The sequence below is a fragment of the Miniopterus schreibersii genome (genome assembly GCF_964146895.1).
Source record: "Miniopterus schreibersii genome assembly, chromosome: 17".
Lineage (NCBI taxonomy): Eukaryota > Metazoa > Chordata > Mammalia > Chiroptera > Miniopteridae > Miniopterus > Miniopterus schreibersii.
The window spans coordinates 43,834,398-43,939,382 of record NC_138117.1 but is presented as its reverse complement, the minus strand read 5'-3'; the positions used below and the strand labels follow the sequence as shown (position 1 = coordinate 43,939,382).

The 104,985-nt window shown below is 55.8% G+C and overlaps 3 protein-coding genes and 1 long non-coding RNA gene across 13 annotated transcripts; 3 read left to right on the top strand and 1 right to left on the bottom strand.

The window, feature by feature from the left end:
* The first annotated feature begins 2,542 nt into the window (after window positions 1-2,542).
* On the top strand, window positions 2,543-4,657 carry LOC308547072. Its single transcript, XR_013997439.1, has 2 exons — window positions 2,543-2,667; window positions 4,225-4,657. It is a non-coding gene; the product is annotated as an uncharacterized lncRNA (long non-coding RNA).
* Window positions 4,658-18,528: 13,871 nt separating this feature from the next.
* Window positions 18,529-21,731, bottom strand: GRINA (glutamate ionotropic receptor NMDA type subunit associated protein 1). 3 transcript variants are annotated; one of them, XM_081116476.1, is made up of 8 exons: window positions 21,599-21,731; window positions 20,769-21,024; window positions 20,268-20,655; window positions 20,071-20,183; window positions 19,805-20,005; window positions 19,549-19,677; window positions 19,293-19,436; window positions 18,529-19,219 (listed from the first exon to the last, which is right to left on the bottom strand). In XM_081116476.1, the coding sequence occupies exons 3-8, from the start codon at window positions 20,629-20,631 to the stop codon at window positions 19,070-19,072; spliced, it is 1,101 nt and encodes a 366-aa protein (XP_080972602.1). In that variant the 5' UTR covers window positions 20,632-20,655; window positions 20,769-21,024; window positions 21,599-21,731; the 3' UTR covers window positions 18,529-19,069. The 3 variants fall into 3 exon arrangements, with proteins under 3 accessions (XP_080972602.1, XP_080972601.1, XP_080972600.1); XM_081116475.1 differs by having other exon boundaries at window positions 20,769-20,952; XM_081116474.1 differs by lacking the exon at window positions 20,769-21,024.
* On the top strand, window positions 20,662-34,778 carry PARP10 (poly(ADP-ribose) polymerase family member 10). Of its 3 annotated transcripts, none has more exons than XM_081116471.1 (12): window positions 20,662-20,828; window positions 24,331-24,371; window positions 24,541-24,722; window positions 24,801-25,055; window positions 25,128-25,364; window positions 25,446-26,071; window positions 26,171-26,392; window positions 26,517-26,598; window positions 26,798-27,418; window positions 27,522-27,655; window positions 33,864-34,038; window positions 34,125-34,778. In XM_081116471.1, exons 3-12 carry the CDS (start codon window positions 24,548-24,550, stop codon window positions 34,469-34,471), a joined length of 2,874 nt encoding a protein of 957 aa, XP_080972597.1. In that variant the 5' UTR covers window positions 20,662-20,828; window positions 24,331-24,371; window positions 24,541-24,547; the 3' UTR covers window positions 34,472-34,778. The 3 variants fall into 3 exon arrangements, with proteins under 3 accessions (XP_080972597.1, XP_080972599.1, XP_080972598.1); XM_081116473.1 differs by having other exon boundaries at window positions 20,757-20,828; window positions 24,331-24,404; XM_081116472.1 differs by lacking the exon at window positions 20,662-20,828 and adding an exon at window positions 21,034-21,264.
* Window positions 34,779-38,809: 4,031 nt separating this feature from the next.
* Window positions 38,810-90,116, top strand: PLEC (plectin). Of its 6 annotated transcripts, none has more exons than XM_081116481.1 (32): window positions 38,810-38,896; window positions 67,215-67,276; window positions 67,696-67,785; window positions 68,615-68,692; window positions 68,785-68,877; window positions 69,858-70,024; window positions 70,666-70,781; window positions 70,853-70,959; window positions 71,043-71,162; window positions 71,242-71,337; window positions 71,555-71,682; window positions 71,933-72,026; window positions 72,443-72,597; window positions 72,689-73,007; window positions 73,088-73,165; window positions 73,238-73,399; window positions 73,569-73,673; window positions 73,768-73,863; window positions 74,016-74,141; window positions 75,094-75,246; window positions 75,351-75,505; window positions 75,588-75,714; window positions 75,797-75,980; window positions 76,058-76,215; window positions 76,316-76,494; window positions 77,222-77,360; window positions 77,461-77,817; window positions 77,903-77,986; window positions 78,129-78,233; window positions 78,320-78,418; window positions 79,284-82,664; window positions 82,744-90,116. In XM_081116481.1, the coding sequence occupies exons 1-32, from the start codon at window positions 38,812-38,814 to the stop codon at window positions 88,960-88,962; spliced, it is 13,617 nt and encodes a 4,538-aa protein (XP_080972607.1). In that variant the 5' UTR covers window positions 38,810-38,811; the 3' UTR covers window positions 88,963-90,116. The 6 variants fall into 6 exon arrangements, with proteins under 6 accessions (XP_080972607.1, XP_080972608.1, XP_080972603.1 ...); XM_081116482.1 differs by lacking the exon at window positions 38,810-38,896 and adding an exon at window positions 53,010-53,121; XM_081116477.1 differs by lacking the exon at window positions 38,810-38,896 and adding an exon at window positions 55,868-56,586.
* The last annotated feature ends 14,869 nt before the right edge of the window (window positions 90,117-104,985 follow it).

Genomic DNA, 104,985 nt, shown 5'->3' with positions numbered 1-104,985 from the left:
AGGCCTTAAATGCAGAGGTTTTCCAGGGAAGAAGGAATTCTTTCTCAACACTGTCCTAGAAATACCATCTGAGTTTCCAGCCTGCTGGCCTACTCTACAGATTTCAGACTTGCCAGCTCCTACAATTGTATGAGCCAGTTCCGTAAAACGAGCCTTATAATAGATAAGGACTCTAACTGATGCACATCTCTATTTCCCTGTGTACTGTGCTTCTTTCCTCAAAATATGTATTGAGCACCATGTGTCAGGCATTGTGTTAGGAGTTGGGGGTTCAGAGCTTGTCAAATTCTGGCACTATCCCTTCCTTCCTGACTGTACAGTATAGTGGGAGCAGCTGTGAATCCAGTAATTACATGTAAATGTCAAATGGCCATGGTGATGAATGCCGTTCATGTTGTCTGGAGAGGGCATCATGGGTAGGTCAGACCCAGTCAGCTCAGGGCAGTCTCCCCTGAGGAAATGCCGATCGGATGCTATGGAGGGCTCTTTGGTGTGAGAACAGCCTCTCTGCCAAGGGCACAGCCTGTGCATAGGCTGTGGGGGGTGGCCTCACTGAAGGAACGGAAAGGGGCTGACACTGGGTGGGGCAGAGGAGGGGATCAGACATGTGCTGGGGAAGGACACAGGGCCCAGGCTGTGGTAAGGCCCTGTGGCCACAGGGCTGGTGTAGATCTTCATCCTAAGGGCCTTGGGAAGCCCTTGAAAGGCTTAAGGGAGGGAGTGTGGGAGTATACTGAGGGGAAAGAGCCATGCGGTCACCTGAGCAGGATACGAGGGTGGCTCTGATGCAGATGGTGGAGAGAAGTGAGCAGAGTTGATGAAAGTTTAGTAGGTACTGGCGGACTGGTCTCGGGCATGGTCTTGGGCAAGGATGGCCTAGTATTTTCTGGTATGGGTGCTGGAGCTGCCTGGTCACTGTTCACCCCGCTTCTTCCTCCAGCCTCTCCGCAGGCCTGCGCTGCTCAGAGGAGGCCCCCGGGTTCTCCAGCACTCTCAGCTGCAGGCCCTGAGCCCCTTTTCCTTTCTTTTTTTATTGATATGGTTTTATTAATTTTTGTAAAATTTATCTTTATTGTTAAAAATATCACAGATGTCCCTTTTGCCCCCATTAATTCCCTTCACCCCACATTCACCCCACTTCTAGGCCTTCCCCACACTTTTGTCTGTGTTCATGTGTTATGCACTTATGCATATAAGTTCTTTGATTAATCTCCCCACCCACTCCCCCACCTCCACCTTCCCACTGAGATCCCTCAGTCTGTTCCATGCATCTTTTTTTTTTTTTTTTTAAATATATCTTTATTGATTTCAGAGAGAGGAAGGAAGACGGAGAGAGAGAGATAGAAACATCAATGTTGAGAGAGTCATTGATCGGTGTTGGGAGCCGGTGACGTGTCTGGACATGGTCCACGTAGTCTGAGGCTCTGGAGCCAAGGACTCAATCCTCCCCAAAAGTTCCCGTTAGAAGCCGAGATAAAGATAGTTACCAAGGTCTGAGCTCATGCAGGTGGCAGAGTGTTTACTCTGAAAGAGCATTCATATGGCCTTGAAGGAATGTGGGGAGGGGTGCTATTCAGCAAAATCAACAGTGCCTGTATAAATTGAGCTGAGAAAATAAACTCGGGGCTGGCAGCTGCAGCAGTCACGAGCTGCAGTCCTCCCGATCCCATCTTTTTTGTGTCTGTCTTTTCTCCATCCTCACCCCTTCCTCAGGACCGTTTGACTCTGCCAGCAGGCTCCGGCAAGTGGCACCCGAACAGGGACCTGAGAGTAAGGAACCGGTGAAGGACGTCGCGGAAGGGACGCGTCCGAGAACAAAAGTAAGAGGTTGGTGCGCGACGATTTACAGTCGGGAGTAAATAATCTTGGGACAGGGAAATAGTATAGAATTGTTCATCCAAGTGCTGAAAAATATGCTTAAAGCCAGGGGAACTAAGGTCACTAGTGCACAGATATTTAAGTTTCTTAGCTTTGTAGAGGAGATCCGTCCCTGGCTCCCCCAAAGAGGGCACAGTTAACAGGGAAATGTGGCAGCAGGCTGGAAAACAGCTGCAGACGCATTGTTCGCTCCATGGGCCCTTGGAGGTGCCGGTAGAAACACTTTCCCTCTGGACCCTGATTAGGGACTGTCTAGATCTTGACCCAGAAAGCAAGCGGTGGGAGAGAGCCACAGAGGACGGCGGTCCCCGGGGCTGCGGCTCCGGAGGGTCGAGGGGGGCCTCTGCCTGAGAATCCTTGTCCCCCGGCCTTAGAGGCTTTGGCACAGGTTGGTGGGGTTGTGAGGATGGCGATGAGCTCTGTCCGCGGGACAAGGCAGACTTAGAGGACGCTGCGGCTCGATACTGCGAGGAGGATGAATGAATGGCTCATGGTAATGGAGGAAAAGCCCAAGGAGGAAGGGTCTGGAGGGTGGCTGGGACATCTAGAGCAGCTAATGCAAGGGCTACAAGAATGGATGCAAAAATTGCATAGCTGACTACAAGGAGGCATCCTAAGAAAACACCGCAGGGAACATCAGAGCAAAACTGTCTTTTTAGAGCAGTAAAGTGGTAAAGAGGAGAGGGGACTGGAAATATACGGCATGGCTTGTGACAATCAAGGACGTTGTCGTAGAACAGCGTGTGCAGATCTTAATCACACCAGTTTCCGGGCAGCTGGGTCACCCAGGTAAGCAAGGGCTGAACAGCAAGAGGAGAAGTGGGCTTTTTTATCTCTCCTCCCCAGTAACGACCCCTTGTTTATTGTGATTTATTTCCTACTTCTGAGTTGACTTTCCCTGGAAAGGAGACTGCTTAACGTGCAAAGCTTTGCCAAAGAATAGGGTGCATGTAAGATGCTGAGTTCTGGGCTGCACTCACACCAAGGTCTGCTATTGTAGAGCCAAGACTGATAGCTTTATTTATAGAAAGCAAATTATGGATATATTTTTTAAAAGATTGTCATTTGATATATACACATATATACAACTCACGTGGGGTTAACTAATTATCCCCATTTTGTGGTTTTCAGTGGAAGCACTGAGCAATTTATTGACCCTTATTTCTGCCTGTGCTTGTATGCATGCATTTTTGAACCAGTAATAGAGCAGCCTCATATCATTCTAGATGATACTGGGCTTTAGATATAGACCCAGTGTTACAATCAAATCTATTGATAGCATCCATCCACAGTTCTTTCGGAATTCCAGGGAAATGATATAATGACCTGATATTTTTCTACAAGAATATTTTCAGACACCACATAGCATATTACTGATTAAATGCTTTTATCTTTCAAAACAAATTAATTAAAAATACACCTAATATTTGGTTTAGGAGTCACTTTCCTCAAACCCTGAAAATTAGCTCTAGAATTTCTATAAGCATTTGTAACCCTTCTTTCACATACAGTTTACATAGACAAATAGTCTGGGTTAGATTTGTGTGTGTTTTTTCCCGAACTATATTCTGGTAAATACCTATGCAAAGAGCTTTAAAAAGTAGAAACTGTTAAAGGAATGTGATTTTGCTCACTCAGACATAAGTGTTTATTGAGTTGCAAAATTTTATTTTAGATCAGCGCATCCCCAATGTGTATCATGTAACACTAGTTCCAAGGGCCACTGCGTGGTGTTTTGTGGGGGTGGCAATAGAGGTTGGTGATCAAAAATGTTAAATACCGAGTAAGAAAAGTTTGGCAGATTGCAGGCCTCCTTGGGAGACTTTACTGAACTTTGCAGTTCTTCAAAGGGGGATCGGTGTGGCATCCCCTACATTTGGAGCTCCTTTCTGGCGGAGCATCTTGGGAAGCTGGTGTTAAAAGAAAAAGAAAAAAAAGAATAAGGGAAAAAACTTTGGAAGGCACAGTTTTAGAACATTGATTTTTTTTCTTCTGGTTTCCTATTTCAAAATGCTGAAGAGTGTCAAGTCCCAGGCTAACTATTGTAGGAAAGTTTTGATGCATTTGTAAATTATACTGCACTCTTTCAGTATATATTTTCAAAATCACTGGAATGTTGTTATACAATAGAATCATACTTGTGATTGTATATAGCATATTAAAATACATATATTAATGCCAATAGTTTAATTCAACAATATGTAGTCTAAGGTGACAGCGCTTTTGGCAGGCCAAGTCTCGGTTACCTACGCCCTCGTGTGGTGGGAAGATCCGCTCCCGGGGCAGTGGCAGGGTCCCGATCCAGTACTCATTTAGGGGCGAGGGCATGTTTGTGTTTTCCCACAGGATGCCCAGGCGGCGCGGTGGCTCCCGGAGAGGCTGATGCGGTTCGCGGGGAACCAGGCGACTGACCGACGGGATGCAGCTAGATGCAGACTTAGATTTGTTGGTATTGCACCAACCTGCGTTTGTAATGCTTCTGGTTAAGATGCAAGGACGCTGGTGTACTAATGAAGGACGTGAAGTGTTGCAAGAGTTAAACGAACTGTTGGAGAGACCTAGAAGATTCCTGGGACTGTTGATAGCCGGTATTGCTGCTTTAGTTTCTATTATTGCTACTGCTGTTATTGCTGTTATTGCTCTTACTCAAGAAATACATACAGCGAGTTTTGTTAATGGGTTAGCAAAAAATGTATCTAATGCTTTGGGAGCTCAAGAAAGAATTGATAAGAAGTTAGAGGATAAGTTGAATGCCTTAGAAGAAGCTGTGTTACTTATAGGAGATCAAATTCAAAGTGTGAAGGTTAGACTGTCACTGCAATGTCATGCTCAGTTTCAATGGATTTGTGTTACTAAGAAATAATATAATCACTCTGAATGGGGGTGGGATAAGGTTAAAAACCATCTTATGAGGATATGGAATCAAGATAATGTATCTATTGATGTTGTCTGCTTACATGCTGATATAAATGCTATGGAATCTGCTCCTCCTTTAGATACCTCACCTGCTGACTTAGCTAAAGAACAGTTTGACAAGTTTTCTAATATTATCTCTAGACATAGTTTATCTTCATTATTCTATTCTGGTGTTATGTTGTTGCATTTAGTGTTAATATTCCTATGTTTATTCCCAGTCTATGTCTGAGTAGAAATACAAAACATCTCAGAGCTGCAGATAGGAGTCCACTGGCTCAAATTAAAAAGTAAAGAAGGGGGAGATGTTGGGAGCCGGTGACGTGTCTGGACGTGGTCCACGCCACCTGAGGGTCTGGAGTCAGGGACTCGACCCTCCCCACAATCACCCTTGATATTGAGAGCCTGCTATGTGTCTGGACATGGTCCACGTAGCCTGAGGCTCTGGAGCCAAGGACTCAATCCTCCCCAAAAGTTCCCATTAGAAGCCGAGATAAAGATAGTTACCAAGGTCTGAGCTCCTGCAGGTGGCAGAGTGTTTACTCTGAAAGAGCATTCATATGGCCTTGTAGGAATGTGGGGAGGGGTGCTATTCAGCAAAATCAACAGTGCCTGTATATATTGAGCTGGAAAAATAAACTCGGGGCTGGCAGCTGGCAGCAGTCACGAGCTGCAGCCCTCCCGATCCCATCTTTTTTGTGTCTGTCTTTTCTTTATCCTCACCCCTTCCTCAGGACCATTCGACTCTGCCGGCGGGCTCCGGCAGATCGGCTGCTTCCTGCACGCCCCCGACTGGGGATTGAGATCACAACTCGGGCATGTGCCCTGACCAGGAATCGAACCGCGGTGTCCTGGATCCGAGGTCGACGCTCAACCACTGAGCCACGCTGGCCGGGCTGTTCCATGCTTCTATGTCTCTGGATGTATTTTGTTCATCAGTTTATTTTGTTCATTATATTCCACATATGAGTGAGATCATGTGATATTTGTCTTTCTCTGCCTGGGTTATTTGCTTAGCATAATACTCTCCAGTTCCCTCCATACTGTCCCAAAGGATAAGAGATCCATCTTTTTTTTTTTTTTTTAATATATCTTTATTGATTTCAGAGAGAGGAAAGGAGAGGGAGAGAGAGATAGAAACATCAATGATGAGAGAGTCATTGATCGAGCCCGCAACCTGGGCATGTGCCCTGACCAGGAATCGAACCCCGATCGGCTGGATCCTAGGTCGAACGCTCAACCACTGAGCCACGCCCTGCCGGGCGATCCATCTTTTTTTTTTTTATAGCTGTGTAGTATTCCATGGTGTGAATGTCCCACAGCTTTTTATCCACTCATCTACTGATGGGCACTTGGGCTGTTCCCAGATATTGGCTATTGTAAATTGCGCTGCTATGAACATAGGGGTGCATATATTCTTTCTGATTAGTAATTTGGGTTTCTTAGGATATATTCCTAGAAGTGGGATCACTGGGTCAAATGGCAGTTCCATATTTAATTTTTTGAGGAGCCTCCGTACTGTTTTTTGTAGTGTCTGCACCAGTCTGCATTCCCCCCAGCAGTGCACCAGGTTCCCCTTTCCCCACACCCTTGCCAGCACATGGCGTTCTTTGATTTGTTGATGGTGGACATTCTGACAGGTGTGAGGTAATATCTCATTGTGGTTTTAATTTGCATTTCTCTGATGATTAGTGACATTGAGCATTTTCTCATATGTCTCTTGGCATCTGCATGTCCTCTTTGGAGAAATGTCTATTCAGGTCCTTTGTGCATTTTTTAATTGGATTGTTTGTCTTCCTTTTGTTAAGTTGTATGAGTTCCTTATATATTTTGGATATTAACCCTTTATCAGGTGTGTCATTGGCAAATATGTTCTCCCATACAGTGGGCTCCCTTTTCATTCTGTTGATGGTTCCTTTTGCTGTGCAGGAGCTTTTTATATTGATGCTCCCATTTGTTTATTTTCTGCTTTGTTTCTCTTGCCCTAGGAGATGTATCGTCAAACATATTGCTACAAGGGATGTCTGAGATTTTGCTGCCTTGTTTTCTTCTAGGATTTTTATGGTGTCACGTCTTACATTTAAGCCTTTTATTCATTTTGAGTTTATTTTTGTGTCTGGTGAAAGTTGGTGGTCTAGTTTCATTTTTTTGCATGTATCTATCCAATTTTCCCAGCACCACTTATTTAAGAGACTGTCTTTACTCCATTGTATGCTCTTGTCTCCTTTGTCAAATATTAATTGAGGGTAATGGCCTGGGTCGATTTCTGGGGTCTCTCTTCTATTTCACTGATCTATACGTCTGTCCTTGTGCCAGTACCAGGCTGTTTTGATTATAGTGGCTTTGTAGTATAGCTTGATATCTGATATTGTGATCCCTCCAACTTTGTTCTTCTTTCTCAAGATTGCTGAAGCTATTCTGGGTCTTTTTTTGTTCCATATAAATTTTTGAAGTGTTTGTTCTAGATCTGTGAAATGTGCTGTTGCTACTTTAATAGGGATTGCATTGAATTTATAGATCACTTTGGGTAGTATGGACATTTTAATTATGTTAATTCTTCCAATCCATGAACACAGCATATTCTTCCACTTCTTTATATCTTCCTCTATCTCTTTCTGCAGTGTCCTATAGTTTTCTGAGTACAGGTCTTTTACTGCCTTGGTTAGATTTATTCGTAAGTATCTTAATTTTTTTGTTTCAATGGTAAGTGGGATTGATTTTTTTAGTTTCTCTTTCTGTGAGTTCACTATTGGTGTATAAAAATGCAATCAATTTCTGGGTGTTAATTTTGTATCCTGCTACCTTGCCGAATTCATTTACTAAATCTAGTAGTTTTTTGGTGGAGTCTTTAGGGTTTCCTATGTACAATATCATGTCATCTGCAAATAATGACAGTTTGACTTCCTCCTTTCCAATCTGGATGCCTTTTATGTTTTCTTCCTGTCTGATGGCTGTGGCCAGGACTCCCAGAACTATGTTGAATACGGATGGTAAAAGTGGTCATCCCTGTCTTGTTCCTGTTCTCATTGGAAATGGTTTTAGTTTTTGCCCATTGAGTATGATATTGGCTATAGGTTTGACATATATGGCCTTTATTATGTTGAGGTATGATCCCTCTATTCCCACTTTGCTGAGAGTTTTTATCAGAAATGGGTGTTGGATTTTGTTGAATGCTTTTTCTGTGTCTATTGATATGATCATGGGATTTTTGTCTTTCAATTTGTTTATGTGGTGTATCACATTTATTGATTTGCGAATATTATACCAGCCTTGCATCCCTGGAATAAATCCCACTTGTTCATGATGTATCATCTTTTTAATATATTGCTAGATCCTATTTGGTAATATTTTGTTGAGGATTTTAGCATCAATGTTCATCAGGGATATTGGCCTGTAATTCTCTTTCTTTGTAGTGTCTTTATCTGGTTTTGGAATTAGGATAATGCTGGCTTTGTAAGAAGAATTTGGAAGTTTTCCTTTCTCTTGGATTTTCTGGAATAGTTTGAGGAGGGTAGGTGTTAATTCTTCTTTGAACGTTTGGTAAAACTCCCCTGTGAAGCCGTACAGGCCAGGGCTTTTGTTTGCTGGGGGTTTTTCTATTCCTGCTTCAATTTCATCAGTTTTTATTGGCCTATTCAGGTTTTCTGACTCTTCCTGATTCAACTTTGGAAGGTTGTATGTTTCTAGGAATTTGTCCATTTCATCCAGGTTGTCCAGCTTGGTGGCGTATACTTGCTTATAGTATTTTCTTATGATCCTTTGTATTTCTGTTGGGTCAGTTGTTACTTCCCCTCTTTCATTTCTGATTTTATTTATTTGGACCTCTCTCTTTGTTTCTTGATGAGTCTCGCTAAGGTTCATCAATCTTGTTTATATTTTCAAAGAATGAGCTCTTGGCTTCATTGATCTTTTGTATTGTTTTTTTAGTCTCTAGGTTATTTATTTCTGCTCTGATCTTTATTATTTCCTTCTTTGTACTTTGGGCTTTTCTTGCTGTTCTCTTTCTAAGTCTTTAAGTTATAGGGTTAGAGAGTCTGTTGGAAGTTTTTCTTGCTTTTTGAGGGAGGCCTGCAGTGCTATGAACTTCCCTCTCAGGACTGCTTTCACTATGTCCCATAGATTTTGGGTTGTTGTCTGTTCATTTTCAGTTGTTTCCAGGAAGTTTTTTATTTCTTCCTTGATCTCTTTGGTAACTCGTTCATTGTTCAATAACATACTACTTAGCCTCCGTGTGTTCAAATGTTTTTTAGTATTTTTATTGTAGTTGATTTCTAATTTCATGTCATTGTGGTCTGAGAAGATACTTGATATGATTTCAGTCTTCTTGAACTTGTAGAGACTTGTTTTGTGTCCTAACATGTGGTTTATCTTTGAGAATGTCCTGTGAGCACTTGAGGAGAATGTATATTGTGCAGCTTTGAAGCGGAATGTTCTGTAAATGTCAATTAAATCCATCTGATATAGTACGTCATTTAGGATCACTGTTTCCTTTTTGATTTTTTGTCTGGAAGATCTATCCAGTGAAGTCATTGGGGTGTTAAAGTCTCAACTATGACTGCATTGCTGTAAATCTCTCCCTTAAAGTCCCCCAAAGTTTTTTTTTGTTTTTTTTTAATATGTTTGTGTGCTCCTATATTGGGTGCGTATTTGTTTTTCAGGGTTACATCCTCCTGTTGGATCGATCCCTTTAGTATTATGTAGTGACCTTTCTTGTCTCTTGTTACGGTCTTCATTTTGAAGTTTATTTTGTTAGATATGAGCATTGCTACACCAGCTTTATTTTTCATTTCCATGGAAAAATTTTTCCATCCCTTCACTCTCATCCTGTGTGAGTCTTTTGTTCTGAGGTGGGTCTCTTGTAGACAGCATATATTTGGGCCTTGTTTTCTTATCTATTCAGCTACCCTATGCCTTTTGATTGGAGCATTAAATCCATTTATATTTAAGGTTATTATTGATAGGTGCTTATCTATTGCCATTTTATTTCTTTATGCCTATGTTTCTCTCTAGATATTTCTACATCTTATTACAGCAGTCCCATTAACAATTCCTGGAATGCTGTTTTGGTGGTGATAAACTCCTTTAGCCTTTTTTTGGTCTGGAAAGCTCTTTATTTCACCATCTATGCTGAAAATAGCCTTGCTGGATAGAGTAGTCTTGGTTTCAGATCCTTGTTTTGCATTACCTTGAATACTTCATGCCATTCCCTTCTGGCCTGTAGAGTTTCTGATGAGAAGTCAGCTGACAGCCTTATGGGAGCTCTTTGGAAGTAACAGATTGCTTTTCTCTTGCTGCCTTTAAGATTCTCTCTTTGTCTTGAATTCTGGGCATTTTAATTATGATGTGTCTGGGTGTGAGCCTCTTTGGGTTCTCCTTACTTGGGACTTTCTGTGCCTCCTGAACTTGTGTGACCTTTTCCTTGACCAGGTTAGGGAAGTTTTCTGCCATTATTTCTTCAAACAAATTCTCTATCCCTTATTCTCTTGCCCTTCTGGTACTCCCATAATGCAAATATTGTTATGTTTCATGTTGTTCCACAGCTCCAACTGTCCTCCTGTTTTATCATTGTTTTTTCTTTTTGGATCTCTGATTGAGTGATTTTTTTTCTACCCTGTATTCTAACTCACTGATCCAGTCCTCAGCTTCATCTAATCTGCTCCAATGTATTCTTTATTTCTGCGATGTCATTCTTCATAGTTTCCATATCTTTTCTCATGCTGTTGAACATCCTCACAATCAGTATTCTGAACTCTATGTCTGATATTTGTTTATCTCTATTTCATTTAGCTTTTTCTGGAGACTTCTCTTGTTCTTTCATTTGGGGCTTGTTTTTTTTTGGTCTCCCCATTTTGGCTGCCTATTTGGGCTTGTTTCTATATATTGGGTAGATCTGCTAGGACTCTCAGTCTTTTTGGAGGATCTCTCGTGCAGGCCAATGTCAGGTGCTGTTTGTGACTGGCCTTGAGCACCTTGTTTGGAACTATCAACAACCCATGGCTTGTGATTCCCTCTGCTGGGGCTGGGTGAGTTTGGACAGGACCAAGATGCACACTAGAGTCTGCTTTGCCAAGGCCAGGGTACAGAAGCAGATCAGGCAAAGACTCAGAGCTTCCAGAGGTCTACCTCTGCCTGCAGGGTGATTGATCTTAGTCTCTTAATGAGCCTCAGGCTGTAGGCCACAGCAAGACATAAACTCCACAGGGTGGGGTGTGAGATTTCCAGTGGGTGGGGCAATTGTGTACCCCCCAGGCAAAAGCTGTCTGGCTGGCAAAGGTCTGCCTGAGAAAGATGTCCTCTGTAGTATAGGGGAATAACAGCACTGGGATTCAGATGGCCTTCCTCTGAGCTCCATCTCCAGAGCTCGAAACCCCAGGTTCCTCTCACACAGCTCTAGTCTATTCTGCCCTCCCTCTGCCAGAGCCCAAGGTGAATGGCTGCACACACAACTTTGTGCATTGGCCCTTTAAGAGGGGGCCTGCATTTCCAACCGCCTCTCCCTGGCAGACAGAAACCCTACTGCTTTCACAGTTAGATGTTATGTGGGCACCTTTCTCAGTTCTGGTGCTCTGAGCTGGGGAGCCCAGCTTGAGGTTTAGGTCCTAGAGTTCTTAGTGGGAACCCCCCACAGCTGAGATCTCCCTCCAGACCTTTAGCTGCTACTTGTGGGATTCCAGCCCGCCCTTTCGCACCTCCACACTTTCTACCAGTCTCTATGCTGTCTCCACTTTAGGTCGTTGGTTTTGAGGGTTCTCTCCAGCCAGTCTTCAGTTGATTATTCAGGATGGTTTTTCTATATTTTAGTTGTAATTCCAGTTTGGTCCCGGGAGAGTGTCGGTATAGCTTCCACTCAGTCCACTGCCATCTTGGAATCCCCCGGAGCCTTGTTTATACTTACCTTCTCCAGGCTCACCTGCTCTCTACTCTTATTTCCTCTTCATTGAAATTTACTACTTTTGTTTTGTTTTGTTATATCATGTATACAAGTGTCCTTTGGTATCCAAATCTATCAGGTTTGAGATTGGGATAAGGTAGCAGAAATTTGGAGAGCAAGGGATTCATCCAAAAGTGTATCATTAATTTGGATCATGTGTTTGGAGGACAGAGTCTAGGAGTGAGAGTTATTTGGCCATGCTTTGCTGTCCAGCTCTTCTGAGTTCTGGGACAGTGTTACTTAGAATGGCCTTCTGTTCCTGATGCCAAGAGATCACACCTGCAGGAGTGACAGGAACCTCTTGGCATCCACTCGGGATTTGCGCTCCTCATGGGTTCCTTAGGAATTTGCTGTAAGCAAACCTTTAGTGTTTTCCTACTTGTTTATGCTGAGTCAGATCACCCCTCTGATTGTGGGTCACTGGCTTTTCCACAGTTCATTCCCATTCAGATTTTCCTCATTAGACTCAGCTCAGCACCCAGGCTTGGCAAGGCCTTCGGGGATCTTTGCTGCAATCTTGGCTTGGAATTCTTTGTGGGTTTAACAAGCCTCCTTGTAAAACCATCTTCTCCAGGCATGAAGTTGCTGAAGAGCAAGGACCTTTAACCTGAAGCCCTCTGTCCACACCCCCTTCAACCTCCCATCTAAGCAGAGAGCATAGATATCCCATCCTACAGGTGAGGACAGTGAGGCACAGTCATGTCGAGTTCCTGGGTTCTCCCCCAGGTTCCCATAACCGGTCCATTCTATATTTTCCCAGCTGTCAAGGATGGGGCTTGCTACCAACAGCCTAGTCTCTGGCCTGCTCTTCTTGTCTCCAGCCTTACACCTTCTGCTGCAGCCTTTCTCTGCACACCTGCCAAGGGTGGTCTTTCTGACCGCCCCCCCCCCACTGGATCTAGGCTGTGCTCAGAGAGAAAACCAAGGTGATGTCCCAGGAGGCCAGAGCCTAGTATAGCCTGTGGCACATAGAAGGTGCTCAATAAATGTATGAGTACATTTTTTTTGATTTTTTAAAATTCTCACCCAAGGATATTTTTTCCATTGCTTTTCAGAGAGAGTGGAAGGGAGGGAGAGAGAGAGAAACATTGATGTGAGAGAGATATTGACTAGTTGACTCCCGCACATGCCCCTACTGGGGCAGGGGATTGGGCCTGCAACTGATGTATGTGCCCTTGGCCAGAATCAAACTCAGGACTCTTCAGTCCACGGGCCAACACTCTAACCACTAAACAACAACCGACTAGGGTATATGAATGCATTTTTATTCAACCTTCTTTCTTTTTCCCACCATGAAGCTGGAGAAGATATGTTGGCTAGCAGTAGAAATAGGCCAGGTGCTAATTGGTCTTCTGAGGGTTTGCAATGAGCCCCTGGGTTTCTGAGTGAACCAGTTGTCCCCTCAATGAGACTGGAGGGCTGTGGGAAGACAGATGACCCCAGGGCAAGCAGGGATATCTGCTGGTCTACCTGGGGCCCTGCTGGCCAGAGCTGTGAAGAGAGGCCTCAGAGAAAAGACTCTCCAGGTATTGGCCAGAGGCAGAGTCTTCTAGGAGTATGACCTTGGTTACCAATTCCAGGAGTTATCCAGTCACCCATCGTTTAAGGCTCAGGGACTAGAGGCCAGAACAAAGACCAGGAATGCTCTTTCGGGCTCTGGAGTCTTGGCAACTTCTCTGTGTTGTTAATTCCTCTCTGCTTTCTGCAAAGCATTATTTGGAGTGTGGCAAGGAAGGGGAGAGCTGGGAGACCAACATGCAGGCTAGGCATTGAGAGCCCTGAAGGACAGAGTGGTCAGCCCCAAAGGAGGGGAGTGGGCTACTGGAAGCATGTGGTTGGGGTTCCAGATCCTCTGACTCCAAGGTCCCACCTCAGACCTGTGTTGCTTCCAACCCTCACCCTGAGTTGATTCCTACTCCTTCTCCAGACCTCAGCTCCTGAGCTGTCCCTCAGGGCCTCCTTCAGCAGCATCAGAGTAGTTGCTCACCCAGCTCTGGCTTTGTTGCCTGGCTGGGGGCAGGTCCCTATTCCTTCACCTGTCGCATGGGGTAGCAGTGCTCCTTCCTCCTACTTTAGAGTCTTAGAGAGGTGGTGCTTGCAGAAGGAGGACAGTATCTGGCACAGAGCAAGAGCTCGAGGCATTTTCTGGTCAGCCCATAGATCGTGAAAGCCTGCCAGGCACCACTGCAGGTCCTGGAGGACAGCAGGGACAAGCAGGGAACCTCTGCTCCCACTGGTTCCATTTACATGGCCAGGGTTTCCCAGCACAAATAAGGCTCCCCAGTCCTGATTCCTGCCCAGAGGGTGTTCACAAAGTCTCAGGGGAGAGAAGGGCATAGAGACAGGGAACTTGGGACCTGACAAGCCTGAGTGAAGGTCCCCACTCAGCATTTCCAGCCAGATGATCCCCTGTACCATTTCCTCCTCTTCAGTGTGGGGTACAGCAGTCTCATGATGACTGTAAGGACTGCATTTGGTTGTTTGTTCCATAGCAGGCATCGAACACCATCTCCTACTCCTGCACGGAACACAGCACGGCTGTCTACACCTAACTCCACCATCCACACTCTCCCCTGCATCCTTTCTTTCTTCCACCTGGTCCCCCAGATGTGCCACCATGACTCTCCTGCGTTTTCAGTTTTGCTGCTGCACTCCTGAAACACCTCCCGCTGATGCTGATGCTAAGCCAAAGTCCAGAAGTCTGCAGTGTTCTCTGTCCCTGGTCCTGGACAGTTAGTGTTTGTCCAGCTCATGCCCCTCATTCCACGGTTGACACCTATGGTGTGCCTGGCCCTGGACTAGGTGCTGGCCTGAGTGCTAAAATGCACAGGTCAGCCCTGCTGGTATAGCTCAGTTGGCTGGAGTGTTGTCCCAAACACCGGAATGTCACGGGTTCGATTCCCAGTCAGGTTGTGGTTCGATCCCTGGTTGGGGCACGTGCAGGAGGCAACTGATAGGCCTTTCTCCCCCACATCAATGTTTCTCTTTCTCTCTCCCTCCCCCTTCCTCTCTTTCTAAAATCAATTTTTAAAAAAACGCATATCCTTGGTTGAGAATTAAAAACAATTTTAAATGCACAGTTCACAGTCTCCGTTCTGAAGGCACTTCCACTTCAGAGACACTCAACAGTAGCCCTGGGCAGGTGACACAGAACACCTGTGGTGGGTGTTCACCAAGCTGGGGGCCTGGGCTGCCTCTCACGGTGGTTCTGAGGGTGCTGCTGCACAGGGCAGGGGTGTGATGAGGATGCAGACTTGTGTTGTGTCACCTTGCCAAGCAAGAGTGGGCCGAATGCTTACGTCTGTAGATAAACGTGTGTGTATGTGTGTATATATATTATTGGTTTCAGAGAGAGGAAGGGAGAGGGGGAGAGAAAGAAACATTAATGATGAGAGTCATGGATCATCTGCCTCCTGCATGCCCCCACTGGGGATAGAGCTGCAACCCGGGCATGTGCCCTGACCGGGAATCGAACCTCCATCTCCTGGATCCTAGGTTGATGCTCAATCGCCGAGCCATGCTGGCTGGGCAATAAACATTTTTGACCAAAGAATAAATTAGCCTTCTTTGGCTTTGGGAATAGCTAGCTGTGTCAGTGCCCTCCAGTGTAAGCCCCCCAGACATGCCACCAATGTTGAACAGGTCGGGCTATTGTGTGGCAACAGAGAATGCAAGCCATGGGAACCGCAGGGAGTCACAGGAAGGGGGTGCTAGAAAGGCCTTACTAGGATTTGGCTAGTTTGGGTGAACTGGGAAGGACTTAAGGAAGCAGGTGTTGCTCTGGACTGGATCCTGCCAGGAATGGGAGTCATTCCATGACTGGGCATCTCCACACCTTTGGGAGGATAAACTAGAGGCAGGCTGTCTACTGGAAAGCGGCTGTGGCACTCAGATTAGGTTTGGCAGGGTGCTTTCGGGCTTACTGGCTTGGACAGGGCTCATGTTTTGTCTATTCAGACATGACTTCAGAGTGGTCCTCTTGACAGGTTATAGACGGTCTTTGTCTGACATTGGTGTTGTGTGAAATTGTTTATATTCTAAACAGGAGGACACCAATGCCTATATCTGAGAGTGCCAGGCCAGCTCCTAGTGACATCAGGGCCTAGCTGATAGGACCAGGCCAGCTCTCAGATGTTGGAGGCTGCTTCTTCCCCAACTGAAGAATCAATATGGTTGATCTCACAATTGCTATAGCTCCATACAGCTTCATGAATCAGTGTGAGCACCTCCTGCACACCCACCCAGTCAAATCAGAAGCTGCTCCACTTTCCCCTCCCGGGGTTGGTAAAAGCAGAAAGCAGAACACAGTCCATTGACAGAAATGCCCGCCTGCCTTGCCCTGGACCCAGCCTGATCTCTTTTTGGCACTGCAAGCTGCTTTGGGATGCCCCTGCCTCTGCCCCCAGTGCCGCTCCTAGCTCTTCTCTGGCACACCTCAGCAGCTTCTTACCCCTGCTTTCTTCACCCGCTCGCACCCACTCACCATTGCCTGGACATTCTGCCTAAACACAAACCCAACTGTGACTCCTGCCAGAGACCCCTTCACCTACAGGACAGGTCCAAGCCTTTACCTGTGTGCAGCCCTGGCATACCTTCCTGCAGTAGGGGTCTCTTGGTCCTTGCCCTGCCCCTGCCCCTGCCCCACACATCCAGGCCCTAGCTGTCCCAGGGAGCCTTTCTCATGGGTTAGCTTAGCCCAAAGTCTAACCTCCTTGAACTTGAGAAAATACTGTCCTTGCACAGTTTGCTCTATGCTCGTGCCTGAGCTCCCCCTTCTGCCTTGACTGCTGTTCTCTTTAGCCACCTGTTTCCTCCTCGGTGTGAAATCCACTGGGTCTGTGAGCAGCGGACACTAAGCAGGGTCCAAGGTACTTAGAGCTCCGGCGGGAAGGGTGCCCTCAAGATACTGCTCCAGTTCAACAAGATAGCTGCCAGGAGAGGTGGGGGAAGGGGGCTATGTCACCTGCTGGTGCACAGCATGTGAACAAAGCAGAGTGACTAAGGGTGGCTGGTGAGCTGCTGTAAAGTGCGAGGCAGATGCCAGGAAGGGGCGCAGGTGGGAAGGTAGTGTGCATCCCAGCCCGGGAAAATGGGGCCTGCTGTGGCTCAGGCTGTACAAGGTCAGGCCTGGAGGTTGAGGGCGAGGGGATAGCGGGAGTCCAGATGGAACAGCCAGAGGGCATAGGACATATGGTATAGAGACTGTGTTCTGGGCAAGGAATCTGGACTTCATCCCACCAGCAACCATCAGAGGGTTTTTTGTTTTTGTTTTTGTTAATCCTCACTCGAGGCTATTTTTTCCATTGATTTTTTTTTTTTTTTTTTTTTTTTTAGAGAGAGTGGAGGGGAGGGAGGAGGAGGGGGGAACATCTGTGTAAGAGACACATTCATTAGCTGCCTCCCGCATGTGCCCGACCGGGGCTGGGGACTGAGCCTATAACTGAGGTACCTGCCCTTGGCCAGGAATCGAACCTGTGGCCCTTCCAACGCTCTAACCACTGAGAAAACCGGCCAGGGCAGAGGGTTTTAGTAGGCAGGTGGTGTGATCAGTGTTTTGGAAATACCTGGTGGCCAGGCAGAGGGTTGGTGGAGTTGAGCTGACAGGTGAGCCTTGGGAGTCAGCGGAAGGTGGGCCAGGGAGACAGGAGTTGAGGCAGGATAAACGAGGGGAGAGAGAACAGCCCTGTTCTAGCCTGGGCACCTCGGGTGGATACTGTTGGTGGAGATAAGGCAGGAGCAGCAGGTTGCGGGGAGGATGGCCTCAGCTGAGGTGCCTGTGGACATTGGGGAGGGTGTGTTGGCTCAGTGTGTGGATCTTTTCACAGACGCTGGGGTGCTGGTGCCAGTTAAAGGAGGAGGTCGATGGGTTCCCAGGGAGATGGTAGAGGAGACCCAGGAGGGTTCTCAAGCTAAGCTGAATGGAGGGTCCTGCCGAAGGTCGCAGTTAGGAGTGTTCAATGGGGTTAGGAGCTCAGGGCAAGGAGGTCCTCAGACAGAGGTGGGCCCAGGGCAGCAGAGGGACCTCTCTCTGGGGAGCAAGGGTGAGGATATGGACAGCTATGTGACATCTGAACATACACCTGAGAGCTAGGGTGTGGATGAGTGGGGGCTCCAGAGTTGTGGAAGCAAGAGCCACAGGGAGGACATGCAGAGCAAGCTGGGGCTGAGGGTCCTTGAATGGGTGCGGCCTGGTGAGGCCAACGGAAGGTGCCAGAGGCAGGTCGAAAGGCCGCCTGGCTGAGCCTCAGTCTCTGTCCAGCTCCCTGCTGGGTGCTCTAGTTGGCAGGTTTCTGTGGGGAGGGCGGAGGGGTGTGGAGGCTTTCTTTGGAGCCAGGCCTGGGCGGCACGTTAGGTGCCCAAGGATGGTCTCCCTAGGGGCCTTACAGGGACAGACAGAGTGAGGAGCATGACAGACCTGCCCAGGGTAGGTCAGTGACCTAGGCCACTGCCCCTCGGGCAAGAATGGAAAAGGTCTCACATCTTGCTGTGCAGTTCCCAGGAGTGAGTGGCAGACACAGCCAGGCCACTTACCATCATGTCACCCAGGCACCTCGCTTAACCTCCAGGAGCCTCAGGGTTCCTGTCCATCAGCTGGGAATCCTGGCTTATACCTTAGGACATGGCTGGGAAGATTGCAAGAAGGGAGGCGGAAGCATGGATAGAGGATTAGCTACTGCCATTAATCCCCACTGCAAGCTAACCCCACCATCAATGCCTGGTCCTGCTCCCTTCATCACCCTGGGGAGGCCCAGAGCCCCTCCGCACCTCATGGAAGAAGTGGCACTGAGAAGAGTGACAAGAGCACAGAGAGCAGAGGGTCCTATTTATTGGAATTTTAAAGACAGCAGAATGAGAGGAAGGCATCCTTTTCCCCTGAAATATTCTATCCTCTCTGCCCTCAGGACTCAGCACAGGGATGAGACCCTCACCCCGCAGGTTCCCCAGAGAACAGCACTGCACTCCAGGGTTAGGGTGGGGACAGGAAGGGGATACTTTATGCCAGGCAGGGAGCTGGGACTGGAGGGAAGACGTGCACCCTCACTTCTTGGCTTGATCCCTCTCCCCTAGGACCTGGTGTTGCCCCCTGGGGTGGGCTGGCAGACAGGGCTCATGCAACAGTGAGTGGGAAGGAGGTGGCACAGAAACCCAGCCCTGCTGCCCTTTGGTAGGGCAGGAGGGCTAGAAGGGGCTATGCTGGCCACAGCAGATCCAAAGGGAAATATCTGCAGTGTACACACAGGAGGGTCGGAGAGTGGCTTCCTCTGTCCCAGGCTGTGCCCAGGGAGAGTGGGAAGGTCCAGATGGCACTGCCAAGCCAGCCACGCCACCCACGTGCCGGGGCTTGGGCTACTCCTTGGCGCGGCCAATGATGGTGAGGATGTACAGGAAAATGTTGATGATGTCTGTGTACAGGTTAAGTGCCGCAAACACGTACTCCTCTGGGCTCAGCGACAGCTGCTTGTTCCCCAGCAGCAGCTGGGTATCCACTGCCAGGAACTGGGGTGACAGCATGCAGTGCTGAAGGACCCATCCACCCACCCGTGCCCGCCCCAGGTGGCCCCTCACTCACGCAGGTGAAGAGCAGCGCGCCGAGTGAGGCGTATACAATTTCCAGGATGCGGTTGCGGATGAAGATGCAGAGAACAGCGAAGATGACCAGCACCACCATGCTCACCAGGAGCACACCCATGCATGAAGTGAAGTCGTAGCGGGTCTGTGGGGATCGCACAACAGGCTCTGGGTGCCCGCCCTGCAAGGCCCCAGGCCAGCAACCCCACCTGGGAGCCCTCACACGCATGGAGAAGACCACCACCAGGACCCCTCACCTGCATGGAGAAGATGACCACCGTGAAGCAGACGGTCGTGGTGATGCCCACAGCCATGATGACTGCCTCGGTGTTGTAGAAGCTGGCGATCATGCCCACCATGTAGGACAGGCTGACAGTCAGGATCGACTGTGGAGAGATGAGGCCTTGGGTATGAGGGCTGCTCCAAATACAACCTCCCCCTTCAGTGCAAACAGTGAGAGTGTGGGGTGGGGAGGCTGGGCCCTGGGGGCCAGGGGCTCAGTTTTGGAGTTACCAGCGCAACGAGGTTCCAGGGGTGCTTTCGTCGAAAGTCCCCACAGCAGCTGAGTGCAATGAGGGAGATGAAGAAGACAGCGTAGGAAACGTAGTAGGTCCAGACATTCTCCCGGACGAAGCCCTTCACCTCCCTAACGAACGTGAACACGGCCACAGTGGACAGAGTCACAGACAGCTGCAGGGTCAGCACCAGGAACACCTGAGGAAGGAGCCACTCAGAGCCTGCCCAGTGCCACTGCCCCTCAACCCCAGCCCCAGGCCCACCTTCCGGATGAAAGCCTGGCGGATGCTCTTGTCATCCCAGTTGGTGGCAGGGAAGTCCTGGTTGTCATAGTAGGACGGGGGTCCCTCCTCGTGATAGTTTCCATGCTGAGGTGCTGAGGAGGAGGATGGACTGGGTCAGTGTCACTTGTGGACACCTGGAGCCCCTGCCCTCCCTGAGCCCCTGCCCTGCTACTCACAGCCAGGGTCCTGGGCCAGGAAGGCCTGTGGTTGTCCATAGGGGTTGGGTGGAAAGGGGCTCTGTGGATATGGCCCCTGAGGGTAGCCCCCTGGGGGGTAGGGGCCTTGTGGGTAGCCCCCCTGGGGGTAGGGGCCCTGGGGGTAGCCCCCTTGGGGGTAGGGACCCTGAGGGTAACCTCCTTGGGGGTAGGAACTGGGGCCTTGGGGATACCCTGGCTGGCCATAGGGGGAAGGCTGGAAGGGGGGTTGTGGGTAAGGGGCCCCTGGGTAGGGAGGCATGGGGGGCTGGGGCCCCCCAGGATATCCAGGGTTGGGGGGAGGATAGCTGTCCCCAGACACCAAGAAACTCTTCTCATGAGGCATGGCCTCAGGTTCTGTGGTCTCCCCCTAAAGGAGAGAGAGAGAACAGTCAGCTCTGGGATGACTTGTCCCCAGAATCAGCCTGGGGCTGGCCCCGCCTGCTGCTGGAACCAGGACCACAAGAAGGAGGAATTCATGACCTTTGCCTCCGGGCAGTTGGCAGACCCAAGCAGTGGGGCAGTCGCGTCCAGGGGGATCAGGTAGGGACCGGGTGGGTGGCTGGGCCTGGGGCTTCTAGCTTAGAGGCCACTCTAGGCCAACTCCAAAGGTGGAGGAGGGGACCGAGGAGGAGATGACTGTCAGTTTCGGGATTTTTGGCTCCGGCTGTATTTTAGAAGCAACGGGAAGGGCCTTCTCAGCGATGCTGGGGCCTCCCAGCTCAGCGCCGGCCGGGTCCTGGTGAGGACGTGTGGGGGGTGTCTGGACCGTTCCCAGCGCATCCCTCCTCCTAAGCAGCTTTAAGGGGCCAGAGCCGGCCGGTATTTCTATTCCCGGAAAGCCCCAGGCCGCGGGCGGGCTGCGCGGGCCCTGAGCCCTCGGCGAGGAGGGCCCGCCTGTCCCTCGCCACGGGGACCGCACAGGCCTGAATCCGCTGCCCGCTGCCTGCAGTGGGGTGCGCCAGGAGCAGTTGCGCGGGTGCGTGTGGGAGCTGGAAGCGACCAGAGGGCGCGCGGGAGAACAAAGCGGGCGTGGGCGGCGGAGCGGGGGCGGCCACGGAACGGCTCCGAGGGCGGGGTGGGCCTTCCTGCTGGTCCAGGGGCTTGGGGCCGCGGCTCCGGCCGCCACCGCAGCGCGTCGCACCCGCCCTCCCGCTCCAGGCTGCGGACCCCCGCCCGCCGCCCCCGCCCCGGCCAGAGCCACCGGCGGAGCCCCGGGGCGCCGCTCGGCCGCGCGCGGCCCGCGCGGGGGCGGAGGCTACGGGCCGCGGCTCGGCGACCAGACTCGTTGCTGGGCTTGGGCCGGTACTTACCACTTGCGGGGCGCCTCGGGACCGTGCGTACGGTGTCGGCTGCGCGGCTGCGCGGTCGATGGCCGCTGCGCCCGCGCCCCGCCCGCTCCGCGGCCCGCGAGGCTGAGCCTGCGCCGCCGCTCGGAAGATGCGAAGGGGCGGGGCCGCGCGGCGGAGGGGCGGGGCCGCGCGGCGGAGGGGCGGGGCCGCGCGGCGGAGGGGCGGGGCCGCGCGGCGGAGGGGCGGGGCCGCGCGGCGGAGGGGCGGGGCCGCGCGGCGGAGGGCGGGGCCGCGGCTGCAAATGCGGGATTTCTCCTGGGTGGATTTGACACCGCTTTCCCTTCCCTGCTGGCTCCTTTCCGAGTCCCAGGCCCGAGCCAGTGTCCCACGCTGTCCACCGAGAGGTGGGCTTGCGCGGTGGGGGCTGAAGACCCCTGGAGGCTGAGGTCTGCCTGGCCAATTTGGTTTAGGGAGTTGAGAACTTTATTCCCAAACCTGAGATTACTGAGGCTCCCCAGCACTCTCCATCCTTTCTTGGCCTTAAAACACCACTTTCCCTTTTCATCCAAGGCTATCCCAAATCATGAGGCCTAGTTATTTACCCGCTACATCATCTGTACCAGTCACTGAGAGCGAATTATTCCAGGCCTCATAGGAGACCTTTATCCTCACTGTCTTCATCACACCTTCGCTGCAGGGCTGCAGTTCCTAGCCCTGTTTCGCTGCTAGGGGGCTGAGGCTTAAAGATGCCCCAGGACTGGAGGCTTCACTTCTTCCCTCAGCTCCAGCAGGGCTCCTGAGGAAGTACTGACTGCCACAGCCAGGAACATCCCAGCTGCAGTGTCCTCCACCTGGGGCTAGGGACTTGACTGTGCAATTCTGGCTCTTGCATGGTTGGCCTCTCCCAGGCTCTGCAGTGGTTTGGAAAAGGCTGTCCTGTGCCCACGGTGTGCTGGTTCAATCATTAACAACTGGGTCTAGCAAAGGAAAGCCCTGATTTGCACCTTTTACATTTGCCCGTGTTATAAATACTCCTGCCGTCGCTGATTTCAAGCTACTGCCAGTTTAACAACTGGTTCGTAAAAATTCAACAATCTGGTCATGATAAGAGCTGCTCCAGTGCACCCCTGCCTGGGCAGCATCTTTGCAGAAGGGAGCAGCATAATAGGTAAATTACACAGAATGTTAGGAGGTGGTGAGTTCTCCAGGGAGAGAAAATATATAGAGCAGGCAGGGATGCATTCATGCTTTGTGGAACTAAAAGCTCATATAATTTGAGGAAACAATAAAAAATTACAAATATGAAGTTGAGGTCAGGGCCTTGGAAGTGGCCTGTATAAGGTCCTTAAAGACTTAGCTTCAAGTTAAATATTTTACTAAGAGTGGGGTAAGGGGCAAGGGTGGCCAGGTGGCTCTGTGAGAAAGGCCAGTGCAAGGACATTAAGGTGGGATCAGTCTACTAAGCTGGAGGAAGAGACTGGAGCTGGATGAGCATGGGGAGTGCAGGGGGATGGGGCCACAGAGGGGACTGGGGCTCCATCAGGCTGGGTCTGGCAGACATTTCAAAGGACTTTGGCTTTTACTGTGAGTGACTCTGGCTTTTCCCATAGCCAAACTGTAGCAGCTGTTTGTGCTGCTTTACAAGGCTCACTCTGCTTGCTCTGTTGAGAAGGAACAGTGGAGGTGGGTGGGAGTGGCAGAGGGAGATTGTTAGAAGGTTAGTGTAGTGATCCAGGTGAGAGATGATGGAGACTCAGACCAGGGTGGGGGCAGCCAAGGTGCCAGGTGTGCAGCTGGGTGTGCAGGCTGAGCAGGTCCTCAGTCTCCTCGAGGTGCATCAGGGTGTGGAGGCTGATGGCTGAATGGGAGGTGGGAGGTAGAGCACAGTCATGAGCATACCTCTGAGAGGCTGGAAGCCAATGGAGCATGGGCAGTGGGGGTGAGGCTCTGTGGCAAGAGGGAGTTGGATTCTAAAGGTGAAGCCTGGGTGTGAGCACTACCATGGGCCCTATCTGTGCCTCCATTTCCCCTTCTGTGATAAGGATTTGCTGTAGCAAGACACAGTGCCTGCACCTTCTGGGGTTCGCCATGATGACAGTGGTTACAATGATGATGATGAAAGATGGGAAGGCTGGGCAGGTGCACAGACCACAGAGAGAGACAGGGAAGGGAGTGGAGGAGACAGAGGAAGGCCGCGCTGGGAAGCACTTGTAGGTCAAGGGCGGGAGCTGTTCACCCTCAACACTCACTAAGTGTGAGGCCTGGTCACCTGCGAAGTGTGAAGAGTGAGGACCAGGTTTAGGGAGGTTGCTGGGGAGAGTTGGAAACCAGCCCGAGCCAGGGGCATGCCTGGAGACCCAAGCTGCTCATGTTGTTGGGGAGAGGGACACAGAGGCTTGAGGTCCCTGAGTAGGGGGCGGTGACTGGAGCCTCCTGGTGGATTTAGTAGGGAGGGCGATTGGCCATTTTTGGTTCACAGAGAGAGGCCAATGGGAGTGGAGGACAGCCAGGGGTCACTTCCCCTATCCTGCCAGTCAGTGGGCTGGACTGAGTGGCCATGCCCAGCCAACACCCCCCGGTCGCTGGGGGCTCTTTGCAGACTGCGGAGCTGGGGTGGGGTGGAAGGCTCCGCTGCCGCTGTGGGAGGGCCTGCCAGTGGGCCTGCCAGTAGGAGGCAGCCACCCAGCCCAGCGTTGAAGGCCCCTCCCTTCCTACTTCCCTCAGACAGTTTCACTTTTGTTTTCTGGATCCAGGTCTTCTGCCTGCGGAGCAGGCTTGGGAGTCCTGACTGAAGGTGTGTGCTGGGGTGGTTGAGGAAGCGGGCAGTGTAAGTGCAGGCTGTGGGCCACCCATGATGAAGGGAGGTGCCAGGGAATGTTGTGGGGGAAGGGGGGCTGGTGGGGGTTGGAAGGGGTGGGGTTGGATTGTGGGGAAACTACTCTACTCACTGGTCTCCGCCCCAGGGTTGTGATGGCAGAGGCAGAGGAGGTGGGGGCGGCAGTGGAGCTCAGTGGGCTGCCCCCCAACATCCCAGATGAGCTGCTCACACTCTACTTTGAGAACCACCGACGCTCTGGGGGGGGGCCTGTGCTGAGCTGGCAGAGACTTGGCCATGGAGGCATACTCACTTTTCGGGAGACTGCAGGTGAGGGGGCCGATGGAACGGGCAGCCTGGACACAGTGGGCCACTGGCCCTGACACCCCACCTCACCCCTGCCCACAGACGCAGCAAGGGTCTTAGCCCAGAAGGAGCATGTGCTGCACGGTGCACAGCTGAGCCTGCAGCCAGCCCCACCGCGTGCTCCTGCACGCTTGCTGCTCCAAGGACTGCCCCCTGGCACTGCACCCCAGCGCCTGGAGCAGCACGTCCAGGCCCTGCTGCACTCCATGGGGCACCCAGAGCAGCCCTGCCATGCCCTGGCCAGTCCCCGACCAGACCGGGCCCTGGTCCAGCTGCCTAAGCCCCTCTCTGAGGCAGGTAAGAGGCGGGATGGGCGCAGGTGTGCCTGTTAGGGTAGACGCACTGAGTCAATTTGCACCTTCCCCACAGAAGTCCGCGTGTTGGAGGAGCAGGCTGGGGCCCTGGGCTTGGAGGGGGCCAAGGTATCCCTGACGCGGGTGCCCCAGGCCCGAGCAGTGCGTGTGGTAGGGGGCACTACCCCTGTGGACCCTCTGCTGCTGGAGCTATACCTGGAGAACGAGCGCCGAAGTGGTGGGGGCCCCCTGCTGGACCTGCGCAGCCTGCCAGGGCACCTGGGCACTGTGGTCTCCTTCCAGCAGTGGCAGGGTGAGTGGGGTTGGACAAACCCGGCCCACCTTTTTCATCCCTCAGACCGCTAACGGGCCTCCTCTCCTCTCTTCCTCCAAGCGGCTGAAAGGGTGCTGCAGCAGGACCACCGGCTGCAGGGCTCGGAGCTGAGCCTGGTCCCCCACTATGAATTCCTGGAGCCGGAGGAGCTTGCTTCGGACCCCAGTGGAGGGGACCATTTGTCCGAGTTGGGGCCTGGGGCCCCTGAGCATGCTCTCCTGGAGGCTGGAGAGCCAGTGCGGGCACTGAAGGGTGTAGGGACTGTGACCTTGGGCTCTGAGGAGGCACCAGGCCAATCAGGAGCCTCTCTAAGGACAGATCCCATAGGGTCTCTGGGACAGGCTGGGCCAGTCAGCTCAGGGCCTGTGGGGTCTTTGGGACATGAGGGGCTAGAGAGCATGGGGCTCCTGGAGTCTTCAGGGCAGGCAGAGCTGGTTAGCTCAAGGCCTGTAGAGTCTCCAGGCCTGGTGGGCTCAGTGGAGAATGCCATGGGGTCTCCAGAGCAAGTGGGATCAGGGAGCCTGGGGACTGTGTGGTCACTGGAGCAGGAGGGGCTGGTGGAGATGGTGCTGTCAATGGAACCAGGAGCCATGCGCTTCATACAGCTCTATCATGAGGACCTTCTTGCTGGCTTGGGAGATGTTGCCCTTTTCCCACTCGAAGGATCAGATATGACGGGCTTTCGGGTGAGTGACCTTTGGCCCCCTCTCCCACTGGGACTGCTGTGTACCTTTCTTGTGCCCTACACCTGTAAGCTGCCCCCTCACTGCCTGATGGTCCTTCAGCTCTGCGGAGCCCTGGCCCCATGCCAAGCAGCTGAGGAGTTTCTGCAAAGTCTGCTAGGCAGCATTAGCTGTCACGTGCTGACCCTGAAGCACCCAGGCAGTGCCAGGTTCCTGCTGGGCCCAGAGGGGCAGCACCTTCTTCGGGAGCTGGAGGCTCAATTCCAGTGTATCTTTGGGACAGAGCGCTTGGCCAGGGACACCCTGGACACAGACCCTGCAAAGGTAGAGTTGGAGCCCGTCCCTGTGCCTCCCCTTTCTCACACCTCAGCCTGGTGCCACCTCCACCCTTGCTCAGAGGCCTGGGAGGGGTGTGGGCCCAGTGGACCTTAACTTTCTCTCCTGACAGGTGGACCCCACTGAGGCCCTCCAGGTCCTCCCTTGCCAGTCCCCAGATGGTACAGGCAGTGACCAGGAGAACCTGAGCCTGGGTAGGGCTCTCTGGGGACACCCAGCACATCCTGTGGCCCTTTCGTAACCTCACCCTCCACTGTGCTCTGCACTCCCACCTGTCTTGTGACCCCATACCCCCTAAACCCTCCATCTTCACCTATTCCCTTACTCATCCTATCTTTCAGCCCCACCCTGGCTGGGATTGACCCCTCACCCATTGCCTCTCCCTGTCCGCAGAGGAGGTCCGGGAACTACTGGCCACCCTGGAGGGCCTGGATGGGGAAGACTGGCTGCCACTGGAGCTGGGGGAGGAGGAACCTGAGGAGCAGCCAGAGGAAGAGACTGCACCCAGGGCTGGGGAGGAGCCCATGGCTCCCAGCACTGGGGTACCTGGGCGGCTAGAGGAGGAGGCGGCTCTGCAGCTGGCTCTCCACCGCTCACTAGAGCCGCAAGGCCAGGTGGCTGAGCAGGAGGAGGCTGCTGCACTGCAGCAAGCACTGGCCCTCTCCCTGTTGGAGCCAACCCCACTGGAGGCAGAAGGAACTGGTGGCCAGGCCCAGCTGGTGGTACATGCGGCCTTTGAGCAGGATATAGATGAGCTGGACCGGGCACTAGGGGCTGCCTTGGAGATGCACCTCTGGGAGGAGACAGTGGGGCTTCGGGGTCACATGCTGCCCACAGAGCTGCGTGCCCGCCTGGAGCGGTGCCATGGTGTGAGTATTGCCCTTCACAATGATTGTACTGCCCTCCGTGGCTTCGGGGTCCAGCCCACCCGCGCGGCCCGCCACTTAGCAGCACTGCTGGCTGGTCCCCGGGATCAGAGTTTGACCTTTCTCCTGGAGGCTTCGAGCCCCACCGGTGAGTTTGCACCTGGGACTGGGGGAGGGTGGGGTGGACTAGGCTCTCAGGGACTTACTGGTGCCCCCGGCATGGCCCAGACCCTCTTTCTCCCATGTGTCAGTGCCACGGCAGAGGCTGAAGGGGCCCTTGGGCAGGCTGGAGTGTCTGGCTGAGAATAGCGTGGAGTTCCAGGCAGTGGTGCAGGCCTTCTACAACACCCTGGACACTGTCCACAGCAGGATCCGCATCGTCCGGGTGAGTCTAGGTTTGGTCTCGTCAGCCTCGTGGCCTCCTGGGCTCATGGTGCCGTTTTTGCCTTATAGAGCCTGTGGGCTGTCATTTTTGCATATCAGGGTCAGCTGGCAGGGAGCTGCCCAGTGTCGGGCAGGCTGGAAGCTGTTGGAGGAGGGAGGAGCACGAGCTCCCCAGCACTGCTCCCTGCCCAGAGGGCGTTCACAAAGTCTGGATGGGGGAGACAAGGACATAGAGGTTAGAGGTCCCAGGACCTGACAGACCTGAGCAGATCCCTGCATTGCCAGTTACACCAGGAGCATGAGGTGGTGACGCCATCTCATGGCTGCTGTAAGGGTTACTCATTCCACAGAGAGCACGTCTGTTGTTCTGGGGTCTCTCCTGCCTGTCAAGGGTCCACTCCAGCAAGAAGAGGGCTGGCTGCAGTGCCTCAGCCTCCTCCAGTAGCTTTTATTTTTTAACAGTTCTTTTTTTTAATGTTTAAATTTATTTTTATTGTTTAAAGTATTACAGATGTCCCCCCCCATTGATCCCCTGCACCCCCACCCCTCGAAGGCCTTTGCCACACTATTGTCTTTGTCCATGGGTTATGCATATATGCATATAAGTTGTTAGATTAATCTCTCCACATCCACCCACCCACCCACCTTCCCCCTTCCTTCTGAAATTCCTCAGTCTGTTCCATGCTTCTTTGTCTCTGGATCTATTTTGTTCATTAGATTCCACATATGAGTGAGATAATGTGACACTTGTCTTTCTCTGCCTGGCTTATTTCACTTAGCATAATACTCTCCAGGTCCCACCATGCTGTCTCAAAGGGTAAGGGGTACTTCTTTTTTACAGCTGCATAGTATTCCATGGTATAAATGTCTGAGAAGATGCTTGATATGATTTCAATCTTCTTGAACTTGTAGAGACTTATTCTGTGTCCTAACATGTGGTCTATCTTTGAGAATGTCCCATGTGCACTTGAGGACATGCCTATTCTGCAGCTTTGGAGTGGAATGTTCTGTGAATGTCAATTAAATACATCTGATCTAGTGGGTCATTTAGAGTCACTGTTTCCTTGTTGATTTTTTGTCTGGAAGATCTATCCAGTAGAGTCAGTGGATTGTTAAAGTCCCCTGCTATAAATGTATTGTTGTCAGTCTCTCCCTTAAAGTCCCCCAGAAGATTTTTTTCCAGCCTGTGTGAGTCTTTTGTTCTGAGGTGGGTCTCTTGTAGGCAGCAGATATTTGGGCCTTGTTTTCTTATCCATTCAGCTACCCTATGTCTTTTGATTGTTGCATTTAATCCATTTACATTTAAGGTTATTAATAGGTATTTCTCTATTGCCATTTTAATTCTTCATGTCTATGTTACTTTCTCTATTTCTACTTATTACAGCAGTCCCTTTAACATTTCCTGCAATATGGTTTGTTGGTGATAAATTCCTTTAGCCTTTTTTGTCTGGAAATCTCTTTATTTCACCATCTATTTTGAATGATAGCCTTGCTGGATACAGTAGTCTTGGTTTCAGGTTCTTGCTTTTCATTACCTTGAACACTTCATGCCATTTCCTTCTGGCCTGTAGAGTTTCTGATGAGAGTCAGCTGACAGCCTTATGGGAGCTCCTTTGTAGGTAACAGATTGCTTTTCTCTTGCTGCCTTTAAGATTATTTGTCTTGAATTTTGGGCAGTTTAATTATGATGTCTCTGGGTGTGGCCTCTTTGGGTTCTTCTTGCTTGGCACTCACTGTGCCTCCTGAACTTGTGTGACGTTTTCCTTGACCAGGTTAGGGAAGTTTTCTGCCATTATTTCTTCAAACAGGTTCTCTAATCCTTGCTTACTTTTGGCCTCTTCTGGCACTTCTATGATGCAAATATTGTTACCTTTCATGTTGTCCCACAGCTCCCTTAGAATGTCCTCCTGGTTTTTTTGTGTGTTTTTTTAAAAAATATATCTTTATTGATTTCAGAGAGAAAAGGAGAGGGAGAGAGAGAGATAGAAACATCAATGATGAGAGAGTCATTGATTGGCTGCAGCCTGCAACCTGGGCATGTGCCCTGACTGGGAATCGAACCCTGATCTCCTGGATCCTAGGTCGACACTCAACCACTGAGCCACGCCCGGCTGGGCTGTCCTCTTGTTTTTAAATTGTGTTTTCCTCTTTGCTTCTCTGACTGATTTTTTTCTACCCTGTATTCTAATTTGCTGATCTGATCCTCAGCTTCTTCTAATCTGCTGTTTATTCCTTCCAATGTTTCTTTTATTTCTGCTATGTCATTTTAAATTTCCTGCATAGTTTCCATATCTTTTCTCATGCTGTTGAGCATCCTTACAATCAGTATTCTGAACTCTATATCTGATAGATTGCTTATCTCCATTTCATTAATCTCTTCTTCCAGAGAAATTGTCTTGTTTTTTCATTTGGGGCTTGTTTTTTTGTCTCCCTATTTTGGCTACATGTTTGGGTTTGTTTCTATGTATTAGGTAGATCTGCTAGGACTCCCAGTCTTTTAGATGGTCCCTGGTGCAGGCTAATGTCAGACACTGTTTATGATTGGCCTTGAGAATGCTGTTTGAAGCTTTCCACAATCCACAGTTTGTGGTTCCCTCTGCTGAGGCTGGATGTGCTTGGACAGGACCAAAATGTGCACCAAGGTCTGCTTTTCCAAGCCCTGGGTCCAGAAGTAGATCCTGCAAAAACTCAGAGGCTGATTGCCATCATAGTCTCTTAATGAGCCTCAGGCTGTAGAAACTCCACAGGTGTGGTGAGAGGCTTTCCAACAGGGTGGGGCAATTGCTTCCCCCTCCCAGGCAAAAGCTGCTTGGAAGGTAAATGTCTGCCTGAGAAAGATGTCCTCTGCAGTATGGGGGAATGACTTAGCAGCAGGGTCCAAATGGCTGCCCTTCAAGATCTGTTCCCCCAGCCAGTCCCTCTGGATTTTCCTCACACAGCTCTAGTCCTCTCAGCCCTCCCTCTACCAGAGTCCAAGGTGAGTGGCTGCAGACAAAACTTTGAGCATTGGCCATTTAAGAGGGTGCCTGCATTTCCAGCTGTCTCTTCCTGACAGACAGAAATCCTGCTGCTTTTCACAGCCAGATGTTATGTGGGCAGTTTTCTCAGTTCTGGTGCTCTGGGCTGGGGAGCCCAGCCTGGGGTTTAGGCCCCAGAGTCCTCAGTGGGAACCCCCACAGCTGAGATACCCCTCCAGACCTTTACCTGCTGCCTGTGGGAGCCCAGCCAGCGCACTCCAGCTTCCGCACGTCCTACCAGTCTCTATGTGGTCTCCACTTTAGGTCATTGATTTTGAGGGCTCTCTCCAGCTAGTCTTCAGTTGATTATTAAGGGTGTTTTTTCTATATTTTAGTTGTAATTCCAGTTTGGTTCCGGGAGAGTGTCAATGTAGCTTCCACTCAATCTGCCGCCATCTTGGAATCTCCTCTCCTTGTGTAGTTTTACTTGTTAAATATGGCAACTCTGAGCATGGGCGTGATTCACAAAAGTCTGGGACCAATGAGGAGCCAGAGTGAGACCCCAGGAGCACAGAGAGAAAAGATTGAGGAGGGACTGGGGGGGGGGGGTGCAGGGTAGCAAGGTCTAGGACATCTGCACGGCCAGAAGGAAGGACAGAGGAGGAGGCTCTGCGAGGCTGGTCAGCTGGAAGTGAGTGTGAAGGCAGGGCTTGAGCTGAAGCTGTGGGCTGAGGGATGAAGAGTGACTTGGAGGTGAGGACAGGAACCAGCCGGAAAATGAGCTGGTTATGGAAGGAAGGAAAGGAATGAGAGTAGCTGGAGCAGAGAGCAGGGTTGGGTGCTCATGGATGACAGGGAAGACTCACAGAGGGTGAGAAGGAAGGGACAGTGAGAGCTGGGCTCATTGTGCCAGTCATGCCAGGTGGGTGCTCTTAACTCTTGATGCACAAAGTTGTGGGTGGACCCAGCAGCCTCAGTGACTTGGAGCTGGTCAGAAAGGCAGGACCTCTGGCTTTCCCCAGACTTGGCTCTGTCTGTTGCCACCACTCCACCACCATCCGCTACCAATGCCTCCCTGGAGATGACCACTAAATTTTGGACCAAGTACATTTCCTCCACTTCTGGACCTAGCAGCTGTTCTGCACTTTGAGAGAGGAGGGACACACTGCAGTCACATCCTCGACTCCCCAGCACGTTTTGTCTGTTACGTGCACTTGAACCTTCCAGGCAGCACCTGTGTGACTCTAGAGGGTACACTCAAGTTCCCCCCCACACACACTTAACTTTGGAAACTGTCCCTTGCCTTCCTAGGTGGAAGGAGAAGGGATGGCCCCCCTTCCCCCGCTCTCCAACTCCATCTTCCATCTCATAGTTTGGTTGGTTACGTTATCTTTATTCTGTCCTCAAGGTTGACAAGTGAACTTTGTCTTCTGCTCTGTAACCATCACAAAGCTCCATTCTTGGGCTGTTGGTTGATGGATATATAATGATAATGAAAAAATATTTACCATTGAACCATAGAGTATTCAGAGAAATGAAATCCTCGTAATTAAGACTAGGCTGTAGAAAGAGGGTACTCTAGGGTTCCAGGACCGATGGCTCTTCTTTTTCTCACTTTCTCCATTTTTTCTGTGCTGTGCTTCGCTGCTGGGCTGCTCTTTGTGCTCCCAGTTGCCCTCTTGCATAATTCTTTTTTTCTGTTCAGTAGAAGTATTTCCTTGATTGGATAGTAACCACCTTTTAAAAATTATTATTAATTTCCAGAGAGAGAGAGGAAGGGGGAGAGAGAGAGACATCAATTTGTTGTTCCATTTATTTATTGGTTGATTCCTGTATGTGCCCTGACTGGGAATCGAACCCGCATCCTTGGCGTATTGGGCTGATGCTCTAACCAACTAAGCTACCTGGCCAGGGCCTGGTAGTAAACATATTGAACTTTTAAATTTAGTTTGCCTTTTACAATGAGAGGTAATTTGCAACTATAGTTTGATATTGATGTCAACTATTCTTTTTCAAACAAAAATTGAATGTGTTTATTTAAGACATTTCTGTTAACAAGCACGGCTGGTCTTGCCTGCCTTAATGTGCCCTGATTTTGTCCACCAATAGCAGCTTGGCTGGAAATAGTGTTCAGAATCAAAATATGTCTTCCTCCAGGTCTTTGAAAGACATTTCTTTTTCTTTTCTCTTTAAAAACTTTTGCTCTTGGAAAATTAAAAAAAAATCTCTCTATGGTTTCTTAGCACCCAGTATTGGTGGTGAGAAGCCCAGTGTGAAAATGTGAGACTTTTTTCCATTTGTATGTTGATGTTAGTGTGTGTGTGGACATTTGTAGTATTTCACTTTGAAGGTTGACATTCTCTGGCAGGTAGGTGCCAGGGATGTGTCCTTTCCTACTGTTCCTCTTGTCATCTCATGGGTCCTTTCCACCTGAAGACGCCACCTCAACTCAGAAAAGCTGCCTTGCATTAGCACCTCATGTGCTCCTATCACGTTCTGTCCTCTTGTGGAGTATCTGTTGCACAGACCTACTCCCTCGCCTGTCCTCTCACAGTTTCCATCTCTTTTCTTTAGCTCTGCACTCTGAGTCACTACTTAACTCTATCTCCATGATCTTATTATTTGGGCTACCTGCTAGATTTGGTTCAGCAATTTCATTCTTTAAAATTAAAAAAAATTTTTTTTTCCAATTAATAGTTCCTCAATTCCGTTATTAATGTAAGAACTTGCTAATTTCCATAATATTTCTTTTTCACACTAGCTAGTCTTGTTTTACAGATATAATATTCTTTTGCATCCCCCTGCAGAGACTAGTTAGAATTTCCTTAGAAAGTCTGTGCGGGTCCCTGAAGCGCCTCCATGTCTGACTGTTTGACTGGTCACCTGGTTTTCCCAGCACTGAGAGGTTCAGGGGTATTTTTTGGTATTGGAAGTGAAGTCCTGTGGGGCAGGGTGGGCACCCAACTCAGCTCTTCAATGCAGAGGCATGTCTGTGGGTGCCAAGATCCGGTGAGTGGTTGGGTTTGCCCACCTGCAGGCCTTCCTGGAAGCACTCCAGTGCCACCTGGGACCCCATCCAGGTGGCTTATGTCCACCTAATGTCTACCGCTGGATAAAGCACGAGTGAAGCCAGGTGGTCTCCCCAGACCCCGACCTCCTCCAACACAGGGCTCCTGCTTTCCTGGCTCAGTTCGGTCTCTTTGGCTCAGAAGGCAGGGAGGGTCTCCAAATAACCGTTTCACCGCCTGGTAGGTGGAGCGGGTGCTGCACCCGCTGCTGCAGCAGCAATACGCGCTGCACCGAGCGCGCCTGGAGCCGCGCTGTGAGCAGCACCCCGCCGAGCGCGTCCTGTACCACGGCACGTCGGCGCCCGCCGTCCCGGACATCTGCGCGCACGGCTTCAACCGCAGCTTCTGCGGCCGCAACGGTGAGGCCCGGGTGGAGCCTGGGTCCAGTGGGAGCGTGGGCTCTGCCGCCCCGGGGCGCCCTGACCCCAGCTCATCTCGCCCGCAGGCACACTCTATGGGCAAGGCGTATACTTTGCCAAGCGCGCCTCCCTGTCGGTGCAAGACCGCTACTCGCCCCCCAACGCTGACGGCCACAAGGCAGTGTTCGTGGCACGGGTGCTGACCGGCGACTACGGGCAGGGTCACCGCCAGCTGCGGGCACCCCCTCTGCGGCCCCCGGGCCACGCGCTCCTACGCTATGACAGCGCAGTGGACTGCCCCCGCCAGCCCAACATCTTTGTCATCTTTCACGACACCCAGGCGCTGCCCACCCACCTCATCACGTGCGAGCACATACACACGGCTCCTCCTGGGAACCCCTCTGGGCTCTTGGGCCACTCGCCAGCCACCTAGCCCGAGAGGTCCCTCTCAGCCTGTCTCTGGCCTCCTGCTCCCCAGGCTCCAGCTCCACACAGCCTTGCAGATCTCTCTGCTGCCTGAGCTACCCCTGGGGGCGCCCCTGCCTCCGGCTGCGGTGCGGGATTGGGGGTGCAACGCGGAGGGCTGGGCCCGGGCTCCTCAGGGCCCGGCCCAACCACCAGGGGTCAGCAGAGCCCAGGAGGAGAGCTGACAGCCCGGCCTCCCCGGCCCAGGCCAGACCTGGCCCCAGAGCCACTGTGTTGTTTGAATAAACGTGAAACCGGGCGGAGGGACTTGCTGGAGCGCCTAGTCCGACTTCTGTTGAAAAGCGGGAGGGACCTCGGCGTGGCTAGGGGCAGGGGCCGGGTGGCCCACGGGCAGAGCCTGCTGCTCCTCTGGGGAGGTCCTGCGCACCGGCCGAGGCCGACCCGGCGCGCACCCGAGCGACCCACGTTCTCGGTGTCACGCACCTCCCCCACCAGCGCCTCCCAGCGGCCGTCCCGCCCAGGGTGCGCCGGAAGGCGGCCGAGCTGGGCGACGGGCGCGAGCGGCGGGGCTCTGCCTGGCCGAGCCGCGCTCGTGCTCCATCCCGAGGCTCCGCGTGCTCTCGGCCCCTCGCGCGCCCGGCGCCCGCGTCCCGCCAGGTTCCGTCGGGGCCTGGGCGGGGCTCCGGGCTCGCCCCGCCCGCGCGGTCTCCGCGGCGCTCCGGGTCCGCGCAGTCCGGCTGCGGCGGCCGAGCCGGCGGAGCTGAGCCCCAGGCACGTAAGACCCGGCGGGATGGAGAGGCGCGGCTTGCGGGAGCTTCGGGGCGGGGTGGGGCCCCCGGGCGCCCTGGAAGTAGGGGCTGCGTCGCGGCCCCCCTCGGAGGACACCGCCTCGGCTTTGCGGAGACTGCGGAACTGGTCGGGCGGTGCCGGGGCGTGGACAGGAAAGATTGTTGGGGAGGCTGGGCTGACCCAGGGGCGCCGGACGGGGGCTGGAGCGCTCGCGGCCGGTGGAGGAGCCTGTGGAACGGGGGACGGAGCGGCCCCCAGGCGGGCGCCCCTGCTCCTCCCCATGCCTTAGCCCGAGGCCGCGGCACGGAGCCCCCGTTGTGCCCCCGCGCCGCCTCACCCCTGCCGGAACGGAGCCCCGTTGACCCCTGGCACGCCCGCGCTCTTGGGGCTGGGGAGCCGAGTGTGCACGCGCGGGCGGCGCGAGTGGGCGCGCGCTCAGGGTGGGCGCCGGCGCGGCGCCCCGGCTCCCTCCCAGCCTTGCCGCAGCTTGCTCCCCGGCCCGGCCCACGCCGCTGCGGCTCCAGCTATTTATAGGAGTTCACTGCGGAGACTGATGTGGGACTTTGCGGGGCTGGGGGTGGGGTGTGGCCATGGGGAGTCCTAGAGGCTGAGACAGCTTCGAGGTACAGCGCCATTGTCCAGGGGATGGGTCCAGGGTCATGGGGGGAGGGGCAGCTGTCAATGTTTCCTGATGGCCTGGCTCTCCCGGTGATCAGAAGATTAGAGGAGACCGGTCCAGGTTTGGGGTGGTGGGGGTGGAGGCCAGTGTCTGAGTGATGTGGTGGAGGGTGGGGTCAGTGTCCAAGTGAAGGTAATTACCCCCTCCCCTCCGGTTGATCAGGGTAAAGGGTGAAGGGTAGGGTCAGTGTCCTCTGCTGTGGTGAGCCCGTGGGTGACAGCATAGAGGGGTCAGTGTTTGGGTGACTAAGAGAAGGGAGGGGCAGCAATGGGGGGAGTCAGTGTCCTAGCGACAGACTGGAGGGAGTGAGGTCAATGCTTGGGAGGGGTCACTGTGTGGTGTCTGAGGGATGAGCTGGAGAGGTTGAGGCCAGCTATGGGTGGGGGGAGAGAGTGGGGGGTCAGTATGTGGGTGAGGTGGGACATAGGAGGGGTGTGGATGTCAGTGTCCAGGTGCTAGAGTGGATGGGGTGGGGCCCATGTCTAGATTGAGAAGGAGGCGGGTCAGTGTGCAACCCCCCAGATGTGACACCCTCCTGCTCCCTCTCCAGGAGGCCATGTCGGGTGAGGACCACGATGTTCGGACAGTTGCTGAAGATGGCTCCAACGGAGGCAGTGGCTCACCCAGCCCTGGGGACACACTGCCCTGGAACCTGGGGAAGACGCAGTGGAGCCGGCGAAGCGGAGGTGGCTCTGGGGGCAATGGCAGTGTCTTGGACCCTGCCGAGCGGGCCGTCATCCGAATCGCAGGTAATTTGAAAGGGCCTCATCTTTCCATTTCTAAGTGCTGGCTGATTGACCAAGCAGCTGCTGTGTGCTCTGTGCAGGTGTAGGACTGTAGGGGGAGGTGAGCGACCTGCGGGTTAGAGGGGGCCTCTCCTGTCCTGGTGATTGCACACAGCACAGCGCCCCCTGCTGGCCCCATCCAGTCTGCTGCACAAGGCCGGAGGTTAAGCTTGCTGTGGGGGTGCCATCCCAGGCCTCATGACAGTCCAGTGCCCCAGCGCCCCAATGATACTTCCTTGGACTCCTGGGGCAGAGCTGCCTTCCAGGCCCCCTGGTCTTGGCTGCCACCATGGGGAGCGGTGGAAGCATGGAGGAGGACGGAGGGTCCACAGCCCCAGCCCCTCTCTGAGCCGGGGTCTGGCCTTGCTCTCCAGGACCTGCCGTTCTAGGGAGGAAGATGGGAAAGGACGGGGAGAGGCCTCTGACGGTGCAGGGCTGGCAGTGGACAGCGGCCCCTCTCTTTGGGAAGTGGGTGACCCCGTTCTGGAAATCACCCTAGGATGTGCTGGTCAAGGGAGGAGCCCGTTGAAGGTCTTTAAGCCTGGCTGTGGAGTCCTGACCCCAACCACCACTAGGACCTGGATGATGATGAGGCTTTTGGAGGGCAGGGCTGGGCCCCGAGGAGGCCGAGAGGGTGGCCCAAGGCATGTGGAGAGGCTGGGCAGCCAGCTGCTGAGCAGGATGGTGGTGTGGGCAGTGAGGGACTTTATGGGTAGAAACACAGAGGAGCAGGACAGCAGGACAGGGTGAAGGCTGGATGCTGGCTCCCATCCCCAGGGGAGGGTGTGAATGGGATACATGACCTGACAGGTTTTCATGTGCCACATATGGATTTTAAAAGTGGTCCTTTTTCTCCACATGAAAGTGAATCAGGAATGTCCTAACGCACTCTAGTCTTCCTCAGTGTCACCCCTGCTCCGCAGTGGGCTCCGAGCTCAGCTGCAGCCAGGGCCCAGGGCAGGGCCTTTGTGCATTGCCTGCTGATTTTCTTAGTATTGACTCACAGGTATGCAGCATTTCAGGTTAGAGAGGAATCTGCCAGGGACATTCCAGAAAGGAGGGCATTTGTCAGTGCTGAGAGAAGGGTCTTTGCCAATTTGATGGGTGGAAAAGAATGTTTATTATTTGTACCAAGCATTTTACCTCTTCTGAAAATTCCCAATTTCAGTCCTTTTATAGTACATAAAGTTATTTTTCTGTTTTTTTAAAAAATTGTAATCTCGTTAATTTAAAAAAGAAATGTTTTTGATTTCAGAGAGAGGGAGGGAGAGAGAGAAATAGGAAATCAATGAGAGAGAAAAATGTATTGGCTGCCTCCTGCGGGCCCTGCTGGGGGTGGAGCCCGAACCGAAGCAGGGGTGTGAGCCCTGACTGCGGCCTCCTGCCTCTTGGGATGACGCTCAGCTAACTGGGCCACGTGGCAGGGCTTTGTTTTAAGGGCCCTGGTTCTCTTGGGTTTGTTCTTTTGTGTGTTAATCTTCACACGGGGATATTTTTTCCATTGATTTTTTTCAGAGAGAGTGGAGGAAGGGAGGGAGGAGGGAGAGAGAGAGAAACGTCCATGGGAGAGAGACATCGATTGGTTGCCTCCCGCACGCGGGATCGAACTTGCAGCCCAGGCACGTGCTTTTGCCCGAGAATCCAACCAGCGCCCCTTCGGCGAGCGGGCTGAGGCCCTAACCAGTGCGCTCCCCGGCCAGGGCTCAGGACCCCTTTATGCCGACGGTACCAATTCTAGCTCCAGCGTGGCAGGGGAAGGGCTCTCAGGGGGCCGAGAGGGGGCCGAGGGGGGGGGCGCGCCCCCGCGGCCCGGTGAGGTCGGGAGAAGCTGCGGCGGGAGCGGGAAGCGCAGCGCCCGCCGGCACGTGCACACGGGCGGAGACGCGGAGCCCGGCCGCCCGCCGCCCGCCGCTCCCCGCGCCCCGCCGGCCTGGCCCCGCCCCGCCCCGCCCGTGGGGCATCCTGGGTGCGGGCGGGGCGGGGCGGGGCGGGGGCGGCCCCGGGAGCGGCGCCCGCGGCCGCGGGGACCGAGTGGCAGCCGAGGCCCGAGGCTCCCGCCGCGCCCCGCGCCCGCGCCCGCGCCCCGCCGCCGGCATGGCCGCCTCGCCGCCGCCGGGCCCGCCGCCCGACGAGCAGGACTTCATCCAGGCCTACGAGGAGGTGCGGGAGAGGTACAAAGGTACGGCGCCGCTGGCCCCGCGGGCCCGACGGCCGGCCTCTGACGCCGTGTTCGCGGTGACTGTCGCGTCGCCCGCCCGCCGGCTCGCCCCGCGCCCCTGCCGGGGAGGAGGCCTCGCTCTCCGCGCACCCGCGGCATGCCCTTAATAGGGCATCGGCCGCGCGGCTCGGCAGGGTGGCCGCCCGGCGGCGGCGGGGGCTCCCGGCCGGTGTCCAGAGCCCCAGTCTGTGCTCCACAGACACGTGGGCCGAGGCTGAGCTATCCCCTGCCTCTCAGCGGGTGCCTCCCACATGGGGCAGGGGCGGCTGCGGCCGCCTGGCTGTGGGTTGCATAGCTGTGGCCTCTCCTCACCTCCCAAACTGGCCGGCGCTAGGCAGCCTCCTTCCTTGGCAGGGACCCTCCTTACACCCCTCCTCTGTCCCCTGGGTGGCAGCTGTGGGCTGAGGAGTCTGGGCAGCTCCCTTTTCCTCGCTAGAGGAAACCACTCTGCGCCTTTTGGCAGACCCCTTGTCCTGCTCCATGCTCCTGGGCCTCTCTGGACCTGCCCAGACTCTCACTGCAGTCAGCTGCCTGCAGCCCAGGGCCTGGGTTCCTGGGCTCCAAGCAGGTGTGCACACAGCCTGGCTCCCTGCCAGGCCTGCTGAGTCTGAGGGGCTTGGGAGTGAGCTGCTGGAGAGCGTGGAGGTAGGTAGGGGCTCTTGGGATAGCTGACCAGAACAGGTTCCAGCTCCACATGGCTGGTTTTGCTGGCTCTGCCCCCAAGGGCAGCTCAGGGAGAGCGGTCCCTGCTGGGGCTTTGCCTGGAGCCTGGTGGAACCACTCTCCATCCACTGACCTGGCCAAGGCAGGGGGACGTTCCGCTGGGCCCAGGGCTCATCTCTGCCCCAGGGTCCTTTGCAGATAGCTTTCGTTGGGTCCTGAGTGGGGTGGATGTCTTGTGCGTTTCTCCTTGCCAGCACTGTGGCCAACTGTTTGCTTCTGTGACCAGTTCACCTGGGACAGGTAGAGACACTCCTGTGACAGTGGGCTCTAACTCTGACCACTTCACCCACAGGGAGGGAGGGTACATCTGGACAGGTGCAGGGCAGGGAAGCAGCCACCCACCTGGGCTACAGCTCTCCTGACAAACCTTAGGGGCAGAGCTGTTTATGAATTGGCCACTCTGTTTAAAGTGAAGACACCTAACAGCATACACAGTGTTTTGTTCCAGAATCCTTGGTCTGGTCAGGTCACAGGATTGCATGTGGTTCCAGAGCCTGGCCTGGCCTGAGCACCTCCCAGATGGGTCCTTGGGGTTTGCTGTCTCAGTGCTCTTCCTCCTCAGCCCAGCTTCCCTGGTCACCAGGGTTGATATTGGACACACTGGCCAGGCTGCCTTGGCCCTTGTTCACCTCCTGGGCTTGGTGGGTTACTCTTGCCTATTCCTCCTGCCGTGGGTGCTGGGGCAGCTGCCTGCAGTGAACTCGCCAGTCATGGTGCTGCTCCCTGTGTGGCCCTGGCCTGAGGGTAGCTGAGAGTTGCCAAGCAGGAGAGCAGGTGCTGGGGGCTCCCCATGCAGCCAGGAGTAGGGAGAACTTCTGGGGGCATACCAGGCACCCCTGAGGCTCCTCAGCTCCTGGCTTGAGCCAAGGGAATGGGTGAGGGGCTGGGCTGGTGCCTGTGGTCATGCCAGGGCCACAGCTAAGCCCCAGGAGTGGCCTAGAGGAGGCTAGAGGTGGCTAGGCTATGGGCCACATGGATAACTACTGTGAGTCCCTTGGACCTACTAGAGGCCTGAGACCCTGGAGGTGCAGGGCTGCCCCAGGGAGGGAGGAAGGGAAGGCACAGCCCCTGATGTCAGCCAGCTAGTGACTGCTCAGGGATGGGGGTGTGGAGGGGCCCCTTTCCTGCGCTGGCTCTGCCCTCAGGGTCCTCTGCCCAACCCTGTACACCCAGTCTTGGTCCTTCACTGGGTCCATGAAGGGCCCTGGCTTCTGCCTCCTGGTCTCGTAACACTAGTAACAGTCACCCCCATTCCCACCCTCCCCTGCTCTTACTCGCCAGACACAACTTTGGGTCTTCCCCTCCAAAGTCCAGCCTCTTAGCCTCTCACCTCAGTGACCTCCCCACCCCTAAGACCCCACTACACTTTAGGCCCTGCCCTGGACACACTGTCTTCCCTGTCCCCCCTCCCCCGGAAATCCCCGGAGTCTTCCAGTGGTCACTGTTCCTCTGAGAACATTCTTGGTCCCCTGGCAGCCAGAGCCCCTTGCCCCTCCTCACCCTCCTTGCCTTTTCTCCAGGGCAAATTCCTGTGCAGCGGAGGCCAGTAGGGCATGTGGCTGGCCAGCCCAGCTGCAAGGGGTGTCCTGGCTCCCAAGTCCCCAGAGCCTGGCCTGCTATACCAGGGCAGCCTGAAGAGGCCTGGGGTCAGGTGTGCAAGGACAGAGAAGGGTTTGAGGTGAGCAGGTGGATGTCAGAAGGGTGCCTGGTGAAAAAGGAGTTTTCCCAGCCCCTCAAGTGGTGCTGTGTGGACAGGGCCAGACGCCTGTCCATGGGGTCAGGGTGTGAGGTGCAGGACAGGCAGTGGAGGGTGGGGCCAGCCAGGAGGGCCTGGGCAGCCAGGAAGAGACTTCAGAGTTGTCCCCTCAAGGCTGGGAGCAGGATGACAACAGTCAGTGTGGATCAGATTTGAGGGTAGGGCTGCAGAAGGTGAGGCTGGAGAGAGGCCGGGAGGAGGTCATGAGTGTTAGCATGTCTGTAGGGTGTGTGTGACTTTCTTTAAAACTCAACTGGAGGAGCTCCCCCACCTCCCTGGCAGGCCCCAGGCCATTGTGCCAGGCACCCTCCTCATATGTCCCACCCTCTCCTGTCCTGGACTCTGAGCTTGGTTATCTGTGTCCCTGGCACCAACTCTAGGCCAGCGTTTGCAGGGTGTTTGCATAGGTGAGTGGGTGGTGGCAAGGGCTATCATCTTTGATGGCCAGAGCTCAGCTGGCAGGAGCAGAGGCTGGCAGGTATAATTGGGGCTCTTTGGAGAGGACTTTTGGTCTGTGTTTACTGTCAAAAGTAAACTGCTCAAAAAACAAAAAACAAGCACTGTGGAAGTATATAAAGAAAAATGGTTTAGGTCACAACTCTGGCCCCCAGTCTCACAGGCTGGGGTGACCACAGTGTGCGTGCGTGCGTGCGTGCATGCGTGTGTGTGTGTGTGTGTGTGTGTGTGTGTGTATGAGAGAGAGAGAGAGAGGGAATTCAGTGGTTTTTAGCATATTAATAGACTTGTGAAATCTTCACCACAATAAATTCCAGAACGTTTACATCACCTGACCCTCAGCAAACCCTGATCTAGTTTAGTCCCTATGGATTTGCTGAGATTGGACATTTCAGATACATATATATCTCACTTTACTGTGCTTTACAGATAGTGTGTTTTTTACAAATTGAGTTGTAGCAACTCAGCGCCCAGCAACTCTGTCAGCGTCATTTTTCCAGCAAGTCAGATGATGGTTAGCGTTTTTCAGCAATAAAGACATTAAGGTGTGTAGTTTGTTTTTTAGACGTAATGCTATCGTACAGTTAATAGACTTGATGGACATCTGGCTGTTTGAACAGTGCTGCTGTTAGCATTGTGTGTGGGTTTCTCTATGGATGTATGTCTTCATCTCTCTTGGGTAGACACCAAGGAGTGGAATTGCTGGGTCATATAGTCATTCTATCTTTAACTGCTTGGAGAACTACCAGGCTGTTTTCCAAGCCCTGTGCCATCCTGCATCCCATGAGCCCCATTACCTGCCTTTCTGACTGTGGACATCCAGTCCGGTGGGTGTGAAGTGGGGCCTGGTGCTGGTTTTCGTTTTGCTTCCTGATGCCTCAGGTGTCAAGCACCTTCTTGTGCTTATTGGCCATTGTGTGTCTTCTTTTGAGAAATCTTTATCCAGATCCTTTGTCCATTTTTAAATTGGGTTTTTATCTTTTTGTGGTTGGGTTGTAAGTGTTCTTTATGTATTCTTGATACAAGTCTTTTATCAGATAGGTGATTTGCAAAAATGTTTCTCTGATTCTGTAGGTTGTCACTTCACTTTCTTGATTGTATCCTTTGAAGCAAAGAAGTTTTTAATTATGGTAGGCCCAATTTATCTATTTTTTTCTTGGTTACTAGTGCTTTTGGTTTTATTGCCTATTCCAAAGTCATGAAGATTTACTCTTATGTTTTCTTGCAAGAGTTTTATAGTTTTAGCTCCTATGTTTAGGTCTTTGGTCCATTTTGAATTAATAATTGCATATGGTACCAGGTGGGGGTCCAACTTCAGCCTTTTCCATAGTGAAGCTTGAGGGCGGCTGGGAGCAGGGGCCAGAATCTGGGTGCTGTGGGAAGAGGCTCAAGGAGGCCAGGGAGGGATGGTGCAGGTGGGGGGGCCAGGTTCCTAGACCTACCACGGCCTGAGGCCAAGGGCAGTTCCAGAGGCAGGCCCGTAGTGCACAGGGAGGTACAGGGCTGGGTGCCTGGTGGGGCCAGTGGGTGATGGCGGACAGCGTGGAGGGGAGTAAGAAAGTGTTCTCAGGTAAAGGGAGGAAGGTGCCCACTTGGAAGACTTGGGCCACTAGCCTGAAGGGCCTGCTCACCCTCACCTTCCTCTCCTCTGGGGGAGCTTGGGTTGTGGTTTAGCTGCAGAAGGGTCATCCCGGCTGGTTGGTCAGCTCTTGGCAAGGACCTTTCCTGATGCCCCAAGGCAAGAGGGACCTGGGGCCAGGAAGAGGACAGGGCACCTGCTGCCCACTCTGGTTCCTAAGTGGGAGCAGATCCAGGGCCAGTGCTACAGGGAAGGACGGACCAAGAGGGGTACCTGGTATGGCTGGTCTGGAGTCCGTGAGGCCTCGGGCGGGCTGGTGGGGCAGCACTGGTGCCTGGGACAGTGGAGTAGGGGGATGGCTGGGTGCTGGAAGTTCTTCACCACAGGGTGCAGGGGGCAGGGCAGCTGGTGGAAAGCCAGAAAGTGTACCCAGTAGGTATCTCTGAGCATGTGGCTTTTATGATATTTATTCTGTTCTTTTTATTTTTCAAATGTGTGTATGTTGAACTTTTGAAATGTACTTTTTTCCCTTTTCTCAATAAATGAATGGCTACATGGGAAGCTCATAAAACAGGCACAGGATTAAGTATCAAGAGATACAGTGAGCTTCACTGTTGCTGTTACCACAGGAACTCAGGTTGTTTACAGAGTACAGCTAGCCCCAAAGAACATCCCTGTACTACGTGCCTGGGGTGCCTGTAACAAATTGCCAGAGTCTGGATAGCCTAAAACAGCTGGAAATGATTCTCACAGTTGTGGGGGCCAGAAGTCCAAAATCAAGGTGTCAGCAGGGCTGCGCCCTCTCAGAGGCTCTAGGGCAGATCATTCCTGCCTCCAGCCTGGTGGCTACCTGCATTCCTTGGGTGGCAGCATCTATCCAATCTCTGCCTCTGTGGCCACATGGCTTCTCCTCTGTCTTCTTAACTGTCTCTTGTAAGGACACGTGTTACTGGATTTAACACCCCCAAGTCATCCAGAATCTCAAGATTCTTAGCTTAATTACAACCACAAAGACACTTTTTCCGAGTAAGGACACATTCAGCTGTTTAGAGGTGGACATATATTTGGGGGGGCACCCTTTAACCCACTGCAATCTGCTCTCTGGTTCTTTAAAATTCATGTCTGTCATGTGCAAAATACACTCATCCCATGCCAACACCCCGTAAAGTCTCCACCCATTACAGCATCAACTCTAAATCCAAAATCTCAACTGAATCTCACCAGCTCAAAAGCCCCAAGTCTTATCTAAATTGTCTAAATCAGGTATAAGTGAAGCGTGTGTATGGTTCACCCTGGGGAAAATTCCTCTCCAACTGTGGACCTGTGAAACTAGACAATGCGTTGTCTCCTGTGGCTTCCTGCCCCGGCTCCACTCTGCACCTGTAGCTCCGCCCTCTGGGCCAGAGGCTCCGCCCCAGGAGTCACTTTTGCTTTCTCTTGCAGGGTAGCTCCATCACCCCATTTCCTGCCTGTAGGATCCCAGAATTCCACAGCCTTCCCACATTTTGCCTGTCTGTCCTCTTCAGGCCAAGCCTGCAGTGTTCCTGCTGACACAACACCTTCATAAACCTCCTAGGTCTCCCATGTATGTCGCAGGATCCACGCCATAGAGAGGAGTATTCTCACAGGTCTTTCCTGGACGACCCCTCTCTATACCTGGCTGCTGCTGAGATGGTTGAGGGGGCCTGTGAGTCAGACATGTAACCTGTTTAGCTGAAGGTTGTCCAGTCACACCCTTGGCTTTCTCTGCAGAGTGTGCTTTCCTAACACTGAGTATCCACAGCAGGGTCTTCTGCAATCTGAATAGGCTGTGACTCCAAGATCACTGTGCTAGTTCCTTTTTTGGCTCAACAGTCCCTTCCACAGTGTATGTCTTTCCTTCTGCACTTCACTGTGGGTAGCCAGGAGACACCTATCACATCCCCTGGAAACCTACAGGTTCATCGTATACAAGTTCTACTTTCCACCCAGTTCATCCAAGTTTTCTGCCCCATCTGATAGGGGTCACCTTTCCTCCTGTGTCCAGTAGTAGGTTCCCCTAAGTAGTAGGATTTCCTTTTAAGTCCTCACCTAAAGGAACAACTTAAATCCGTCTTCTACCAACAGTCTGTTCAAGGTGATCAAGGCTCTTTATGTTCCCTAAAATTCTCCAGCCTCTGTCCAGTACTCAACTTCAAAGCCTGTTCCACACTTTTAGGTATTTGTTATAGTAGCACCCCACTCCCAGAAACAGACTACAACAATCTACCATGCACAGGTGGTCGAAAACAACAGAAATTTATTTTCTCACTGTTCTGGAGGCCAGAATCCAAAATGAAGGCACTGGCAGGGCTGTACTTTTTCTGAAGGATTTAGAACTTTCCGGGCCTCTCCCAGCTTCTGGGAGATATTGGCATTCCTTGGCTTGTGGCCACAGCACTCTGATCTCTGCCCCCATCTTCACATGGCTTTCTGCGTGTCTCTCCTCTTCTGCCTCTTATGAGGACACTTGTCATTAGAATTAGGGCCCACCAAATAATCCAGGATGATCTCACCTTGAGATCCTTAATTACATTTGCAAAGACTCTATTTCCAAATATGGTCACTGTCACAGGTACCACGGATTTAGACATGAACTTATCTTTTGGGGGCCACCATTCAATGCCCTCCCCAAGTCACCCTGCAGTGGTTGGATGATGTTTTATAAAACTTCCACATCTTTTTGTTTTGTGTTTGTTGTTTTTTAAAAATGTGCACAGTGCACCAGCTGGGTATGGCTCAGCGGTTGAGCATCGACCTAGAATCTAGAAGATCGTGGTTCCATTCCCAGTCAAGGCACATGCCTGGGTTGTGGGGTCAATACCCAGTTGGGGGTGTGCAAGAGGCAGCTGACCAATGATGACTCTCTCATCATTGATGTCTCTCTCTCTCCCTTCCTCTCTCTGAAATCGATGAAGATATATTTATTTAAAAAAAAAAAGTGTGCCCGGTCGGGCATGGCTCAGTGGTTGAGCGTTGACCTAGGATCCAGGCAATGGGGGTTCGATTCCCAGTCAGGGCACATGCCCGGGTTGCGGGCTCCATCCCCGGGTGAGGGCGGGCATGAGGTAGCTGATCAATGACTCTCTCATCGTTGATGTTTCTATTTCTCTCTCCCTCTCCTTTCCTCTCTCTGAAATCAATAAAGACATATTTAAAAAAAAAAAAGTGCACTGTGTGCCCTGGCCAGGCAGCTCAGTTGGTTGGAGCATGGTCGCTTGCACCAAAAGGTTGGGGGTGGAATCGCAGTTGGGGTGCATACCTAGGTTGCGGGTTTCATCCCTGGTCAGGGTGAGTGCAGAAGGCAACCGATGGATGTTTCTCTCTCTGCCTTCCTCCCTTCCTCTTACTAAAATCAATAAACATACCCTTGGGTGGGGATTAAAAAAATGAGCAGTCGCCCTGGCCAGTTTGCTCTGCGCCTAGAGTGTCAGCCAGCAACGGAGGGCCCTGGGCTTGGCTCTGCCAAGGGCACATACCTCGGTGGCAGGCTCGACCCCGGCCCGGGTCAGGGTGCGTGCGGGAGGCAGCCAGTCATGTGTTTCTCTCACATTGGTGTGTTTTCTCTCTCTCTCCCCCTTCCACTCTCTGTGAAAAATCAATGGAAAAAATATCCTTGGATGGGGATTAAAAAAAAGTGCAGTGTTTTGTTGTGTACAGTGGTGCCTCGGTTTTGAATGGGATCCGTTCCGGAATACCGAGCTCTGAAACGTTCGAAAACCGAGGGGTCCACAGCTGACAGCTGGGCCTCGGGATCGTGCCCTCAGCGGAAGCCGTGTGCATGTGCGACTTCCGAGGCGTGTTCCAAACCCGAGCATTTCCTTCGGGGTTTACTGCGGTGGTAAACCAAAATGTTTGTCAACGGAGACGTTTGAAAACCGGGGTACCATTGTAATTTAATTTATTTGTAATTTTTAAATTAAGTATGATGAAATATTTTAGACACATGTAACTTCTTTTCACTTACTGTTACAATGTGAACATCTTTCTGTGACATTAATTTACAATATAATATTCCTTTACATGGTAACCCTATCATACTCAAACTAATCCTCCGTCACAGAATATTAAGGTTATTTCTATTTTGTTTTATTTTCTGGTATTACAAACTGCTGCAGTGAACAGTTTTGTAGCTGGATTGCTGTGTGTGTCTACAATTGTTGTTTCAAATAGGATTTTTGGGTCAAAGGGCATACACAATATAAGCTTTATCTATACCAGGATACCATTTTCCACCTCTCATATTGGGAGAAGTCCCCAAACCTGGATTTCTGGATGGGATTGGTGAAGCTATGGGGAACAGGCCAGTGAGAGTGTCTATCAGATCTGAAAGCACCTGCTCAGGCGATAGGTGTCACTGGAGGAAGGGGCTACATGCTGTACACACAGACTTGGGAGACCTCTGGCGTGTGGAGTGTCTCAGACGCCACATTTTGTGTTAAAGGGGGAAAAACAAGAATCATTTTCATGTTTGTTCAGTGTTCATAAAGAAATTCCAGAGGATAATGGGAATCGGGTAACAGTGAGCCCCCACGGCATGTGGGTGGGGAGGGGACTGTCAGGAGGGGACTTCACCATAGTCAGCGTTGGAGTTAGGCGAATGTTCTCACACAATATTTAACATATGTCTCTCAGATGTTTGCTGGGTGTCTCAGCTGCTTCTCTCCACGATGCCTGAGAGGGCTCAGTCCCTACACCTGCCCCCTCCCTGCCTTAGAGTCTCACAGACAACAGCCTTGCCACTTTGATATAAAACACTGAGTGAGCAGATGAGGTGGTGGACAGAGCCCAGAGCTGTTGCATGTGGGGCTGACAGGCCAGCGGATCAGAATTGTGGTTTTAGCAAAGGCATCCTTACCTTGGGGAGTGCTGGTTGTTCATGGGGCTGGGCATAGGTCCATGCCTTCTGTTGTGATGCTGGCTTTCTGCACTTAGGTTCCTACTGGTTTTTATGCATCATATTCTACAGCACTTTGTAACTTGCATTGCTAATTAACGGTGTCCCTCCCCACCCCCTTACTCTATTTGATAGCCCATAAGACATTCCTTGGGCCTTTCAAAAGTGGGCTCTTTTTGTTGGCTCTGATAGGAGGTCAGTGTGGTTTGTTTAGGGGCTGAGAGGAGCACTGTCTGTGTCCTGGTGGCCTGATGGCAGCCACACTAGCGCTGCCTGCTTCTTCCCTCCACCCCAGCACTCCTGGATCCACCCCACAGAAAGAGCCAAGGCCAGGAGCCTACAGCAGAGTGGCTGGGAGGGTCCCTAACCCCTGCTGCACTGAGGGCCCTGCAGCCCTGTGGCTGAAGAGCACTGGCTTGCTCCCCACCAGCACCACCTGACCTTGCTGTGTCACATGCCTGGGTGGCCCTGGGAGGCCCCTGGAGGTGTCGTGGTTTGAGAGGACATCTGTTAGCAGTGCGCCATCTTCCCTAGTGTACTGGCCACTTTTTACAACCAGAAGTGCTGATGTGTGTGTGTCAGATGAGTTGTCAGCATTTTTGAGATCAGCATACAGGTTTTCTCCTTTATTGGTGAAGTAAAGCTACATCAGAGCCTTCTTGGGAAGCACGTCACCCTGAAACTGCAAGAATTTATTCCTTCCTTTCCCGTGGCAATGCCTGTGAGTCCAGGCCTGGGGTACAGGGATGAGACAGCTGCCCCTGCGGCCCAAACAAGTGTTTCTGGGTTAGAGATGCTGTCCTTGCTGGGAGGGAACTACAGAGAAGTCGACCTGACAGGAAACCTCTATAGGCTGCCCAGAGATGGGGTCCGCTGCTGCAGAGAGCGAGGCGGCATGGTGTGGCGGGGCAGCCGGTCTGCAGAAGGACCTGGCCTGTTTGTGGAGGCCCGCTGGCGTCTGTGTGCAGGATGCCTGGAGGCACAGGGGTGAGGGTGATGATGTCACCTACTGGGACACACTCCCAGGGGCCAGTGCTGTCCTGGAGTTGATAAATGTGGTGGCCAGGCCCAGGGTGGTGGTGGAGATGGGGGAAGAGGAAAGGCTTGAGAGATATGGGGGAGCAGAATGATGGGACCTCCCAACGGATGGGACATGGAAGTGGGACCCAGGACCCCCCCAAGAACTCAGGCAGATACCTGGTAAAGGTGCTATTCTAGAACTGGGCTGCACAGAGGGAGCTGGATGGTAACCTTTGTGCCTCTTGGGCCTTCACCAGGACCCCCAGGAGCCCTGGCAGGCACCCTACCTGGCATGTGGTGGCCTGGGCTTGCTTGGTGACCACAGGCTTTCGGGAGCCACCCAGGGTGGCTGGTGTGGTCCAATTCATGCTGTCATCACCCTCCCGGTGGAAGAAGGGTCTCCTCTGCCCCTGCCCAGCAGCTTCCCTAGAGGCTGAGGCCAACACCGAGCTGCGGCTATGGGATGTCACATGTCACCCCTCACAGGATCATTTGAATCATCTGTCCACCAACCACTAGTGGACCCCAGCAGGGCTAGCTGCCACAGGGGTAGGGGATAGACTTGAAGCAGTGGGGAGCATGAAGCTGGGAGCAGGCAGGTCCTTGGGAGCAGCAGGACCATCCAAATGGCAGGTGGGGGGGTGTGTGGAGACGGCAAGACCAAGCCTGTCAGGGTCTCCCAGGACTTGTGAGGAGGGGGTGCTTTGTCCTAGACAGAGAGCCTGGGAAGGAGGAGGGCCTGTGGTATTGGGGCTTGGCCCAGTTCCAGGGACCCCGAGGGTGTGAACTGCCTCCTGGAATTTGCAGAAAGCTTCCAGAGGGTTTGAGGTGTGAGTCCAAGGGGTGAGCTCCTGGCTCAAGTGACCTGATAGGGCCCTAGCTGGGCATGGGAAAGCCATGCTGGGTCAGACCACCTGCCTTCTTGAGGGCCCTGAAATGAAATCTAGGCAGAGAGGCCAGTAAAATCTGAGGACTGTAGGGAGGGCCGTAGCCTTGTGGATAACCAGCAGAACTGGATAACCTGCTGCCTTTTCTCCCCACTGCTCACATCTCTGGCCGACAGGCCCTTGCCCACCTCCCTGGCCTGGTGAAATCCCTCCTGCAGCTCTGTCTCCAGCCCCCTCCTCCCCACTCCAGCTGTCCCCACATTCTTCCATGTTGGCTGGACTCCTTTTCTCTTGCCTTCGGGCCTTTGCCCATGTGGTTCCTCTTCCTTTGCTGGCTAGCTGCAGCCTGTCTTCCCGTCCCTGCTTGGCTGCCCCTTCCTTCGGGAAGCCTACTCTGAGAAGGAACCCAGGAACGGGCTCCACACATCCTGTGGAGCCTTTCCAGGGGCTGTGTGGCTGTGCCCCTCTTCTGAGGCCACAGCAGGTTGGTCAGGGGTCTCCAGGCCAAGCGGTCTTCTCACTGGACCTTCCAGCTGCCACTGCTTCTCTGAGAGCCTCTTGGTTGCAGGTGGCTTCAGGTAACAGTAGTGGCTGCTCACAAGTGGGCAGCCTGACTTGAGGGGCATTTAAGAGCCTGAGACATTCCTTCTCTGAATGGTTGTCCTCATGGTTTTGAAAAGTTAGGAAAAGCTGCCTAACTGTGCCCAATCCTCACATGTTACCCCATCTCCTGCTTCCTGCCTTCACCTTTCATTAGCTTGAAAGTGTGCTCTTACAGAATTCAACTGTATACAGTTTAAAATAGAACAAGCACTGATTTTTAAATATTTTTAAAATCCTCACCAGAGGGTATTTTTTCCATTGCTTTTCAAAAGAGAGTGAAAGGGAGAGAGAGAGAGATCGATGTGAGAGAGACATCGATTGGTTGCCTCCCGCATGTGCCCTGACCACATGCGCCCTGACCGGGACCAGGGATTGAGCCTGCAACTGGCTAGGGCTGGATGTATTTATTTAAGTATCTATTAGTTTTATTTGAGGTTTAATAAGGAAACTATTCAGTGACAGGCTGAAGTTAGGATTATCCAGAAGTAGCTGGTAAAAAAGTAATAGGGACTTAGGGATAAGAAATCACAAAATCCTGTTTTAATTTCTTACTTTACTGTTTACCCCAAGTTTGGCAACTGTTCTTTCCTGAGCTCTGCCCTTATCCTGGCCTGGCTATGTCTGGGGCGAGCTACTCAGCTGCCAGGGTAAGAGCCAGCATGGGGCTGCACCTGCTTCTTTGCCCATCAACCTGCACCTGTGGGTGCTGCTAACTTCACCCCCCATGCCATCATCATATCTTCCACCCCAGCCCTGACCTGACACATAGCAGGACTGCCTGCAGTTCTGGTGGGTACTTGAAGGAGGCAGCCTGGCTGGGCAGGGTGTGGGCCCCGAGAGGCGGGGAGGGGCTTTGGGGTGAGGATAGAGGAAGGATTGGGAGGTGGGCGTGGAAGGAGACTGAGGCAGACTGGCCACATCTCGTGGAGGCTCTGTCCTCCACAGCCCAGCATGGAGGAGAGGACCAAGGTAGAAGGGCAGCTGCTGATGACGAAGGGATGAAGACCCAAGGTGTGGGCAAGGCAGCCTGATGCCCAGTGAGTAAGGGAGAGCAGACCTCACCCTGCCAGTGCAGACATTGTCCCCAGCAGGCAGGCAGTGACACGCAGCCCACTCCTGTGGCTCAAGAGGCTGACCCCATCAGTGATAGGGGTGGGAGGGGACCCTGCAAAGGGATGTGCTAGGTCTTCGACCAGTGGTGGCAGTGGAGATGGTGACAGGTGGACAGACTGGAAGGCAGAGCTATCAGACCTGTGGGTCTGGCTGTCGGGTCGACTCCAGGGGATTGTTCTTTTTTTTAAAAAATATATCTTTTATTGATTTCAGAGAGAGGAAAGGAGAGGGAGAGAGAGATAGAAACATCAATGATGAGAGAGTCATTGATGGAGCCCGCAACCAGGGCATGTTCCCTGACCGGGAATCGAACCCGGATCTCCTGGATCCCAGGTCCACGCTCAACTGCTGAGCTACCCCCGGCCGGGCTCCAGGGGATTTTCCTGAGGCTGGTAGGTGGTGTGGCAGCCACAGAGCATCCCAACATGTGAAGTGCTGAGTGGGAGAGGTAGAGGCTGGGGTGCAGGTTGGAGACCAGATGGACATGACATCTTAGGAGTCAGAGTATGGAGGGCATCTTCGGTCATAAGGCAGGGTAAGGTGGCACAGGAGCATGTAGGTGGGGGAGGGTGCCAGTGGAGGGCAGGGGCAGAATCGCTTGGGGCATGGGAGGTGGGGACATGAATCGTGGTGATGACGGGCTAGTCTAGGGTCCTGGGGCATGGCCGCAGGCAGGCCTGCAGCCCTGCCCTGGTGGGATCCACCTTCCCTCCTCGCCCAGGGTGCTGGGTGGCCCAGACCAATGGGTATCTTCTGCAGGGAGTGACTAGCGGTGGCGTCGAGGCCAGGGCAGCCACGTGCAGGAGCGCCCAGAGGGCCCTCTGAGGGCCTGTGGCGTGTGCCAGGGTTGCGCGTGTGGGCCTAGCGATTCTGCTGGAGTTGGTAGGGCCGGGCCCAGGGAGCTGGGGGGCTGGAAGGGTGGGGGCAATGCACGGCTGGGAGCATGCGCCCGCCCGCCCCGCCGGCTTCGATCCGCTGAGGCCCCGCCCCGGTCGGCAAGCCCCGCCCCGCGCCTCCCGACTCCGCCCCCGGCTGCGGCTCTGGCCTGGGCGGTGCGGTGCGGGGCTGGACTCCGCGCCGCCGGAGACATGGACCCCTCGCGAGCCATCCAGCACGAGATCAGCTCCCTCAAAGGTGCGGGCCGGGGACGGGGCCACGCTGGGCCGGGCAGTGCCCTCTGGCTGGGCGCAGCCCCCCGGCGGCAGTCAGGTCTGCCGTCCCGGGAAAGCGGGGACGCGGAGCTGCAGCCTCGGAGACCTGCCCCCGGCCCGCCGCGGCACCGCGGGGCGTGCGGTCGCCCGGACTGGCGGGCAGCGCAGCCCGCAGCCTCGCAGCCGGGGGCGGGGCGGGGCGGGGCGGGGCGAGGTGGGAGCGGCTGGGCGCCGCGCGGCCCCTTCCCCCCTCCGGCTCGGCGGAGCACCGGGTCCCGCCGGCCACCCGCCGCCGGTGTCCGACGGGGGCGTGGGCGGGCTGGGCCTGGGGATCACGGCCCGGGCGAGCCCACACTGCGGCTCTTTGTTCAGGGGTGGGGAGCCTGGGGCTGCCCGAGGGCCGGGGCTGTTGCTCTGGAAACCTGGAGGGTCCTGGGGGGGGGCCGCCCTGCCCGCGCGCCCCGGCCCGGCCTGTGCTGAATCAGCTCCTGCGGCTGCCGGTCCGCAGGGTGGGGGCGGGGCAGAGGGGCATTCTTCCAGCCCAACCACCGGGGTGGGGGGGGATGGGGTGGTGCCCCTACCCTGGCCCTGAGGGGCGTGGCAGGCCCAGAACTTCTTGCTCCGGGCTGCTCAGAGCTCCTCCCCTCCCCTCCCCACTCCTGGGCTAGAGGGAGGGAGGAGGGACGGAGATTCCCCGCCGTGCTCCGCCCCCTTCGTTCCGAGCCCCCAGCTTCTGCCTCCTCCGGCTGGAGATGGCACAGGTGTGGCAGCGCTAAGTGGGCTGGCGACATACCCCTGCAGGTCTGTGTAGTGAGAGGAGACCCTAGGTCCACGTGTTTGCGGGGCCTTGGAGGTGGCTTGGAATCATTTTGGGAAGGGGGGCATGAGTTGGTTTGGTGGGGTGCTTAGGAATTCGGGGGGTTAGGTCGGGGAATCATACCAGGAAGATAGCAGGGATGTGTGGGGCGGCTGTGGAGGAGAGGAGGTCACGGGGCTGCGGGATGGGCAGGGGGGACCACCGGAGGTCTGTGTGGGAGGGACAGGCCAGGAGAGTGGGCTTTCTTTGGGTACAGGGCTGGGCCACTGGCCTGACACACAGCTGGGGTAGGCTCCAGAAGCCAAAGCCCTAGTGGCAGGAGGGTCTGCAGGCGCTGCCCACTCCTGACCATGCGTGCTTCTTCCTTGAGCCCCAGCCCCACCCTCCGGGAGCTGGTCCTCATGAGGCTGGCACCCTTCCTGCCTGGCTGGTTGCTGAGTGGGCAAGGTGGGGGGCGAGAGCGGCCGCGGGGAGCTGGCAGGCAGGGCTGTGGGAACACTTGGATGTGCCTTCAGAGTTTCCACCGCCGCCTCTGCCACGACTCTTCTCTCCTGTGTGTGTGTGTGTGTGTGTGTGTGTGTGTGGGTGTGTGTGTGTGTGTGTTCGCACGCGCAGTGTTTGCTGCAGGCTCTGTGGTGCCATAGCAACGGCTGCATAAGCCTGCCCCACGTGCTGCCTCTTGGCTGCTGCAGCCGCTGGCGCCTCCCACCTCAGCACCCCCACCCCGCCCTATTTATAATCAGTTCCCGGGTTGCAGAGCTTGGTGGGAATGGGTGTGTCCGCTTGCGGGATGGGGGAGGGTGCAGATCCGGGTGTGGGTCTGTGTGGGTGGAAGCAGCGCAGCCCTGGCGAGTGGAGTACTGGATTGGATGTGGGTGGCACAGGATATCCATGGTTGAGATCAGGCATGGGGTCTGGAGGTGACTGATGGGGGTCACCAGGGCCTCACGTGGAGTCTGCCACCCCTTCCCCCACCCCGTGGTTGGTCCCCCTTTCACTTGGACCCCTGACCCTCTCTGCTAGTGTGTACTCCTCTGGCCAGCATCTCTCCAGTTAGCTCACAGGCAGGCACTCAGGGTGGGGTGTCTGCATGGTGCCAGGGGCCCCGGGCTTGGGGTGGCAGGGACTTGGTGACTTTGATTTCCTGTGGCTGCTGAAAGTTTCTGGCCTCCCAACAGCTCGCCTGGGGGCGGGGAATGGATAGAGGCCCCACTCAGAGCCCCCCACCCTGCTCCCAGGGGACTCCATGTTCCTGGGTTGCCTTTGATCTGGCCTGGGAAGTTTTAAATAGGGCAGCCATTGTCCCAGACCTGGCATTGGAGGTGGGACTGCTTGATGGACAGCAGCCAATGGCACCCACAGCCCTCTTGTCCATGTGCTGTAGCAGCTGCCCCTGCAGTTCCCCTCAGTCCTCTGCTCCCAGAACGCCAGTCCTCCCCTCAGACCTCGAGTCCCCCCAGTCCTAGTCCTCCCTCAGGCCTCAGGTACCCCAGGCCCAGATGGCCCCAGAACCCCTCTTTAGATCCTTGTGAGCCCATGAAACCCTGAGACCACAACCTTGTGGTCTGAGGTCCCTCCTGCCCTCTGCTCCCCACTTCCCTCTGCCCACCTTTGAAATTCTCGGTCCATCGCTACTCCTGTCCCCCTCCCCCTAGTCTGAGGAACCTTGAGGGAAGTGTTTAGAAACTAATGTAATTTCTGATGTTGGAGCTGGGTGGACTGGGAGGGGAGGGAAGAGGGGCTGCCGTGGTGGTGGCTGCTACTTCGAGGTATTCCCCACTCTTCCAGGGGCCCTGTGGCTGTGGGTGGGAGGGGCCCACTATGCTGCTGAGTCAGAGGGGGCCGGCCTGGGCGGCCTGGAGGGAGGGGAGGCGGGAGGCTCGCACAGGCGGTGGGCAGGCCAAGTGCCGGCAGGAATCAGGAATCGCAGGAGCCAGGCGCCAGAGCCTCAAGTCCGCAGCTCAGGCCCCTGAACTCAGCACAGAGGCCTGCCTGCCTGCTTGCCACAGGCCCCTGTTGCTCCCATTGCTGAAGAGCTTTGTTGGCCTCCTCCTGGTGCCCTACCCGTGCCCTGGACTTACCACTCGGCAGCCATGGTGGCAGGCATGCTCATGCCCCTGGAGCAGCTGAGGGCCATTTACGAGGTGCTCTTCCGGGAGGGGGTGATGGTGGCCAAGAAGGACCCGCGGCCCCGCAGCCTGCACCCCCACGTGCCCAGCGTCACCAACCTGCAGGTCATGCGTGCCATGGCCTCCCTGCGGGCACGAGGCCTGGTGCGGGAGACCTTCACCTGGCGCCACTTTTACTGGTACCTCACCAACGAGGGCGTGGCCCACCTGCGCCAGTACCTGCACCTGCCTCCGGAAATCGTGCCTGCCTCTCTGCAGCGTGTGCGCCGTCCTGTTGCCATGGTGATGCCAGGGCGCCACACCCACCACATGCAGGCCATGCAGGGTACCTTGGGCTGCCGGCCCAAGCGGGGACACCTGCCAGCTGAGGACCCTGTCCATGAGGAGCGGAGGGTCTACCGCCGAAAGGAGCCTGGGGAGGGGGCCCCTGAGCCCCCTGTTGTGCCTGCCACCACTTCTGGGACCCTGGCGAGGCCTGGCCCGGAGCCTGCCCCAGCCACAGGTCAGCTGCATCCTGGCCCCAGTCATGGGGAATGGGAGGGGGTGCTGTGGCCTAGGCCTGGTGAGTGGGCTGGGGGTGGGAGTAGCACATGAGGGGGCCTTGCTCACACCAGCAGGTGGTGTGCTCTCTGCCTGAAGGTGTTGGGTGCCCTGGTATTGGACTATGTGGCTCCTCCTCCTGGCTTGAAGACCTGGGGTGGTTAGGCCAAGGAGGAGCACATGGACCCCTGCCAGCCCATCCCCAGGCACACCCTGGGGATAGGAGTGGTGCTTGTGGCCCTGGACTGGCAGGACCAGCTGTTAGCACAGCATTGCCCCTCTCCCTAATGCTTCCCTTACCCAGTGTCCTGTCTGCCCCTAGGCCCTCTCTGTACCAGGAGGAGGAGTTCAAAGGAGGTGCTGGGATGGATGAGGTGTAGTTGCTGTCCAGCAGTGTGGCTGGGCAACCTACCTGACCTTTCTGAACCTTGCTTCTGTCCAGTGTGGGTGACCTCTGCCCACGTGGTTTTGTGGCTCAGATGTAGTATTGTGACTGGGTCCTCAGCTGGCTTGCGGTTGGCGATGGCCTAGGGGGCAGCCCTGGGTCGGGGAGACGAGCAGACCCCAGGTAGGAGCACACTGGCAGGCCAGAGGCCAGGGCATGGCGGGCGCTGGACCCAGCCCAAGGTCTAGGCAGATCTTTTTTGGTGGGAGCTGGATCTCAGAGGATGGGACAGGTCCTGTTGTCCCAGGGGTTGCCAGCAACCCCTCACTGTGGCCCTTCTCTGTAACATACTTCTGTCCCGAAGCACCTGTGCTGACAGGACCCAGGTGGGTAGATGACATGTGTCCTATGCAGCTTTTGGCTCGCCCATGCACTCAGTGGCCTTGGTGCTGACTTGGGGTGGCCCAGGGCCCCCAGTATAAGGCATACTCAGCCCTGGCTTCCCTCTTTGTGTCTTGACACCTGGGGAGGAACTTGATATTTGAGGGGCTGGGAAGGGGGCATGGAATGTGGCTGGCCCAGTTGCAGGAATTTGCCAGGTGAATGGGGGTCATGGAATCCAGGTACTGGCCCATGGTGCTGAGCAAGAGCCCCATTACTGGCCTTGTCTGGATTGGACCCACTAAGGCTGTGCCATGGAGGCCCCTCTGGGCGGATTGGTGGGATTGTGAGGTACAGGGGCCGCCTCTGGATCTCCCATGGCCTCTCCAGCTCCTGTCAATGGGGCAACAGTGTTTCCTATAAGGAGATGAAGGCGCTGGGCGGCCTTCCCCCTCACCGCACCCCTGTGCCCTCAGTGGTTTGCAGACCAGCCCTCTCCCTCTTCTCGGGTCCTGGTGTGGTGATCTCAGGCCCTTCCTTCCTTTTTTCTCCTTCCTTCCAGGTTGGACTGCTGGGCTGCCTGGCAGGCATTTGGCAGCAGGGCCAGGAGGGGGACTGGGTGTGGCCACAGTGGGCAGGGAGAGGGCACCCCCAGCCCCGATGGAGGTGACTCAGCCTTCCCTTCTTTGCTGTAGCCGCAGCCGAGCCGCCAGTGGTGGCAGCTCAGAGTTTCCAACAGGAAATGAGCTCCAGCCCCGGGCTGAGTCAGGGCCCCGGGTGTGGGCTCCCTCCTTCCCCTGCGTCCCTTAGGGCCGGCCCGGGTCCGGAGGGCCACTCTGCGTGGTGTGGTGCTTCCTCGTCAGTCATTTGCAGGGGTCGTGATGGGTCCACACTTGGGCTGAGGCAGTTTTGGTGACTCTTGGAACCTCTACTTCTCAGAACTTTAAGGATGGCCAAGTAATGAGCCCCAGTATCCCTTCCCCACCGCATCGCCCCTCTCAAGTTGGCAGAAGGGTGAGGTCAGGAGCCTGTGGAGCCAACTGCACTGTTCCCCAGAATGACCTCCGTCAAATGGACTGCCCGGGGGGCCATGGACAGTGCAGGGCAGTCACACATGCTCCCAGCCTGTGCCCTGGTGGTTTGCTCCTCAGTGTGGGAAGGTGTCTGCCAACTCTGTCACCCACATACCAGCCAGACCCAGACTGAGCCCCTGGCCCAGGGAACCCCCACCATCTGGGGATGAACCGGATGACGGGGGAGCTTTAGGAGCAGTCAGGGAGGGCCCCTCTGAGGAGGTGCCCTGAGCTGAGTCCTCACCCATGAGGAGGAACCTGCTTGGCCAAGAGCAGCGTAGCACAGGGAAGGACAGAGGGAGGCCTGGTGGCAGCCAGGCAAGGATGTGGGATGGCCCTCAGTGGATGTGGCCATGGCTCCGAGTTTGGGTTTGCTTTGTGTGGGGAATAGGTTTTTATGTATGAATTTCATTTACATTGCAAAGCAACACTTTTGCCTGGCTCCAAAATCTATATGAACCCATTCGTTTATAGAGAAATGGTGCCATCTGAGCAGTGGGCACGTGTGCGTGTTACCTGCTGTGCACCTCACCTTCCCACAGCCTCATCCTTAGGGGACTCGTGTCAGCACACAGAGCTGCCTTGCTCTTTTGTGTGCCTGAGTAGGGCCTGGTGTGGCTGCCAGACATTAGGGTCTAGTCCTAGCTGTGCCTCTGGGTCATGTGTGTACTGCAGGAAACCTGTAGATACAGGGGTTATGGCAGAACTAGGGTTGCCTTTTACCTGGTCCTGCAGTGGCTGGGTGGGAAGGGCAATGAGTGGAGGAGGACCACAGAGGCAGGGACACGGGTGTCACATTTGCCCAGCTGGTCTTCGGAGATGTGTGGAGGAAGGATCGGCTTTGGGAGCTGAGGGAATGAGGGTGCTGAAGAAGTCCAGGGTAGGGGGCTGTGGAGAGGAGGGGAGGGGGTGGGCTGGGCCGTGCAGGACAGCACACTGGTGGTCTCTGGGAGCTATGCCTGAGGGCTCAGAGGGCTCGGAATGGGCAGGTTGGCCCACTGCACCACCCAGGCTGGTCTGACTCCGTCAGCGGGCTTCAGCTGTGCTCCCCTCTGACTAAGGGGTGGCTGTGAGGAGGAGCCAGGGCTCCCAGAGCTGGGTGGGGAGCCCTTCCTCTGCCTTCCACCCCTTCTTTCCTTCCTGCCTCCCTTCCTTTCCTCTCTGCGGGCTCCCAGAGGCCTGGCCTGTGCTCAGCTGCCATGGACAGGTACAGCATGGAGGAGCTGATTCAGCTGGGCCAAGGTAGGGTAGGGCCTGGCAGGGCCGCAGGCATGCAGGGTAAGGGGGACCCAGGTCTCCAACTGGGCTGGGCTCTCCCAGACAGCTTGTGGCTGGGGCCCTGAGGGGCTGGAACTCGAGGGTGCAGGATGAGTGCAGCCTCTGCTCAGAACTGCCCAAGGAGGGTCTGGTGTGGAATAGAGGTGTCTGGCCCTATCGCAGGTCTCTGTGGGGTGGTAGAGGGCTTCCCACTGCCCTTGAGCTGGTGCCAGCCCCCTAACCCCCCCCCCACGGCTTCCTCTGAGGTTCCCCAGTCAACAGAGCTGGCCGCTGCAGGCCAGTTCCCTTCAGAATGAGTTTCTGAAGCATTGGGTGGGTCTCCCTGCATGGACCAGGCTGCTCCTAGCCCAGTGGTCACAGGACCAGTGTGGTCTGCTGTGTGTTGCTGCAGGCTGGCCAGGCACGCCAGAGGGGACTCCTGGGCTCAACTCACAGCCTGTGTGCCATAGGCCAGCTCCTCACCCTTTCTGTCCTTGGCTTCTCATCCGTCTGATGCTGTAATAGAACAGGGCTCACTTCATAGGGTTCTGTGAGGGTTAAATAGGATTGCGCTTGACAAGGAGGTGGCCTCTCTTGACAAGGAGTGCCACAGAGGCCATATAAACCTGTGTCTTGTCCTCAACTCTCTCTGTCTGCTGGGGCCTGGGGGGAGAGGGCCAGGATTGTGACCCCCATATCCTGTTTTGCGGGCACACTGAGGTCCAGGTCAGTCCAGGATGTGGCGTGGGCCTGCCTGCTGACGAGGACCTCCGGCCCCAGGCCTTCCACAGACCAAAGCAGCTGGGGTTCCTGGGGTGGGATCAGGGAGTGGCGGACACCAGGAGTGGCCTGGGGCAGGGAGGCACAGCCCCTTGATGGGGGAACTCTTCACATCCGCCTGCAGGGTACTGCCGACGATGGGCTGCCCTGGCCTCTGGCTGGCAGCATGGCCTTAGGGAGGCTGTCTGTCGCTTGGGGGCAGGTGCTGTGACTTGTGCAGGGGTGCCCTTGCCTGTGTGGCCTTTTCCAAGTGCACTCCCACTATTGCTCAGGTTGGGTTGTGTGTGCTCGCTCAATAGGGCCAGTGCTAGGCCAGGAGCCTTCTTACTAGAACTGCTATGGGAGCCTGGGGGTGATGCTGGTGGGCACCACCCAGTTGGATTGGACTGTGACGGCTGTGGGCCCCAGTGCCCTCGCTCTGCACACGTCATGTTCTAAGTCTGGACAGATGACAGGCCTTGCTTGTCCTCAGATATTTATATCTCTCGGGCCCCCTGCCCACCCTTCCCCTCCCCCATGGACACAGACGCTGCTGCTGACAGCGCACGCCTGTGCCCTCCTCCCTCCCGACACCACCACTGCCCGCTCTCTGCAGCCTCTGAGGGGGCCTGTGACCCTCCCACACCCCACACCCACTCCTGTCTGCCCCAAGGGCTCCTGCTGCTGTCCCCAATGAAGGTCGTGCCAGGTAGGTGAGAGCCTAGCTGGGGCGGGGGGCCAGTGCCAGGGCTCTGTCCTGTTTCCCTGCACACAGTCTGCCATCTCAGGCCATCCCCCGCCCCCATCCTTCCAGCCCTGTTTGCTGTCCCACGTGGGGGGCCTTGGGACTCTGTGGGGCACTTGTCTTTGAGTGTCGTTGGGTCATCTGTAAGCCTGGGGCCAGTGAGGGCTGGGGCACTGGCATGCATCCCCTTTGGTGCCTGGCAGCTGTCACCAGAGGGCACCCTTGGAGGCAAAATGGAGTACTTGGGCACCTGGGTCACCCTCCTGGTGGGGGTGGGGGTGGGGACCCATGCTGAGGCCACCTAGGCTGTGCTGGGGGTGCTTCATCTTGGCCGAGAGTCACCCATGCATCGCTGCAGGCCCCTCCTCCCAGCGGGTGTGGCTGTGGGTAGGCAGGGGTTAAGGCTCCTGCTAACCTTGAGCGTGATAGCTGTGCGCAGGGACAGCTGAGCTGGGCTGGGCACAGCCTCGGGTGGGGAACGCTGCCCAGTGACTGGGAGGGAGGAGGGGAGGGGAGGGGAGGAGGAGACGGTGGGAGCACACTTGGTGCAGGGACAGGACTAGTCTCAGCCAGGCAGACAGTGCTGTAGGGCGTTGCTGCAGGCAGGGCGGTCCCTGGTCCCTGCACCCCCTGGCCCGCCCTCACGCAGGGAACGGAGGGGGCTGCTGGCCTCTCGCAGCCTTCGGAAGGGCAGCTCTGCTGCTCTGCCTACAGCCTTGAGGCCCCAGAGCCATGGAGCCCTCAGGCAGCCTGTTTCCCTCCCTGGTGGTGGTGGGTCATGTCATCACCCTGGCCGCCGTGTGGCAGTGGCGTAGGGGGCGCCGGCGGGCACACGATGAGCAAGGTAAAGGTAAGCCGCTGGCTGCTACTGGCTATCCCTGGGCCGCTGTCACCGGCCACCGCCCTAGCCAAAGGGGGCCGGAGGCGGGGCGGGGGCCATGGGCCACCTCCCTTTCACCCCTGCATTTCCTTGTTCCCTCCCCTTCCTGTCCCTGAGCTAAGCAGCAGCACGTGGTAGTCAGAAAGCAGTCAGTAGCTTGCCTCCCACCCTGCACAGGAGACCCTGCCCGCCTCCCTGGGTGAGACACGTGGAGAGAGACGAGCTGGGCTCTTGAATGGGGGGGGGGGAGACATGGGCAATGCAGGAGCACCCCCTCGGAGGGAGGCCCCTCCCAGCTTCTAGGGACACAGTGAGCACAGGTAACTGTCAACACAGAAACCAAGGTGCAGGCTTCCTGGGACAGGTTTTGGGAAAGGTTCCTGCCCAGGACTGAGGTCCCGCCCACTGTGAGAAGTTGAGCTGCAGAGTTGAGGCAGGTGCCTGACACCTCTGCCAGTGCCCAGGACGGACTCGGGGCGGGCAGCCAGGCTGCACTCTGCCCTCCCCCCGCTCAAAGTCACCCACTCTGGGCTGCAGCCGTTGGCAACCATGCCCAGCACAGCACTACTCAACATAGGAAGGGGCAGGGCGGGGCCTGCCTCCACTCTAGCAAATGGAGGGGGGGTGCACAGGGCTGTGGGGATTGGGCTTCCGGCCAGGGGACTGCCCCAATAGGGGTTTGGAAGTTGTGCTCAAGATTGCGCCCAGCACACCCTGGGGTGCAGGGGCTCATCCTCCGTGGGGGTGACCAGGATGCCCCCTGGGAGGCCTGCTCTGCCACACCCTGGATGTCAGACCCACTGGGCCTGAGGTCTGAGTCAGGTCTGGGTTTCTAGGCGTGGTTTGGGGGGCTGGGGAGTGGCTGGTGACTCAGCTGTGGTCAGTAAAATTCGTAGGCCAGGGTTTCTCCCCCTTGGAATTGGCCCTCTCTCCCTCCCTCAGCCCACTCTTGTCCCCTGTCCCCGAGTGGGGAAAGGGCTCCTCTTCGGCCACTATGGCTGCTCCCTGTCTCCACTGCCCCGTAGTGCCCTGGGCTTTGGTGTCTTTGTCCTGTTCTGGGCTGTTCTCAGCCACCTACTCCCTCCCCCCACTCCCCAGCCTCTCTGCGCATCCTGCTGGGAGCCTCCTCCAGGGGTTTCCCGTCTCCTGGGCGTTCCCCTGGGCAGCCCCTGAGTTCCCAGGCCCTTCGTCCGCGTGGGCTGCCTTCCCTGCCCCCCAGGCCCCAGGGTTAGCAGGGTCCTCCTTCCAAGTGGGGGCGCGGCTTCCGGTCCTGCGCTGGGCGGGGCACCCCACCAGGGGCAGGTTCCTCGGGCCTGGCCGCCTGCCCGCTGCGGCGGCGGGGGAGGGTGTGGAGCTGCGCCCGGCCGCGGCGGCCTGGGGAGCAGAGGCGCTGCGCGGGGCCTGCGCGGCGGCCACTCCAGGGGCCCGGGCGCATGGCTGCGGCGGGCGCGCGGGGCGCGGGCGGCGCCCTCGCCGCGCAGGAGGTCCTGTTGGAACGGTTGTGCTGGCTGGACGGGGGTTGCGAGCGCGTCCGCAGGGGCTACCTCTACCGGCAACTGTGCTGCGTAGGTGGGTGCAGCTATGAGGGTTGGTGGCCAAGGAGGGGGCACCAGTCCCCCCGAGAACGGCTGCCCGGCGTGGGGAAGGGGTGGTGCCCATCTCAGGTGCAGCCCCGCCCCTACGCTCTGTTCCGGAAACACCTGGGAGGAAGGCGGGGTGACGTCCCCTGGGCCCCGTTGGTTCCTTCTCAGGAGTGGGGGTAGGTGGGCGGGGACAGGCTGCGGGGCTCTGGCCTTGGATTCTGGACCCTGGGCAGTTGGCAGTCTGGGGCAGTTGGCAAACTGGACGAGGGAGGAGGGAAGGAGGCGCAGAGGGCGGGGCTCTGGGCCTGCTTGGCTTTCAGGCTCTCCGCTTGTCTACGGGCTTCCTCTCCCAGACACATCTTCACTAGCTGTGAGACCTCTAGCTTTAGTTCCCACATCTGTAAAAGGGGTGATGATGCTCTGCAGAGGGCCTTGGGCAGCTCTGGGGGATACTGGGCTGGTGCCAGAGAGTCAGCTGCCCTTGGATAGTTCAGGGGTCAGGCACATGTGTGGGAGCCAGTGCTGGGCAATGTGTCCTGGGGGTTGGTTGAACTTGCAGCCAGTGGCCTAAGGGGGGGGGCACACAGGGGCTGGGCCAGACTGGGAAGGGATGTCTGTAGCTTTGGGCTTCTGAACAGGATGGACTGGGGAGGGAGCAGCTACAGTCAGGGGCAGGGCAGTGGGCAGGGCTAGGAGGGAGGGCCTGTGGAGGAAGGGAGAGGATGAGTTCTGAGACCCCAGGGCTCAGAGGAGGGGGACCTCCAGGGGGATGGCTGTACCACTCGCCCCCCCCCCCCCCACACCTGTGGAGGCCCTTCAGTGGCAGAGAGAAGGCTGGGGAAGAGGTTGGGGTGGGGCTCAACACCAGTCTTGGATGTCAGGCCCTGACTCCTCTGGGTTCCAGCTTCTGAAGTTCCTGATCTCCCTCTTGACCCATTCCCAGGGGCCTCTGGTATCTGTTCCCTAACCAAAATGACCCCCTATCTCTGCAGACAGGGTTCTGCCTTCCTGTTACTGCTGGACTAACCCAGATCATGCAGGTGCTAAGTACAAGTTCCTGAACTCTAGACTGCTGCTAGGTCAAGGGGTCCTCTAAAGAGGCTCCAAACCTGGGGAGAGGGCAGGTGGGTGTGTTGGGGGCTGTGAGTTCTGGGTGTGTCCTGTACTGGGAGCAGTGACCAGTGGCGTCAGATTTGGGATTTTCTTTGGCCTCTCTCAGGAGGGTGAAGAGCTGATGTTGGTGGGGTTGTGGGGGCGACTGAGTGGCCAAGCATCTCCAGGTGAGGGTGTGGAGGAAGTGTACCTGCATGTGTTGTGGTGCAAAGGGGCCTCCCCACCTTTAAGGAACCCACTAAGACATGGAGGAGAGGTGGGTGCATAGCCAGCTCCTCCAGTCTTGGGCCCCACCCCACAGGGTTTGTGCGCCCTCCTGTGGCCACAGAGGGGCAGCAGGGATGGGGTGGGGTGAGCTGTTCCCGGAATTGGGCCCTGAGTGCTGGGGGGGAGGGGGGGGTGGCCCACAGCTGGGTCACATAAAGCCAGATGCTCTAACTGGAAAATTCTTGTGGTCTGGGCCCTGCATTCTTTCCTTTGGTGGTCTGCTAGTGCCCAGTGCTGGCTGTAGGCAGCTCCTTGGGCCCTTGCACCCTTTGCCCTGTCTTCCACCTTTACAATCCTTAATAGCTGCTATCTGTGAGCCTTGCCTATTGCAAACAGCCCCACCCATCCTGCGCCCACTGCCCCAGAGCAGCTTCCTTTCTAGTGAGTCACCATGCAGTGGGCGGGGGTGGGGGTGTGGGCCCCCTCCCCAGCCCTGACTCACTGGCGGGGCCCCACCTGAGTGCTCCCCGCTGCCCCCAGCCCCCTCCCCCCAACTGAGGCAGAGTTCCTGCTGCTCTGGCTGGGCTGTCCTGCCTGGTGAGTCAACACTCAGCTATGAGCTGCTCCTGCCCTCCGTGTGCTCTGCCTGCAGAGGGGCACTGCTCTGGGATGTGCCTGGTGGGCAGCTCGGGAAGGGCCAGGCCTGCACAGAACCAGAGTGCCCAGACAGGGCAGAGTAGAGCCCAGCAGGGGGCTGGGAACATGGCAGGGCATGTGGGTGTATGAAGAAGTGTGATTTAGGGGGCTGTAAGATAAGGATGGGCCGTTGGCTCTCCCCAGGCCAGGTGTCACTCAGTTTGGGGAGTCCCTCCAGAAGGTAGGGTGGGCAGGCTGAGGGCAGCGGGCCTGAAGCCTGTTGTGCTCTCTGAAGTGAGGCCTGGACTGGGGTACCCTGGGTCCAGCCATACTCAGGCCCCACTCCCTGTGCTGGGGGTGTCCTTTGGGGTTGCCATGGGGATGCAATCAGTATGCAGTGAAATGCCAGGTCCCTTCACACCGTCCCCCACTAGGGCTGCTGCGGGCAGGGTGGGTGAGGAAACCCCTGGGCTTCCTGTTTCTGTCGGCAGAGGGTGGGGCCGTGGGGGAGGGGTTGTCTTCTTCCTGCCGGGACACTCCCTCTGGGGGGTGGGCAGGGTGGGGTGGGGCTCTTGGGGCGGGGACTGGTGCTGGAGAGTACTGTGGGCAGGGAGTGGCCAAACCAACTCACTGGGAGCTGAACTCGCTGCTGAGCTTGTGAGCCGTATGCTCAACCAGCTGTAGCCGCCTGTGTGCACAAAGGGCTTCAGAGCACAGCACCCGGGGGCCAGGGACCAAGTGCCGAGGGGCGGGAGTGGCACCATGTCTCAGCACCGGCTCCGCATGCCAGAGCCTCAGGGCCTGGGTAACAAGAGAACCAGCTCGGAGGACAATCTCTACCTGGCCGTCCTCAGGGCCTCGGAGGGCAAGAAAGGTAGTGGGCACCCCCCCTGGGCAGGGCAGGCTAAGTTTGGAAGGGCCCACTTCCTGTGGCAGGAAGCCTGGCTCTGGGTGGGGTTGGGACCCAGGCTCTGAGGGTCTGAATTTGGGGGAGAGACTCAGGCAGGGGCTGGAGCCTTGGGTAGTGTGCTGTCCTGGCCCAGGTGCAGAGCTGCCCAGCAGGGAGAGGGCTAGCCCATGTTGGGAAGGCTGGCAGTGGCCTCTGGGCCTTGGGTGTAGGGCCATAGTGGGTAGGGGGCTCTCTGTGCCCTGGAGAAGGTCCATTACTCTGTTGGGAGGACGAGGCTCCCCCTTGCCACCCTCCTGACCAGGTCTGGGTCCTGGCGGGGGACCTCTTATGCTTAGGTCTCCAGGAGGCACGTGTGGGAATGGGGCAGGCTGGGACTTGTGTGCTCTGGGCTCTGGGCGCGGCTCTGGACCCTCCCATCTCTAGAGGGAGACAATAGGGGGATTGAACAGCTGGCACCTTGTTTTCCTCGTGCTCTCCCTCCTTGGACGGGGCTGGCTGGGCCTGGGTACCTTGGTCTCTGCGAGTCTGGTGGGGGGTGCTAGGTCTCTGTGATTTTGAGGCCCTGTTCAGGTGCCAGCTACTGTATCTGCACGGTGGTCACCTCCTGGGGGTTCTGGAGGCTTCTCCCAGGCCTCAGGTAACCTGGCCTTGTCTCTCCCAGACGAGCGGGACCGTGTGCAGAAGAAAACCTTCACCAAGTGGGTCAACAAGCACCTCATCAAGGTGGGTGCCTGTGTATGGTCAGGGACTGAAGAGACCCAGTGGAAGTGAAAGAGGGTGCCCCTGGCCTTCCAGGCAAAACAAGAGCTGCCTGCCCCTGCCCAAAGTTGCCCCTCCCCTGCCCGCAGGGTCCTGAAGGCCTGGGAGCTCACCTTTCATCTCAAACCTATGATTTTCTGTCTTTCTCTGCTTCCTCCTGTCTCCTCCTCTTCCTTCTTCTCCGGGACTCTCCTGGTCTCTCCTCATCTGCCCTGTAGCACTGGAGGGCAGAGGTAGGTGCCTCTTTGAGCCCTGGGGCATATTCTCTGGGCCCCCTGCCTCTTACCCTTTGTAGTCAATACCCCCCCCCCCCCCCCCCCCCGCCAGGGCCTGTTGTTGGCTCTTGGGAATGTGTGGCCAGCCCAGCCCTTCTGTCCCTGCAGGCCCAGAGGCACATCAGTGATCTGTATGAAGACCTCCGTGATGGCCACAACCTCATCTCCCTGCTGGAGGTGCTATCAGGGGACAGCCTGGTACGTGTGCCCACCAGCCCCCTGTGGCCCTGCCTGCCTCACCTGGACACCCTGCCTGCCTTCCCTCCTTGGGGCCTTTCCCACAGGCCCATTCTGCCTGGCCTGGCCTTGTGCCTCACAGGGCCTCTGGTGCAGTGTCCGGCCAGCCTGGGAGTGGCCCTGACCCCACACTGTGGGCGCATGGCCCTGCTGCTCTCCTCATGGGAAACCCTGATACAGTAATCTCATGCTCTACTCTGCTTTGGTTTCTCTGCTGCTTGGACTCTGAACCTTGACCTCTGCCCTTTACCCTTTGCCCTGCTCTGGCTGGGCAGCAAAGAGAGCGGGACATAATCAGGAGCTCGCGCCTGGTGAGTGGTTGTGCCTGCTGGTCATGACGGCACATGGGCTCCCTGAGACTGGAGCCCAGCTCACCTGGAGCTGGCAGCCAGTCTGACCCAACCTGTGCCTGGCACTTGGGTGGGCAGATGGCTGTGCATCAAGCCGCCTGCTGTACTGCCCAGGGCCAGGCCTGGGACCTGCCTGGCAGGAGGACCCCTCCCCCAATGCCACTGCCCTCCACCCGTGGCTTCCTGGCTATTGTCTCCTCCCCAGCCCTTTCCTTCCTTCCCTCAGCTTGGGCCTGGCTGTTGGATTCCCAAGCCCCTGCTGGGCCTGGCCTGTAGGCCTATGGCCCCCTTTGCAGCTGGGGAGGGTGAGCCAGGGATAAGAGGGGCTGCTGCCACACTGGGGAAGACCCTTGGTTCAGTTGCACAGATTCCTTGGGGGTTCTGAGGTGGGTGGGGACTGTGCCCCTGCTCTGCGGATGCTGATCGCCTACCCCCTACAGCCCCGAGAAAAGGGGAGGATGCGCTTCCACAAGCTGCAGAATGTGCAGATTGCCCTGGACTACCTCCGACATCGCCAGGTGAGGCTGCCCGCCCCTTCCAGACCCCATCTTGGGCCCCAGCCCCCTTCCCCAGCTGCCTGTGGGCAGGACTGAGGGCTCCTTGTTTGCAGGTGAAGTTAGTGAACATTAGGAACGATGACATCGCGGATGGCAATCCCAAGCTGACCCTCGGCCTGATTTGGACCATCATCCTGCACTTCCAGGTAGAGTGGCCGCCCATCAGCCTCTGCTGCTGCTGCAGTCTCCAGGACAGACCTGGAGCTGGGGCCCGGGGTATCTGGCACCTAGAGCCGCCTTGCTGCCCCTGCCCAGCCCCCACCCCAGCTCATGCTAGCTCACTGGCCTGAGGGCCCTGGCCTCTCACCAAGGCCTGCCTATCCTGTGCCCTCCGGCTGGGTCTGGGCAGGGCCTGCAGAACCTCCCTCCAGAGGAATGCATTCCCTGCTGGTACAGCCGCCTGCCTAGGGAAGGTTCTGGAGAAGCACCCGTTGTACTGGCTGACTCATCCATTGCCCACTGGGGTGCACAGGAAGCCACAAATCTGAAAGCTGGGCAGGCAGAGCCCTGCTGGCATGGCAGCTGAGTCACACAGTTGTGCAGGCTGACAGGCAGGCGGGTGTACAGACAGTCAAATGGAATGGACTGTGTGCAGGGCCAGGCTGGTACCATGGCCCTAGCATGCCCAGGCTGAGGCTGCCAGGCATACCATGCCCAGACCTAAGGACCCTACCCCCAGGCTGCAGCCAGAGAGGGGGCTGATGGCCCTACATCCACCAAGATAGCCTTTTCTGGGCCTGGTTTCCTGGATGAGCTCGAGCCTGCAGCTGCTTTTCTTGAGCCCCCTCCACTAACTTGCAGGGTTCAGGATGTGCTCCAGGCCCCATCTCCCTAGCTGAGGGAGTCCAGAGCATCTACCATGTGTCTGTAGTGGAGGCTGGGGCTCTGATTTATTCTGTGGCAGCTGCTGGCCAAAGGCCTGGGCTTGTGGGGCTGCAGTGTGGTGGGTCCCAGTGGCTCGGCTGATGTGAGAGGCGCCCCGGGCGCCCCACTCGTCCTCTGCTGGCCTGGTGGCTTTTTTATCCCAACTGGGTCCGGAGCTGCCCCTGCCCACAGACATGGGTTGTGGGCATGGGGCAGTGTGGGTGGTGTGGCTGAGCCCCTGCCTCCTGCCCGCTCTGGGCAGATCTCAGACATCCAGGTGAGTGGGCAGTCCGAGGACATGACAGCCAAGGAGAAGCTGCTGCTGTGGTCTCAGCGCATGGTGGAGGGCTACCAGGGTCTGCGCTGCGACAACTTCACCTCCAGCTGGCGTGACGGCCGCCTCTTCAATGCCATCATCCATCGGCACAGGTACGTGGCCGGGGTCAGACGAGAGGCTGCGGGTCGGGGTGCCCTGGGGCAGCCCAGCTGGGTGACTTCAAACAAGTCAGGGCAGGGAGGGTAGTGGAGGGGTGTTTTCCATGAACAGGAACCTGCTGCCCGCGGGGATGAGTGCTGTGCCGGCCTGCCGCGCTGGGAGGAGGCGGGCCGAGCCCTGCCCACACCCTGCACGCCTACTCTGGGCCCTTCCATGGGCACCCTGGTTTCCTCAAAGCCAGAGGCCAGTGGGCTGTTGCTTCTCACAGTCATGAGCATCTGCCCCACGTGGGTTCTGGGTGGCCAGGCCATACTGGGGATGGCCCTCAGGGGGCCCCAGCCCCCACCCAGGACCTGGGGCCTGATGGACAGGGTGGCTGTAGGGAGCCCAGGCTGACTGGCACTGTTTGCTCAGTGTATTCCACCTGCATCTATGACCACTGTAGGTCTCTTGAGCGCCAGGGATAGGGCCCAAAGTACAGAGGACTACTTGTGTGGGCACAGCTGGGCACCAGTGGGGTGGCAGTGTATTTTTCAGGGTGAGTGTGGAGCTGGGATATAGGGAGGGTCTGTGTGCTGACCTGTCTTACTGCCTGTTTCCCCACCTGCCCGCTCCATTGGCCACTTTTCCGTAGGCCCATGCTCATCGATATGAACAAGGTGTATGGTCAGACCAACCTGGAGAACCTGGACCAGGCCTTCTCTGTGGCTGAGCGGGACCTGGGAGTGACCCGGCTGTTGGACCCTGAAGGTGTGTCCGTGCTGCTGCCCTCCCCCCTCTTTTGCTGCCTGCATGGGCCCTCTGACCTTCCTCTCCCACAGACGTGGACGTCCCTCAGCCTGATGAGAAATCCATCATCACATACGTCTCGTCCCTGTATGATGCCATGCCCCGTGTGCCTGACGCGCAGGATGGGGTGAAGGCCAATGTGTGTGCCTGCTGGTGGGCCCCGGTGGGCGTGGGAGTGGGCCTGCCGGCCCCATGGCCCTGACAGCCCTGACTTGCCCTCAGGAGCTGCAGCTGCGCTGGCAGGAGTACCGGGAGCTAGTGTTGCTCCTGCTGCAGTGGGTCCGGCACCACACAGCTGCCTTCGAGGAGCGCAAGTTTCCTTCCAGCTTCGAGGAGATTGAGGTGGGCCTATCAGCTCGGGCTGGGGTCCTGTGCCTGCCGAGGGGCCCAGACCTGGCTGCTGACATCTTGGTCCCTACAGATCCTGTGGTGCCAGTTCTTGAAGTTTAAGGAGACAGAGCTTCCGGCCAAGGAGGCTGACAAGAACCGATCCAAGGGCATCTATCAGTCCCTGGAGGTGAGTGCAGGTCCAGAAGGAGGTGAGTGGGGGCATTTCAGAGGCAAGAAGAGGGCATTCTGGAGGTGAGTGAGGTTGTCCAGGGGCCTGGCCTCACTCCTAAGCTTCGGGGACCAGGGCTGTTCCAGGTTGGGCAGGTTGGGTGCCTGGAGGTCTGAGTAGCTCAACACCCCCACTGCTCTGCTGGCCCAGGCCTGAGCTTGGTTCCTGATCACAGGGGGCGGTGCAGGCAGGCCAGCTCAAGGTGCCACCTGGCTACCACCCGCTGGACGTGGAGAAGGAGTGGGGGAAGCTGCACGTCGCCATCCTGGAGCGGGAAAAGCAGCTCCGGAACGAGTTTGAGAGGTGGGCGGTGCTAGGGTTGGGGAGGCTGCGGTTAGTCTAGTCGGGTGGGGCCCTGTGGTGGCAGGAAAGCCACCCGAGGATGAGTCACTGCATGGGGAGGAAATTCCCCCCAAGGCTGGGAAACCCATACTCTGACGGCAGGACAGTGGGCTGCAGGCCGGCGGGGAGGGCAGGAGAAGCACAGTACTGCTCTGCGCTGGGAGCCTGAGGGCAATCCCCTCACGTTGGTCCTGTGGGTGCTGGGCTGTAGGCTGGAGTGTCTTCAGCGCATCGTAAGCAAACTGCAGATGGAGGCTGGGCTGTGCGAGGAACAGCTGAACCAGGCCGACGCCCTGCTGCAGTCGGTGAGGGGGAGGGGACAGGGTGGGACTGGGCACCAGGCAGCAGGGATGGGGGGAGGAGCCTGAACCTGCCACGCCCACTCCAGTGGCCCCCAGCTTTGCCCCTCCTTCCTGGTGTGCGGCCAACTCTGACTGCTTTGGGCTGAGCTGGCTTCTGGGCACCATGCCGGACACCGAAGAGGCCCTCCTGAGGGCTTGCTGCTGGGAGGGTGTGGTGGGGAGGGTGAGGCCCTGGAGCATTGGATGAGGCCTTGAAGGGTCTGCCTGCTTGGACCCAGTGAGGCCTTTGGACTGGATCCTGGTTCTCCCCCCCCACCCCCCCCAGAGCCAGGGCTGGGGATTTGCACATCTGGAAGATGTACTAGGATGGAAGGGGAAAGGTCAGGGCGGGGGTCTGAGTCTTGGCAATCACCATGCAGGACATTCGGCTGCTGGCCGCAGGCAAGGTACCACAGCGGGCCGGTGAGGTGGAGCGGGACCTGGACAAGGCAGATGGCATGATCCGGCTGCTATTCAATGATGTGCAGGCCCTGAAGGATGGGCGGCACCCACAGGGCGAACAGATGTACCGCAGGTTGGCTGCACCCCACCCCAAGTGTGGGGACTGGGGGGCCTGGGGGCAGCCAGTTCCCTGCTCACCCCTCCTGACTCACCCCTGCCTCCAGGGTGTACCGCCTGCATGAGCGCCTGGTGGCCATTCGCACTGAGTACAACCTTCGGTTGAAGGCGGGTGTCACGGCCCCCGTGACCCAGGTAACCCAAGTGACACTGCAGAGCACGCAGCGGCGCCCGGAGCTCGAGGACTCCACTCTGCGTTACCTGCAGGACCTTCTGGTCTGGGTGGAGGACAACCAGCGCCGGGTAGACAGTGCCGAGTGGGGTGTGGACCTGCCCAGCGTGGAGGCGCAGCTGGGCAGCCACCGTGGCCTGCACCAGTCCATTGAGGAGTTCCGGGCCAAGATTGAACGGGCACGGACCGACGAGGTGAATGGGTGCCCGTGGGGTGGGCCTCAGGGTTGGACAGGTCCGGGCCACGAAGGCCTCACCCTCCTCGTGTCCTGCAGGGCCAGCTCTCCCCAGCCCTCAGGGGCACCTACCGCGACTGCCTGGGCCGGTTGGACCTGCAGTATGCCAAGCTGCTGGTGCGTGAGGGCCCGGGGGCGGGGGGCGGGCGGGGGCGGGCTGCGGCCTGCTGACGTGCCTGCTTGCCCTAGAACTCTTCCAAGGCCCGCCTGCGGTCCCTGGAGAGCCTGCATGGCTTTGTGGCCGCCGCCACCAAGGAGCTGCTGTGGCTGAGTGGGAAGGAGGAGGAGGAGGTCGGCTTTGACTGGAGTGAGCGCAACGCCAACATGGCCGCCAAGAAGGAGAGCTACTCGGTGAGGCGCCCGCACCCTCCCACGGTGCATCCCCAGGCTGGCAGCCCGCAGTGGTGGGGGTCAGGCCCAGCTGCAGGCCGTACAGGGGGTTTAGGTGGCCCTTGGCGGGAGACCGGCAGACCCGGGCACGGCCCGACACCACCCCTGAGACCTGCCGCCCTTGTGCCAGGCACTGATGCGTGAGTTGGAGCTGAAGGAAAAGAAAATCAAGGAGATCCAGAACACTGGGGACCGGCTGCTGCGGGAGGACCACCCTGCGCGGCCCACAGTGGAGGTGGTGGCTGTGGGCACTGGGGCCTGTGGGGACTGGGGCCTGAGGGGGCTGGAGGCTGTGAGGTTGGAAACTAACAGGGACCATGGTGCTGCAGTCCTTCCAGGCGGCCTTGCAGACCCAGTGGAGCTGGATGCTACAGCTGTGTTGCTGTGTTGAGGCTCACCTGAAGGAGAACACTGCCTACTTCCAGGTGAGACCACCCATACCCGCTCAGGGGAGGGCCCCCGAGGAGCCCTAGACCACCACTAGGGGTGTGCCGCCCCTCCCTGTGCCCGTGCACCCTGTCCTGCCTTGCTCATTCCCAGCCCCTCAGCATAGCCTTATCCCCTTCCTGCTGTGCAGTTCTTCTCAGATGTGCGGGAGGCTGAGCAGCAGCTGAGGAAGCTGCAGGAAACACTGCGCAGGAAGTACACCTGTGACCGCTCCATCACTGTCACTCGCCTTGAGGACCTGCTGCAGGATGCCCAGGTGAACTGGCTGCACAGGTGTGAGGGTGGAGTCGGGGTAGGTCAGATAGTGGAGTGGGGGGGGTCCGGGAGAGGTGGTGGCATCTGGGCAGCACTGGTGCTTGGAAAGGCCCCTCTGGAGGTGAAGAGCGGGGGCATCAGCACAGTTGGATGGGTGTGGGGGACTGAGAGACTGGGGCAGGGTTCACAATGGTACCACATCTCTGGCCAGAGCTGGTACCCTTCCCCCTAAGAGCCCCAGGTCAGCTGCTTTGTCTCAGCCCTTTCCTGGTCTATGGGTTCTTGGGCCTGATGTCTGGGGCAGGTACAGTGAAGGACTGAAGAGGGCAGAGGTGGCATGCCCTGGGGCAGATTTGGGGCACCCAGGAGGGGCCCCAGGCTTCTGGAAGTGCTGGGGGAAGTGATCGAGGAGAAAGACAGAGGCTCTGTTGGCTGGGGTTCCTGTGCTCAGGAGTGAGGGTCAGCGAAGGCTGGGGGGTCCAGGAGGCCCCCTCAGCTGCACTGGCCATGAGAGGTGCAGGCAGTTTCACGATGAACTTTTGACCCACACCCTGAGTCAGTCCTTGGTGGGTTTGGCCCCTTGGAGAGCTGAATACGGAGAAGTGGGTGAACTGGGAGGGTAGAGGGGACAAGGTGTTTTGGGACCAGAGTGCAGCTGGGGTCTGTCCCCTGGAGGACCTGGGACAGGGAGGGCACTCAGTCCTGACCAGGAAGGAAGGCAAGTCAGTGGGAGCCATTGGAGGTCAAGCCCTGGGGACCTGCCTTGGTCATGTGTCCTACTTCCAAGTGCCCATTCCCCATAGCAGAGCAGTGGGAAGGACCCCTGATCTCAGGGTGGGGGTGCCCAGTGTGTGGTTCATTGCAGGAGGTGGGCATGTGGGTCTTCACAGACCGTCGCCCAGGCACATGCCTGGGTGCTGGATGCTGGTCTCTGAGCTGCCCCTTCCCTGCAGGACGAGAAAGACCAGCTGAATGAGTATAGGGGGCACCTCTCAGGCCTTGCCAAGCGGGCCAGAGCCATTGTGCAGCTGAAGCCCCGTAATCCAGCCCAACCCGTGCGGGGCCATGTGCCACTGCTGGCTGTGTGTGACTACAAGCAGGTGGAGGTGAGCTGGTGGATGGCAGGGCTTGCACATGGAGGGGCATGGCTGGGTGGGGCGTGGCTGGGTGGGTGGGGATATGGCCACACTGACAGCTCTGGCTACCCCAGGTGACCATGCACAAGGGTGATGAGTGCCAGCTGGTGGGCCCTGTGCAGCCATTCCATTGGAAGGTGGTCAGCAGCTGTGGTAGCGAGGCCACCGTGCCCTCTGTGTGCTTCCTTGTGCCCCCGCCCAACCCAGAGGCCCAGGAAGCAGTCACCAGGTGGGTGGCCTGGGGTCTTTCCGCTGGAGTGGGTGGCAGGGTTGGGTGCCGGGCATCTCTGACTGAGCCCCTGATCTGCCAGGCTAGAGGCCCAGCACCAGGCCCTGGTTTCGCTGTGGCACCAGCTGCATGTGGACATGAAGAGCCTTCTGGCATGGCAGAGCCTCAGCCGTGACACGCAACTCATCCGCTCCTGGTCCCTGGTCACGGTAGGACGGGGCCACAGGGGGTGTGGTGGTGGCCTCCTGCGTTCAGCCTGCCCTGCGTGCTCAGCCTCCTGTGCACCCGCAGTTCCGCACACTGAAGCCGGAGGAGCAGCGCCAGGCCCTGCGCAACCTGGAGCTACACTACCAGGCCTTCCTGCGGGACAGCCAGGACGCCGGCAGCTTCGGGCCTGAGGACCGGCTGCAGGCCGAGCGTGAATACAGCTCATGCAGCCGCCATTACCAGCAGCTGCTGCAGAGCCTGGAGCAGGGTAGGCTGGAGGCTTGAGTGGGTGGGCGGGAGTCAGGCAGGGGTGTTGGGTAGCATATGAGTGGGTTGTGTCCCCAGGTGAGCAGGAGGAGTCCCGCTGTCAGCGATGCATCTCAGAGCTCAAGGACATCCGGCTGCAGCTAGAGGCCTGTGAGACCCGTACTGTGCACCGCCTGCGGCTGCCACTGGACAAGGAGCCTGCGCGGGAGTGTGCGCAGCGTATTGCAGAGCAGCAGGCAGGCGCTGTCCCCTCCCCTTCCCCAACTTGTCCCCTGGGCCTCCACGGGTGTTGTGGCTGGGCTCAATGCTCAGCTTACCTTCTCACTGTCTCCTCAGAAAGCACAGGCTGAGGTGGAAGGGCTGGGCAAGGGGGTTGCTCGACTCTCTGAGGAGGCTGAGAAGGTCCTGGCCCTGCCCGAGCCATCACCTGCTGCCCCTACTCTGCGCTCAGAGCTGGAGCTGACCCTGGGCAAACTGGAGCAGGTTCGCAGCCTCTCCGCCATTTATCTGGAGAAGTGAGTGCACCTATTGTCGGCCGAAGCCATGACTCTGGGAGGGTGCTGAGCAGAGGAGGGCCTGACCACCGTGTTCTGGCGCAGGACAGGCTGATGGGTGGGATCTCTTGAGGGAACTGGCTGAGAAGTGCTGGGTGTGGACTAGGGTGGGGGTCATGCACATGGATAGAGGGGTTCAGCCCTGTGTCTTAAAAGTAGGACTTCCTGATGACTGGACCTGCCTCGTCCCACCCAGTCCAGGGACCTCTTCTGTCCCTTATGGCCATTTCAGCATGCACTTTCCTGTGGTTCACAGGATCACTTTCAGAAGGGGAGTGAGAACTCCTCCCTCCTACTTCCTCTCCGTCCCATCTCCGACTCACCAAGCCTGTTTCTGACATCCTTGTTTCTGACATGTCATTTCATAGTCCCTAACAATATTGCTGACAACACGTCTACCCCTTACCCACATTTTTTTTTCCACAAAAGCTGACATGTGTCTCTCTCACCCAGCCTTGGGGCTGGAAGGCTGAGAGCTCCCAGGCCACAGGTATAGCTGGCTGTTCCTCTGGCCAGCACAACTTCCCTCCAGGACTCAGGCAGCAGCTGAAGCATCCTTGTATCCCAGAGGTCCCCAAGCATTCTCTCCCTTTGACCACTGGGGCTCTGGTTTGATAGCAACAGCATCAGGCTACTGTTACCTGGAGCCCACCCCTACTCCCAGCTCTGAACCCTGCCCTCCCCCCAGGCTCAAGACTATCAGTCTGGTGATCCGAAGCACGCAGGGGGCTGAGGAGGTGCTCAGGGTCCACGAGGAGCAGCTCAAGGAGGCCCAGGCTGTGCCCTCCACCCTCCCAGAGCTCGAGGCCACCAAGGCTGCACTCAAGGTACCGCTGTCAGGCCAGTGCCTTGTGGAGGGTCAGGGGGCTTAAGGGCCAGCAACAGGGCCTTGGACTGAAATAGCACCCACCCTTCTGGTCCCAACAGAAGCTGCGGGCCCAGGCGGAGGCACAGCAGCCTGTGTTCAATGCCCTGAGGGACGAACTGCGCGGGGCGCAGGAGGTGGGGGAGCGGTTGCAGCAGCGGCACGGGGAGCGGGACGTGGAGGTGGAGCGCTGGCGTGAGCGAGTGGCCCAGCTGTTGGAGCGCTGGCAGGCTGTGCTGGCCCAGACTGACATGCGGCAGCGTGAGCTCGAGCAGCTGGGCCGCCAGCTGCGTTACTACCGAGAGAGTGCAGACCCGCTCGGCTCCTGGTTGCAGGACGCCAAGCAGCGGCAGGAGCAAATCCAGGCCGTGCCTCTGGCCAATAGCCGGGCCGTGCGGGAGCAGCTGCGGCAAGAGAAGGTAGTCCTGGGCCAGTGTGGCTGGAGTGGGATGGGGATGGGGGTGGGGTGGAGGCATGGATCGTGCTGACCAATACTCCCCCCAGGCGCTGCTGGAGGAAATTGAGCGCCATGGAGAAAAGGTGGAGGAGTGCCAGAGATTTGCGAAGCAGTACATCAACGCCATTAAGGTGAGGCTTTTGCCTCTTGCCATCCTTGCGCTGGGTGGTGTCCTGGGGCCTGAAATCCCCAGGGGTGGCCCCAAGCGCAGTCCTGGCTGCGGGCCAGGGAACGGGTAGGGCAGACTGGTGGCTTACCACTGTTTCCCTGCAGGACTATGAGCTCCAGCTGGTCACATACAAGGCACAGCTTGAGCCGGTGGCCTCTCCGGCCAAGAAGCCCAAGGTCCAGTCAGGGTCTGAGAGCGTCATCCAGGAGGTAAGGCTGAGGAACGTGGATGGGAGAGGCTCGTGGGCCCATGGCTGGCGCAGGGCTGACCCTGGCTGCCGCCTTCCTGCCCCCAGTACGTGGACCTTCGCACGCGCTACAGCGAGCTGACCACGCTGACGAGCCAGTACATCAAGTTCATCAGTGAGACTCTGCATCGCATGGAGGAGGAGGAGGTATGGCCCGGGGGGCATCCTGCTGCCCACATGCAGCCTCTGGGAGCTTGCCCGTCACCACTTAGCTCAGCTCCCCACTCCCTGCTGCCTGAGGCTTCCAGCGCCCCACTCCGAGCACGGCCTGCCCCGCCCTGGCTGGCGCTGCTCTGCTCCCCCAAGGTGGCGGCACTTCCCCTTCCTCCTCTCCTTGCCCTGGCCCAGCGGGGCTATCCCCCGGCTCTCCCTGGTGGTCCTCCTCAGGATTCCGTGTCACCAACTGTCATGGCCACTTCCGTGGAAGAGCTGGGGGTGCTAGGCCATGGGCCAGCCAGGGTGTACTTAGGTGACTTGGCAGGGTGGGGTTCCCAGCTTTCCTGTTCTTCTTGCCTCCTGGGTGCCTTACCCTGTGGCCCACCTGCATTCTCTCCTGTGGTCAGAGCTGCAGGCTTTTGTGTTCCTTTTCTGAGCTGGCTCAGGTCTGCACTTGCTGTCGCACCATGGCCACCTTGGGATCCAGGTCACGTTTGTTCATGGTGCTCAGGCAGGGCTACGTGGTGGTATGGTTCAGGGGCCCTGCGAGCCTCCTGCTTTGCTCTTTCTCTCTCTCCCTCTCTGTCTCGTCGCCTGTCTGCGGGAAGAGGGAAGGATGCCTGAGCCTCCTTCCCGGGCTTGGTGAGCACTTTGGGGCCAGGTTGTGCTCGCTGCCCCGAGTGCCCTGGGCGGGTGCACGCTCCCTCCTTCGCCGGGCTGTGACCTCCGTTCTCCCTGATTCCCCCATCGTTCTGTCAGAGTGGACTGTGGTGGTGCCCTGTCACCTGCGTGCCCGGTGGCTGCTCCGCACTCACCGCTCTCTCTGGTTCTCTCCCTCTCTCTGCCGCGGCCACAGAGGCTGGCTGAGCAGCAGCGGGCAGAGGAGCGGGAGCGCCTGGCGGAGGTGGAGGCTGCGCTGGAGAAGCAGCGGCAGCTGGCGGAGACACACGCACAAGCAAAGGCACAGGCAGAGCGGGAAGCGCAGGAGCTCCAGCGGCGCATGCAGGAGGAGGTGGTGCGGCGGGAAGAGGCAGCGGTGGACGCGCAGCAGCAGAAGCGCAGCATACAGGAAGAGCTGCAGCACCTGCGGCAGAGCTCGGAGGCCGAGATCCAGGCCAAGGCCCGGCAGGCAGAGGAGGCTGAACGCAGCCGGCTGCGCATCGAAGAGGAGATCCGCATGGTGCGCCTACAACTGGAGACCACTGAGCGGCAGCGCAGCGGGGCTGAGGGCGAACTGCAGGCCCTGCGTGCGCGGGCGGAGGAGGCAGAGGCGCAGAAGCGGCAGGCGCAGGAGGAGGCGGAGCGATTGCGTCGGCAGGTGCAAGATGAGACCCAGCGCAAGCGGCAGGCGGAGGCGGAGCTGGCCCTGCGCGTGACGGCCGAGGCCGAGGCCGCACGTGAGAAGCAGCGGGCCCTGCAGGCACTAGAGGAGCTCCAGCTGCAGGCGGAGGAGGCAGAGCGACGTCTTCGGCAGGCGGAGGCCGAGCGAGCCCGCCAGGTGCAGGTAGCCCTGGAGACTGCCCAGCGCAGCGCAGCGGCGGAACTGCAGAGCAAGCGCGCCTCCTTCGCGGAGAAGACCGCTCAGCTGGAGCGCACACTTCAGGAAGAGCACGTCACCGTGACGCAGCTGCGGGAGGAGGCCGAGCGGCACGCGCAGCAGCAGGCCGAGGCCGAGCGGGCCCGGGAGGAGGCGGAGCGGGAGCTGGAGCGCTGGCAGCTGAAGGCCAACGAGGCGCTGCGGCTGCGGCTGCAGGCAGAGGAGGTGGCGCAGCAGAAGAGCCTGGCGCAGGCCGAGGCCGAGAAGCAGAAGGAAGAGGCGGAGCGTGAGGCCCGGCGGCGGGGCAAGGCAGAGGAGCAGGCAGTGCGGCAGCGGGAGCTGGCCGAGCGGGAGCTAGAGAAGCAGCGGCAGCTGGCGGAGGGCACCGCCCAGCAGCGCCTGGCTGCAGAGCAGGAGCTCATCCGTCTGCGGGCTGAGACAGAGCAGGGCGAGCAGCAAAGGCTGCTGCTGGAGGAGGAGCTGGGACGGCTGCAGCGCGAGGCAGCTGCGGCCACGCGGAAGCGCCAGGAGCTGGAGGCAGAGCTGGCCAAGGTGCGTGCAGAGATGGAGGTGCTGTTGGCCAGTAAGGCACGAGCGGAGGAGGAGTCACGCTCCACCAGCGAGAAGTCCAAGCAGAGGCTGGAAGCCGAGGCGGGCCGGTTCCGCGAGCTGGCGGAGGAGGCCGCCCGCCTGCGGGCGCTGGCCGAGGAGGCCAAGCGGCAGCGGCAACTCGCGGAGGAGGACGCCGCGCGGCAGCGGGCGGAGGCGGAGCGGGTGCTTGCCGAGAAGCTGGCGACCATCGGCGAGGCGACGCGGCTCAAGACGGAGGCCGAGATCGCGCTGAAGGAGAAGGAAGCGGAAAACGAGCGCCTGCGGCGGCTGGCTGAAGACGAGGCCTTCCACCGGCGGCGGCTGGAGGAGCAGGCGGCCCAGCACAAGGCCGACATTGAGGAGCGGCTGGCGCAGCTGCGCAAGGCGTCGGAGAGCGAGCTGGAGAGGCAGAAGGGGCTGGTGGAGGACACGCTGCGGCAGCGGCGGCAGGTGGAGGAGGAGATCCTGGCCCTGAAGGCGAGCTTTGAGCGGGCGACCGCAGGCAAGGCGGAGCTGGAGCTGGAGCTGGTGCGCATCCGCAGCAACGCGGAGGACACGCTGCGCAGCAAGGAGCAGGCGGAACTGGAGGCCGCTCGGCAGCGGCAGCTGGCGGCGGAGGAGGAGCAGCGGCGGCGGGAGGCGGAAGAGCGTGTGCAGAAAAGCCTGGCGGCCGAGGAGGAGGCGGCGCGGCAGCGCAGAGTGGCACTGGAGGAGGTGGAGCGGCTCAAGGCCAAGGTGGAGGAGGCTCGGCGCCTGCGTGAGCGGGCGGAGCAGGAGTCAGCGCGGCAGCTGCAGCTGGCCCAGGACGCCGCGCAGAAGCGGCTGCAGGCGGAGGAGAAGGCGCACGTGTTTGCAGTGCAGCAGAAGGAGCAGGAGCTGCAGCAGACCCTGCAGCAGGAGCAGAGCGTGCTGGAGCGGCTGCGCGCGGAGGCCGAGGCCGCGCGGCGGGCGGCGGAGCAGGCAGAGGAGGCGCGGGAGCAGGCCGAGCGGGAGGCCGCGCAGTCCCGGCGTCAGGTGGAGGAGGCGGAGCGCCTGAAGCAGTCGGCAGAGGAGCAGGCGCAGGCCCGGGCGCAGGCACAGGCTGCTGCAGAGAAGCTGCGCAAGGAAGCCGAGCAGGAGGCCAAGCGGCGGGCGCAGGCAGAACAGGCGGCCCTGCGGCAGAAGCAGGCAGCGGACGCGGAGATGGAGAAGCACAAGAAGTTTGCGGAGCAGACACTGCGGCAGAAGGCGCAGGTGGAGCAGGAGCTGATGACTCTGAAGCTGCAGCTGGAGGAGACGGACCACCAGAAAGGCATCTTGGACGAGGAGCTGCAGCGGCTGAAGGCGGAGGTGACGGAGGCCGCCCGCCAGCGCAGCCAGGTGGAGGAGGAGCTCTTCTCTGTGCGGGTGCAGATGGAGGAGCTGGGCAAACTCAAAGCGCGCATCGAGGCGGAAAACCGTGCGCTCATCCTGCGCGACAAGGACAACACACAGCGCTTCCTGGAGGAGGAGGCCGAGAAGATGAAACAGGTGGCAGAGGAAGCGGCGCGGCTGAGTGTGGCCGCCCAGGAGGCAGCGCGGCTGCGGCAGCTGGCGGAGGAGGACCTGGCGCAGCAGCGGGCGCTGGCCGAGAAGATGCTCAAGGAGAAGATGCAGGCAGTGCAGGAGGCCACGCGACTCAAGGCCGAGGCAGAGCTGCTGCAGCAGCAGAAGGAGCTCGCGCAGGAGCAGGCCCGGCGGCTGCAGGAGGACAAGGAGCAGATGGCGCAGCAGCTGGCACAGGAGACACAGGGCTTCCAGCGTACCCTGGAGGCGGAGCGGCAGCGGCAGCTGGAGATGAGCGCCGAGGCCGAACGCCTGAAGCTGCGTGTGGCAGAGATGAGCCGGGCACAGGCCCGTGCAGAGGAGGACGCCCAGCGCTTCCGGAAGCAGGCGGAGGACATTGGGGAGAAGCTGCATCGCACGGAGCTCGCCACGCAGGAGAAGGTGACGCTGGTGCAAACGCTGGAGATCCAGCGGCAACAGAGTGACCATGATGCTGAGCGCCTGCGGGAGGCCATTGCTGAGCTGGAGCGTGAGAAGGAGAAGCTCAAGCAGGAGGCTAGGTTGCTACAGCTTAAGTCCGAGGAGGTACTGGCCCCTCGTGCTCACGGGGTGGGTGGGTGGGGGTCTCCCAGGCCGAGGTCCCTTACGCCCTCTTCCTCCACAGATGCAGACGGTGCAGCAGGAGCAGCTGCTGCAGGAGACACAGGCCCTGCAGCAGAGCTTCCTCTCTGAGAAGGACAGCCTGCTGCAGCGGGAGCGCCTCATCGAGCAGGAGAAGGCCAAGCTAGAGCGGCTGTTCCAGGACGAGGTGGCCAAGGCGCAGAAGCTACGTGAGGAGCAACAGCGGCAGCAGCAGCAGATGGAACAGGAGAAGCAGCAGCTGGTGGCCAGCATGGAGGAAGCCCGGCGGCGGCAGCGCGAGGCTGAGGAGGGCGTGCGGCGCAAGCAGGAGGAGCTGCAGTGCCTGGAGCAGCAGCGGCAGGCGCAGGAGAAGCTGCTGGCCGAGGAGAACCAGCGACTGCGTGAAAGGCTACAGCGGCTGGAGGAGGAGCACCGGGCCGCACTGGCACATTCGGAGGAGATTGCCTCCTCGCAGGCCATGGCCGCCAAAGCCCTGCCCAACGGCCAGGATGCACCCGATGGCCTGGCCACCGAGGTGCAGCCTGAGTACGCCTTTGATGGCCTGCGGCAGAAGGTGCCAGCCCAGCAGCTGCAGGACGTGGGCATCCTGAGCATGGAGGAGCTGCAGCGGCTGACACAGGGCCGCACCACGGTGGCTGAGCTTGCGCAGCGGGAGGATGTGCGCCGCTACCTGCAGGGTCGCAGCAGCATTGCAGGGCTGCTGCTAAAGCCAGCCAATGAGAAGCTGAGTGTGTACGCTGCCCTGCAGAGGCAGCTGCTGAGCCCGGGTACGGCCCTCATCCTGCTTGAGGCCCAGGCGGCCTCAGGCTTCCTCTTGGACCCTGTGCGCAACCGGCGCCTGACTGTCAACGAGGCTGTGAAGGAGGGCGTTGTGGGCCCCGAGCTGCACCACAAGCTGCTTTCAGCAGAGCGCGCGGTCACCGGCTACAAGGATCCCTACACCGGGGAGCAGATCTCCCTCTTCCAGGCCATGAAGAAGGACCTGATCGTCAGGGACCACGGCATCCGCCTGCTGGAGGCCCAGATCGCCACGGGCGGCATCATCGACCCCGTGCACAGCCACCGCGTGCCCGTGCACGTGGCCTACCAGCGCGGCTACTTCGACGAGGAGATGAACCGCGTCCTGGCGGACCCAAGCGATGACACCAAGGGCTTCTTCGACCCCAACACGCACGAGAACCTCACCTACATGCAGCTGCTGGAACGCTGTGTGGAGGACCCTGAGACTGGTCTTTGCCTCCTGCCGCTCACAGATCAGGCTGCCAAGGGTGGCGAGCTGGTCTACACAGACTCGGAGGCCCGGGACGTGTTCAAGAAAGCCACTGTGTCCACACCATTTGGCAAGTTCCAGGGCAGGACAGTGACCATCTGGGAGATCATCAATTCTGAGTACTTCACAGCAGAACAGCGGCGGGATCTGCTTCGTCAGTTCCGCACGGGCAAGGTTACCGTGGAGAAGATCATCAAGATCGTCATCACTGTGGTTGAGGAGCATGAACAGAAGGGACAGCTCTGCTTTGAGGGCTTGCGTGCCCTGGTTCCCGCTGCCGAGCTGCTGGAGAGCAGGGTCATCGACCGTGACCTCTACCGCCAGCTGCAGCAGGGCGAGCGCTCAGTGCAAGAAGTTGCTGAGGTGGATGTGGTGCGACGGGCCCTACGGGGCACCAATGTCATCGCGGGCGTGTGGCTGGAAGAAGCAGGGCAGAAGCTGAGCATCTATGAGGCCCTGAAGAAAGACCTGCTGCAGCCAGAGGTCGCTGTGGCCCTGCTGGAGGCCCAGGCCGGCACTGGACATGTCATTGACCCTTCCACAAGCGCCCGGCTGACTGTGGACGAGGCCGTACGTGCCAGCCTGGTGGGGCCAGAGCTGCATGAGAAGCTGCTGTCAGCTGAGAAGGCTGTAACAGGCTACAAAGACCCATACTCAGGGCAGAGCGTGTCCCTGTTTCAGGCCTTGAAGAAGGGTCTCATCCCCAAGGAGCAGGGTCTGCGTCTGCTGGATGCCCAACTATCCACAGGCGGCATTGTGGACCCCAGCAAGAGCCACCGTGTGCCCCTGGATGTTGCCTATGCCCGGGGCTACCTGGACAAGGAGACCAGCGAAGCCCTGTCAGTGCCCAGGGACAATGCCAAGACCTACTGTGACCCCAGGACACGGGAGCCGGTCACCTACAGCCAGCTCCAGCAGCAGTGCCGGTTCGACCCGCTGACGGGGCTGAGCCTGCTGCCACTTTCAGAAAAGGCTGCCCGGGCCTGGCAGGAGGAGCTTTATTCTGAGCTCCAGGCCCGTGAGGCCTTCCAGAAAGCATCGGTTGAGGTCCCTGTGGGCAGCTTCCAGGGCAGGACAGTGACCATCTGGGAGCTTATCCACTCCGAGTACTTCACAGAGGAGCAGCAGCGGGAGCTGCTGCAACAGTTCCGCACGGGCAAAGTCACTGTGGAGAAGGTCATCAAGATCCTCATCACCATCGTGGAAGAGGTAGAAATGCTGCGGCGGGAGAGGCTCTCCTTTAGTGGCCTCCGCGCCCCAGTGCTGGCCAGCGAGCTTCTGGACTCCGGGGTCCTCAGCAAGGCCCAGTTTGAGCAGCTCAAAGATGGCAAGACGTCAGTCAAGGACCTGTCGGAGGTGGACTCCGTGCAGATGCTCCTTCAGGGCAGTGGCTGCCTCGCTGGCATCTACCTGGAGGACTCCAAGGAGAAGGTGACCATCTATGAGGCCATGCGGCGAGGCCTGCTCACGCCCAGCACGGCCACACTCCTGCTTGAGGCCCAGGCGGCCACTGGCTTCCTAGTGGACCCCGTGCGGAACCAGCGGCTATACGTCCATGAGGCTGTGAAGGCGGGCGTTGTGGGCCCTGAGCTGCATGAGAAGTTACTGTCGGCAGAGAAGGCTGTGACAGGCTACAAGGACCCATACTCAGGCAGCACCATCTCCCTCTTCCAGGCCATGAAGAAGGGCCTGGTCCTCAGGGACCACGGCATCCGCCTGCTGGAGGCCCAGATCGCCACGGGCGGCATCATCGACCCCGTGCACAGCCACCGCCTCCCTGTGCACGTGGCCTATCAGCGCGGCTACTTCGACGAGGAGATGAACCGCGTCCTGGCGGACCCGAGCGACGACACCAAGGGCTTCTTCGACCCCAACACGCATGAGAACCTCACGTACATGCAGCTGCTGGAGCGGTGTGTGGAGGACCCCGAGACTGGCTTGCGTCTCCTGCCGCTGAAGGGGGCAGAGAAGGTGGAGGTGGTGGAGACCACACAGGTGTACACAGAGGAGGAGACCCGGAGGGCATTTGAGGAGACGCAGATTGACATCCCGGGCAGCAGCAGCCAAGGCAGTTCCACCATGTCCCTGTGGGAGGTAATGCAGTCGGACCTGATCCCTGAGGAGCAGCGGACCCGGCTGATGGCCGACTTCCAGGCCGGCCGGGTGACCAAGGAACGCATGATCATCATCATCATTGAGATCATCGAGAAGACTGAGATCATCCGCCAGCAGAACCTGGCTTCCTATGACTACGTGCGCCGCCGCCTCACCGCTGAGGACCTGTACGAGGCGCGGGTCATCTCCCGCGAGACCTACAACCTGCTCCGGGAAGGCACCAAGAGCCTCCGTGAGGTGCTCGAGGCGGAGTCTGCCTGGCGCTACCTCTATGGCACGGGCTGTGTGGCCGGCGTCTACCTGCCCGGCTCCCAGCAGACGCTGACCATATACCAGGCCCTTAAGAAAGGATTGCTGAGCGCAGAGGTGGCCCGCTTGCTGTTGGAGGCCCAGGCGGCCACAGGCTTCCTGCTGGACCCAGTGAAGGGCGAGCGGCTGACCGTGGATGAAGCCGTGCGTAAGGGCCTGGTGGGCCCTGAGCTGCACGACCGGCTGCTGTCGGCCGAGCGGGCTGTGACCGGCTACCGCGACCCCTACACAGAGCAGCCTATCTCACTTTTCCAGGCCATGAAGAAGGACCTGATCCCTGCCGAGGAGGCCCTGCGGCTGCTGGATGCCCAGCTGGCCACAGGTGGCATCGTGGACCCGCGCCTGGGCTTCCACCTCCCGCTGGAGGTGGCCTATCAGCGCGGCTACCTCAACAAGGACACGTATGACCAGCTGTCAGAGCCCAGCGAGGTGCGCAGCTACCTGGACCCCTCCACGGACGAGCGCCTCAGCTACACGCAGCTGCTCCGGCGGTGCCGCCGAGACGAGAACAGCGGGCAGCTGCTCCTGCCGCTTTCAGACACCCGCAGACTGACCTTCCGTGGGCTGCGCAAACAGATCACAGTGGAGGAGCTGGTGCGCTCGCAGGTCATGGATGAGGCCACTGCCCGGCAGCTGCAGGAGGGCCTGGCCTCTGTGGAGGAGGTCACCAAGACCCTGCAGAAGTTCCTTGAGGGCACCAGCTGTATTGCTGGTGTGTTTGTTGATGCCACCAAGGAGAGGCTATCAGTGTACCAGGCCATGAAGAAGGGCATCATCCGTCCAGGCACGGCCTTTGAGCTCCTGGAGGCCCAGGCAGCCACTGGCTATGTCATCGACCCCATTAAGGGGCTCAAGCTGACTGTGGAGGAGGCCGTGCGCATGGGCATCGTGGGCCCTGAGTTCAAGGACAAACTGCTGTCGGCAGAGCGTGCGGTCACTGGCTACAAGGACCCCTACTCTGGGAAGCTCATCTCCCTCTTCCAGGCCATGAAGAAGGGCCTGATCCTGAAGGACCACGGCATTCGCCTGCTGGAGGCCCAGATTGCCACGGGCGGCATCATCGACCCCGAGGAGAGCCACCGGCTGCCCGTGCAGATGGCTTACAAGCGCGGCCTCTTTGACGAGGAGATGAATGAGATCCTGACAGACCCGAGTGACGACACCAAGGGTTTCTTCGACCCCAACACAGAGGAAAACCTCACCTACCTGCAGCTGATGGAGCGCTGCATCACCGATCCCCAGACGGGCTTATGCCTCCTGCCACTGAAGGAGAAGAAGCGGGAGCGGAAGACATCCTCAAAGTCCTCGGTTCGCAAGCGCCGCGTGGTGATCGTGGACCCTGAGACGGGCAAGGAGATGTCAGTGTACGAGGCCTACCGCAAGGGCCTCATTGACCACCCGACGTACCTGGAGCTGTCGGAGCAGGAGTGCGAGTGGGAGGAGATCACCATCTCCTCCTCGGATGGCGTGGTCAAGTCCATGATCATTGACCGCCGCTCCGGCCGCCAGTATGACATAGATGAGGCCATTGCAAAGAACCTCATCGACCGCTCTGTGCTAGACCAGTACCGCGCTGGCACGCTCTCCATCACCGAGTTTGCTGACATGCTCTCGGGCAGTGCCGGCGGCTTCCGCTCCCGCTCATCCTCGGTAGGGTCCTCCTCTTCCTACCCTGTCAGCCCCGCTGTCCCCAGGACCCAGCTGGCCGCCTGGTCTGACCCCACTGAGGAGACAGGCCCTGTGGCTGGCATCCTGGACACAGAGACACTGGAGAAGGTGTCCATCACGGAGGCCATGCACCGCAACTTGGTGGACAACATCACGGGGCAGCGGCTGCTGGAGGCTCAGGCCTGCACCGGAGGCATCATCGATCCCAGCACCGGCGAACGCTTCCCTGTCACTGATGCCGTTAACAAGGGCCTGGTGGACAAGATCATGGTGGATCGCATCAACCTGGCCCAGAAGGCCTTCAATGGGTTTGAGGACCCGCGCACCAAGACCAAGATGTCGGCCGCCCAGGCCCTGAAGAAAGGCTGGCTCTACTACGAGGCAGGCCAGCGCTTCCTGGAGGTGCAGTACCTAACCGGCGGCCTGATTGAGCCAGACACGCCGGGCCGTGTGCCCCTTGATGAAGCCCTGCAGCGTGGCACAGTGGATGCCCGCACCGCCCAGAAATTGCGCGATGTGGGTGCGTACTCCAAGTACCTCACCTGCCCCAAGACCAAGCTTAAGATCTCCTACAAGGATGCGCTGGATCGCAGCATGGTGGAGGAGGGCACAGGGCTGCGGCTGCTGGAGGCTGCCGCTCAGTCTAGCAAGGGCTACTACAGCCCCTACAGTGTCAGCGGCTCCGGTTCCACGGCCGGCTCCCGCTCCGGCTCCCGCACTGGTTCGCGCGCTGGTTCCCGCCGGGGCAGCTTCGATGCCACCGGCTCCGGCTTCTCCATGACCTTCTCCTCCTCCTCCTATTCGTCCTCAGGCTATGGCCGCCGCTACACCTCGGGGCCCACAACCTCCCTGGGGGGCTCCGAGTCTGCCACGGCCTGACGCCTGTCTGCCCCCGACCCTACTGCTCTGCATGTGGCCAGGCTCCCCGCCCAGGCGCTGAGTCTTTTTTTCTTTAATGTTTAAAGGTGTCTTCCTCCCAAGCGGTGCCTAAAGTTTAACCAAAAAGACCAGACTAATATATTAATGTGTGTGCTGTCCAGACAGCCCTGTGTCTTGGGGGACAGGGCCAGTCCAGCCCCACTGATCACCTCACCCACCAGGTCCTTCCTCCTCTCTACCTGCCACTCACCACAGCCAGGTGCCTTGGAGGGTCCAGAGCAGGGCCTCCAACCCAGCCCTCCTGTCTTCCCAGGGAGGGTTCTGTTTGGGTGAGGTCCCCCACCCTGTAGGCTGGCCCTGCCCAACGACCAACCACCAATCCTAGCTGCTCGGGGCAGCAGGGACACCTGTCCCTAACAGGGCCCTCAGAACCAGCATTTTCTCATGTTTCCAGGACTGACCTGCTGGCTCAGTGGGCCATGTGGGGAGGGAGAGGATCCTGGGTCAGCCATCTCTTCCAGTCTGCCCAGAGAAGCTCCTTCCCCATGGGAAGATGAGGGTCCAGTTTGCAGAACCAGCTGGCCCAGGCTGCCCCCAGTCTCTAGTCTCCAGCCTCCAGTCCTTGACACTCCTGCAACCCCAGGCCTCTGGCTTCTGTCTTTCAGCCTCAGCTCCTAGTAAGTGCCTTCTGTGTCCGCCTCGCATGCTGGGCCCTTAGGACCCAGGCCTGGGGTGAGAGGCCCTCCTGTTGAAGCTGGGACTGCTGTCCCTGGCTGGGAATGGGTGGGGCTTCTGTAGTCTTTCTTCTCTGGTGGGCCCCATGGCCCCTTGAGCCTCTGGAGTCCGCCTGGGGTGCTTCTCACCTGCCTGTTTCTCCCAGGGAGCCTCAGCCCTTCACTGGGCCCAGGGATGCCGGATGGACTGTCTGTGCTGACTCAGGCAGCCCAGCTGGTGCCACCCCTCCTGCTCTACTCCGCCCCTGGCCTTGGTGGCTCTTACCCCTGCCTCCACCCTCTTACTGAGCTTTGCATGTTCCACTAACCCAGGCAGGAGGCGGGTGGAGGTGCTAGGCTTCCAGCTGCCTCAGGGCAGAACACTAACCTGACCATGGGTGGGCCTGCAGTGCCCACCCCAATAAAAGCAATTCCACCCCTCCTGTGGGTCTCGCCTCACTCTTTTGTCTTGGGGTCAGGTGTGTGTTGGGGTGGAATGGATGCTGCAGGCCTGGGCTCAGAGCTTGGCCACTGTATCCTGGCCAGGGTGGAGGAGCCAGGCTTTGGCAGACGCTCCCCTGAGGTCACATGTCTCGGGCAGGAGAAGCCAAGACACAGCCCTGAGCAGAAGACAAGGTGGAGAGCAGGGTGGGGCCAGGCCAGCTCCTGAGGTTCCTGCCATTGCTCAGCCCCTTAGGCTGGGTTCGTGGTTGGCACTTGCTGTGAGGGGGGGTGTCACATGCTTCTTTGTCTGTTGCTCATTGACTGTGCCCCACTGCATGGAGGGAAGTCAGTTCCTGTCAGCTAAAGGGGATCCTCCTAAGAAGGATGCTGTCGAGAGCCCCAGTGGCAGTGCCCTGGCCTCTCAGGTCCACTAGCCCCTCACATTCAGTTTATTCCAGCTTCTGCAGGATTCTTCCTGGGAGAACTTACAAGAGGGTGGTGAGCAGGGCAACCACGGCCCCGCTGAGCCGTGGCTCGGAGGCACCACAGACGCTCACCTGCCTTGCCCAGGGCGGGTGGTGACCAAACACTTTGTTGGCCTGCATCTTAGTAACCACACCCCTGTCGGGTTCTACTCTCCTTGACCACTTACAGTTGAAGCTGGCATGGAAATACTGAGATGCCCAGGACAGTACCCTGCTTCCACATGACGGTCAGGGCCATCCCTGCCAGGGTGGCAACTGCTTGGCCTGCTGGTTCACTGGACAGGAAGCCACCTTGGTGGTAGCCACAGTTGTAAGGTGAGTGGGACACTCTCTCTGTGTCCCGGGTCGCAGTGTTTTCCTCCTGGAGATTAGGGCCATTGTATTCTCAGCCTGAAGTTGCAGGGACAAGAAGCATGTGTACCCAGTAGGTACTTGGGGCCTGGCAGCCGGGCCACGTGCCTCCCATTCCTTGGTTCCCACCTCCTAGGGACATGACATAAGGTAACGCCCACATCCTAAAGGACATGCTTCTGTGGGGTGTCAGCTGTCCTTACAAGGCTGCCCAGCGTTCTCCCGGCCAGCAGCTTCTGGAGGGTGAGGCAGCCCATGGCCCTGGAGCCGTGCTGCACCCTCCTGCCGTGAGCGGGGTCTGTTTTGCAGGAGCCCACACTGTAGACTGACTGAAGCACCTGGGCCGGAGTCGAGCCTGGAGTGGTCGATTTCCCATTGAGTTGCTTGTCGGTGTCAGCTCTGGAGTCCCGTTGCTGGGAGGCTCATGGGCAGCAATGAAGGGCTGGACTGGCCTGGGAGAGGAACCTGTGCAGTCGGCTCATGCTTGGCCTGTGCCTGCATCTGGGCTACTCTGGTTGTGCCCATGTGCATGTACTGGAGGGACCGCATTCCCTGGTCAAGTTATCCAGCTGTGGGTGGCTCAGTGCCTCCTCTGCACAGTGTTCCAGTGCCCATGGTCACGGGACATGAGACTGCACTCCTTGTGCCCGCCCAGCACCTCCCCCACTATGGTACAGTCCTGCTCCTAGGTCCTGATCAATTATCCAGACAGTTTCCCTGGGTGGCTGAGTCCACATGAGTCCCAGCTGTCGGACACACTCCTGTCTACACAGGGTGCGTGACCCAGTGTGCTGCGGCAACTCTGGCCAGAGTCTCCTCGCTGCTGTCTCTGGGCAGCCCGAGTAGAGCCATGGTGGTGCCCAGGTTGTGCTTTGGGTGTCCAGGCATCCATGCCAGCTCAGACCCAGATCATATGTGTCTGTGTTCCAGTGCACAGTTGTCTACATAAGCAGCTGTAGGTCCTTTTAGAGAAAGTCTAGGAGTCACTGCTGTCTGTCCTCGTCCACGGGGACACCTAAGAAATCCGCTTTATGGGCGCTCTGGTCTGAAGACTGGCTGAGGTAGGGAAGCAGGCCCAGGGATTGTGTTTCCCGCTGGGGCAGCTGACTGCAACCCTGTTTGTTTTAGAATTTCTTTTGGTTCTATATGTAATAGCTAGTGGTCTTCGAAGTGTGGCTTCCGGACCACTGGAGTGTGTGAGATACAAATTCTTGGCCCCACCCCAGACCTACTGAATCAGAAATTCTGAGACTTGGCCCAGCAACCCAACCCATGTTTAAGAAGTCCTGCAGGTGATGGCCATGAGCTGGTTTCAGAATCACCGTTGTCAGCAACCCCCTCACCAGCCACCCGTCTGCCTTACATCTCAGAGCTCCATGTTCTCTGCACCGTCTTCATATATGCCCCTAGATCAGGCTGCCTGTGCTCATTGGCTGGAGCTGCCCTACAAGTAGTGCAGACAAGGGACTTAAAACAACACACACTTATTTTCTTACTGTTGTGGAAGCAGGAAGCCTGAGATCAAACCGTTGGCAGACTTGGTTTCTCCTGAGGCCCCTCCTTGGCATGTAGGTGGCTGTCTCCTCCTGGGTGGCCTTACATGATCTTGCCTCTGTGTGTGTCAGTCCTGATCTCCCCTCTGATAAGGACACCAGTCCTATTGGATTAGGGCCCCATCCTGATGACCTTGGCCTAACATGATCACCTCCGTAAAGACCTCATCTGCAAACACAGTCACATCTGAGGTCCTGGAAGTCAGGACTTCAACATACGGATTTTAGGGGACACAGTTCACCCTATCGCACCACCATGGTAATTGTGCCCTTCCTCATCCATCTATGTGCTGCACATGTCACCACACGGCAGTCTTAACGCGTGCACTGCTGGTCAATGGGCATTCTGAATCCAAATCCCAACTGTGGAGGATGCTTACCTGGACCACACCTGGTACCACCTGTCTCGGGTCAGTTTCCGAGAAGAAGTATTAGATGGGCCAGGTACAGAAACCCAGGTATAGAAACTCAGGTACAGAGACTCACGCAAGAAGCCCTGGATGCCTAGCAAGGGGCAAAACTGGGGAAACAAGAACCTGGTCCCCAGGGTAACCTGTTCTCCCCTAGCATATTCCTGCTTGTGCAGTTTAGACCCCTGAGTGTTTCTTCCCTAAAGGTAACATCTAGGCCTCAGCTGTATTTCAGCTCCAGGCCCAGAGAAGCAGCAAAACCAGACAAGTGGCTGCCTCAGGACCAGATACATTGACTAATAACCCCCTGCCCTGGCACCAACCAGTGGATACCAAGACCCTGAAAAAGTACACCTGGAAAGCTGGTGAATATTCTACTGAGATCCTCCCCTGAGACTCCCCCTAAGATTCCTGCCTGCAAGAAAGAGAGAAATATGCTCAAGACAAAGGACGCAGTGCATGCTTCCCACCAGGGGAGCACGCCAGTGCCATCTCCATCCATCTGAGGGGACCCCACCAGGCTTGCAACCAGGAGAGCAATGGGCAGCAGCAGCTCATCCTGGGCTTACCCCCTGAACCTGTCTCCAAGGCCCCTCCATCTCTCTGACTTCAATGGCCAGAGCAGCCCAGCCTAGGCTCTCCTGTTGCTTCTCTGTCCCAAATATACTTTTGCTGCCACCATGGACCCAGCACCCTTTGGCTCAGTGCTGTGTAGCCCTTCCCTTTGGCTATCCCCATCCCCTTTTATTTTTTAAAGACTTTTTAAAAAAATGTTGATTTCAGAGAGAGAGGGAGAGAGAAACATCAATGATTAGAGTCACTGATTGGCTGCCTCCTGCATGCCCCCCACTGGGGATTGAGCCAGAAACCTGGGCATGTGCCCTGACCGGGAATCGAACTGTGCCCTCCTGGTTCAGTCACTGAGCCTGGCCGGCTGGGCTCCCCATCCCCTTTTACTCACCCGTCTGAGGTGGCTATTTCGCTGCCCGCGCATCATCACCTTAACCTTTCAAGAAGAGCCCGAGATGGCTATTTAAGTGCACCGGGTTTATGGGGGCATGCTGCCAGGAAAGGGAGTAAGAAAAGCAGGTTGGGAGGGAAAGCTGCCGGGCAAAGTTGTGGTTTCAGCTGAGGTCCATCTGTAGCCTGACACCACGGGTCTCAGAAGAATGAATTTCCCTTGGAGGCTTCTCCAGTGACAAGGGGTCCAGGCCACTTGTCCCCCCCCCCCCCGAACAGTCACTCACTGGCTGCAGGCTGCCCTTGGGGTGAAGCAAGAGCTTCCACATCTCTAAATGAGGCAGCTCTGTCAGCCAAGGACAGTCCTCCAGGGCGTTGGAGTGAGTGCAGCAGCTGCAGGATGCTGGCCCTCAAAGTGGGATTTGAGCGTCACAAACAGCATCTGCATTGACAGGGACAATTCCACAGTGGCAGCTATGTGACAGACCCAGGTATCCTGAAAAGCCCTTCCACCATAAATCTCCCAGTGAAACCTAACAAATATCTCCTCAGGTAGATCTGAGGTCTCAAAAAAGAAAAGGAGACCCTCAGGGGCAAAAATAAAGTAGGACTTCAGCCTGGTGGCTAACACCTCCCCGAGCAGCTTGCCAACCCTACAAACCAAAGCCTTAGGTTTTAACAGGATATTGGGGGCCTGGAAACAAGCAGAGACTGAAATTGGGTCCTCAGTGGGCTGCACTCAGTGAAAATGTGGAATAGAAAAACCCCATTGGCAGATGGCAACAGAAAGGAAACACTAGATTCTGTTTGGGCTCCACTAGAAGCTTCCACTGGGCATTTAATCTCAGGTCTTCCCTGTATGTTCTGGGAAACCCCATGTAGAGAAACCAAGTCAATAGGGCCCCAGATTATTGTGGTCTGGTGTCTGCCATGAGCCAACATCATCTCTGGAGGTCTTGCCCCCAAGGCCTCACAGATAAAAACCCAGATTTTCAAACATGCTCTCAAAATTAGACAATTGAAAATGAGCCATTATGAACAAGTCAGCATAAACAAAAGCAGAATTAGAACCCAAAAGGTTTAGGATATTGGAATTACTCAATAAAGATTGTGTACTAAGTCTTTTGAAGTAAGAGAAAATTTAGAATACAAGAGATAAGACTCCAGCTAAAAAGACCAAGAAGATTGTAAAGTAGAATTTCTAGATGTGAAACACAATAATGACATTGAAAACTTAATGGACTGGTTAAATGGCAGACTGGACACAACTGAAGAGCAGTAAATTGGAAGATAGATCTAAAAAATTACTCAGAGTCCTGGCTGGTTTGGCTCAGTGTCTAGAGCGTCAGCCTGCGGACTGAAGGGTCCTGGGTTCGATTCCGGCCAAGGGCACGTACCTTGGTTGCAGACTCGATCCCTGGCCCTGGTCCGGGGCGTGTGCCTCTCTCACATCCATGTCTCGCGTGCTCGCTCTCCTTCCACTCTCTCTGAAAAGCAATGAAGAAAATATCCTCAGGTGAGGATTAAAAAATGAAAGGAAGAAATTACTCAGAATTCCAGAGACCTAAGAAGAAGGGAAATATGAAAGGGAATAAGAGACAGAGAGCAAATAACAAAATAGTCTAACATTGGTCTGATTGGAGTTTCAGAAGATCCTGGAGGAACTGGGAGAGGTAATTTTTGAAGAAACAGCACCGGGTAATTATTTCCAAGATTCATGATAAACATGAATCTTTATGTCCAAGAAGCACAATAAAATCCAATAGGGAAATGAAGCATCCATATCAAAACACACTTTAGCAAAATTACAGAAAACCAAAGATGAGATGAAATTCTAAAGCAGAAAGAAAAGATAGGGTACCTATAAAAAATGACAGACTGTAACAGTTACCTTATTAGCAAGCGTGGAAGCTTCTCAAAGTGGGGTCCATGCCTCAGGAGCTTGGGCATCACCCTGGAGCTTTTGGAAACAGGCCCATGGCTCAGAATCTGCGTTATAATAACATACACACATTTATGTTATTTTAAAATAAACTTTAAATTTTGGAATATTTCAAGGACATGATCCTCTATATAGACAATCTAACAGATTCTACAAAAAAGCTGCTAGAACTACTAAATGAGTTTAGCAAGATTTGGGATACTAGATCAAGATACAAAAGCCAATTGTACTACAGTCCAACAATGAACAATCAGGAATTTAAATGTAAAAGATCATTTTAAAGTAGCATCAAAAAGGTGAAGCACTTAAGAATAATTCTGACAAAAGGTGTGTAACACTTGAGTACTGAAAAGTATAATACATTGCTGAGTGATATAAACACCTGTATCAAATCAGTGGAGAGAGACCTTGCTCATGGATCAGAACACTCAGTATTGTTAAGATATTCTCCCCAAATCAAACTATAGTGTCAATGCCCAATCAAAATCCCAGTAGACTTTTTTTAGAAATTGACAAGCTGAGTCCTAGCCAGTTTGGTTCAGTGGTTAGAGTGCCGGCCTTTGGATTGAAGGGTCCCAGGTTCGATTCTGGCCCAGGACAAGTATCTCTGGTGCAGGCCCGATCCCCAGCCCGGCACAGTCAGGGAGCATGGGGGAGGCAACCGATCGATGTGTCTCTCTCACGCTGATGCTTCTGTCCCTCTCTCTCCCTCCCCCTCCCTTCCACTCTCTCTGAAAAGCAATGGAAAAAATATCCTCAGGTGAAGATTAAACAAAACAAAAAAGAAGTTGACAAGCTGATTCTAAAATTAACATGGAGGCCCTGGCCAGGAAGCTCGGTTGGTTAGAGCATGGTTCTGATACGCCAGGGTTGCGGTTCAGTGTCCAGTCAGGGCACACACAGGAAACCAGTGAATGCGTAAATAAGTGCAACAACAAATCAATGTTTCTCTCTCTCTCCCTCTATCTAAAATCAATCAAAATTTAAAAAAATAATAATAATAAAATAAAATTAATGTGGAAATGCAAAGCACCAAGAATGGCTACAACAACCTTGAAAAAGAAGAGCAGATTTGGAGGACTTACACTGCCTGACTTTAAGACTTACTATAAACATGCATTAATCAAGGCAGAGTGGAATTGGTGTTGACATAGACAGTAGATCTACAGAATCCAGAAGTAGAACCTTGCATGTATTGTCATTTTATTTTATTTTATTATTTTTTAATTTATCTTTATTGTTGAGAGTATTACAGGTATACCATCCCCCCCCCCAATTGGTCCCCTCCACTTCCCTCCCACCCCCTTCCCAGGCCTTCACCCCGTTATTAACTGTGTCCATGGGTTATGCATATAACTTCTTGGGTTAATCTCTTCCCACCCTCCACCCCCCTTCCCTCTTTCCCCTGAAATATGATCGTCTGTTACATGTGTCAATGTCTCTGGATCTGTTTAGTTCATCAGATTCTTTTGTTCATTAGCTTCTTGTTGAAGACCCTTCAACATTTCCTGTAGTGCTGGTTTGGTGGTGATGAACTCCTTTAGCTTTTCCTTGTCTGAGAAGCTCTTTATTTGACCTTCAATTCTAAATGATAGCTTTGCTGGGTAGAGCAATCTTGGTTGTAGTTCCATGTTTTTCATCACTTTCAATATTTCTTGCCACTCCCTTCTTGCCTGCAAAGTTTCTGTTGAGAAATCAGCTGACAGTCGTATGGGTGCTCCCTTGTAGGTAACTAATTGCTTTTCTCTTGCTGCTTTTAAGATTCTCTCTTTGGCCCAGCCAGGCGTGGCTCAGCGGTTAAGTGTTGACCTAGGATCCAGGCGATCAGGGTTCGATTCCTGGTCAGGGCACATGCCCGGGTTGTGGGCTGCAGCCAATCAATGACTCTCTCATCATTGATGTTTCTATCTCTCTCTCTCCCTCTCCTTTCCTCTCTCTGAAATCACTAAAGATATATTTAAAAAAAAAAAAATTCTCTCTTTGTCTTTAATCTTTGGCATTTTAATTATGATGTGTTTTGCTGTGGGCCTCTTTGGGTTCCTTTTGTTTGGGACCCTCTGTGCTTCCTGGACTTGTAAGTCGGTTTCTTTCCCCAGGTAGGGGAAGCTTTCTGTCATTATTTTTTCAACTAGGTTTTCAATTCCTTGGTCTCTTTCTTCCCCTTCTGGCCTCCCAATAATACAAATGTTGGGCCTCTTGAAGTTGTCCCAGAGGCTCCTTATACTATTTTCATATTTCTGGATTCTTTTTTCTTTTTGCTCTTCTGGTTGGGTGTTTTTTGTTTCCTCATGTTCCAAATTGCTGATTTGATTCTCAGTGTCCTCTACTCTGCTGTTGATTCCCTGTAAATTATTCTTCATTTCAGTTCCTGTAGCCTTCATTTCAAATTGGTACTTTATTATGTTATTGATTTTCTCAGTTATTTCCCTAACAGTCTGCTTAAACATCCTTATAACCAAAATTCTGAACTCTCTATCTCTTAGCTTGCTTGGATCTATTTCATTTAGTTCCTCTTCTAGAGATTTCTTCTGTTCTTTCCTTTGTGACATCTTTCTTTGCCTCCGCATTTTGGTTTCTATGTAGTAGGTAGAGCTGCTATGTCTCCTGGAATTGGTAGAGTGGCTTTGTGTAGTAGGTGTCCTCTAGAGACCAGTAGCTCAGCCTCCCCAATCACCTGAGCTGGGCCTTCTAGGTGCTCCCCTGTGTGGGCTGTGTGCACTGTCCTGTTGTAGTTGAGCCTTGGTTGCTGTTGGCGTCCCTGGGAGGAACTGACCCACAGGCCAATCAGCTGTGAGGATCAGCTGCCACTACAGCCAGAGAGCTGCTGTGCTGGAGACTCCCTTATGGATCAGGATTTACTTCAGTGGAGCTTTGGTGTTCACCAAGTGCACCCCTTGAGTGTCACTCGTGGATGTGGTAGGGTTGTAATCCACTGTGGTAGAGTCTGATCACCAGGTGCACTGTCTCTGGGGCCTCCAGGGAGATGCAAAGTCAGCCTGTGCCAGTGCCTTGCCCAGGGCCACCCAGCATGAGCTCCACAGCAAACTGTAGTTGGCTGCTACTTGTACTGGGCTTGGAGGTGTCCAGGAGAGGCCAAGCTATGAGCCAATGCAGCTGCTGCTAGTGCCAGGCCTGGGGCCGCTTATCAAGCTGTATGGGGCCTGCTGCTGCTTGTTTGAGAGATTTTAGGAAAGTCCTAAGCATGAGGCTCGAGAGGCCACTTGCATAGAAAAGTCCCTGGAAATGGCCTGGATGAGCTGCAGGTGGGGAGGGGCAGGGCCTCCGGGAATCACGGGGCGGGGCCAAAGGTGTGACTGAGGTACTGGCGATTCAAATTTGGCGCCTGCCTGCCGACTGTGTGGGGGGAGGACTCGCCAAAGGAGCCATGGCCTCTGCCAAGCCTTCTGCCTGGGAGGAAGCTGTCCCTCCAGCTCTTGCCCTGACTTCAGGCAGGTTAGTTCCTCCCCACGTGTCCCAGGTCCTTTCCAGCTGCTGCCCGGCGCTGGGCTCAGAGGGAGCGCGTCCGAGTGAGTCCGTGTGCGGGCCCTTTGAGAGGAGCTGCTGGGGCTCCCGCAGCCTCCGCGACTCTCAGGGACAGTCCCCGCTGGTTTCACAGCCCAGAGTTGTGGGGACGTCTCTTCCCGCCCTGGGGGCCTGTTGTGGGGCTGGGACCCCTCCCTCTTCCAGGAAACCTCCGCCACCAAGATTCCCTCCTGGGTTTCAACCTCGGCACCGGGTGTGGGCCCGCCGCAGCATGTCTTTATGATTCAGCCCCGATCCGCCCGCTTCTGTGCCCCTTCTACCGGTCTCGGTGCTTCTTCACGTCCCTGGTTGTGGGGCTTCTGTTCAGCCAGATTTCAGGAGGCTCTGAGTGATGGTGGTATTTTAGTTGTAATTCTGTATTTTAATTGTAATTTTGACGTGGTTGCAGGAGGCAGTGGGTGCAGCTGTTACCTATGCCACCATCTTGTTGTTCCCTCCATCATTTGATTTTAAATAAAAGTACAAAGGTAATTCCATGGAGCAAAGGTCATCTTTTCAACAAACGATGTTGGAACCACTAAATATCTGTGTAAAAAAATGAACCTCACACTATAGAAAAAGAAACTCAAGGCTCTGGCCAGGTAGCTCAGTTGCTTAGAGCATTGTTCCAATATGCCAAGGTTGCAGGTTCAATCTCTGCAAGATTCAGGGCACATACAAGATTCAACCACTGTGCATGGATAGGTGGAGCAACGGATGGATTTTTTTCTCTCTCTCTCAAATCAATCAATAAATTTTTTATTTTTTTAAAAATATATCTTTATTGATTTCAGAGAGGAAAGGAGAGGGAGAGAGAGAGAGATAGAAACATCAATGATGAGAGAGTCATTGATTGAGCCCGCAACCCGGGCATGTGCCCTGACTGGGAATTGAACCCTGATCGCCTGGATCCTAGGTCGATGCTTACCCACTGAGCCATGCCCGGCCGGGCTCAATAAATTTTTTAAAAAATTAAAAAAAAAAAAAAAGGAACTCAAATTGATTATAATTGGAATCTAAAACTATTTTAAAAATCTAAAAAAAAATGAGAAAAATCTTTGTGATTTTGGGTTGTGCAAAGGTTTCTTAAACATAATACCATCGGAAAAGAAAAGAAAATATGGAATTTTTTGCTATTTCTAGTAAAGAGAAAACATCTACTTTCCAAAGATAATCTTATTATACATCCTAATTTGTGGTCGTTTTTTTCTCAGCCTGTATTTTTTTTTTTAAACATATTTGTTTCATCTCATTTATTTTACACTTTTTAAAAATATATATCTTTATTGATTAATTACAGAGAGAGGAAAGGAGAGGGATAGAGAGAGAGAAACATCAATGATGAGAGTCATTGATTGGCTGCAGCCTGCAACCCAGGCATGTGCCCTAACCGGGAATCAAACCCCGATCGTCTGGATCCTAGGTCAACGCTCAACCGCTGAGCCACGCCCAGGCGGGCTCAGCCTGTATTTTTTTGAAAAAAGTTTAGTTCTAACCACCTCCCCAAAAAAACTCCTCCAAAAACACAATACCGAAAGCATGATCCACAGAAGAAAAAATTGCTAAGTTAAACTTCATTAAAATTAAGAACTTATGCTCTTCAAAATACACTGAGAGGATAAACAAAACAAAACAAAACAAAACAAAAAACAAAAGAAACCCAACCCACTGACTGGGGAAAGATACTTGTAAATCACATAGCTAATAATAACAACAAAAACAAACTTGTATCTAGAATACATAAAGAACTCTCAACACTCAAAAAAATCCCTCAATTTAAAATGGGCAAAAGTTCTGAAAAGACACCACCAGTGAAGATGTATGGATGACGAGCACCACATGGAAAGATGCTGAACATCATTAGTCATCAGGGAAACCCAAATGAAACCCACAATGAGACAGCATGACACACACACTAGAAAACCTAACATAAAAAGGACTGACCACATCATATGCTGGTGAAGTCATGAAGCAACTGGACTTTTAGACAAAGCTGGTGGGAAGGCAGAACGGTTCAATCAGTTTAGAAAAGGCTTTGGCAGCTGCCCCGGACAGAACCACTCCAGTCCTAGGTGTTAATCCAGCACAGAACAAAGTGGGTGTCCACGCAGAGACTGGCTACTCAGCAGCTGTATTTGTAACAGCCTAGAACTGGAGAGCAACCCAATATTCAACAAGCTGGATAACAGGTTGTGAAATGCTCTGTAGCGGAATACAACACCACAAGGAAAAGGAACACAACATCAGTGAACCCTAAAATATGGTGAATAAAAGACCTAGATTTTTAAAAAGTGTGTAGTGATACTGTTGTGGGCAGAGGTGTGGGTCACACTCTGTTAACCATGATTGAAAGGACAGAAGGCACCTAATAGGAATAGGACCATAGTTGTTTAAAGATTATTCACCTTACTAACTATAGGTAAAGAAGTTTTCCTACAGACCCTGGGAAACTGGAGGATGTGCTGCAAGAAAAAAACAGAGCTGTAAAAAGATGAGATACCTTGGGGCTTGGATGGGTCCATTGCTCAGAAAGAAAATGCATTTTGAGAACAGAAAGGACAGGATGTGCATTGATTTGGTTGCTGTGCCTGGAGCCTGATCCTCCCTCCGGGAGCTTGCCTCAGGAATGCTGACTATTCTCAGATCCCAGGACTGGTGGAACTGGGTTTTAACACCATTGAAAATTAACTACTTTGTTATCGGACTCCCAAGATCCTGGAAGGAGACATATGGACCACAGACCCTGCAGCCCCCCCCCCCCCTTGCATACAGCCCTGTATAACCAGCCAGGTACTAAGGGAAGGACAGAGCAGATTTTATGTGAGTGAATACCTCTGCTCTCCCATTTTGCCGGCAATAATGGAATAAACCCTCAAATATGATTCAACCTTGTCTCTGCTTAATTGGCTGAAGTAGCGACAGGCAGCCTGGACCCATTGTGTCTGGTTGCAATACTTGCCTTTCTCTGACTGGCTTATTTCATTGAGTGTAATAATCTCCAGGTCCCTCTATGCTGTCTCATAGGGTAAGAGAACCATCTTTTTTACAGCTGCATTGTATTATGGATGAAAAAGGGCCACATACTAAACCTGAAAAGCTCAGGGAGGCCTGTGTGGAGGCCTTGCAAACTCAGATACCTAAAATAACCACAAAGGATGGTCTGAAATTAAAGCTTTGAACAGAAGCAGCCATAAAGGTTGGTAGCCATGTCCTAAGGAAGTATTTTTCCCCAACAAAGGTTAATTTTCACCTTAAATAAACCTGTCAGTGGTCTTTTGCATCTGAGATAACATACCTGATTAACACCTGCTTTTGCAAAACAAAGCAGTTTCTCATTTCTGGGCCCTCAATGCACCAGGGTAGAGACAATGGGATCCTCTCGTTGTTGTTGTTATCTTGTTAACTGTTGGCTGTTGACTATCCTGTACCCACCTGTGTAAAAGAAGTATGTGTGGAGATTAATCAGCCTGCAGGCAGAGGTGGACCCACCTCTGGGTGCTTTGAGTCTTTGCCTGATCTTTTTCTGAACCTGGGCTTTGGAAAAGCAGACTGTAGTGTGCATCTTGGTCCTTTCCAAACTCACCCAGCCCCAGCAGGGGTGACCACAAGCCATGGGTTGTTGATAGTTCCAAACAGGGGACTCAAGACCAGTCACAAACAGTGTCTGACATTGGACTGACCCAGAGACCCTCCAAAAAGACTGAGAGTCCTAGCAGATCTACCTAATCCATAGAAATAAATCCAAACAGGCAGCCAAAATAGGGAGACCAAAAAAACAAGCCCCAAATAAAAGAACAAGAGAATTCTCCAGAAGAAGAACTAAATGAAATGGAGATAAGCAATCTATTAGATATAGAGTTCAGAACACTAATTGTTAGGATGCCTAATAGCATGAGAAAATAAATGAAAACTATGCAGGAAATTAAGAATGACATAGCAGAAATAAAGAATACATTGGAAGGAATAAACAGCACATTAGAGGAAGCTGAGGATCAGATTAATCAATTAGAAGATGATAGAAAAAAATCACTCAATCAGAGACCCAAAAAGAAAAAACTAAGAAAACAGGAGGGCAATTTAAGGGAGCTGTGGGACAGCATGAAACATAACGATATTTGCAACATAGGAGTGCCAGAAGAGGTAAAAAGTAAGCAAGGGATAGAGAACCGGTTTGAAGAAATAATGGCAGAAAACTTCCTTAACCTGGTCAAGGAAAAAGTCACACAAGTTCAGGAGGCACAGAGAGTCTTAAGTAAGAAGAACCCAAAGAGGTCCACACCCAGACACATCATAATTAAAATGCCAAAAATTTAAGACAAAGAGACTCTTAAAGGCAGCAAGAGAAAAGCAATCTGTTACCTACAAAAGAGCTTCCATAAGCCTGTCAGCTGACTTCTCATCAGAAACTCTACAGGCCAGAAGGGAATGGCATGAAGTATTCAAGGTAATGAAAAGCAAGAACCTGAAACCAAGACTCCTCTATCCAGCAAGACTACTTTCAGCATAGATGGTGAAATAAAGAGTTTTCCAGACAAAAAAAGGCTAAAGGAGTTTATCACCACCGAACCAGCATTGCAGGAAATGTTAAAGGGACTGCTGTAATAAGTAGAAACAGAAAAACATAGGCATAAAGAACTAAAATGGCAATAGATAAGCACCCATCAATAATAACCTTAAATATAAATGGATTAAAAGCTCCAATCAAAAGGCATGGGGTAACTGAATGGATAAGAAAACATGGTCCAAATATCTGCTGCCTGCAAGAGATCACCTCAGAACAAAAGACTCACACAGGATGAGAGTGAAGGGATGGAAAAAATTTTCCATACAGATGAAAATATAAAAAAAGCTGGGGTAGCAACTCTCATATCTGACAAATAGACTTTAAAACAAAGGCCATAACAAGAGACAAGAAAGGTCACTACATAATACTAAAGGGATCGATCCAACAAAAGGATATAACCCTAATAAACATATGCACTCAATATAAGAGTACATAAATATATTAAAAAAAACTTCTGGAGGACTTTAAGGGAGAGATTGACAGCAATATAGTCATAGTTGGAGACTTTAATACCCCATTGACTTCACTGGATAGATCTTCCAGACAAAAAACCAACAAGGAAACAGTGACCCTAAATGACACACTAGATCAGATGGATTTAATTGACATTTACAGAACATTCTACCCCAAAGCTGCAGAATATACATTCTCCTCAAGTGCACATGGGACGTACTCAAAGATAGACCACATGTTAGGGCACAAAACAAGTCTCTACAAGTTCAAGAAGACTGAAATCATATCACGCATCTTCTTGGATCACAATGGCATGAAATTAGAAATCAACAGAACTAAAAACACTAAACAGCATTCAAACACATGGAGGCTAAATAGCATGTTATTGAACAATGAATGGGTTACCAAAAAGATCAAGGAAGAAATAAAAAACTTCCTGGAAACAACTGAAAATGAACAGACAACAACCCAAAATCTATGGGACATAGTGAAAGCAGTCCTGAGAGGGAAGTTCATAGCACTGCAGGCCTCCCTCAAAAAGCAAGAAAAACTTCCAACAGACTCTCTAGCCCTACAACTTAAAGACTTAGAACAAGAACAGCAAGAAAAGCCCAGAGGAAGTAGGA

Coding starts and splice junctions, on each gene's coding strand:
- GRINA (XM_081116476.1), bottom strand. CDS start 20,631: ATGCCTCATGAGAAGAGTTTCTTGGTGTCTGGGGACAGCTATCCTCCC. Junction 20,184..20,267: donor CCTGGCCCAGGACCCTGGCT/GTGAGTAGCAGG, acceptor CCTCCTCCTCAG/CACCTCAGCATGGAAACTAT. Junction 19,437..19,548: donor TGGTCATCTTCTCCATGCAG/GTGAGGGGTCCT, acceptor CGATCCCCACAG/ACCCGCTACGACTTCACTTC.
- PARP10 (XM_081116471.1), top strand. CDS start 24,548: ATGGCAGAGGCAGAGGAGGTGGGGGCGGCAGTGGAGCTCAGTGGGCTG. Junction 26,072..26,170: donor CAGATATGACGGGCTTTCGG/GTGAGTGACCTT, acceptor ATGGTCCTTCAG/CTCTGCGGAGCCCTGGCCCC. Junction 27,656..33,863: donor GCAGGATCCGCATCGTCCGG/GTGAGTCTAGGT, acceptor ACCGCCTGGTAG/GTGGAGCGGGTGCTGCACCC.
- PLEC (XM_081116477.1), top strand. CDS start 56,049: ATGGTGGCAGGCATGCTCATGCCCCTGGAGCAGCTGAGGGCCATTTAC. Junction 67,277..67,695: donor TCAACAAGCACCTCATCAAG/GTGGGTGCCTGT, acceptor CTGTCCCTGCAG/GCCCAGAGGCACATCAGTGA. Junction 73,008..73,087: donor AACGGGCACGGACCGACGAG/GTGAATGGGTGC, acceptor CGTGTCCTGCAG/GGCCAGCTCTCCCCAGCCCT.